This window comes from Wolffia australiana, chromosome 5, assembly GCF_029677425.1.
Source record: "Wolffia australiana isolate 7733 chromosome 5, ASM2967742v1".
Classification (NCBI taxonomy): Eukaryota; Viridiplantae; Streptophyta; class Magnoliopsida; order Alismatales; family Araceae; genus Wolffia; species Wolffia australiana.
Window position 1 is genome coordinate 10,786,000 of NC_135839.1, and position 134,008 is coordinate 10,920,007.

The window sequence follows — 134,008 nt, forward strand, 5'->3', positions numbered from 1 at the left end:
CTCGGTTATCAGATGTCTTACAACGTCTCCGTTCAGACAATGCCGCACCACCAAAGTACTCCCTTCAATGAGACTTATTATTGTATAAGAAGAGGCTTGTTCTTCTACAAAATTCCTCTTTGATTCCCCTAGTCCTCTGGGAATTTCATGATTCCACGGTGGGTGGTCATGGGGGTTTCCAGAAGACGTATAAACGGATCTCTCAGCAACTATACTGGCCGCGCATGAAGAAAAGTATCAAGACATATGTATCCCAATGTCAGATTTGTCAACAACATAAGGCCTCTACCTTGGCTCCGGCCGGTTTATTGCAACCACTTCCTATTCCAAATCAGATTTGGGAAGAGATCTCACTTGATTTTATAGAAGGACTACCTTCGTCTCAAGGCTATGACTCTTTTCTGGTGGTGGTGGACCGACTCTCCAAGTATAGCCATTTTATTGCTCTCAAAGATCCGTTTACTGCTCAATCTATTGCCGGTATTTTTATTAAAGAAATCGTTCATCTTCTTGGCATCCCTAACTCAATTTTATCGGATTGAGGTAGTGTATTCACGAGCGCATTCTAGAGAGAACTACATAAACATCAAGGCACGTTATTGAAAATGAGTTCATCCTATCACCCAGAGACAGATGAACAAACGGAGGTCACGAATAGAGGCCTGGAGTGTTATCTATGCTGTTTCTCTTCTCAATGTCCGAAACAATGGAACAAATGGTTACCGTGGGCCGAATATAGCTACAACTCGTCTCATCATTCCTCGATCAACATGACCCCCTTCAAGGCCGTCTATGGGATCCCTCGACAGTCATCAAATACGGGAACACACAATCTCCTATCGATTCATTGGACACACTGCCTCAAGAGCGAGATGTCACTCTAGAGATCCTCAACTCACATCTCACCAAAGCACAATCAAATATGAAGAAGCAATACGATAAGCACCACAGAGAGCTGCAGTTCCAAGTGGGAGATAAGGTGTAAGTCAAGATCCGCCCATACCGCATGAAGACCTTAGCCAAAAGACCCTCCGAGAAACTCTATCCAAAATATTTTGGCCCGTATACCATTTTAGAACAAATCGGCCCAGTGGCGTACAAACTCAATTTGCCCCCCACTACCACCATCCACACTGTTTTTCACGTCTCTCATCTTCGCAAGGTTGTAGGTGAGTCTACACATATTTTACCTTTAACGACTAATCTGTCTGCTGATTGGGAATGGCAGGTGTTTCCAGAATCCATCCTCTCTTACAGGTTCACTCGAGATTGTATGCAAGTCCTCGTCAAGTGGAAGAACCTACCCATCTATGAAGCTACTTGGGAGGACGTCCCCATGCTGGAAAAGCAATTTCCCCAATTCCAAATTGAGGAAATTTTGGTTTTCTAAGGGGGGAAGTATTGATAGGGAACTAACGAGGACCTACATGGAAAAGAGAAAGAAAAAGAGACTGTCGCACACCAATCACGGGCCGAGCTCCTTGGGCCCAGCGGAGCAAAGTTAAAAGGGAAGCATCGGGCGCGGGAGAAGGGTACGGACGAAAGCCGATCAGTCTCTGAGGAGGGCGAAGGGGAGATCCTCTCCTTACCCTAGACGCCAGGCAGATCCGGCCACCCTGTATCAATCTCTTCTCCGTTCTCGGTTCTCTTCTCTGGGATCTTTGTCGTGGTTTTTCTTCCCTGTGTCTTGCTACTTGGACTCTTCTACTTAAGACGAGTTTCTTATTGGACTTATTTGAATATCTTGTTCCGTGGATTTTGTGGCTCAGCACTAGTCCTACCCAGGAGTCATAACAGAATCTTATTTAGGGCTTTATCCAATTTATACTTAGTAGGACATTTTTACATATTTTGACATCTAATAGATTATTTGTGTGTATGCCCAAGTATCAGACTAGTTAACAAATTTATTGGCCTTTTGGCCTTTATTGGCCAATCTAATTAATTAACTATATCAACATATATATTAATTATTCAATGATCAGTTCAACACAATTAATAGTTTGACTTGCGAGTCAGTGGGTTGCCAAGCTACATCTTGTATTCTTGAAGATACAAAAGGGTATATCAACTATCTCATGGAACCTTACTACCAACATTTACAATGTATGTATAATCTCTCATATTCTGGATGCTCTAGGGATTACTTAGGGTATGGTTAACTATAAAATCAAAATTGATTCTCTTAGTTATTACTAATGATTTGGGATATGATCTAAGAATTCTATCACATTGTCCAAGACTTCAGCAGATAATCGTCCTTAAGGTATCTTCCCTTATACTAAGAGAGGACAATTCCATATTAAAAATTCAATCATCTTCATGAAATCTCAGGGCACATGGACAATGAAAATTAGGAATTTGATGATTATGGTCAAGAAGATCACGGATAAAAAATAGCCGTCCATCAAGATGTCTTTGCTGTCTTGCATCCAAGGATCACTTAAACAATTGTGGCATGAATGAACCTGGTCAATGGTTTGTTATTATACCATTACAAGATCATTAATATAAATTATGTGAACTCTTTTCCCAAATGAACATCCACACGAATGGCTACTAGTTCGGCCATACTCATCAAATGAGTGTGACTTGACAGAGTGATTCTATCCAAATATTTTGATATCTTAATGGATATCCACTGAACAAGAGTTTAGAGATAGGTAATAACTGTAGTAGTACTTCATTATAAGTATCATGTGTGCATTATATGAATATTTGTTATGAATGAATATTGAATGGAATGTGTGACTGGATTGGGTGTCATATACTTTTGATGCCAAATAATATTTCTCAGCTATTAAAAGTTAATACCATATTGTGGCGTCTCACCTTGGGAAATAAAACAACTATACTCTAGTGGTGGAAGTCATTTTTAATTCATATCATTTTGGATTAAATTATCCATTGGTTCAAGTGGAACGAAAGTCATGACTTATTGGATGGAGTCAGGTACTCCAAGAGTTTGGTCTTGACATTAAGGATTTAAAATGGTTGGAGAATGTTGTAGCTGATTACTTGTCTTGCATTTAGAATTGTATGCTTTGAAAGCTTCTAGATGAACATATTTGTATCGTCAAGTGTCACACGGTCAAATCTCGAGCTAGGTTTCTTGCTCGAATCTGGCGTGTGTCGGCCTCAATGTTCATGGCAAAACACTGAGCAGCCTTGACCTCTTGCAGCGGAAGCTTTGCAAATGCTTAAGATCGCATAGAAGGGGTTAGAGGAGATGGTGGGGACGCAGCCCCGTCAGGGAATAGAGTCATTGCATTAATATCATAAAATAGTACATCGTTGTGGGGACCATTATATAGGGGAAAGACGAGGGGTGATACAACGAACGAGATGAGGCGCTTTGCGCCGAGGTAGTGTCGCCACACCGCCTCAAGGCCGTCGCTCCACGCACGCGCCCGCTCTGCCGCTACACAAGTGCGTCGTGGTGCGAGTTTAGGAGCAGAAGCGAGTTTACGAGCGCTTAGGCTTTGAAGCTGTAGTTTAATGGGTATTTGACCAGTCGACCGATCGACTAAAACCAATTCTTCGCCCGCGGGCATAGCGATCACACACGCCACCCCTGCCTTGATGATCACACACGCCACCAGCACCCGTGTGAACACCCTCGCTCGCAGACTACGCGACGCCGCCGCATTCGACGCCCCCAAGCTGGGCGTTGCGTGCCCAGCACTACCCGCGGGAGTGCTACGTGCCCTCTGTGCCGTCTCAGCGCTCTCAGCGTGCCACATGCCTTGGTCTCCTAGCGGGATGTCTCCCAGCCCCGCGCCCCGCACATGCAATGTGTGCGCTGCTGCCCACGCGACCGCTGCGCGGCACCCCGCACAACTCCGCGCGCTGCATCCGCGGCACGCCGCCCGGCTTGCGCATCCCGCACCCACGCGGAGCGCTGCCCGCTCCCGCACGGCACTGATAGGTGTTGGCGCCCCGTGCGTGGCGCTTGGGGCGCGTGCACACACACCTATCAGCCCGCGCGCCCAGCACGCGCGGACCGTACTTGATCCGTCCCGCCTTGGGCGTGGACAGACGCGTGCACCGTGTGTAGTGTATCACCACATACAGGGACAATGGCCTAAAAGATCTGGTATTTGGGCATCGCTACCTATAATGACTTAGTCCTTTAATGTTGTGAGCCGAAAACGAGTACTCGGCCTCCCAATAAGCACGCAGACCTCTAGGCAGGGAATGCCGCCTAGTTAGGGGCCTAACATCAAGATAGAGAAAGGATAGAAAGAAAGAGATAAACTGAGGGAGAGAGTTACAGAGAACGAGAGATAGATAGACAGAGAGAGAGAGAGAGGGAGCCGGTGATAAAGAGTGGCAGAGAGAAACAGCGAGAGAGCCAGTGAGAAAGAGGCAGAGAGAGAGAGAGAGACAGAGAGAGAGAGAGCCAGAGAGAGAGAGAGCCAGAGAGAGAGAGAGAGAGAGAGAGAGACGACCAATCTCTCTCTAGTTCCATCGCAGCGAGAGAGGAAATGAAAAAGATGAGTCTTGTTCCATCGCGTGAAAGAGTAGGCCTAGTAGGCTGACGTTATATGTGGACCAAGCATCTGGGACTCGAGAATAAATTGAGTCTAAGCTACAAATAAGGCGCGACAAGGACTGATCTAGTCAGTGTGTTTTCTCCTAGCGGGGAAAGTCTTCCCCCCCGCTGTCCTTGAGTGTCCGTGCCTCTTTATTCGTCCCTCGGCATGAGAAAGACATGGCCAAGACGACGTAGGAAGAGATTAGCGTGGCCGCTGTACGCTGTCTGCGTCGTCATCTGGGTGCTTGCCTAATGGGATAGTGCCACCTAGGTCCTCTTCCTCGTCGCCTGCCTGTCGATGTGGGCATTGGCACGACACGCGTCCCGCCTGTAATTGGTATCGTCCGCCTTCCCCTGCAGTGGTTTACTGTGTTCCTTCGAGCTCCGCCACGTTCAGATTTCCCGTTTTGATAGGCTCAGGCAACACCCAATAGTCACTCCGCAGTGAAATCCTATGGCCCAACGAACAGGGCGTTCTGGATTATCTAAATTCATTGGGATGATCATTTACAGCGGCAGAAAGAGAGAAGTGCGCTCCCTCTCTCTCTCTGCATCTCTCTCTATCTCTCTCCATCTTTCTTTATCTAGCTCTATCTGTCTCTCCATCTCTCTCTCTCTCTCTCTCTCTCTCTCTCTCTCTCTCTCCATCTCTCCCTGTCTCGCTCTCTCTCTTGCTCTCTTCAGCAGCAGAAAGAGGGAGAGAGAGAGAATGCCAGAACGAGAGAGGGAGAGAGAGTGGGAGGGGGAGTGAGGGAGGGAGAGAGAGAGAGCGAGAACAAGAGAAAGAGAAAGAGGGAGAGAGAGGGGGCGCAGAGAGAGAGAGATAGACCGAGGGCGAGGGATAAGGAGAGAGAGGGAGAAAGAGAAAGAGCGAGAGCGAAGGAGAAGGAGAGAGAGGGAGAGAGAGAGAAAGAGAGGGAGAGAGACAGAAAGAGAGAAAGAGCGAGAGCGAGGGCGAGAGCGAGAGAGAGAGAGAAAAGAGAGAGGAAGAAAGAGGGAGATAGCGAGAGAGAGAGAGAGAGGAAGAGAGCGAGAGAGAGAGAGAGTGAGGGAGAGAGAGAGAGCGAGTGATAGAGAGCGCGAGAGCGAGAGAGAGAGTGAAAGAGAGATAAAGAGAGAGAGCGAAAGAGAGAGGAAGGAAGCGAGAGGGAGCGCGAGAGAGAGAGAGAACGAAAGAGAGAGGAAGGGAGCGAGAGAGAGAGAGAGGAAGAGAGAGAGCGAAAGAGAGAGGAAGGGAGAGAGAGAGAGAGAGAGAGAGAGAGAGAGAGAGAGAGAGAGGGAGGGAGAGAGAGAGAGAGAGAGAGAGAGAGAGAGAGAGAGAGAGAGGGAGAGAGAGAGGAAGGGAGCGAGAGAGAGAGAGAGGAAGAGAGAGAGCGAAAGAGAGAGGAAGGGAGGGAGAGAGAGAGGAAGAGAGCGAGAGAGAGAAAGCGAGGAAAAGAGAGAGCGAAAGAGAGAGGAAGGGAGAGAGAGAGAGAGAGAGGAAGAGAGAAAGCGAAAGAGAGAGAGGGAGCGAGAGAGAGAGAGGAAGAGAGAGAACGAGAGAGAGAGGAAGGGAGCGAGAGAGAGAGAGAGAGAGAGAGAGGAAGAGAGAGAGCGAAAGAGAGAGGAAGGGAGCGAGAGAGAGAGAGAGGAAGAGAGAGAGCGAAAGAGAGAGGAAGGGAGAGAGAGAGAGAGAGAGAGAGAGGAAGGGAGCGAGAGAGAGAGAGAGAGGAAGAGAGAGAGCGAAAGAGAGAGGAAGGGAGAGAGAGAGAGAGAGGAAGAGAGAGAACGAAAGAGAGAGGAAGGGAGCGAGAGAGAGAGAGAGAGAGGGAGAGAGAGAGCGAAAGAGAGAGGGAGGGAGCGAGAGAGAGAGAGAGAGGAAGAGAGAGAAAGAAAGAGAGAGGAAGGGAGCGAGAGAGAGAGAGAGGAAGAGAGAGAGCGAAAGAGAGAGGAAGGGAGAGAGAGAGAGAGAGAGAGAGAGAGAGAGGGAGAGAGAGAGAGAGAGAGAGAGGGAGGGAGAGAGAGAGAGAGAGAGAGAGAGAGAGAGAGGAAGAGAGAGAACGAAAGAGAGAGGAAGGGAGCGAGAGAGAGAGAGAGAGAGGAAGAGAGAGAACGAAAGAGAGAGGAAGGGAGCGAGAGAGAGAGAGAGAGAGAGAGAAAGAGAGAGGAAGGGAGAGAGAGAGAGAGAGAGAGAGAGAGAGAGAGGAAGAGAGAGAACGAAAGAACGAGGAAGGGAGCGAGAGAGAGCGAGAGAGAGAGAGAGGAAGATAGAGAACGAAAGAGAGAGGAAGGGAGCGAGAGAGAGAACGAAAGAGAGAGGAAGGGAGCCAGAGAGAGAACGAAAGAGAGAGGAAGGGAGCGAGAGAGAGAGAGAGAGGAAGAGAGAGAACGAAAGAGAGAGGAAGGGAGCGAGAGAGAGAGAGAGAGGGAGAGAGAGAAAGAAAGAGAGAGGAAGGGAGAGAGAGAGAGCGAGAGAGAGAGCGAAAGAGAGAGGAAGGGAGCGAGAGAGAGGAAGAGAGAGAGCGAAAGAGAGAGGAAGGGAGCGAGAGAGAGGAAGAGAGAGAGCGAAAGAGAGATGAAGGGAGCGAGAGAGAGGAAGAGAGAGAGCGAAAGAGAGAGGAAGGGAGAGAGAGAGAGAGAGGAAGGGAGCGAGAGAGAGAAAGGGGGAGGGGGGAAGGGAGAGTGCAAATGATCACGCGAAAGAATTTGGATTTCCAGAAGGCCATGTTTGGTCGGGCATGAGATTTCACTGCAAGATGACTTTTGAGTCTTCTCTGAGCCTATCGACGTCGTGAAATTTGGACGTGCCGGCGCCCCGAAGGAACGCCGTAAACGCCTACGTGGGAAGGAGGACGATACCATTGACAGGCGTCACGCGTGCACAGCCAATCCCCACATCGACAGGTAGGTCGATGACGAAGAGGACCCATCTGGCACTATGCCACTGGGCAAGGACCCAGACGATTTTATATGACTTGTTTTTTATGCCTTTATTTTACACTATTAAGTTCTTTCTATGTTGTCAGATTGAAAATAGTTTATAGAATCAATCTCTAACTCTGAGAAAAGTTATTCATTCATTTTAAATGTATGTAATTGTTATTGCATTACTTTAACATGCTTAGATTGTGGTGACACGTAATTAAGTTGACTCTGTTTGCCTAGGATAATGTGATTCATGGGACTATAAATATCTAACATTGATAGAACTAATGACTATTGCAAGTCACTAAAGGCCAGTTAAATTACCTTCCCACTCAATTATATGGGTAGGTTGGAGATGTCTGCTTATTTTGGGAGAGAATTAAATTCAGTAGTATAATGCATATAATTTATGCTTTACTACTTTGATGTCATATCAATGAAGCAGTAATTGTACGGATTCTACAAAAATATACAAGCATATTTACCTGGCCATGTAGCAAGTGGGAACGTGAGAGAGAGGGAAAGAGATTGAAATAGAGTTAGAGATCGAGAGAGGGAAAGAGATAGAGAGAGAGAGAGGGAAAGAGATAGAAATAGAGGTACGCATAGAGAGGGAAAGAGATAGAAATAGTGATAGAGAGGGAGATGAAAAGAGACAGAAATAAATATAGAGAGGAAAGAGGAAGAGAGAGAGAGAGAGAGAGAGAGAGAGAGAGAGGGAAAGAGATAGAAATAGATATAGAGAGGGAGGTAAGGAGGTAGAAGAAGTAGAGATAGAGGGGGGGGGGGGGAGGGATAGAAATAGAGATAGAAAGAGAGGTATAGAAAGGGAAAGAGATAGATATAGCGATAGAGAGAAGCAGAGGGAGGGAAAGTGAGATAGATAAATAGAGGGATGTATATACATAGATGAAAGTAGAGAGAGATGGAGATACTTACTTAGATGAAGAGAGATAAGGAGAGAAAGATGCAGATAGAGAGAGGTGGAGAAAGAGATAGGTATATCGATAGAGGAATTTGATGTTGTCAAGAAGGACGGACGGCTCCACCCCAAGCAGTAAAGAACTAATTGCCCATTAACGCCAAAAGGCCTACTGCTACTGTTGTTGCCGAGTTGATGATGAAAAAGCGGGGCTTCTCGTGAGATCTTGTTTGCCCCTGACTGGGTCCCGTCAAAAGCTCCTCTTCCAGAGACTAAGGCTCTTCTTTCTTTCCCCCCTCAATTACGCCAGGCTGACGTAATTGACCAGTTGCCCACAGAAATCCTTGTGGAGCTTCGCTCCATCTCGTTCCCCGCTCCATCTCTTTCGATCGCTCGCTACGTTCTTGTCACGTCCCCCCACCGGAGTTGACTTGGGTTAATGAATATCGTCATGGCGAGAGCTTCGTTTTGAGCGCGCGACACCTGCCAAGAGTTTCACCCTAGACTAAAGCCCAGGAAAAACCCAGCGAAGATCTTGCCTGCCCACAGCTTACCCGTGTTTCCAAATTTGACATCGGCTCGGGAAATTGAAGGGGGAGAGATGAGCAGACCCGCAGTTCCTCTGGAATCAGGCTTGTCGGGTCGCGGATCCTGCCTCATGGGCAGCCTTGTCGCCATCGGCGCCGCCACGGAGGTCAATTTTGAAGGGCAAGGGAGCAAAGTACCCTTGTTTTACCCTCGACGGGGAGACAAGCCCGCCACTCTCGCTTTGCCAGGCGTTCTCATTCTAGTGTTCTTGATCAGTGGTTGGGGGGGGGAGTGGTGTGATAAACGCGATAAAGGCCAAAACCTGAAAGCAAGGTGAGAGAGAAGTAATCCAGGAGGACAGCGAATTGCCCCCCTCCCTTATCTTGTCTTTCAGCTGCACTTCTCTGCCTTTCTCTCTCTAGGCTAGCGGAATATAAGCGGGGGGAGAGGAGGCGAGAAGCGATTCGTCCTCTTCAGCGGTGCAGTCGTCTTCGCGGGAAAGATGTTTCCGGAAACGGGGATGCTCTTCTCCTATCTCCCAGCTTTCCCTTCCGAGTTCCACGGCCACTTCCACCCCATGGAAGAGGAGCTCTTCTCCCGTCTTCAGGACAACTCCGGCCATCTCCTTCCCCTCGACAATGTCGCGGTTCCCTTCTCTCTCTCTTTTTCTCTTTTTGTCTCTTGTATCGTTTTTTCTCTTGGGGTTGAGGGAGAAGTTTACGGCAGCAGAGAAGCATGATGGCGTCGGAGTACGATCTTGGAGGAGGGGTGGAGCTGTTCAAGGCGCCGGAGGCCATCGAGGAGGATCCGACGGCGGAGATGGATCCGGTGGCGGCGGCGATGTGGATGATCTCCAACGGCGATCCCGTCGTTCCGCTGAGCACCTTCGAGGTGGAGCCGATCCAGAACGACCAGCTCCTGCTCGAGGCCTTCTACGACCCGCCGGCGGCGGCCTTGCCGGAGATTCCCGCCGCCGACGAGGGAATCAGGAAGAGCGTCAGCTCCGGCAGCTTGGAGTCCTCCACGCGGTACGCGAAAGCGCCGCCGAATCTCTCCGCCGTTGCCGGAATATTCCCCGGAGATTCCTTCGGCATTCGGAGGGCGTGCAGCGAGGGAGATCTCCACGTAAATATCCACGTAACAAAGTCAATCGTGGTTTCCGAGGCGAGAAAGATGCGAATTTTCCTAATTCTTTTTATATATCTGGATCTTCGGCAGAGGTACCGCGGCGGAGGGACGAGCTTCAGCGGCGGAGCTATCCATGTCATCTCATTCGACAGGATGCTGAGCATCGGAGAAGAGGCGAGGCAGCAGAAGCTATCGAGGTACAGGAAGAAGAGGACAAGGCGCAACTTTGGACGGAAAATCAAGGTAAGCGTTTTCTCGCTGGATACCCATTAAAGAGAGAAGGCGAGAGACACCGGGGATTGATCTCTCTCTCTCTTTCTCTTTCTCTTTCTCTGTGTTTCGCCATGGCAGTACGCATGCAGGAAAGCGCTCGCCGACAGCCAGCCACGAGTGAAGGGCCGGTTCGCCAAGACGGAGGACTCGGAGACGTCGCTTTCCAACCCGCCCACATCAAGCACATAAAATAATTGCTGCATCCGTGTACATTACTCCGGGGCTGGACATCTGTAGGCTTCTTAGAGAGAAATATTTGAGGAGAGAGCGAGAGAGAGAGAGTGAAAACCCCGTCTCCACCACCGCCGGCGCCGCCGTGTTGTTGTAAAAATCTCGAATAAAAAACCTTAAAATACCCGGAAATCGGATCTTCTCTCTTCGGTATCTTCTTCGTCTCCGGAGAGCTTCTCTCCGGTCTGTACAAGTCAACCCCTTGCCAAAACAGTGTTCTTCTTTCTCTTCCTTTCATCTCTCCCTCTCCACTACACCCTACGACGCGGAGCTGTGGCTTCTCTGTTTCTTTCGTAACCCATCGTCTGCTAAGTAGCAGACACCAGGATAACGTGACAGAGCTCAGAGGAGTGAGAGATAGAGAGAGGAACGAGAGCTCTCAGCCCATGCCATGTATGATAATCTTCTCCCATGAAGAACAGATAATGAATAACGCAAGTCTGATGGTAGTCATGATACTGTGACTGTTATTATAACCCGCGATTATACCAAGTGGAGCGGAGGTAGAAGAAGATGCGCAGAGAACCCCTGACAGAATCCAGAGTAAAAATGTAAGAAACATGGTAAAAGAGCGAGCAAAGAAGCATGTTATTAGTTTGATTCGCTCGATGGTTGGTCTGCCATCACAAGTGGTGGGGTCTTGGAAATGATCGTGGATGATCACCCGCTTTCTTGGATCGTCGTCCATCGCCGGGAATAAAAAAATATCGACATTTGTCTGAAGTAGATGTGCAGCGTAGATAGCGAGGGAATCATTTCGGAGGAGGGTAAACCAACAGACTGAAGAAGGTAAATAAGCAAATCGTTGTTCGTGCGTTTGGATGAGTAGTTTTTTTTTTACTGGAATATTGAAAAACTGCGAAGGTATTGTTCCGAGAGATGACCGAGACCGATTTGATGTAGGGTTCTATCTCGATTCCCACATTTTTATTCAGAGACCCGTATCGTATCTCGTAGAATCGGATCCCACTCATGTCCGAATACCGATGTCTGATCTAGAAACCGAAGTTTATAAATTTCGAAATGAAACAGTGTCCGCAACTAATGTTCTCTCTTTAAAACAAAAGGAAAACCGCAATTGAAAACAAGGAATCATAAAGGGAATATGCCGCAGTTCGTTCCAATTTTCGACAGAAACCATTGCCACAAGATTAAGAGGGAGGGTTTAAAACGGGGAGTCCGATCTGAGGAAGGCCGCTCCGCGTCTGATCATTTTTTAAGATTGAAAACGGAACACTGAAAGAGGAAGGTCACAAATCCATTAGAAAATCGCGCGCCGCGATCAACAGAGCCAATGGGGATCGTGATCGTGATCGTCATTTGTGAAGCTTGTATAATGAAACAGAAAAAATTGGAAAAATTGCTACCTTCAATCACTGACCTGACAATCAATCTCAAGAAACAATCGTGATTAGTGAAGCGTGTGTACGGTGGAACAGAAGAAGACAAACCCTACAAAGCCATGACCGATTGTCATTTAAGGCTATCAGACAAGATAAAAGCGACCTCCGTCCCTTCCTCCCAACCCGTTTCTTCCATTTCTAGAAGCAGATTAAAGATCCACTTCCTAAAAACCAATACGTAATTTCAAATATCAATCAACATAATATTTCCCGCATAATCTGAGTTTCAATCACTCGACAATTTCATATTCCCAAGTTCAACAGTAGCTGCCGAAGTGGCACGTGCCAACCTCGCCGGGGGGCCACTCACACGTGCGAATGAAGGAGAAGAAGCTCATTTTCTTCATTAAGCAGACTGAACGGCTCATTTGTACACGTTCATGATTGAGAAAAAGAGAGAGAGAGAGAAAGGGAGAGATAGAGAGAGAGAGAGAGAGAGAGAGAGACCCCGTCTTCTTCTTCATCCTCTGGTTGGTGCCCTCAATCGGAGTCGCTATCCAAGCATTCCATGCCCTTGAGACCCCTACGCTTCTACACCCAACAAGGAAGACAAGCATTGGAGATCAAAATACACGGCGGAGAGATCAATAATAACAATAATGATAATAATACTAAGAACGATCATGATGAGAAGAAGAAGAAGAAGAGTCTCGATACCTTCTTAGCCGATTTCTTCTCCCTCACTTCGTAGCGGCCCCTCGACAAATCCGATAACCACATCCCGGGGAACACGTACTGAAAGAACACAATCGTGGAATGAATATACGAATAATTAATGGGTATATTAAGAAAAAAAAATTGTACCTGGAGGGCTTTGTCCACGTTCTTGGCTCGCTTCTTGGGGCGCTGGGGGAGCTTGGCGCCCTTCATTGCCAAGAAATCGTCCTCCTTCTCCTTCCTCGACAAAGAGAGGTAGATCCGCGGCCACTCGAACAGATCCAAATTCAGCCGCTCCTTGGGCGGCGGCGGCGGCGGCGGCGCCGCCCCCCCCGCGTCGCGCTCCGGCGCGGCCACGTACCCCACCCCGTTGGCGGCAGCCGCCATCTTGCTCCCTTTAGGCGGAGATCTGGTCCCCAGGCGATCTTCCCCGCACCTGCTCTCTCCAGCGAGACAAGGCGCAAATTAAAAAGGGTAGAAAATCGAACGCAAGCCCTTTTCTCTAACCCATTTATTATTAAAGAAAAATCGCCTCTTTCCCGGTCGCGCGCTGCTAGAGAATAGAAATAGATAGACGGGTAGGGTAGAGATAGAGAGAAGGGTTAGGGTTTGAACCGGTGGTTGCTGTTGGCGGCGGAGTCGGCGGTTGCGCAGGATCTCAAGTTGGCGGCGGCTCTGCCGTTGAAGCAGGCGGCGGAGGGCCGTTTGTCGGCGGCGGCGGAGGGGGCGCGGCGGAGCAATTTGGGGGGCGGCCGCGGCTGAGAGGAGGAAGAAGAAGGGTCGTCGCCGGCGGGGCGGCTCTCCGCCCGCGGGCCGCGGGAGCGTTTGTTGTGCCCCCACTGGAGCACGATATCGCCACTTCTGCTGTGCCCGCAGCCATTATTGAGCTCCTGCGGGTTCAGATCTTCCCTCGCCGGCTTCTTCCCGTTGCTGAGGAGGAGGCCGTCTGGGCTCACCCTTTGGTATCTGTAACGCGCCGTTCGATCCGGATTAAACCCCCGATTGTTGCGAAGAATGGGTCGAAGAAATCGGGTTGAAGTCCAACAAGAAAACGCTTTTTTTTAGAGGATTGATCCGTGGATCGGAACACAACACAGATCACAAGATCCACGGCCGTCTGACTCCCTCGGTCGAAGCTCGATTCTTCGCCGGAGAAAGACAGGCATGCCCGCCGGAAATCTGAGAAAGAAAGAGGATGTCTTGGGAGAACGGAACAGTAACAGACGGAGATTTCCTGAGAAAGATACATGGCGGAAAGCGAGAGAGAGTCGGCAAGATCAAGAGCAGAAACGAGTCCCGCCCGAGTTGACAAGGATCAGGGATCAGCAGGAGAAGCAAAAGGACGAGATCGCCGGAAACCGGGTTAAGACACGGCGATTTCAACGACGGACGGGGGCGATCAAAGAAGAACCGATTCAAAACGCGGCGAAGAAGATCGAAATTTACCAGAAGGAGCGTACAAACCTCATCACGCCTGACATCCACAGGACTCGGGGAGCGCCGCACGCCACGATATCAGCGAGGAGACCACCCCGCACATCAATCCATCCCCGTCAGCGGCGCTGGAAGCAGAACGAGCAGAGAATGGGAGGGAGAGGGAGAAGAGAGGAGAGGGAATCCGGCGAGAGACGGAAGGAAGGAGAGGGGAGAAGTGCGAGCAGGGGGCGGGCAGCGAGGAATACACGACGGGGAGAGAGAGGGTTGAAACAGACCCACTATATAGCGGTTCTCCCTCGTGGCTTTTTTCCCACGATACCCCTCTCCCCTTGTGAGAAGAGCCGGAATCCCGGAAATACCCCTCGCAGCGGCAATCGAGGTGGCGCCGCCGTGGAAGACGGGCGGAGCAAGGGGAGATGACGAGCTCCACCGCCATCTTCAACCTCCGGCCTTGTTTCTAGGGTTCCATGGAGGAAGACGACTCCGCCCCGCTTGGATCTGCCCGTCGCTGCCCCATTTCTTCACCCCATCCGTTTGTTCGATCGGATTTGGGGGGGGGGGGGGGGGGGGAAAGTCCGCTGCTTTTCTCGCCAGCCACAGATTTTTATATATTTAAGATGAGTTTCCCCGATTTTTTAAATTGGGGGTTTTTCTATTTCGGATTCGAACCGCGGACTTGAAATCGGAAAATTAGCTGACCCGTTCATTGAATTAATGGGCCGCCCGAGGCCCGAAAAGTCGCCCGGCCCTCGATCGCATCGCCTTTTTCTTTTCTGCGAAGCCCCCATGGACCACGTAATTTATCGAAATACCCTTTCGCCACGGAATATTACGGAAACAGCCTGGAATCGGTTAAGGGGCGGGCCCCACAGAATACAAGCCCAGTAAAGTTCGTTGACCGTCAAAGCAAGAGGGCGTCGAGGAGGCGGCGGCCGTCCGGACCCTGGCCGTACCAGGACGACACGTAGTCGCCGTACCTCACAGGGCGGTAGCGCGGCGGCGATCCGCCGGAGAGCAGCGGCGCTGCCGGCGAGATCTCCGCGCTCTTCGCCGGATCGTGGAAGGCGGCGACGGAGATCCGCGGCCGATCGGCGTTCACCACCGCGCGATGCACGCCGCTCCGGTACTCCCCGTTGGTGATGATCTGCGGCCCCCAATTCAATCAGCCGATCTGATCCGAGAAGAGCAAATCACAAGCCCTAGATCTACTACCTCGGTCTGATCGGCGAGGAGGACGACGATCGCGCCGGCGAGAGGCGCCACCAGGACCCAATTCCCGTCGCGGAGGACCTGGAGGCCGGGGACGTCGTCCTGGAGGAGGAGAGTGAGGGCGCCCATGTCGGAGTGGGGCTGCAGGCCGAGGGCGAGCTCCGGCTGCGGGCAGGGCGGGTAGTAGCTGACGGTCACGTTCTGGTGCAATCGTCCGATCGCCGACTCGAGGAAGCTCGGCGCGAGCCCCACGCACTCCGACAGAATCCCGAGAAGCTTCCTCGCGAGCGCCGCCGCGGCGTCGGCGTAGGCCGCCACCGCCGCCCTGTAACCGGCGAGGTCCGGCCACCGGCTAGGGTTCCGGCGGGCCAAAGGGAGCGTGTGGTGGTTGAAGTAGTCGCGCCAGTCGAGCACCGCGTCGTCGGCGGAGAGCAGGCGGCTGCCGTAGCCTTCCGACGCGACGGAGTTCGGATCGCAAGAGAACCGCCGCCGCTCCGCCGCCGTTCGCCCGAAGAACGCCTCCCCCGCGGCGACCACCCGATCGATCACGTCAACCGGGACGCCGTGGTTGACGACTTGGAACGCGCCCCACTCCCTGCAGGCCCTCTTCAGCGCCTCCCTCACCTCCCCCGACCGCGCCGGGTCGAAGAAGAAGAGATCCACCACAGGGATCCGCCGTCCATCGCCGCCGATCGACGGCCGAGATCTCTCCGGCTGCACGTATTTCTCGGGCACCCTCTCCAGCCCCGCCTCGGCGAAGCTCTGCACGCTCATCGCCTCCCCCATAAGAGAGAGAGAGTTTCGAGACGAACGAAGAAATCGCGACCCTCAAATCATACACCCCATAAGGTTATATCATCATCTAGCTCGAGGATCTGATCCAACGGCCGGGGAACGGCCACGAAGGCCCGCCCGCCCCCCTACGGACGCGCGTCTTGGAAAAACTCCGCGGGTATGGTAGCCGGGCAGTATTTCTTCGCCACGAACTTGTACTGCAACGGAGGACGGAAAACGGGATTAGATTAGACGGACGGAACGGGACGGGTAACGAAGAGCAGCGTTGTGACTAAAAGAAGACCTTATGCTGGCTGTACTTGTCCCGGATCGCCGGCAAGCCGGCGGAGCCGCCGCCGTTGACCAGCCGATGGAGATCCTTGGCGCAGACGCACAGATCGGACGGCCCGTACTGCGTGTAATGCCTAAGCGTCGCGTTCTGCGCGGTTTAATGGACGGTCAGGATCAACGGGTTCGGACGTTGACTTTGAGAAGAGGGAGCCGGTCAACGTTGGGGAAGGGCGTTACCCAGGGTCTCTTCGACGGCGAGAGTATGAACTTAGCCAGGAAAATCGCCGAGGCGGCAATCAACGATGGCGAATAGCAGAGGAAACTGTACTCGAGAAGCGATAGCTCGGCAACGTAGTTTGCGAGGAACTCCAGATGCAACGGCGAAACCTGCAATAAATACAGCAAAGTTTGAGACGCGAATTCGCACATCCTGGCATGGAAATTGACGAGAAATACTCGCCTCATCCGAATGCTGAGCAGCCCTGATGAATCGCCTGTTTAATTTCAAGTAAAAATTAAAAAAACAAGCCCCGGAATGCGTTCAAGGTTACGGGTAAGTATTAAATTACCTTAAAAAACATTTTACCGTGGGCGACGTCATTTCAAATTTCAAAAATCTCAAGACCGTGGCCTCCATCTCCAGCACCTAAAAGCACAACTCGTCAATAATTATTCTTAAAATAAACAGAATAATTGAATGATGAGAAACACCCACCTCCTCCTTCACGTAGGTATTGTCAGTAATGTAGCAAAACTCTTCCACCTGCGGGGCGCAGATTTCCTCGTACTTTCTGGGTATTTAAAAAAAAATTACACCCGGTTTAACCCATTTTCTACCACAACAGAAGAAGGAAAAAAAATATATCTTTCTTGAAGTTAATTCACTTACGCGGCTATAAGCATGCAGGCGACGCCAAGCAACTGCAACTGATGCCTGTTCATCTCATTCCCAGAAAGATAGCGGTCTATGTAGTTGACGGTCAGGTACAGCGTGTCTGGTACAAGCCTGTACTCTTCGGAAACCTAAACGGAAAAGCCCATCAACAGGGTTGATTAAAAAAAAAAAAAAAAGAATTTTTTTTTGGTTTGCATGGGAAGAGGAAATACCTCTACGAGCCAATCAACTAAAATAGCACGCATGCTGGGATTTATATCTTTCTGAAGCGTCTCCATGAAATCAGTCGACGGCCTTCTTTTCGTCTGCGTGGTTCCCACAATAAAATAACCAAAAGAAATATTAATAATCAAGCGACTTTTGATGCGACTGTTGTTTATTGCGGCCAAGGGATCAGTCAGGCATTTACTGATTTCTAGTTCTTAATAAGAAAACCTACGTCGATTTCGCACGCTTTCTTATATAAGATAAATGAAACTCTAACATCGTTCTTTAACAGACGAATGGAGAGCTCACCTCGGCGACGCGTAGATGGTGGTAAATGTCGCTAGCTAACGATGCGCAGAGCAGTGGATTGCTGTTATCGTCGTCAACATCAACAAAATCAAGCGTTTCAATCCCTAACAGAACATCCATCTTCCATTTGCGACCTGAAGAAAACTTGAGATACGTTAGAAAAAAATCAATTATAACATATTTCTTAAATTTTAAGGACTTTAGCAAATGTATTTGAGAGAAATTCGCCGAAATCTGACCATCTGAAATCTCGGAGAGGTTACTGTTTTCTGGCCTTCGTCTCTCTATACAATCTACGTTGTCAAGGTACTCAATCTCTGGACTCTTCAAAGAATCGGAGATTGAGATACTTTCGTCCATCGAAAGTGAACATCCAGCCGATCGACTAGGAGACACCACGCTTGTACATGGAACAAGAAGTGGAAGACTGGCGGAAGCTTGAGTAACTAGAGGATTTCCTCTCTCTGCGAGCGTTTCGCGTCTCTGAAGATCAGAAGTAGGGCCATTGGGTGGCAGAGACGGAGCACGAGAATTTTTCTGATGATTAGAAGCGGTTGTGATAGGTCTTGATGCTAAAGCCCCCTCTGCATTTGAGGCTAATCCTTTCTGCCCAGATACATCGATAAAAGAATGTTTGAACAATGAGAATTAATGAACATTCACTGCCCATTAACATGCTGCAAAACACAAGCTCAAATTGTATAAAATTTTCCCGAATAAACTTCGTTATTATCAGAAAGACGTCTCCTGAATTCCTCCAACTTTGAAAAATGAATAGAGGGGGACTATTATTCGTCGTTCAACCATCAGCTAGAAGAGAACAGGTCGCCAAGGAAGAAAAACTTCATGGTATGCAAGATGGCGATGAGAGAATAACAAATTCGAGGCACAGAAGATCAAGATCCGACTCGTAAGCGTGACAAAAACCATCAAAGAAAGGTTACGACTTACCAACATCTAACAATGCGACGATTAATCAAACCCATGGGCAGACGAGAAAAATCGTGAGACAATGAGAAAGAGCCAGCCAATTATTTCACCTTCGGGAAAGACGGCCGAGCAGAATTTCCCCGCACGTTATTTTGGTTCGTCAGGTTCCTGAGCGCTGCCCGCTTCTTCGCCTGCTGCTGCAAAGTAAGCGCAATCTTGCCGGCGTTCTCAGCGGCGGGTCTCTTCGCCAAAGAAGTCGACGCCGACGAACCGAACGATGAGCGCCTAGAAACGCCAGCCATCGCTGCCTACGCGGCTTCAACAACAAATCAACTCTTGAATCCTATGTGGGTTCGGGAAAGGGTCAACGATACCCTAGTTGCGAACTTCGACGGAGATTTTAACGAAAACAGTCTGTTCTTCCGCCGTCGCCGGACGAACGACTTCCGGCGATCTTCCTTCCCCGTCTGCTTGATCTTGAAACGAATAAAATCGAACGAGCAAAAGAAAACGAAATTGAATCTCGCGAAGATCAACGTCTCTGGTCGGGAGCGCCGACGACTCCGGCCTTCTTTTTGAACTAGTCCGCTAAGAATCGCTCTTGAGAGGGAGCGTGGGAGATTTGAATCTCGCGGAATCCGGACCGTCCGTTTTAGATCGGGCGGTGATCCGATTTTGATATCCTCTGAATCGGGTCACCTCCCTGTTCAGGGGAAACGAAGAGATGCGGTGACCGCTAGTCTTTCGAATTCAAAACTTCAAAGTTCAAACTCGTCGCTAGGGACAGATCCGGAACCCACGTGGCAGATCCGATAAGGACAACGCATTTAATGGGCGACAGAGAAATCAATAAAACGAAGAGGTAAGCGTGATTTTATTTATTTTCCCGTGACCCGGCCCAGCGGCTTAGAAAGAGAGAGAGGGAGAAAAAAAAAAAAGAAGGTTTTGATATTTGACAACCAAAAAAAAAAACGTTATCCACGGTGGGCATCCAGCTAGGCATCGGAGACGTCTTATCTTCTCTCCCCCTCTCTCTCTCTCCTCATCTATTTTTCCTTTTGTTTTTCTCTTTTTTTTCTTTTTTACTTTGTGCCGTTACAAGGACTGGGCCTTTTCAACAGCCAAAAAAAAAAAGGAAAAACGAAAGCAATATAAGATGAGGACGAAGACTGGCATGTGGCGGTCAGCGCCCGTTGACTCGTCCCAAACTCCGGCTCTTCCCCGTTCATCGCCTGACCTCCTGGGAAGCCCAAAAAAAGGCAAACCTTCCAAGAACACCAGAATATACCCACATCCACTCCGGTCAACGCCAAGGTCCAGGTCAATGCTGCCCCCCGCCTCGACCAAGGTCAATAGCCTCGACCCCCTTGATCAGCGGCGCCACCTCGCTCGCCACCTTCTCTGGGCCGTCGGTCAACTTGACCTGCCGGGGACGGAGACAGGCATCAGAATGAGTTGACGCGATTTTGGCAATGACCGGGGGTCTTTCAAGGACCGGATGCCCACCGTCAACGTTTCGAGATGCGGCAGCACGTTGACTTTGACCCGTCTGCTTCGTATCGCCTTCTGGCGGTTGTCGTAGAAGCCAAAGTCGTCCAGGATAGACGTCTTGGTGGCAAAGGCCTTGAAGATGTTCAGGATCTCCACACCTTGTGAAAACTTAACCTGCAGTAATCAAGAGATGACCGAGTCGGTCAGTCACGTGATATAACCCATCGAGCCTCAAGTCAACTCTTTATCTTAACAGTCGCCGAACCTCTTGGGTGTCTCTACTGTTGGTTACAGGCTTGTTGTCGTTGTTCTCGAGGATAATGTGGCGGAATTGGGCGTTCGGCACGTCCTTGATTATATGCCATGTAACGGGGAAGAACCCGTTCCACTTGTCTTGCTGCCAAAACTCCATGTTCTTGTTGAAGTTGACCCGCCCCGTCATCTCGGCCACCCCGCAGAACTGCCCGCTCGCATTGACCTTAGAACAGAACAACAATGATAACAATCAGGATTGTTCAAGACAACAGCCTACCCATTTAATTTAAAGAAAAAAATGTAGAGCCATTGCTATTGACTACAACTTTTAGCACGGTGGTAGGCGCTTGAATCTTAACATGGTATCAGAGGCCCAGTTTAAGATTCAAACTGTAGGTACAGCGCATTACACCTTTGCGCCGGGGTTTGAGGGGTGATGTTTAATAGGAAAAGCAAAGCCATTTCTATTAGCTACTGATTTTAGCACTGTGGTAGGCACCTGATCATTAACAAAGATAATATTATTAATAATGATGATGATGATGATGAGAATAAAGCATACCGAGAACAACAAGAAGACGGGGCACTTGGACCCCTTCTCCTCCATCTTGCTCTGGGCCGTCTGAAATGCGCTGTCCAGCCTCTGGTTTCCATTGGGAGTGCTGGCCCAGACGTTGTACTTGATGCTCTTATGAATGTCGTCCTCGCTGTATGACTTGATGACAAAGAACATCGCGTGCTCGTACTTGGTCGGAAAACTATCCAGATTATAATCCTCGCGCCTGATGACCACATCTTGAGAGATGGACTGGCCGTCATGGTCTTCAGACCCTGTTCTTGGACCCCGATTCTGCTCGTTAAGGACGTCAACATCACCGCCGATCTTGTTCCTTGCCTTTGATCCGCCATCTTTGACACCAAATCCTTGGTTTTCATGACTCGCCTTGTTCGCTGGCTTTGGAGTTTGTCCATGAAGAATAGCGCTTGGAGAGTGCACAGATTTTGGAGGCAGTGGGAGTTTGGTGGGAGAGTAAGCCGGAGAAAGACAGGCTCTGGCAGGTGATAGATGAGAATCTCCAAGAACAGAGGAGTAAGTTCCATCACCATAGATGTATGACGGATCCCAAGAGTACCCGGGAAGGAGTTCTGGTCCGTAAGCAACGGGGGAAAGCGCTGGTTGTGGAAACATGGGACCAGTGAAATAACCTTGTTGCCCGTGGTATTGACTGTCTGCGCTTAGATAAGCGCCAGGGTAGTATGGACTGTAAGTATTATAACCAGTCTGGAGCCCAGGAACGTAGTACAGTACTGGTGCATTATCTGATGTGAAGGCCTGAAAGCAAAGGAAGATAATCAACGAATTTCTCAATCACAGAAATATATAATTCGGATGTTAAACAACTTGGTGTGCATATTTGAGTTGCTCAGTGATGGTGGTGGAAAACATGGGTTAACTTGAAAATTAATGAAAATATAAACGGTTAATAATTGTTCAGTTGTTCTGTACAAGGAAGTGGAAAGGAAAAAACTGGAGAAGATATTACTGACATTCTGCTGGGCATCCGGGCTCTCGCTTCCCCCATGAGAGCTGAGGTCATCCCGCTCAGAGAACGAGACTTTACATGAAACGAAAGAAAGAAGGATCATTAAGCAGCGAAACTAAACCAAGGCCCAGATTACATTGAAATCAATTTAAACAAAATGTTGATCGGCAGGAGAGATATGAAATAAACCTGGGTAATAGTAACCATAATAGTTAACGGGGTAGTATGACAGCGACTCCTGATCTATGTCGTTTTCCTTCAGAGAGCCAGTCCCATTCCCGGGAGAAACGAAAGACGTGGCATACGAGAAATTCCCATCCTTGGACGAATCCTGGATTACAAAAACCCAAAAAAGAGCAAGGAAATTTCGTCAGAATTCGTTAACCGCGTTCCTTCGAAATAAATGCAAAAAAACAATATTTCAAAAAAAAATTCAGACTTGCTTCTGGTCCATAGAAATACACGATTAAAGAGTGACTCATCTTCAGAGATGTTACCTTGAATTGTGTGGAAGGTGCTTTAGTGTTCAACTTCTTCTTCGCGTCCACAGTGTCTATAATTATTGGTCAAGTCAGACAAATGTCGCGAAAATACGTACGTCATAGTGAATTCATCTCTCAAAATTTCCAGCCACAGATAATTAAGGAAAAAAGTGACGAGGAAAGAAGATAAACCAATAAAACCCCAGTCCGTAAAACTGAGATAGGAGAATCCTTTCAAAACGATCAAAGAGTTCGAGAGGCCGAAAAATCTAATCAAAAAAAGCGAGCAAGGTAGCCGGTCAACTACCAACTATGATATAACATTCGCTGCAAACAACGGTAATTCCTCCACAAGGCTCGATAATTACCATAATGCGCAGTTTTCTAAAACCCATAAAAAAGTGTTCTTACTATCACCTAGGATTACCACGATGAGAAATTACCGAGCAAGATTCATTCTGGGCAGCATAAGATAGCATTCCTAGTTCTCTCCACCGATGGATAAAAAAATCACAAAGGAGAATTGAAAAAATTCAGACCCAGCAACAAAATGACCGCACAAACCGATAAATGATTACAGGGAACGAATTAAAACCCGTCAGGAAGGATACGTTTCTGGGGCTTCGATTCAGTGGCCATAAGATCACACCAGTGCTCTCCGCAGAAGAACCCTATGAGCGAAATCTCCTTCTCCAGTGCGCGAGCTCGAGCCAAACCCTCACCACCGGCGCAAACGCCGAGACCTTTCTACAGAAGAAGCTTGGCAGAGGCTGAGAAACAACGCGCTAGAAATCGACGCCGGGGCTCTCCCGGCGCCCGGACGGGACGAAGAAGACGATCGGAGACGATCGGAGAGAGCGAAATGAAGCGGGAACGATCGACGCGCACAACGAAGAAGCAAAATCGACCCCCGGGAAATAAGACGTTGCGACGGGCGTGGGAAAAAATAAAGTCAATTAGGCGAACGGACGGTCATCAGACGTCCCAGCTGACCGACGACCCGATCGGACGGTCAAACTCCGCCCGAGCTCGTTGGCACGTCGAGACCGTCTTCAAGACGCCAAATAAAAATCATAAAATCCCGCGGTCCGCTGTCTCGCGGGAGCGCTCTTAACGGGCCGCGGCCAAACCAAGCCAACCGACTCAGGACTCGTAGCCCCGGCCCGCTTAAAAAATCCGCAGGCACAGCTTACCCCACCACCGGCATTGTGGTGACGGAGCCTCGGCCACGTGGACAATCTTTAGCCAGTGAGTGGCGGCGAGGCCGCCAGCTCAGCACGCCACGTCATCCATGACGACATTGGACGCCCCTTTCTATGTTCCTGCGGCACAGGGTACCGCGGGTGGGGACCACCACGTCTATTAGAACCTTAGCGGCGAAGGCTCATGGGCCGGGGAGTGCTGGGCCCACCAAGTCCCCATCAAGCGGCCACGTCAGTGACGTCCACAAGATTGGACGAAAACCGGGACGGAAATTCTTCCCGAGACAAACGGACGGGACGATTTTCACTATAGTCGGACGAAAAAAACCGTTCTGACGGTTGAGATCTCACCAGGTGGCATCGCGTAATCAATTCCTTGACATTTTGCATCGAAGTCCCTGCTTTGGGTCACGTGCTCATTCTGACGCCCCCCAAAAGTAATTGTAAATATGTCCCTCTGCTTTCTCGCTCCTTAACATTTCCCTAAAAAACTTGGAAAAAGTATAGTAAAATTTTAAAACGTGATTTTTTTTTGTCCGAGATGAGGGACGAGACGGTTTTTCTCCAGGGGGACGAAAGTGGCAAAGACGATTTTTTTCTTCAATGGACGAATCCCTGGACGGGCCAGTTCGTAGGAAGTTGAAATATACAGACGTCGGACAGGACGATCTTCGTCGCGTCCGGTCCATCGTCGACGTCCCGGACGATCGTGAACTATACACGTCACTACACTTTGGCCCATTTGTCCGAATCCAACGGCCCAATAAGAGCTCGCGGGCCCGGTCGTATCGGGTCGGGTCAGATCGGGTTGATCGGGGGAGGAGAGATGACAGGGTGGATTGGGTGGCACGTCAAGTTGTTTAGGATGCTGAGAGGGCCAACATAACCAAACCTCTTTCCTGGAGCTCGTTTTAGGAAGACAGTTGGCGGCGACGGCTTATATTGCACCAGAGGGTAGAGAGAGAAACCCGCGCACAACTGCAGGAGCGAGTCCAGGAGCTTCACACAAGGAAGGTAACCTTCCCTCTCCTCCCTTTCTCTCTCTATCTCTCTCTATCTCTCTCTATCTCTCTCTATCTCTATCTCTATCTATCTCTTCTGTTTGTGTTCTTTAGAGTTGAGTTTGGCGCAGAGAGTAGATAGAGAGAAAGAGAGAAGATGGGCTACTGGAAATCGAAGGTGATCCCCACTATCAAGAAGGTGTTCGAGAAGGGAAGCGCCAAGAAGGCGGCCGCGGCGGAGGCCACCAAGACCTTTGAAGACTCCAAGGTGGGTTTTTTCTTTTCTTTTCTTTCTTTCTTTCTTTCTCTTGATGAACTCATTTATACGTCGGCTCTGCAGGAGGGGATTGGCAAGGAGTTTGAGGAGAAGAAGGCGGAGCTCGGCCCCAAGCTTCTTGAGATCTATGGCGCCTCCTCTCCCGAGATTAAGGTCTTCATCTCCTGTCTATCTCTCTCTCTATCTCTCTCTCTCTCAATCTCTCATGTTCTTCGTGGGGGTCGTGCAGACGCTGGTGAAGGAGAGGAAGGAGACGGGGCTGAAGAAGCAAGCGGGCGGCGTTAACAAGTTTCTGGAGGAGCTCGTCAAGATCGGTGAGATTCGTTTCAGTATGAGATTTTTTTTAGCGATTTCGCACGCGAACTCATGTTTTAAAATAATTTTCGATGGTGGTGCGTTGCGACATGCAGAATTCCCAGGGGCGAAGACTGTCTCCGAGATCTCCTCGAAGTTCGGACCTGCCCTCGTTCCGGGGCCAGTCTTCTTCTTGTTTGAGAAAGTCGCGGCCTTCGTCCCCGCCGAGGAGGCGGCGCCGCCGGCGCCAGCGGCGGAAGGCACGAGCAAAGACAAGGAAGCGGAGGTCGCCGCCCCGGAAGAGAAGAAGATAGAGGCCCCCCCCGCCGAGGAGAAGAAGGCGGAGGCAGAGACTTCTGCCGCTCCTGAAGCTCCTGTTATCAAGGAGGACAAACCGCCGACGGTCGTCGAAGTTCCGCCGCCCGCCGCCGAAGCTCCGCCGCCGGCCGCCGAAGCTCCGCCGCCGGCCGCCGAAGCTCCGCCGGCGGCGGCCGAGCCGGAGAAGACGACGGCGGCGGCGGAGCCTCCCAAGGCTTGAAAGGCCGCAGCAAGTATCAAGCACAACGTGTTCGTGGGTTCCTCAGAATTCTTTCGTTCTCCTCCCCCAGTCAAAAAAAGATATGTATTTATGACGTCGCCGTCGTGTTCTTTCATTGGTTTCGCTCCCTCTCCGCTTGCCCCGTCTGTAATGAATGGATTGTACAATACCAACCCCCCATCTTTGGAATTGCAATGTAAATCATGAATCGGAAGAAGAAGATGTTGCCTCTCGAACAACCCAGTGAAAAATTACTGCATTCAATTTAAGCCCAGGGCCCATTACTGCCCTCCCACACATGGCCTCCAATGCCAAGCGCCATCTGTCCCCATCCCGCGCACAGTACAAGACAACCTGCCTCTCTGCAATTATTCACTCTCTCTCTCTCTCTCTCTATTTCTCTATCTGTGTCTCTCTCCGATGCGCTGTAACGAGTCTTGGATCTTCCTTGGGATAATGACGAGGGGCGAAAGATGGATCTTTCTCTGTTTAAGGCGCGAACATTCGTCTGGGTTCATTATATCGTGGAAGCAATTCCGGCTCGTTACAGTCATCCTTCCGTCTCCCACTGCTTCATCTATTTAATGAGGGGGCCGATGATGATTTTAATTCCGACATTGACCCATGAAAATATGAGAAGAGTGGCGCTTCGGAGTGCTCAAAACTACGTGAGAAAGACGGCGCCAAGTTGCACGTCGGAAGCGACAAAGCGTGGCGCGCCGTTTTTATCGCGTCGTGGAGCCACGCTGTCCTTCCAGAGCGACGCGGAGGGGCCAGCTGGCGCGTGTCAGTCAGTGCCAGGTCAAACAAATGCCAGGGAATCTAGGTTGATCACCGCCGTCGTCGCCGAGTGCTCCGCCGCCGGTACCCGGCGGGGCACGATAATATCCTCTGCTTTGATCGTCTTGCGCGCCGGATTATCTAGTTTGATCCGGGGATAATAACTTAAACAGTGGTTATCCTGTTTAAAACGACACGGTCCTCTTCTTTCGTCGTCCTACGCGCTGGATTATCTACTTTAATCGGGAGTATAACGTAATAACTTTGGAACCGCTTAGGAAACGGTGGTTATCTTGTTGAAAGCGCTAACATAGGATACTGTCCTCTTCTTTCGTCGTCTTACAAGCCAGATTATTTAGTTTATTCCGGGGAATAGCCCATAATGACGATGAAAGCCCGGCTGAAAGAGTGGTTATCCAGTTTAAGGCGCAAACATACCATAGTAATGTCCTCCTCTTTGGTCGTCTTATGTGCCGGATTATTTAGTTTAATCTGGGGATTAGCCCAAAATAACTTTGTTCTTTGAAAGCGCGTTGGAAACAGTGATTATCCTGTGGCCCCCCGAGCGAGAAAGAGGATGTTGATTGTAGCGTGGTTACCTTGTTTAGGGCGCAAACATACGATACTGTCCTTTTCTTTGGTCGTCTTAAGTCCAGGATTATCTGGTTTAATCCGGGGATTAGCCCAAAATAACTTTGAAAGCGCGTAGAAGACTGTGGTTATCCTGTGGCCCGCCGAGAGAGAGAGAGAGAGAGAGAGAGGAGGTTGAGTGCAGGCAAGAACTTTCTAGGAGAGGATTTGAGCAAATCCCATCACGGATCCTTGCTGGTCAACTCTATTTTCCTACGTAAGAGTTGACTTAACGTAGAAAGTCAATCCAAAGGATAATTACTACAATGAAGGTAAAGGATTAGGACGAACCCGGGAAGAAATCGGTTCGCCCCTTCGACTCGTCGATCTTATCTTCTCCTTCTGATGTCGCTCGGCTGAACTTCTCAATCCGACGATCCCGATGTTTACAGGTATATATTTTTTATAAACAGTCTTTATTTAGGTCGATTCAAGCCGAGCAACGTAGGATAGGTATGGTGACACGTTTACGCAACAGATATTTGCCAAAATCATAGTTTAGTTACATCGATTCAAGTCGAGACAAGTAGGTCTGATGGCGTTTATGCCACAAATATTTGACAAAATCATACTTTAGTAACATCGATTGAAGTCAAGACAAGTAGGGGTATGATGACACGTATATAGTTTAGAGATTTGCTCAATTCTTCTCCTAGAAGTTTCTCGGCAAAATATACTATATACTAAAGATGCGATACAGGAAATCCGATACTGTTCAGACACGAAAGTATGATAAAACGTATAAGATACAAACAGTAACGTATTTCAAATCAGATGTCACGTGGGACCAACGCTGATATTTTCACTTCCACTTCTGATGGGAAAATATTTTGCTTTCGGTAATAACTGTAACAAGAAGACTGAACATTTTGGTTAGAGGCCTCAACAAGTTATTGACGGCTTTATTGTCGTTTTTTCAGAGCCCTTTATCGCAACACTGTGATAAGAATACTGTAATATGAAGCGTGGAAGAAGGCGTGGCGGAGCTACAGCTTGGACAGAACGGCCTTGAGATGGGGTTGAAGGCTGTTCAACGCAGTGGCCATCTGAACAACGTACGATAATCTGCAATCTGCCGCCTCAAACACCCTTGTGATCTCCTTCACCTGCAAGTTCAGTGTCCACTTTAATCAAAACTGACGAGCTATTTACGCTTAAAGAGGAAGAAATTGTGACATTGTTTAGAAAAAGCTGCTAGGAAAGGAACTAGAACACTTGGACTAGAGAGTTACTAGATTTCATTGCGATGGTGATGGAAAATTTCAAATATGAAGTATAAATCCTGATGACTCTGGGGACTTTCCACGTCGGTATTCTCATCCGGGAAGTTATGAATTTTTGCCATCAACAGCTTTTATCCCAGCGCTGGAATAAGTTGGGTTCAGCAGCCAAAAAGTCTCCAGGGTCTGCTTCAAAAGAAGCGTTGCTCGAGCTGGCGAGCTCCCCTCTGAATCAGAATCAATGGTAGTGTTCGGGGATTCCATCTGATGGAAAATCTTTGATTGCATCGACGATCATTGATACAACTATTGTGGGGATTATCAAGATCCATTGGAAAAGAACAAGATCCAGCCCGTCTGATTGATCGACTGATTAATCAGATCAACTTTTTGATCGATGGATCACATGGCACCGGTGATCAAAGGTGATCCAATTCAATGATGATCAGATCGCAAGAGACTAATCCAAAGAAATCAAGTAGAAGAAGAAGAAAAGAAGGGAATACAGAGAACGATAGTGAGAAAGAGGGGAGAAAGATAGACTGTATTCTTTGAAAGTATAATCTCACGCCTATTCATCCCCTCTTGATGGGCCCAGCAATCAAAGTAGAGAGAAGGTGACCTTGTAATAATCTACAAATTAAAGGCTACTCGACTAGCCCCAAAAAAGCAAAATTATGTGTTCAAGGATCGCATGTAGAAGTTTGCCGTGGGACAAAATCCCGAATTTGAGCAACTACACAATGGTGACTGAAATATATGGCAACGTTATGTCCATGACAAGAGTAAGGAGTTGGATACCGGTGAAATTGATTTCATTCAGTGAGAGCCAATCAGCCTTGGAATAGTTCTACAGATTAAAGGCTATTCGACAAGCAAAAAGAAAACGAAATTATGTATTCAAGGATTGCATGTACAAGTTTGCCATGGGACTAAATCCATAATTTAAGCTGCGACAAAATCAGATCCTGAATATTAAATATACACTGGTCTAAAATCACATGATTCGTCAGGTGAATGAAAAAGGGGAGACCAGCAGGATGTACATAAGCAAAGAAGATACAGAGGCTGGCGGAGCGGATGTTGCCAATGAGAAGAGGTTCCAACAAGATGGACGTCGCCGGGGGACTATGATGGGTGGACTTTGTCACTCAAGACATTAATAACCAAAATAGTTTTTTTCTGCCCTCTTAAGAAAAAGAGGGTTACAACATCTAAGGGAAATTCTGGAAATGGCAAAAAGGACTAAAATGCCCTTAGTGGGCTTAGGAGACGAGGGAGACCATATCAGACAGCAAGTCAGTAGTAATATTGCAAAAGAGGAACTCCATCAACTCCTATAGAAGATAGAAAGATGCAAGATTCATTCCAGATTTATCTCCGTAGCTGGGCCAGGTGGGCAAGTGGCATTTTTTAACACTACCTCAAGGTTAAGTATTAGATGCAGCGTAAGAGTGTTTAGAGAAAATCAATGAAAAAAATTACTGTTTTCAAAAAATCTGAAGAGAAATACCTTCGAGGCATTGCCAATAAGCTCACTCTTTAAATTTATGGTCTTCTTCTCCGCATCATAAGTACCTTTCTGTAGAATAATGGTTCAGAATGCTATACCACGAACATATTACAAATGACAGATCGAGAAAGTCAAGCATAGGGTTAGCTGAATTTTTTATCAGTCAGCAGAAGCAAAATGAAAACCAACATCGCACCTAAATTAAGAAAATTAAATTCATTAAAACCTCTAGACTAGTATAAAATAGATGCCTTTGTGCAACTATGTATAACAAGGTGAAAATGTAAAATACCAAAATGTAGTCTCAATTTCCAAAAGCACGCCTCAAGGAACAACCCCACCTAGTTTCGTTGCCTTCATCTGAACGACCCAGGCCTAGATCTGGAGGGGAAATGGAGGAGAATTCTCTAATGGAAGTGTTGGCAAGCGTGCACTTTTGAACAAATGATCCGTGCACTTTTGAACAAAGATTCTTATGACTTTTGCATAAGAATCTTCAATCTTCGCTGAACAAATGATCCCTGCAGTGTGAACCCCCTCCGTTGCTTTCATCTGAACGACCCAGGCCTAGATCTGGAGGGGAAATGGAGGAGAATTCTCTAATGGAAGTGTTGGCAAGCGTGCACTTTTGAACAAATGATCCGTGCACTTTTGAACAAAGATTCTTATGCACTTTTGCATAAGAATCTTCAATCTTCGCTGAACAAATGATCCCTGCAGTGTGAACCCCCTCCGTTGCTTTCATCTGAACGACCCAGGCCTAGATCTGGGGGGGAAATGGAGGAGAATTCTCTAATGGAAGTGTTGGCAAGCGTGCACTTTTGAACAAATGATCCGTGCACTTTTGAACAAAGATTCTTATGCACTTTTGCATAAGAATCTTCAATCTTCGCTGAACAAATGATCCATGCAGTGTGAACCCCCTCCGTTGCTTTCATCTGAACGACCCAGGCCTAGATCTGGGGGGGAAATGGAGGAGAATTCTCTAATGGAAGTGTTGGCAAGCGTGCACTTTTGAACAAATGATCCGTGCACTTTTGAACAAAGATTCTTATGCACTTTTGCATAAGAATCTTCAATCTTCGCTGAACAAATGATCCCTGCAGTGTGAACCCCCTCCGTTGCTTTCATCTGAACGACCCAGGCCTAGATCTGGGGGGGAAATGGAGGAGAATTCTCTAATGGAAGTGTTGGCAAGCGTGCACTTTTGAACAAATGATCCGTGCACTTTTGAACAAAGATTCTTATGCATTTTTGCATAAGAATCTTCAATCTTCGCTGAACAAATGATCCCTGCAGTGTGAACCCCCTCCGTTGCGGTCGCCCTGCCATCAGAATTTATAGAACCTGTGAGCTATCTCCAGGACTTAGCCGAAGAGAATACTCTGAATGCTCTCCGTGCTGCCCTACAGCCCAAAGTTCAGATCGAAGTCAACCAATCCCATCTGTAGGCCATGAATGGCCTCATCAACTGCACCTTTGAAGCGGAGGCAATCTTAAATGAAATTGACAACCCTTTGCCTACACAGACCTTGCTGCACTTGGGAGCAAGAAACCCCACTCCCAGGTGCGCATCCACCGTTATCCCAGTGTCTGAACCTTATAGAAGAGGAATTTATTGCATTCAAATCCCAAGGGCTCTGTTATCAGTGCAACGAGCAGTTTACACCAAGGGATTGTAGTTGTAAGGAGCTCCATATTTAAATAGTGATGCCAGGTGAGGAGAAGCAAAACAGGGATGTCATGGACACATCTATGACAACCAACATATCATAAGATCACTAGGACAAACTGAGGACAAGCTGGAGTAATGATGCAATCTCCATCATATCTTAAGATCACTAGGGGCATTTTTTAACATTTATTCCTATCCCATTTGACCCTTTTAAAGATGTAGCCTTCCTCTTTGGAGGCAGGAAGGAACTATTTGGTCTTTGATATCTTGCATCGACAAAAATACTACTCATCATAGACAGCTGATGACAGTAACCCTGTCAGATCTCTCCCTTTTGGTGTCATACACTCCTCCTGGTTCCACGTCATTGAGTCTTGCCGACATCCATCTCATCGGTTTCTGATACGACTCCCTCTTCTCTATGAAATCAATACAAACAACAATGCAAGAATCCTTACGTACCAGTATTTATTGTCTACTCGATACCTCTTCTCCCCCTTGGATGTAGAATCCTCTCTGGAATGGATCAATACCGGAGAGGTCCCTCCCGCACACCTCCGACCGAATGCAGTCGTGACTCTCAGAAGATACCTCCCGCCAATCTGCTCCACGCCAGTAGATGTCTCCCGCTCTCTCAAGTAGAATAACCAACGATGCCCCCTCCCTTCTCTCCCTTCTAATTTATATTCTTTATTCAAAATACCAACTTTCCCGCCAAATTACCTGGCGGTTATTCCTGCTGCCAGCCCATGTCCTCGATCAAGCTGGGTGATTCCTTTGTTATTGTTTCCTTTTCCCTTCCTCTTACTTTCCTCTTTACTCTTCTTCATATATTTCAATGCCGGTATCGTAACATTTTCCCTCCTACCCCCTTCATGATACAAACCACGCCGCTGTTATCACTCTCAACGTCTCTAAGTGACATTCTTAAAATGGCACAATTCTTCAGTGAATCTGCCACACCACTGCTTCGTAATGCAAACTCCAGGCCTATGAGTCCAAGCAGAATAAGGACGAGGGTGATGAAGTGTCTTCAAACAAAATACCTTAAAAATTAAAATGTACGGAAAATTAAGCCAATTACTGTATTGCGGGCACAAACGTTTCCCAAAAATATTTTCACAATCCTTCAGTGTCGGCTCATACAGAGAAAAGAAAAATTAGGAGGACAATGGTTAATCAAAAAACAAATAGAATCCGGAAACTTATCAATTCTAATAAATTGTAGACGCTGAACCGTTTTCATGATTCTAATTCTACGAATTCTTTTTCTAAAACTACAAAAGAACAGAGCATAACCTGGAGCCTATCCAGTGAGCTTCCACTTATTATCCACAAATGCTCTTTAAATTGAATCTACATCACATACCGCAAAAAATTCTCTGCTACGCCGCAGTAGTTTTCAAGCCAAAGGATTGGGACGCCGAAAATACACTTCCCTCGCATTCTAACTCTCCTGAAGCCCTAGGTTTGGGAATCGACCAACAATCTACGCAAGGTTAAATCATTCTCCGTTGCCGAGAAGATTCTAGAAACGAAAGACGTGACATCGCGGGAGATGGCTTCCAACGTGCAATTTCTTTTGCAATTAAACAACGAGCTCTAGATGACGGTGAGAGGACAAATTCAGCGCCAATGCGGACGACGGATGATCCAATACCTGGACTTCAACAATCCCCGAGCTTTGAGCCACCACAACCTCGACAGATCCATCGGGCTTCAGCCTCCAGTATCCACTTTCACTATGCATGGGCTCTCCAGTATCAACTCTCCAAGTCCTCTGCTTGTAGGCGATGACCGGCTGTTTTACACCATCAAAAACCCAACATGATTTCCTATTGCGCGCCCCCCAACTATGTCAATCTCAAAAGCGCTCACCTTGCCAGAATGGGTGAACTCAATTTCCTCCCCATATCTGAACGACCGTATGGTCGGGAAGAACCCCTCTCCTTCTCCACGCCACCTCCCCAGCAAGAAGAACAGCGGAGCCACCGAAGATTGCACGGGCAAATTTTGACTCCTCCCTTCACCCTTTTCCTCCATGATCATCTCTCTCCCATTCTCTACTCGTATTTATACACGTATCTATTTCTCTGGTCTGTACCCACTTCGCGAGAAGACAAAAAAATCATCTTTTTCTACTATTCACAACAACCCAGATCGGAAACCGACTGTCAGCCTCTCCGGGTCATACTCCCAGTAGAAACCCTTTAGAAAATAGCTACCAATTATAAACCCCTCGCTTCTGCTCGTCGCCTTCACTCCTAAACACGCCGTCCCTTCCTCCTTTCCCTCATACACCAAGTTCTCGGGAAAAGGACTTAGCCGCGCGCCGCCCTTGAACTCTATCGCCATGCTCGGGAAGCTCTCCGGCTCGTAGTCCTCTTCGGCAAAGCACAGCCCTCCGTCTTCCTCCCACGCCGGCGAACCCTGTCCGCGAAAGTACCGTACGTAGCGCGACACAACCCCGGCGTACGCCTCCCCGGCGAGGTACGTCAACGCCGTCCCCGTATCCAGGCTCACCCCTCCCTCGTTCTTATCCTGGTCCATCGCCCAAACCCACTCCGGCACGGGGACCCGCTCCCCGCCCACGAACAAGCCGACGACGTCGACGAAGAAGGAGCTCGCCGGGCGCACCCCGCCGGTGAGGAGCGCGACGTACTGCATCTCGTCTCTGGTGGCGATGAATCTGCCGGCCTCGCCGAAGCGAACGAACCCGCCGTCGCCGTCTCTGGGCACGTAGTGAGCCATGGCGGCTCCTCCGAGCTGCGACCCGACGAAGCTGGCGAAGGACTGCGGCTCGGGCGAGAGGCCGAGGACGCCGTTGACGGTCTCGACCTCGTCCTTGACCAGCGAGCCGCAGCCGAGTTTGAAGTTCTTGAAGCGAGCCTCTTGTCCGTCGTCCGAGGTCAAGGTCACCGTGTCGGTTATCCAGAAGCCGCGGACCACCGTACCGTCGGCGTAGGCGGCGGTGAAGGGGCAGAGCTCGTCGGGGGAGGAGCAGGCTTCCGCGTTGGGGCAGTCGGGAGAGGAGCAGTGAACGGTGGAGAAGGTGGAGGAAGCGGCGGTGTTGTAATGGCCGGAGATGGCTTGGGTTTGGGTGAAGTTATCGCAGAAAATCCAAGTTTCGGAGCTGCCGGTGTCGGGGAGGAGGAGAACGGTCTGGGGCGGATCGCCGAGTCGTAAGGCGGCGTTGCCCATGGAGGAATCGTCGCCGGAGATGAGGAGCTCGAACGCGCGGCTTGGAGATTGGAGAAAGGCTAGAGACGAGGAGGAGGATAGGAGGAGGAGGAGGGAGAGAAGTTGCCGCGCGGAGGTGAAGGGGATTGGGGAGAGCGCCATGGGCGGGGGAGGAGGAAGAAGAAGAAGGTGAGGGTGGGCGTGCGGTTGTGGAGGTTGAGAATGACGCGAGCGTGAAGCTTCTGCATTTGCTGCCGTCTACGTGCGTTGTGGACGGCCTGCGTGAGCCAAGCTGGGCTTGTTCTTCGGCGGAGCGAGTCCTCGGCACCATGAGCGAGTCTCGCTCTCTTTCTCTCTCTCTCCCTCTCCCTCTCTGATTTTCTCTCTCTCTCTCTCTCTCTCTCTCTCTCTCTCTCTCTCTCTCTCTCTCTCTCTCTCTCTCTCTCTCTCTCTCTCTCTCTCTCTCTCTCTCTCTCTCTCTCTCTCTCTCTCTCTCTCTCTCTCTCTCTCTCTCTCCCTCCCTCCCTCCCGCTCTCTCTTTCTCTGTCTCTCTCCCTCTCTCTCGACTCTCGCTCGCTCTCTTTCTCTCTCTCTCTCCCTCCCTCCCTCCCTCTCTCTTTCGCTCTCTCTTTCTCTCTCTCTCTCCCTCCCTACCTCCCTCGCTCTCTCTCTCTTTCGCTCTCTCTCTCTCTCTCTCTCTCTCTCTCTCTCTCTCTCTCTCTCTCTCTCTCTCTCTCTCTCTCTCTCTCTCTCTCTTTCTCTCTCTCTCTCTTCTTTCTCTCTCTCACACTCTCTCCATCTTTCTCTCTCATTCTCTCTCCATCTCCCCTCTCTCTCTCTCTGGCTTTCTCTCTCTCTCCCTCTCTCTATCTCTGGCTTCTCTCTCTCTCCCACTCTCCCTCTATCGCTCTGGCTCTCTCTCTATTTATATCTCTATCTCTCAACCTATCTCGATCTCTCCTCTATATCGCTATTTCTGAATCTCTCTCTCTCTATCTATCGATAGCACTATCTCCCAATCTATCTAGATCTCTCTCTCTGTATATATCTCGATTTTTCTCTCTATCCCTGAATCCATCTCGATTTCTCTTTATATATATCTCTGTATCTATCTCTATGTTTCTCTATACTCATATATCTATCTATCTCTCTCGATGTCTCTCTCATTCTCTCTCTACCTCTATCGATATCTCTCTATCTCTTTTTCTCTATTTAAATAATAATATAAATCTATTAAGTAAGTTATTTCAACTCAGACGTGAAGGTGATGAGGCTTACGACCCGGGCGTTAACTTCCCGCCCCCCAAACAGGGCCGGCAACGGGACGTGGAACCGGCCCCGTCACGTCCGTCCCGTCCCTCCACCTAGGGCGGATCGCCAACCATGCATCTCAGGGCTGAGGACGCGGAATTCGTTCGTCCCAGGAACGTGGGCCGTCCTTGGCCTATCGGTGGCATTTTTACATTTCTTTTGATTTACAAGTAATTATAAAATTATTTGAACTTGAGCCGCTGCAGGCGCAGTGCATGGGAATAACTCCAGTATGATACTCTATGTAGGCATCTCTTTTTATCACTGATCATTGCCCTCCAATTGCTGCTGCAATGGCTGGCTTATCACTGGGGTTGGACATTTAGGACTGGGAACTGGTAGGATAGGATCCATTTTAGGGCAGGATGAGCTGTCTTACAGGATTAGGTCCAAGGGTCAAACCAGTATAAATTATTATTACTATTATTATTATTATATATTAGTTATGGTCTAAAAGTTATTCCCACTTATGGCTCCGGCCTCCCACTCTAGCTCCCCCTCCCCACCCTGCTCCAGCTTCCTGCCCCTGTTTGGGCTGTGAGAACCCATTCTAAGCTCTTCCTATATCTTACATCTCTTCCTGCTCTATTGGACAGTTCCCCATGAAGAAAGAGATGTGTGGACAAAGAGAGAGAGAGAGAGAGAGAGAGAGAGGGCAGGAAGGGAAGGGAAGGCACACCCATTACAAGTGGTTGAAAGCTGGTTATTTTAATGGTCTACATAACCATCAACATGACATTTCTACTTTTACTTTGACATTAACTAGTCAACCTGATCGAACTGGGATGGGACAAGATTGTTAAAATAGAGAGAAACATTAATTAAATCACATATGTAATTTAATTCCTACGATTCGCCCCAATCAAATTACATCACAGAAATTATACACAAATAGCATCTATTCAATTCCCTGGCAGGATACGCAGCCATCTTACAGCTGGTTGGGCCCCCATTGCCTCATTGGTGGATTAATGTTTTCTTAACTCTATTTTAGGTTGAAATTAATCTATATATTAAATTCTTAAACTTGAATCAACTAAGAAAATTGGAATTCTCCACATTATAGAGTCAAATGTCATTCACTGATATGTTCAGCTTCATATAATTATCTTTAAGGGTGGAAAGGATTCCAGATGAGTGGAGAATAGTGTTCCCCATTCGATATCAGATAACCAAATGAAATCTAATGATTTCAGATACTTGATATTGGATATGGGGCAGATATCAACTATCCATCCAATATAGGATACAATATAGGATATTGATGAACCATAAATAAGGGGTAAATATATTTATTGTTTCCCTTCAAGCATTGAGCGAGTAAGGGTCAAATTCACACAGAGAGAGTATTGAATAGGTGAATTTTTATATTTGATCTCTATTTTTTAGAATTTTATTATTGATTTAATGAAACAAATCTAATTTAACGCAAGCAAACTACTGAAAATAAAATTAAGTAATTTTACGAAGGTCATAAAAATATTGATTTAATTTAACCTACTTTATTCAGATTTTTATAGAATAATTTTGAGAATTTTAGTATGACTTTATAGTAGAAAAAAACTAATTAACCCTAATTATAGAATACCTTAGCCAACACTTTGTGAGTGTCAAGTGATGGTAGATGGAGATGGATATGAGGGGAGTGGATGAAAGAGGTGTTGTGCCGATTGCAATGGATATGATAGCGGATATGCGCCTACGAGCGACGGAGCAGGGGCAAGTGATGAATATTTTACCATTACTGGTGTGATGGAGATGGAGGCGGACATGCACTGACGAGCGGCATAATTGAAGGTGGTGTGCGTGAAAGTGGAAAACTATGCTATCGACGATGATAACCTAGGAAAGAGGACAAAGGCGTAACTCAGAAAAAGTGATGATCACACAAACCTCATCATCACGTTCCCAATGGGCCGAGCGGTATTTTTTCTTCACACGTCTTGGTCTGAATGATGCACCTTCAATCCTTTGCTCTTGGAGTACAATAGCGAACCCAAACGAGATTTTGAATGATCAAATCCAAGTGTGTCTTTTTTATAATGATGGGAGGTTCTATTTATAGCTCCAAGATGGTGGATATATAGAGGAGGGAAATGTGGAACTACCCTCAAAATTGCTCCAAAACTCCTTCTAGATCTTTAGATATCATCATTTCAATTTCGAGCAATTTGAGACATCTGGTTTTCTCTCTCCTCTGAATTGTATGGTGGATTGCACAAACTTTTAGGAGCAGAAAAAGTCAATTAATTCATTAAAAATATTTAAATAAATCCAAAATATATTTTTTTGAATTATAAAATTATTTTCTTTATGAATTTAACTTCATAAAATTCCATAAAAATTCTTGACATAAAAAATATAATGAACCCCTTTAATTATTTAATTATATCTAAATAAATATTTTTTGACGAGTGAAAGTATTGTATTCATGAAATTGATGTCCAAAAATTATGTTAAAATACCATAAAATAAAGAAAAATTGGAAATTCATTTTGCTCTGATAGCATGGATTTATGATAATTTCAAAGAGAATAAACACATAAGGCGAATGAAATTACTTTGAAAATTGGCATGTCATTTCTGATTATCAGATATTTGGACAGATATCATAAAAGCAACGAGGCGGTGGATGAGAGTACCGCATAGATATTAGATATTGATATCCATACGAAAACCTGGTACCTTGATATTGGGTATTTGATATCCATGTATCAATTTAGGAAATTAGAAACTGCTGTCCCATATGGAAAAAAGTAAACTACAAGAGGGTATAAAAATGTTCAACTTACTTTGTAAAGAAAAAATCGTTTGTTCAATGCATCAAGCAATTAATGAGGTTGAAAAAATTAATTTGCTCCTTGGGGAATATCAGCTTGTTTTGAACCAGGCCAGTCGAGTTATTAACTGTTTAAATTTCCACCATTCAACTTGACACAAAATAAATAAAATTCATCAAATATATCTCTCATTTCTTGATTCTGCATCTATTAGTTTCTTATTAAAATTTTATATTATTTAAATAATATTTCTGCTTATATGTCAAATATCCAAAAAAATTGATATCCAACACCCATATATGATATCATCTCCAAACCTCGAGAAAAAAGATTGATGTCAATACTGGGATGGATAATGGTATTGAATATCATTACTATAGAGACCACTATTTGATATCTTCATCAGAGATTCTAATATTGGTAAAGACAGATATCAGATAATCCATTTATGGTATCCGAATCATCATCTATCCTAATATCGTCATTCAATATCAAACCAATCAGCCAGTATCAGATGGATTAATATTACTCTCACTGTTCAGCCCTATCGTAGCATGCCACACCCATCTCAAGCTGAGTCAACTCAACCAATGGAGATCCTTTGGCTTGACTTTCCAGCTTATTTAATATGATCGGCCCAGCCCATCAGCTCACTTTTCCAGCACACAAACCCACTCTTTTTGGACTGATAAGCTCCTCTCAAAACCAACTTACCCACTCTTTTTGGACCGATAAGCTCCTCTCAAAACCAACTAACCCACTCTGCAGATCCAATAAACTGGATATTCTTGAAATAAAGAAAAAGTAAACATAATTAAAATATAGTCTTGTTAAAATATTTGCTCTCTTCATGAAATAAAATCCGTAAAAATCTGGAAATTTCAGAAATACATAAAACTATAATACTTCAGGGAAAAATATTAAAATAAAATTGGGATTTAGTTTTGTGCATAATTTTTCAATCCACTTATAGAACTATTATGAACTAATAAATAACATGTTTATAAATTAATACTAAAATTTCTATAAAATAAATGAAAATGTACTTAAATACATGTAATCATCAAAATGACATCTAAATACACATTACGATTGCATCTTATTCCCCTTAGAGAACATTTGTTCACACTCGAGAAAGCAACACTGCCTAAAAAAGGGTAACAGTTCATTGTTCCACTCAACTGCTAATTCTACTTTATTTTCCTAACCTGGTACGTTCTTGTGGGCCAGTTAAAAATTATGGATATTTGTTATAATTTTAAGGCAGGTGAAGTATCCTTGACTTTCTAGCTCATCGCCCAAAGCAAATAAAGGCTTGGACTTTGGTAGAATGACTTTTGTGATTCTCCCTCTCTGTTTATTCATCTCTCTCATTTCTCCCTCTGTGTGTATAATCATACCTGTCCCCCTCTCTCTGTTTCTTTCTTCCTTCCTCGATTTTTTTCTCTCTCTCACTCTGACTATGTATACTCATCCCCCCCTTTATATTCCTCTACCTACAAGGTATTAGTGGTCCTTAGACATGAGTGTTGGATTATGGGGTTATGGTTTGGATCTTTGAAAAAAATTCCATACAACGGAAGCAAAAGATTAATTCATAATTGATATCCAAAACAAACTAACATTTCTTTTATGTCGAGGAGAATCATTTTAGACCCTTATATTCCAACAAGGCCAAGGAGAATTGTGATATCAGGGAAAACCCGTCCACTTCTCTTTCATCATCTAATTTTGATGTATGATGAGCACCAAGAAAACTTTATGGATCTCAAAATCACTTCTCTCATTTTTATACTAAAGTATGGCAATGTCAAGATCATTTTTACATAGTTAAAGGGTTCTATTGGTAGAGAAAATCATATGAATGGATTCTGCATTGATTCCCACATTCAGTACTCACTTTTACTTTCTAAATGATGCATGGGCACCAATCAAAAACACTATAAGAATTCTGAAAATTATTTCACCATAATCCACATTATTTCTTCTTTGAAAATTAAAATTAGACACGTGTACCCCTTGATTTCCCACCTTGTAATCTGTGTTATTAATTCTCCTTGAGTCAAAAAATGTGATATATAAAGGCTTTCTTGATCTTAAAAATTGCACTGATTATGGTTTAAATCACACATATTGATCTATCCATCCTAAATTATCAAGATTCAAATGTCGTTTATTTCAATTTAAATCACAGGATCTTTTTGATTGTTTGAATTCATCCTACAAAATACAAAATGGAAAAAAAAATTGAAATAATTGGTCATTATGGCATTGCAATTCGTGATGCCATAATATCTTTTTTGTGAAAATTTATGAGCCAAGCATTGGCTACCACTTTAATTGACTGCAACCACTTATTACATTTTACCTATGATCGTTGGATTTTGAAACATGGTGAAGCGTGAATAAACCCAGAAAATTACAAAATCTAAATGAATGTTTGTATATATATTCTCTAAAAAATAATTTAAAAATGCATTAAAACTTAGAAAATTATTTAATTTTTGAATTTAATGTCAAATAATTATTACACATATATTTTCCAACCTAGAAAATTATCATCTTTATTAATATTCTATAAAATACCATAAATCCATAAAAATAAAAAATTACAATTGTAAAATTATATTCAATCATTTCATCTTGGCAACATGCACATATATTTATTTTAGTGCAAATAAACACAGAAATATTATGGTTTTACTTTCCAAATTGGTTTTTGTCAGACCCTTTCCCCCAAACTTAATTCATTGCACGTCATTTAGTAGTGCACTTTAATTTTCCTTGGATTTTCCATTCACCTCGAGAACTTAAAAACATAAGGATTAAGTGTTAAAATTACCAATCAAAACTCTCAGTATGAATATCCACGTGAATTACTAAAATACCCGCTATTAACTTCCTTATGGTTTTAAGAAACAGAAAGTGGTCATAATGAGTGAATATTAGTTCTCACGGTGCATCATACTATAATCCAAGATTAGTGTTTGGAGTTCCCCACTAAGCTTCCTTCTACATAAAAACTTAAGATAGGTATTCTTCTGCTCTTGTTTCTTCTATCAAATTTGTATGAATGAAAAGGGCGATGAGGCTCCACTCTAATGATGGGTAAATACAGAAGAGAATGGTGGATGTCAATAAGATGTTAGGGTAGGTAAAATTATGAGCCGAGGGATTCAGAAATTAAAATCACAAAATCTAAATATGGAAGTGATTCATAAATTTAGAAATAAACTTTGAACAAAACTATATTTGCAGTATGGAGTTTGTTGGTTGGTCACAGATATAAGGCACATCAAGAATATTACAATCCTTATACAGTATTCAGTGGAAACTCCCAATTGATTCACTTATTACAGTTCTAAACGTAGAGTTAACCAAAACTGAAAATCCCCATTTGATTCACTTAATTCTAGTGTTATGTCTCATACTTATTTACAGTTTTCCTCCTTTTTATGATCCATATCGAATTATTTTGTGCGATTGTACCAATGTGTCATGTCACGCAATGGTAGGATGATACTAAGACACCATTTAGAGTCACTACCATAACCTCTCTATTTGAAAGTAGATGAAAATGTCTCTAGACTTCTGCATTTGCTTCCAGGATCACCTACTGAGTATTCATATGAGTTCATGAAAGATATATCCCCAGTTTGCATCAATAACTTTCCATTTGTGCCTCTAGACATCATGAAGAAGGTATTATTCCCATTTACACAGCTGTAGAGCTAAATACGGGTTCATAAGCATAGCATTCCACCTTTTTAATGAAAGCTTTGCATGGTAGGTGTTGCCTAATGCCTAAGATTTGAATTCATGGCGATACGTTGAAGAAAATTCTAGGGAGTATAATCCAATTCTTTATGAACTTCCATATATAAGCGAGAGAATTTTGATTGGGTAATTTATTGTGTTATTTACATTCTGTCATCATCATGGTGATGGAAATATATGTAGCCAACAACACAATCAATCATTATATACAATTTCTAATATTCATTGATATGATATATTCATATAATGCATGTGTCGTGCATATAATTGAAGTCCACGAATACATGTAGTTATTAACTGAATTATGATGAGATCATTACATGGTTGAACATTAGTCTCTAAACTTGTATTCTAAACATTATTATTCAAAGGACACTTGGGAAGGATATATAAATAGCCAGAAAGAAGCATATCCTAGTCTCATTTATATGATGAGTATGGACCATCCAATAGCCACTAATGTGGAAGATCTTAAATACATATTGTGGGTGCTATCTAAGAAAAATAATTCATTAAAATGATCTATATAAATACATTTTTGATATTATACAAATATGTCAATCAGGTTGATTCACATCCCAATTATTTAAGTGATTATTAGAATTGAGATATCAAATAGATAATCTAGATGGGCAATAAATTTTACTATGACCTTCAAGTTCATATTCATGGAATTTCAAACTTTATTTATTCGGACGTAACAACAAGTTCATGAAGATGATTAAATAGTCAATATGGAATAACCAAAGATACAAGAAGAGACTGACTTAAGGTAGAAAATTTCATTTAATCCTTACCTAGGAGATACCATGTTACTCATTAGACTAATATCTTTAATTTTTTGTGTCTATTATTATTAAAATGTATATATATGTGTGTGTTATGAATATTTAATGGTTAAACTAATTTTATAATTACAATTCCTATTTTTTATATTTTTTACATCATATTGATAATGAAACTATTTTTCTAAGTCATAAAATATATTTAGAATCTTCTGACACTAAAGTCATTAAATAATTTTCCAGGTCAGAATATGTTTTTAGAAAATTCTAATATCAAAATCATAAAAAAAATTATATATAATTTAGAATATATTTTCAAAAAAATATGAATTAAAATATATTTTATAGAGTTTTTTGGGGAAAATTTTAAATTTTTTAGATATTCTCCGAAAACAATTTCCACGCAAGCAATCCCCCATACGGATTGAGGAGGAGAGAGAAATCAAATGGGTGAAAATGCTTCAAATTCAAATCATGACAATTTAGACAGAATTTTGGGCTAAAAAGTTCTAGGGTAATTTCATAGATCTCTCCTCTATCCATCATCCCTGATATACATATATACTCTTTTTCCTATCTAAAGATCACGATGGAATTGAATTTTCTTTATTAGGCCAAGTGAAATAAAGTGATTTTAAGATCCATAAATTTTTCTTAGTATTCATTGTCAATCAATGTTCTAGAATTTGGGTTTCTTGATGTGACCATGTTCATTGAGAGAAGAATAGTAATAGAGAGAAAGGGATGTGGGCTAAAGCCCACTTACATAGGCCCAACTAGGCTTTGTTTAACACTCCCCTGCAAGCTATAACATATAAATCGAGCATGCCCAGCTTGGTGCTGATCCTGTCGTAGGAGATGCCCAAGAAGCTCTTGGTGAAGACATCCCCAAGCTGTTGGGATGATGCGACAAATGGAGTCTTTATGATCCCTGCCATTACTTTTTTGCAAATGTAATGGGAGTCTCCCTCAATATGATTGATTCGCTCGTGGAACACTTCATTTTTAGCGATGAAGATATCAGCTTGATTGTCACAGTGCATCGGCATAGGTGTCGAAGCCTCTTCGCCGAGCTCCTATAACAGAAACTAAAGCCATACCATCTCTCGCGCTGTGGATGCCATGGCACGTACTCGTATTCCGCATTAGAGCAGGCGACCACCTTTTGCTTCGTAGAGCGCCATGTAACCAGATTACCGCCGATGTAAGTGCAATAACCAATCGTGGATTTGCGATCCCCTGGGTCAGCTGCATATGATGCATCCGAGTAAGCTTCAATGCAAAGGTGATGATGTCTTCGATAAAGAAGCCCCCTTCCATGTGCACTCTTCATGTAAGCAAGTACCCTTAAAGCTCCTGCCCAATGAACTTGACGTGGTTCTTGCATGAATTGGCTAAGAACACTAACTGCATACGCAATGTCGGGATGCGTCACTATTAGATAGATGAGCTGTCCAACTAGTCTTCGATACTGGTCACCATGACGTAAGAGTGGTGAAGACGTGTCCTAGAATGAGGGATGGGCCTCCATCAGGGAGGATGTAGGCTTGCACCCTAGAAGTCCCATCTCTTGAAGTATATCCAAAGCATACTTGCGCTATGAGAGTGAGAGTTTATCTCCCTGATAAGCGAACTCAATGCCAAGAAAATACAAAGGAGTTCCCAAGTCACGAAGGCTGAGGTGCTGTTGGCGATAGGCCTTGGTCGTCTGAATGGTCGCACTGTTGCTGCCTGTAATAAGCATATCATCCACATAGACGGCAAGGACGATGATACCTGTCAGCATTTTTTTAACAAAGGGTTTAAAGTGAAATATATGAGAGGGGTTCTCTCTTTGTCATAAGTTACCATGCATATTGGTAGAACACCAGAATCTACTAGGATTCTTTACGTGCCTCATTGCATTCTTCTCCAAATCTATCAATATTGATAAAATATTAAACTTTGGGAGAATAAAAATACCTTCACCTGTTTATTCACGTTAAAATGAATACACTTTTGTGTTATTAAGCTTGAAATGACTTAATTTATTTTTTATAACTGTTTAGAAATTTATATTTTTTGGTATTTTTAAACATCATATTCTAACAAAAAATAATTTTTGGAGTTGGAGTATGACTTTTATGATTTTTATGAAACTAAATTCATGAATAAATAATTTTGTATGTAAAAAACATATTATATATTTTTTTGGGATTATATTTAATTTTATGTGAATGAATAAATTAATGGTTTTTTAAGTTTTTATTAAGGTCATGCCATGTGTTGTTGTTCAACTCGTCAAATGGTGATTAATCATATATTTCTATAATGATTGACACCTGAGACCATGCAAAGAAGGTGATGTTGAGGATGAGGAGAAAGAAAGATTTATATTAAATCAACATCCATGAATCGTCCAACGTTAGGGCTTAATATTTGATAATATAAAATGCCAATTAAGCTAAAATTTTAAGGGAAACTTAGTATTTCTTTCCTCTATCCATCAATGAGGTTGGTGATGGAAATATATGTGTCTGGCAAGCCAACCACGCATTCCATATCTTGTTTCATGTTCATTAATAAAACCTACTCATTCTATTGCACATGTGATGTTTATGATGAAGTCCATGAATACATGATCAGACTTAGTGAACTATCATGAGATTGCAATACATAGATCAATAGTCTTTAAGTGTGTGTTCTAAACATTCCTATTCAAAGGATACTTGAGAAGGACATTGAAGTATCCGGATAGAATATCACTACCTACCATCATTCATATGATAAGTACGGCCGACTCTGTAGCCATTAGTGTGGAGACGCTTAGGATAGATAGTGGGTGATTTTTAGTGGAAAAATCTCAATGAATTGATCCGTACAAATCCCTGAATGGTATTATGCTAATCTGTCAATCAAGTTGATTGACGTCACAGTTGCGTACGCGGTCCTTAGACCTAAAACATAAAAGATGTTTTGTGGACTGACAGTTATACTCGGGCTATGACCTATGAGTCTCTAATTATGGGATTCTAAAAATTCTAAGTTCGGGTGCATCAAGAAGTTCACTAAGATGATTAAGTGGTCAAGAGGGGATTGTTCACCCTTGGTATTAGAAGATACAGCTCAAGGAAGACGATGCGATAAAGTCTTTGGCAGAGGCAGTGAAAAATTAGAGACAAGTTCTCTAATGATTGTCAAATGCATCAGTACTAACTCGGATGACTATACCCTAAGTCATCTTAGGAGCATCAAGCGGTTGAGGTACTTTACATACACGCTAATCGATGATGGACCAGTTCCACGAGTTAGTCGATATGTGCTCCTTTGTGTCTTCTAAAGCAGGAGGTGTAGCTTGGCACCCCACGAGTTGGAGACTCAACCTATTGATCGGGTTAAATTGATCTGAAATTAATTAATATATCTCAATATATAGTTAATTAATTGGAAGGCCAATAAAGGTTATCGTGTTGCTAGAGTCGTTAACTAGAGCGATACATGGGCCTAGAGGGTCACATCGAAATGGTCTTTTAGGGACGTCGGAAGATATACTTAAGTTTTGGAGATTTGGTATAGATAGGGTAAGGCTCTGAACTAAATTCTTCCAAGCCAAAATTTTTCAAGGCCTTCCCCTTCTTCTCCCTTCTTCACATGGCTCCTCTCTATTCATGATGTGATTAGGATGGCATAACAACGACGACAAAGGTTAACAGAGCTGGCTAGGGTGGAGGAGGAGATTCAACATACCAAGGATCGCAACGACACATCTAGAGGCTGCACACATATGTATCTTGACTCGTTTCACTCTAGGATATAAGAAATCCCATATGCGGACTGTGCACATGTGATTCATTTTATGTTTTATTGATGTCGTTATGATCCCATTACTAAGTCTTACTCTACATGGAATCCTTATGTTCATCCATATCAAGGTTTCTAGAAACCAACAGTTGGATCTTTCAATTCCCCAACCTTTGTAAAAAATATCTTTGAACTTCCTTCCACCTTAGAAAGGTTGATAGAAATAAAGTGGGGTTTACATGTGTCCTTTATCGCCCCGAGTGCATGGAGCTGACCAATAAAAAGTGGAGAAGCTTTATTGCACCAAAAAACTGTGATTGTCCTAGAAGAATTATATACATTAATCATCACATGTCTATCTTTATTTATCATCCTTCTCATATCACCACTATTCCTATTTCATAAATGGTCAATTCTCGCCCCCTGGTCACCATTTAAAAAGGATTGAACACCAAATATTTGTTATCTATGGAGATCACCTGGCTCATCATTAACAAGATAAATTATTTTATGAGTCCAAATTTATAATTTTTATTGATTTACTCAAGTCATAATGATAATTAAGTATCTAAAATTGGAGTTCATCACTACGGTGGAGGAAAGTCAAATGTTGTTTGATGATTTTTTCAACACCTCAATAGTAACCAAGATGACTTATTAGGTTTTTATGATCAACCATACCCTAAGTCATTCAGTTTTTTCATGTACTTGTACATGACAACCAATGATGATGAAACTGTTTATGAGAGAATTGACATACTCCGTTGTACTATCTAGAGCTTGTGGTGTAGCTCGACACCCCATGATAAAGGTTGTTAGGCCATTGAGGTAATTAGCTAGACTGATACATGGACCTAGAAAGTTACACACATAAGATTTTTTAGATGTTGGTGGATTGACTATAAATTTGGGGATCTTTATGAAAGTTTTCCATCAAATATAAATAGAAGGGGCATCCTTATTTGATACCCACACGAGTCAATTTGAGTGCCCTTCATTTTATTCTCTTATTCTTTTAATTTGTTTCTTCTAGTGATACTAGATGAAGAGGAAATTAGATCTCTATAAGCATAGTTCAAGGAAACATGAAAAAACTTAGTGCTCTAAATATCGCAAGGATATATTTGAGGCCAGATATATTAACATCTTGAAGATGCACATTAAATTGTAGAGTTGAGCCATGCAAAGTTTATGATCAATCCTTGATTTGATATTATTTTCTAAGATCAATTTTATATTACATAAAGAGATGCCACGATTCCCATAAGGAGATCCCCCAAAATCACTAAATTGAAAATTTTCACAAGGAAGAAATTACCTTAAGACAAGCTGATATCTTTGACCGCAAGTGTGCCACGATGATGACAAAACTTAACAAGAATGATGAATTAATTAACTATTGTGGCTCTAGAGCCATTACAAAAGGGGTCAACTCTTGACAACACACAATCACATGTAAAGGCAGTCACTTGCCTCCATAATTTTCTGATAGTAATACCCTCCAGCATAGAAGAAATACATGTAAAAAAACACAAGCCTTATCCACAAACATTGAAATTTTGGCTCAAGCGGATTAATTTTAGAGAAGACTGATCTACAAAATCATCATAAACCTATTGGAGGAATTTGATACCATCTTTCTTACGATGCCAATTTTAGAGAATGATGCACCCCTCAAATGGCGGGATGTGCATACTTTTCTATCCTCCTTTGGAAAAAAATGCCTAAGAATTCCTTTCAAAATGCTCATTTTGAAAAAAATGCCTAAGATCCATTAAAATCATCACCTACTATCGATCTCATCCAGAGGCACTAAAAATCATGGTGGTTCTATGATATATTGTTGGAAATTTTATGTGGTATACAAGCCAATCACACATTCCACATTTCATTCAATATTCATTGATACAATATATATTGGTTATAATGGGTGTGATGATTATAATTGGATTTCATGAATACTTGTATTGTCTAAGTGAATTACGATGAGATCATAATACAGTGATCATTAGTCTTTGAACATGTGTCCCAAGCATTCCTATTCAAAGAATACTTCCGAATGAGATAAAAATATATGAATATAGTATCAATGTTAAGTTCCATTCATATGATGGGTATGGTCAATATTTTAGCCATTTGTGTGGACACATCAAGGACAAATAATGGGTAACTTTTGGGGAAATAGTTCATCAAATCAATCCATATGAATTCCCAAATTGTATTATACCTATTGTGTCATGTTTGTGTATGTGCTCCTTAGCTTTCAGACACCAAAGACACCTTGTGGATTTGTGATTATGTTTTTATTATCACCTATGAGTTTTTAGTAAGGGAATTCCAGACCGTCCTAGCTTGGATGCAGAAACAAGGCCATGAAGATGATCGTTTGGCCAAGATGAAATCATTCACCCTTAGTGGTATAGGAGATTGACTCAAGGAAGATGATGTATTTAAATCCTTAACAATTGTATTGGAACTACCAAAGCTAATTAGAATGAAAAATTAGGGTTTTACAGTTACCCATACCCAATGTCAATAGAGAGTCTCTGATGACATGCATTTTAATAGGTTATTATGCCTACATTATGTGTTTATTTGCATTGAATTTATTATATATGTGTGTTATGAATCCTAAAATGATTAATTTTATTTTGAAAATGATATTTTGAATTTTTTATGACTTTTAATGGTTTTTTCTAACGTCAAATTGTGAAAGAACTTAATTTTTTAGTCGTAATATAATTTTCCTATTTTTTTTGGCATGATATTCAAAGATATATCATTTTTAAATCCAAAATATATATTTCTAAATTTTTTATAAATTAATATCTAATTTTTGAATTATCTAATGGCTCTTTGACTTTTCAAAATTGGAGGAGATATAAAATTAGAGGACTAAAAATGATACAAATTCAAATCACGATATTTGACGATCCAAAAGTTTTGGCTGAAATTTTGAGTGGACCTTACTTTTTCCTTCTTCTTTCCATCCTTATATTTGAATGTATAATAGAACCTAGGATTTTTGTTAAAGCCATCTTTGAACTCACTTCCTCCTCGAGGGACTAACTGAAAGAGAGTGAGGGTTTTGAAGGCCTATTTTGGTTTTCTTGGTGTTTTAAGTGATTGGGAAGATGAATAGAGAAGTGTAGAGGCTTATCTATATCAGAAGATTTCCTTGATCCAACGGAAACATAGGGGTCTTAGCTTAGACTCTTGCAATACATTGGTTTCTCTCGTTCACATCCCTTAAGTTAGATCTACGACCCTATTTTCATCATCATCTCAGTCTCATTACCATATTCTATCAACTCACCCTAAAAAATCCATCCTTGATGTAAATCTCCTCACCTTCATCTCATATAAAAGCCTAAATCATCTAGTCCATCATATCCATTAGTTACGTCATTACCATTTCGCATTCCATTTCACCATCATCTATCCACATCCATCCACATCCACTCACACCCGTTTAACTATCACATCATCCTATATTCTTATTCCTTGACAAACCAAATTTGTGTTAAATAACTCACTTTAAGGATCTTATTTGTGCAACAATATTTACAAAATTGTATTTACTTAGAATAGGGTAAATAAGGGTCCAATCCACAAGTAGCAGGTAATGAAAGAATAAATTGCAATTAACATATATTTTAAAATTTTTTAGGGTAATTTAATATTTTCTGGATTTCTTTAACTGTTTTCTAAATAGGAAAATGAATGAAATAAATGAAAAATAGCCAAAAATATTTTAAATAAATGAAATATATATTTAATTTACTTAATTGAAAATTGATAATTAAATGTGATTTGTAGGAATTTTGGGGACTTTTAAGACAATAAATACAATTTAATATTAAAGAGAACCTTTGGTCTCAATTTGGGGGAGGTGGTACTCCGCTCAACTAACTATAACTTTTGCTACAAGAGAATTTTTTCAGTCTCGTTTGATGCGCTGGAAAACCTTGAGTCTATAAACATTGAAATTCAGAAAATGGTGATAAAATTCAAATCAAACATTCAGGAGATCACACAAACCTTGTTGTCACTTCTCACAAGAGCCAAGTGGTGCTCTTTCACCAAGAATCTTGATCTCCCTTGAAGTCTTTTGCCCAAACTCTTGTAGAACAAGAATTATCAAAGAAATCTGATGCACTACGCCTCCTACAAGTTGGGAGTACACATCCAAGATGAGATACAAAGAGAGGGAAGAACATGATAAATAAAAGTGTCCTACCTCTCCCAGCCGATGGATTTAGTTCCAAGGGTTTGGAGGGATAGGATTTTTGATTTTCTGCCTAGACCCACATTCTCTACATCCCAGATTAAACAATACGCCTTTCAAATTTAAATTGTGGGTTAGTTCCAAAATTCTTGCCTTCAGTTGACCTGTTCCTCAATGAGGTTTGAATGGGCTTTTGGAGTGGGCTTTTATTTATTGGGCCTCTTCTTGTCATCTGTTAGATCACTTAACTTTCTACTGTCCTCAAATTTACCATTGCGTTTACATGAGTCCTATCTTTCAAATAGAACTCCAAGAATATGTGAGAAATGTATTTGACTCTGAGGAGTCAAGTAGGGTTAGTCTAATAAATCAATAAAATATATAAAAATATAGCTTAAGAAAATAAATCATAAATTTCTCATTTTATCCTTAAATGGTGAATAATGCTAGTGCAAATATAAAAATATGTGGTAAAAAAATAAGTATACATGCATGATTTTATTGATCTAATTTGATGTTATCATTCATCGTTTACACCCATCATCACTTCACGTCTTCATTTATATCACTCTGTCATTTCCATTGGATCTATCCACATCCTCCTACCTATTCCTCATATTATTATTTATATCAACCTTATAAAATAATTATTATCACCCTCTTACCACACTGTATTCATCACATCACAACCTACTATTTTATAAGTATCTTCTCTCATCCCTCATGAATCATCATTTAAAGAGTACTTAAACCCTAATATCCGTTCCCTATGGAGAAAACCACTACTCGTCAAGAAATTGTCAAAATATTTATGAGCGAAGGGATAAATTATTATTGATTAACTCAAATATCGATGATAAATTAACACACTAAATTTGACTTCGTCAATCTCACACAGATAAGGGATAATACATCAAGGATAATTGACAATGAAAAGGTTCCATGAGATAGTTGACATAATCCTTTGTATATTTTAAGTCACAAATTATAACTTAGCACCCCACAGATTGGAAACTTAGCCAATCGATTTGGTTAAATTGATTCATGATTAACTAATCGATATGTGATATATATAATTAATATGGTTAGCCCAATAAAGGTTATTGGTCTAATCAAATTTATTAAGTAAACTAATGCATGGGCCTCGAGGGTCACATGCACAAGTTTTTACATGTTAGTGTATGTATTCTAAGTTTGGATACTTTTATTAACTCTTCACGAGGGTGTGACTTTTATGCAGTTTTTCCTACAAAATATAACTAGAGGAAACCTCATTTGATACCCATGTGAGTCAGTTTGAGTGGCCCCTCTTTATTCCCCTCCTCTTCCCTGACTGATGCTTCTAGTGGAGATATATGGAAAGGAAATCAGATTTACAACAATAGAGTTGACAGAAACAAGAAAAGATATAGTGCTCTAAACATCATGTGAATATGTCCAGAGGGCAAACACCTGAATGGCTTAAAGATAATCACTCAAGGAACTAAAAATAATGGATTCAATCTGTGAAAAGGGTTTTCTATCCATTTTCAGTGGGATATTCGAATCATGTCGATTGAGGCCCGAACTTAAGGATGATCCATCCAATTTCATGTTGATTCCCATATAATATTATGGAATTTATGGACATACCATGTCTCAACTTATTTGGGATAAATTAATTTAGTTAAAATCATTACGCTAGAGTTGGATGTTATGTGGTTTGTCACTCCTTGAGTTGGCACATGTTAAATATATAGAGATAATTTTACACTGATGTAACTATTTTGACATTGGAAATTTGTTCGAGTAAGATCTAATTAATTTTATAGCCAGTTTTTCCCCAATTTTAATGAATTAAATTGGAACCTTCTCAACCATTGGGAGGTAATTAGGACAAATATTAGTTGGCCTTTTTTGGATTCAAATTTTATTCATAAGTATTCATAATATCATCAATCCCATTAAAATATAAATAAATGTTATTGACCTTATTGGCTGGTTGAAACATTACTCTAGAGCACTATATGTGGGAAATTAATTTCCTATTATTGTCTCTAATATAAGATTGGAGATTATGATTCAATCAAAACACAGATTCTGCCACAATAATACCCTAGGGAATACATTCTTATGTCCTTTAGTGAAAATCATTCTCCACCCTCTATTTAGGTAGGATTACTTAGAAGAAGCTGCGTCGACCATATCCACATATCATACACCCATATCTCCATTTGTTTTTTTTTCAAACAATCACAACCAACCTTAGAGTTGTATATCTCCTCGGTCCATACCTATAGACCATATCTTACTCTCACTGCCCAAATACAATCTTATGAGGTGACCCCAAGCTTTGTACCTAAGATAGTGTATATTTATAGGATTATAAATGCATACTTGGACCAAAATGACCATTAATTTAATCATACATCAATAAATTACTTGATGAAATGCGTTAATAAATGATAGAATCGAAACTAGGGCTAAAAAAAGTTTTCTTTAAAATATCTAGGGATTAATTTATAGATCAGACCGTACAGATGGATACAAGAGATAAAGATGAATCAACCTCAAAATGTCATCTCGATTGACCTTTTGGATCGTCAAATATTGAGCCCTAATGTTGGATGATTCTTGGGGGTTGATTTAATCTATTTATTTCTCATCATCGTCAATGTTGCCACATCGTTTTTTGGGTTTTTTTTTATACTTAGGCATTAAATGGAATTATTCCCTATGATTAGTCCCCTTCATCCTCAATTCACAACTTGTGTCATGCCACATGTCCCTGAAGGTAAAAGACAGAAATGGACTAAAGGTATATTTTTATATTAATATTAGAATGATGAGAAAACAAGTGCTTCGCAATGGAGGGTTAGTGCATGCCACATCCACATACTTTTCGTTAAAATGCAAGTGAGATTCAGACACATCAACACCACGTGTGCACTTATGTGCCACATGTACTCATGGCCCCATGTGTCACATGACATGTCATCTACATCACAAATTTTGACAGGTCAAAAGTAAAAAAATAAAAAAGAGTTATTTAATTTTGATATTCTCAGCCTCTGCATTACATTTATTGCAGTTCAAATATATCCTTTTTTGATTGGGCCACATCATCCTTTAGTTTAAAAAATCCATAATGACACTGTAGTTAATGCCATTATGGCATTGCTAATTGTGATGCCATAATGACATTGTTATAATGATTGGTTAGTGCAATCAATAACAGAAATACTTTATTGGTAAATGTTGGACTAATCGAACGTCAACATGTGGCGCGATGAATTTTTAACCAATGAATGCTTTAATATAATATGATATATAAAGCCAAAAATATAATAATTATGTTTTTTGATGTAGAAAATCCATATCAATTTGAATATATTTTTGAGAAATTCAGGAAAAAATTATTTTCACTCAATTATTTTCTTTCTGAATATAATGTCGGCATATTTCCACAAAATATGTGAAAATTCATAAAATTCAAAAAATCGTTCTAAAAATAAATGTAATCATTTTAGGCTTGATAACGCTCTTATAAAGTCAGTTTAATGCAAATAAACATGTAATATGTCCACATCAACCCACGTAAATTCTGTTCATCAATAATTCAAACTATAATGATATATTTTAAAATAAAATTTTATTAGATGGTATAATTGACTATAAGGGCATTAATATCATAGAGTTATACCAAATATTACTCGATTATGCACTAGGTCCATTTGGGTAATAAATAAAAAAAACATGAAGATGAACATGATTGGGGTGAATAAAATTTTGACATCATATTATATCACCAGATAAAAACTATATTATTTAGGAAACTCTCACCATTTGAATCTGCCACCAAAAGCAATGCATATTGTTAAACCCATTTGACAGTAACTTCAGTCTGACTAAATATTAATAGTTTAGAGTCAAATATTTTGCCAAATTTGAAAAATAAAAGAGATATAATTTATTTTTGAAAGATATATTTTATTTTTGAAACTACCATTTTAATATCCCAATGATACATTCCTTTAGAAAAAATTACAAAAACATAGAAGTTTTTTATACATGCTTTTAGTTATCGCTAACTATATATTGGGTTATAGAGGCCTATGTTTGGATGAATGCAAGGATTCCATGCAACGGAAGACATCTATAAAATCATTGAAACTAAGTACCTTTGCACGGAACGCATCCATGACTTCTTGGATTCCGGAGCAAGACGAGTTGAGCTGCTCAAGTGTGCAGCATCTAGACATATCCACGCGATCCTCGACACATTGAATCTCCTCCTTGGGGACGAGCTCCATTCAATCTCTATCGCTGTCACTACATCGTCCTGATCACATCGGGGATGGAGAGGGAGTATGGGGAGAAGGGAGAAGAAGGGGAAAGGCCCTTGAACAATTCTGCCCTATGTGAATTTCGTTCATGGCCTTCCCCTATGTATACTAAGTGGTATTTTTCATAAAAACCCATAAAACTTAAGTATATATTTTGACGTCCAAAAGACCATTTGCGTGTGACCCTCTAGGCCCATGTATCAGTTTAGTTAACGACTATTGTGGCCCAATAACCTTTATTGGCCTTCCAAATTAGTTAACTATATCATCATATAGATTAATTAATGTCAAATCAATTTAACGCAATCGATAGGTCGAGTCTCCAACACATGGGGTGTCAAGCTACACTTCGTGTTCAAGAAGATACAAAGGAGTGTGTACCGAGTCACTCATTGAACCTGTTTATCATCAGTTATCGTGTAAATATAATCCCTCATCCACTTGACACTCTTTGGACGACTTAGGGTATGGTCACTGTCAAACCCTAATCGGGCATTAGAGTTAGTACTAATGCATTCAAAAATCATCGGAGAACTCTTCTCCGATATTTCAATACCTTGGCCAAGGACTTCATCACATTGTCTTCCTTGAGTTGTCACCTCTTATACCAAGGGTGGACGATCCCATCTTGACCACTCAATCATCTTCGTGAACTTCTTGATGTACCCGAACTAAGACCGTTTAGAATCCAATGATTAGAGACTCACTGGCCATAGTCAAAGTACAACCGTTCGTCCACAAGACGTCCTTGGTGTCCCAGGTCTAGGGACCACTTGCACAAACATGACGCGAATCAACCCCTCATTGACATTTAGGTATAATACCATTCATGTATTCGTACGGATTAATTCAGTGAACTCTTTCCACTAAAGGGCACCCAGTATCTATCCTTAGTGTTTCCACTCTAATGGCTATATGACCGACTATACTCATCATATGAGTGAGGCTAGATAGTGTTATTCTATTCGGATACTTTGATGTCCTTCTCGTGTATCCTTCGAATAGAAAATTTTAGAACACATGCTTAAAGACTAGAGATCTCCGTATTACGAACACATGCAGAGTCTGCCCTCTATGATGGCCTCGGATATCCATCTCTCTACGAGCCCACTCGCCATACTTGGTTGAGATGAAAATCCCAAGGGGGAGTGCATGGTACGCATACGCCACATGAGCTTCTTCTGAAGCATGTCTTCGACATCCTAAAGGCTTCTGATCCCTAGACCCCCCTCTTACGTCAACCGACAAGCATTCTCCCAAAAAACCCATTGGTGGTGGCTCTCTCCCTCGAGGTGACCTGACCATAATAAATGTGCACATAGTCACTCTATAGAGCGGATGACTATGAGCGATAGTGAATGGACCACTAGGGTATGCAGTGAGATACTCATGAGGACATGTCGAATAAGTTGGATGCGTCCTCTAAGGGATAGAAAATGAAATTTCCATCCCTCTAGTTTCTTTCTCAATTTGGCCAACAAGGCATCAAAATAATGATGCCTAGCCCGTCCAACAAAGATAGAGCATCCAAGATAATCAAAAGGGAGGCATCCTCGTGTGTATTGGGTATAGTGTTGGATAATTTGAGAGCGCTTTATAGTGGTGGACGGACCGACCATAAGCTGCTCTTTGAGGCATTGACGAGCTAGCCAAAAGCATGCTCGTACGTAGTGAGAGCACTCATGAGTTCCTTAATTGATTTTTTAGATCCATTAAGGAAAATGATGGCATCATCCGCAAATAAGGAATGCGAGAGGATCGGGCATCCCCTTTTCGTAAAGTATGGTTGTATGAGGCCGCGGGTGAGCAATCGACTGAAGACCTCCTCTATCAATATGAAAAGAGTGGGTGAGATGGGTTCACCTTGCCGTAGACCCCTTGTGGCCGTGAAGAAGCCAATGGAGTTTCTGTCCACAAGGAGAGAGAAGTGATTCTCTCTAATGCAGGCATCGACGAGAGCGATGAATGCATAAGTGAATCCAAAGCGATGTAACACTTTAGTAAGAAAACTCCACTCAACTCGATCAAAAGCCTTTTCCATATCCAATTTAATGATGACATTCAAACCTTGAATATGAGTGTCTAAGGATTGGGCTAACTCATGAACTAGCATGATACTATCATGGATCTGTCGACCCTTAACAAAACCACACTGTTCAGGTGAGATAAGTCTATCAAGGAAGGTCCCTAGTCAATTTGTAATGATCTTTGAAGTAACTTTTCCGCATACATTAGAAAGACTGATAGGACGAAAGTCTCTAAATGATGCTGGATTGTCCATTTTTGGGATAAGCGCCAAGAAAGTGGATTTCCAACTTTGAGGTAAGACTTTATGTGTGAAGATCTCCTTGATAGCAAGCACCAAGTCCGTGCCTAGGATATCCCAACATGCTATATAGAATTTTGCTGAGAATCCATCCAGTCCTAGAGCCTTGTTCCTACACAAGGAAAAGACTACCTCCTTGATCTATGCTCGCGTAGGAAAGGTTGTGAGTGCTGTGTTTTCTTGGTTGGTCACCAAATGAGGGATGGAGGCGAGTAGGTCCTCACTCACGACAGTCGTTTGTGAGGATCGGAGCGAGTGATAGTACTCCATGCCAGTTGTCGCTAGTTCGACGAATCCTAGTTATACATCCCTAATAGGATGGTATAATTAGGACGGGCTCTATGGCGGATTGAGGCATGGAAGAAACGTGTGTTTCTGTCAAACCTTAATCAGTCATACGAGTTATTACTGATGCATTCAAAGATCACGGGAGAACTTTTCTCCAATATTTCACTGCATTGGCCAAGGACTTCATTGCATCATCTTCCTTGAGCTGTTACCTCTTATACCGAGGGTGGACGATCCCATTTAGACCACTCAATCGTCTTCGTGAACTTGTTAATGCACCCGAACTAAGACCATTTAGAATCCCATGATTAGAGACTCGTTGGCCATAGTCAAAGTAAAATCGTCCATCCACAAGACATCTTTGGTGTCTCAGTTCTAAGGACCACTTACACAACCATGTTATGAATCGACCTGATTGATAGTTTGGTATAATAGCATTCACTGATTCGTACGGATCAATTCAGTGAACTCTTTCCACTGAAGAACACCCACAATCTATCCTTAGTGTCTCCACACTAATGGCTACCGGACATCCCAAACTCATCATATGAGTGATGCTATATAGTGTTATTCTATTCGGATACTTTGATGTCCTTCTCGCATATCCTTCGAATAGGAATATGTAGAAAAATGCTTAAAGACTAATGATCTCTGTATTACGATCTCATTCACTAAGTCCAAACATGTATTCATGGACTTCACTATAAGCATCATACATGCACTATAATGAATATGCTCTATTAATGAACATGGAACGAGATGTGGAATGTGTGATTGGCTTGCCGACCCTATATTTCCATCACAAAAGATATTTAACTCAGCATCAAAATTGTATAAATGTTGTTTATTTAGTAATATCATAGATGAATATATATATAAGTGAAATACATCCATTTTAGGAAAAAAATGATTACATATCTAAGCATACTGAAATTTAAAGTGTATATACTATTTTGAGATCATTCGTTTCTACTTGATATGAAGTTTGGCACATATTCGTTGAACTTATGTAAACTGGGAAATAATATTAATTCTTGTCTATTTTATTAAAATACAAACATATTGAATCTTCTAATTAAAAGGATATATTTAAGCCCCATTTGTTCCTCTCTTTGAGATTGTACTTTAGTTTTTCCAAATTTAGTCATGAAATTTATTTGGATATTAAATTAATATTTGATGTCAATTCATATCAAAGTTAGAGATAAATTTTTTGTTTGAATTCAATAAAAATAATTATTACATGATTTCTATGTACTAGTTACTTATTTAACTTTTATTCTGTCTAAATACATTTGTTATAATTAAAAGAAGCTTGAAATGGCTTTACTATCTAGAACATAGGCTAATTTATCCATTGAAAAAATAAATATATATCAATGTCATTTTGATATAATGAGAAAATTATCTAATTTGACTAATGCCACTTGCCTCTTCTGAAATTAGATATCTTCTATCAAACGGTTATCTTGGAATTTTAATTCTTATATGACAGTATAAGTTTAGAAAAGTGGAGGAATAAATTACACTTAAAGAGATATCAGATTAATAACACAATAAACGTTTCCATTATTCCATGCATTTGATATGAGTTTAAGAATCTAAATATTGACATCGTTGTGCTATTGAGCAGATAATTTTTTTGGATTTTTTCTACTCTAACACTGCTTGACTTCTATGTCGAGCTATTTTTCCTAAATACATATTTCAAGTCCGATGTGTACTAAAATTCTTAATAATTAAAGGGGATGCCTATCAATGGGCTGGAGCATACCCTGGAATTTGAAAATGCTTGATCCTAAAAAAAGATCCAAGCATAAGAAGATGCATAGGGGACTTAAGACACAAGCATCAACATTGTAGTAACCTACCTGTACTTTTTCTGCATCATCTCCATCCATTTCTTCCACATCCCCGTCATTTTCAATTATATTGTCTCTCTAACCCCATATTTGTTGCCACTGTAATCTCTTTCCAATACACCATTTTATTTCTAACTCTGTTCAAGAATAGGTCCACTTCTATTGTGTCCTGTACTGTTCTGAGGACCATCTCCTATCTTGGCCAAATTTTGGAAAAGAATTGTATTCCTCAAGTGTTATGTGTGACATGTGCAGATCCCTTTGACCTAACTTCCACCACCTGCATGCTCGTCCCCGCTTCCACCACTGTTGACTGCCACTGATTTAAAACATTATCTATATCATACAAAATTAAATTAAGGTTGGAAAAATAGTATTTATTGTTTATATTCATGGTAACCATAAAAGAAATTCAATAAAATCTCTAAGAATTATATTTAAGATTTCTACTTATTTTCTCACTTTAAATTATTTCAAATAAATTAAAATCAAAATATTTTATCCATTAAAATATAAAATGAAATTAACAAAATCATTTATTTAATCATTTTATTACGTTTATGCTCGAACAGAAATCCTAGAAACCTGAATAAAATTCTAGAAAACATATAAAAATTCCGTAAAATATATTATGCACTTGTAAAGTGATTTCTTCCATTTCCAAGCTTCAAAATATCCCAAACTTATTTTTCTGCCGCCCTGTATTATTTACAGAGTATTAAATGAAAAAAAAACATTATAAATATTCTTTTCTTAGGTCTAAATTAGGAGAACGACACAAAACCATAAATTTGAACTTATAAGGATGATATCTCAGTATTTGATTTCTTATATTCAAATTTATACCGTCTTCGAAAATATATTTCTTAAAGTATCCTATGATCTTATCTCATTCTAAATCAGACATATAAATTTAATAATCATTCACATTAGAAGACAAGCCTTATTTTCCTTGTACAAGTTTTTGAGGATTAATAGTAGTTATCAAATGTATTGTTATTTATAAAGTTCATCAGACAAAGCGCATGAAGAACAAAAAATGTAGCTTTATCTTAAATAATAAAACATATATACCAATCACTCTCTTCTTTGTTTATTTCAATGGCTTGCATAAAAACCATATTGTCGTCATCTGTTTGATCACTAAATTAGAGGATGCTAATGGAGATGTAATCGAATCATACGGGTAATAAAAACAAATTATTAGTGTTCCTCATTCTAATAGATCCAATCCTGTACTCTGTAGACTGTGCGACGGATTGTTGACCGAAAAGCCGTCCCGTTCCGTCCGTTCTGAGGCTTTAAGTATGATCCGTATTAAGTTTTCCCTCCGCTACAAGTTCGCTTCGCCGACTCAGCGGCTCGTCCTCGCCAGTTTCCGGCGAGCGCGCGGCGGCGAGGAACGGCGATAGGAAGGTGATAGATAGAGATGGTCGGACAACACGGAGTGGATCTCGCTGTCGGAATCATCGATTCACATTTCGGGGACATTGTCGCGGTTCGTTCCTTTAGCCTGGCCAATTCATTCAAAACTCTTCTGGTGATGAAAGTCTTCGTCTTGATTCATTCAAGATTTTTGGTTTTTTCTTATAGTTTATGTGGTGTAATCGTTTATTGGGAGCTTCTGATGTTGGGGTTTTCCTCGTTTTTGTTTCCTCAGAGAGTATGCAGTTGTCTCCTGCGCAGGGGATCTTCATCTCTTCAGGAGATTGTCCGCGATATTGGGTTACCCGCTTCGAGGGTGAAGAATTGTCTGCTCGTTCTTGTTCAGCACAACTGCGTGCAGGCTTACTCAGTGCCTCGGTTAGGTATCCAGGACTCCCAGTTTTCCCTTTTCCGAATTACTTGGTTTCGCAGACGTGATGACCCGTTGTAATCGTCTTGTGGATCACTGTTTAAAATCAAGATTAATTTTTGTCGCAGGTGGACCGCAGCCAAAGGCTGTCACCCTGTACATGGCCCTGTTCGACAACATTCTCCACCGATTGCGCTTTCCTAAATTTCTCGGACTTCTGGCCGAAGAGTTTGAAGACCCACTGGTGAGATTCGAGATCTAGTTCTTTGTTGGGGCATTTTCTTTAAGTATTATGGTTCTTGGGGACCCCGAGGTGAGAGTACTTTAATGGGGCCATAAATCTATACCATAATAAAAAATCCATTCTTTTTTGGGGCTACAAGATCTGCTGTTCCCTTTAAATATTCGAATTCATTCATAAGATTTTACTGTTGAATTTATTCCTTGGATTGCATTCTTGTAAGCTTTAACTTGAGAGATCGATAATATCTTTAGAGTTGTTAACCAAACTGTTATCTGTAGACTGAATGGAGGAAAGCAAAGACAGCCGATACGGCGGAAGACCAGTAGAACTAGAAAGAAGACAAATTTCTCTATTGACAGTAAGTGCTCTATACAGTTTTGTAATGGGTTCAGTTAAGCATGGCCCAATACGAGATACGACTGTAATATAATGGTCCAATGCGCCTCAAACAACAACATTACAACGGCTCCCCTAAAGCGGAGGAATGAAGATTTTCTCATCCCAGCTTCGAGGCCAGAGCTTCATATTGATATCTGGACAGGCGTTATGTGAGGAGATCTGCCAATTGTTGCTTGGTGGGAATGTTGCCAATGTCTATGAGTTTGGGCTCTAGTTGTTTTAAAAAAAAAAGAGTTTGGTCTCTAGTTTGTTCTTGATGAAATGGCAATTGATTTCCATGTCCTTGGTCAGGTCATGCTGAATAGGATCACGGGCTTGGCTTATTACAGATTTGTTGTTGCAAAGTAGTATGGTAGGTTGAGCCAGAGCAAAGGTCAAAGTGCAAAGGATGTCTTGAATCCAAAGAGCTTCACATATGCCCTTACTGTGAGCTTGAAACTTGGATTTGGTGTTGGATAAGGAGACGACCCACTGTTATTTGCCATGCCAAGTGACTAAGTTGCCACACAAGAGGCAGAAATAGCCTGTCATAAATTTGCAAAACAAACGACAAACCAAGGAATTGGGCTTTGTAGCGTTCCAGCTGACACATCAGCACAATAATTAAACGAGTAGACTCAGTGACAGCCAATCGGATGCTTCCTGGAGGAAGTAAAGTCAATTCCCAGGTTTCATTGGTGTACAGTGCTGTCATTTCGGCATTCATAGCTTCCTTCCACTAGGGTTGAATAAATGCCTCCTAGACAGATCTTGTGATGTGAATTTGCTGAAGATGCAGTAAGAAACTTTTATGTGCAGAAGACACTTTATGGTAAGTGAGAACTTGGCTAAGAAAGGAATAGTATAGGTGGCCTCAAATATGTCATCATCCTTAGAGGAAGTGACATTGCAATATCCAGCGGAGTGTCTGTGAGCCAATGGTAGGGAATGTAACTTCTGCTGTAGACGGAGAGGGTTGAGCAATAGGCATAACTCAAATCAGACTCGGGATAAAATGCTGAGGATAGGAGTTATTGGTCCGGTGTCCAAGGATAGAAGTGATATTCTCCTTACCCACTGCTGGGCAGACTCTGTCCTAGTAGGTGTGGTCGCCAGAGGAATAGATGGGTTAGTGGAGATGGGAGATGCTTTTAAGTGCATGAAGTACTGAGAGGGTGGTTTGGGGTCTGAGGAATGAGGTGGATAAAAGAATTTATGTTCATTGAACATAATATCCTTTGACACGAGACCAATAACGACACGATGGAGGGCTCTGGGAGCTAATTTACTAGTTTGGTAAGGGTGTAAATGCACTTAACATTGACACCCTAATTTGCGTAGTTCCAAGTTATAATGAGTCTTGCCATTAGGCGTCGGTAACTACTTCTACGGGGTTTTGACCATTAAACGAAGAAGTGGGTAGCCAGTTGATGAGGTAAGTGGAAAGCAAGAGAGCTTCTCCCTGGAAGCAATGATGAGTGTTGCTTTGAATGAGTAATGCCAGGGTCTTTTCCAAAATATGCCAGAGTTTTTGTTCAGCCACTCCATTTTGCTGAGGTGCATGTAGCGTGAAAATTCGTTAATGATGTCTTGTTCCTTGAAGAAGATGGGAAAATCAAAGTTCATAAACTCCCTGCCATTATCACTGCTAAATTATTTAATCAGCATAAAATTCTTATCGGTTATAGCCACAAATTCTCTGATAATTGTGGGATCATCAGATTTATACTTCATCAAATGATCCGTGCAAAACGACTGACAATATCGATAAGTCTTAAGAACTAGCGGAAACTATTTAAATCATTTAATGGAGCTGGTCCCCCCGCATCACGAGGAAACAATTCAAAAACGCTGGTGGTAGACTTGGAATATGAGAAAGCATTTAGGTGTTGCATTAATCTTTTGCCAAGTGACTGGTTAGGCAAACAAAATGATCCATACACAAGCCTGGCATACATCATGGAAGTAAGTTTTCAGCAAATGTTAGAAAGGATGCCCCAGCTGCTGAAGAAGAAGCCAGACTTGATTTTCATTGTCCGATGTAGTCCTGGACGCGAAAGCCTCCCTTTTTTTTGTCCATATTGTTTGAATGCTGACTTCAAGCAAGTCGTATGGTCATTAGCACCTGAATCTAGACTAGTGAGGTGGACTGATCATTAGCTCCAGGTACAGTTTGATGACTAGTGAGATGTTTCGGGGGCCTTGAGCTAGTTTCAAAGGTGATACAGTTCTATCTTACTCACTAAGTTTTTGGTTCAATATTTTGCTCAACCTTTAATCCATCAGTCTGAATCACACTGTTACTTTTGTTCGTAGGTTTATTGGCCCATGCAGGTTATCCATCTGTTTTCTAGCATGTCTCTTTTGTATGTTGGTGTTGGCGGCAATAACTACTCCATAACTGATCTTTGTCGTTGCCAAGCTGTCCCTTTGATTCTTCCGTATTGTCGGGTCCCTAGAGTTTTTGCGTAGTGGGCGGGCTGATATTAACACTGTGAGGTTTTACCAAGCCACAGACGAATGGTATGTGTGGCAGAGTGATCAAAGGTCAGACAGAGACGACTCTACTCTTTTCAAATTTGGTTAAGAGTATCTTCAAAATTCAGTTTATATATGAGTTTGAACAGTTGAGCTCTGGTGTTTTCAAATTCTGGTTGAAGTCTCTTTAGATACAAATAAACCCAATCATGGAGTACATACCCTCGACCGCAAGTTAACCGTAGAGGCCTGCGAGTCAATCAGGGGCCGCGATAGTGCCTTCGGTGCGCGACACGCACGTACACATCATCGTGCGTATTCAGAAATTTGGTTTTTATCAACTGCTGCTGGAAGGGTTCTTGCTCTTAATTATTATTGGATTCATTGTGTGCGTAGCACCAAATTTCTTAACCCATTTGCTCTTCAGAAATGATTAGAATGATCACACTTGTGGAGACTTTTCTGGATATTTGGTTCTCAATCAATCATACATTTTGACTTAACGATTTCCATATTTTAATATTGAAAGTTATTAAATTATTCATTTTCTTCATTCTGGAGTTATTCCATTCCCACAATCTTTGCGTGTTCGTAACCTTAACCCATTTGCTTTGAAACTCCTTGAATGCACTACGATGTAGATCTCTCAAAGATCCGATCAAGAAATGGCGATTCTTGAAAAGAAAAAAGCCTCCAATAAAAATGAACCTAGAATAATCCGAATTTCATGGTCTCTACGCCAAAACAAATCCAAGAAAGAAATCGAGTTTCCTATAGAGAGAAAGATTGTTACACTTCAGACAAAGCTGAATAGCAGCACGATGCTGGATGGGCTTGGTCCCTGCGATGTACCATGCCAGATAGGCTTCCTCCTCAATAGCCTTCGAGAATCTCCACAGCTCCTGCAACTCCCGTCCTGCCAGGTGAAGAACACCTGATAGGATCTTGAGGGGCAGTCCCCGTTTATTAATAGAATCGTGGGGCCCATGCTTAATAGTGTCCCACACATGCTCCCGTCTTGATAAATGACGTCCTCTAATACCTCTTCAGGAGGTTTGAATCACACTATTAACCCTTTTGCTTTTGATATATTTTGCCATTCTCTCACTAATTATTATCATACATTGCCATTTGTTTTTATCAACTGCTGCTGGAAGGGTTCTTGCTCTTCATTATTATTGGATTCATTGTGTGCATAGCTCCAAATTCAAGAATGGGGGGAAACTTTTGTCAATTTCACATTCATTGTTTTTTCTACGGCGTTGTTTGATTGCTGTTTTCAAGGGAATGATATCTCTGAATTAATGAACGATTCTGGATGAAGTATTATCCCATCATGTCCTCTTACCTATTGCAGTGTCTAGCTTTAGTAGAAGGTCTGCTTCAACATGGAAGGCTAACATTTGAACAACTTGTCATGCGTGCAACTTCTACAAAAAGTGAAAGTATGTATTGGTCTGTGTGGGAAACTTTTTTTTAAAGAAGATGATTGCTTTTGGAAAATTGGTTTACCATTCTGAAATTCATTTCTGCACACCTTCTCATATGTCAAGGAATATTCGACGGATTCTTAATGAAACATGTTTACTGAGTCATTATTAATGTGATGGATGGCTAATGATCGCTTGAGAGATATAAGTTACAACAATGTCGAAGGAACCTGCTTTTCACAGTGCAATGTTTCTAAATTTTAAGTGGGATAGAACCGCATATTGTGTCTAACATTGTTTTTTTTTAATTATGGATTTTCCCAGAGAGCCAGGGCATCAAAGATTCTTTGCGTAACAGTTTCGATCACCTTGTGCAAGCGGGATTTGTGGAACGTTGCCCAAAGCCTGAGCCATTTGTTTCGGCTGTATCAGAAGATGATACTGCAACAGCTAGAAAACGTGGCTCTAAGTTATGTTGGTTGCCTTATTTGATCGTACAAATTTGCTATTATATGTGGAATAAATCCCTTCTTCCACTTATAACTTTACACTTCTGTTCGTTGCCTCCAAAAACTCCACTTCCATCTTTGAGTCGATCACTCATAAAACTCATGTGGAACCTCGTGCTGTGATTCTGATTTTTTAACTGTTTCCTGTCCAAAGCTTAAAAGATGGAAAGTCGATCCTTGACTGAATGGGGATCAAACAAGAGGTCGAATATGAAAATAACAAGACATTGTTATTATTGGCTAGTCTTCAAGAAACGGCAATCCAAATGACAATTGACGTAGAGAACACGAGGAGCTGAATATAAGAATCAGAGCCGGAGTTGGATTGATTCCCCCTGCCGCGCAATGATGGGAGTATCTCCAAACTTCTCTCAAGAAGTTGCAGCTCCCCTCCAGGAATCAAGAAATGGTCGATGTGCCTGTGCTCCCACCGTCCCCTGTATTTATAGGCTCTGCTTCCGCCTTTCACATTTTTGAACTCTCATGTGCAGGCTCTGAGTCACATGCGATTTGGTGCCTTCTCCTCTTGCTGGTATGAGAGGTTCTCGTAAGAACTGTATCATACATCCCTTATGTGCAAGCAAAGCCCATTAGTTCATATCTTAAACCCCGACCTAGTGATATGATTATGCCAACTAGGAGAAGAGGGAAAAAACCTTTAATCAGCCAGCGCTTAATGATCATTTTCTCAATCTGCCTTGGTAGTTGCTAATACTTGTTTGTCTTCTTTCTGCAGATGGCTGCCAATGTAGAAACTACAGAGCAGAAGGCTTTGGCAGCAGCAGCACTTGTCGATGCTGAAAGATTCTCGGGATTGGGCAATGTCTGCTATGATGGACAAAACATCAATTTATTGAAAGAAAAAGATGAAGGCAGTTCTGTCAGATCAAATTTAGGGGAAAAGGTAGATATTATGCTTCTAAATATTTCTGTTATTTCTTCCATGGCTTGTTTTTCAAGTTCCTGAGTGCTTATTATGACTCTTTGATGTCTCTCCATTTTACTGTCACATGCACACGAGTGACTGTTTCATGAATATTCTGGTTTATGACTCTTTTGAGTAAGAAATGTTGTTTCTCCCCATTTCTCTTGGATATGGGTACCATCATACAAGGCGTAATAAGCAAAAGTTGGTAATCTATCTTTTCCTTTTGTAGCGTAAACACAGGGAACTGGAGCTGGACGGTGAAACTCAATCGTCAATAAATGAGAATGAGGTTCTTTGGCGAGCAAACATTGAGAAATTCGTTCACCGTCTTAAGAAGAAGGTTTGTTACATACCTCCCACGATTGTGACTAGGGTTCATCATGTTCTAACAACATTGATTCGGTATGTCAACGCAATAATGGATGGTTGACAAATAGTCTGTAACGTCCTCAATGTCATCAGGGCTCTACATCATCATCACTGCCAACTATCCATGCTTTAATTAAATTTCTAGCAACTTCATCATCATCCTCAATTTGCCTGGTTGAAGTTGATGATGGTGTTGAAGGCTGTTGATGGGTTTGACAAGTTTTGAACTAGAATTACCAAGTTAAAGGCTGTCGTTAAAGGGCGGGATTAGCAGACCGTGATATCCCTGTCACCTTCAACGACAATCATCCATACCTTGTCACAACCCTGAAATCTGTCAACGTCAACCTCAACGGTGGTGCATCATGTTGATGAGTGCGGAACACTAATTTTGAGTGATATCCGTTTGCCTATTTGATTGAGAGCTGAAAATATTCTTACATTTTTTTTGTTCTCGCCTAGTTTCCTTATTTTCTTGAGTTCCTTGTGACGATTATTGTTTTTCTGATGTCCCATAAATTCTGGTGAGTTTTCATCTTATTTCTTTCTCGTAGGCATGTTTCAGCCGGATTAGTACCAGGCTTGGTCTGGATGCTGCAATTGTTTTTGATGCAATGATAGAGTCTAGTCAACAAAGTGGGCCAAAACAGAATTCGGGTACGTGCGCAGAAATTCCTAAACTCTAGTTTTTGGGATTCATCACTTAAGATGCTTGATCCGCAGTTCTTTGCTCATGCTTATTATGTCCTTTTTTCGTAGAACATTCGTATCTTTTTTCCGGTGATTTTGATACCATATTTTTAGGATCCATCAACAAATTACAGTGAATTGCCTTTCCAGACGATTAAAGTTCACGGTGCATCTCACTTATGGAGACCTTGAATTTACTTTATTCTTATTCTTTTTATTTTGATTGAAGTGGCCTCATCATTGGATGAAATCCTAGAATGGGTCATGAAGAAACCCAGTGGGCGTTTGATGACCATGCAACACATCAGGACTTATCTTGAAGAGCTGAAGTGTAAATCCTCCATGGAAGACACGAGGGCCGTTTATTCAATTGGTGATATTTCCCTCGCATATTGAAGATTTTTTTTTCACTAATTCGTAGTTTTCCATGTTAATGATGTTCCTGTAATATAATGTTCCAGACCTGGGGGAGATAATTGAAGAGTGTCGCAGCGAAGAAGTGCGATAGATGAACCCTAGAATGTTCCAGACCTTGGCTTTACTTTCCCCATCTGTTTTATCTCATTGCATTTTTTTCTCGTAGGTGGGGTCCCTTGTCCTTCAAAGATATGGGAGAGATGCTTACAGGATGTTCAGGTTGTTAGTGAATAAGGCTCGGCCTATTGAGACAGACAATGTAAGAAGATCTACCGTTAAATGGAGTGTTCTCTCCATCAATTTAACTGATTGGATGTCGGTTGTGTATTTATAAACTGTTTCTATTCTTTTATGTTGGTAAATAGCTTGCCGAGATCACCTTTGTGAAGAAAAAGGAAGCCCCGGGTATCCTCTACAAGCTCTGGCTGGACTGTTATGTCGAAATGGAGGTGGAGTCCCTTACTCTCTTGGTTTATCCTTCTCTAATATCACATAAATTCAAGTAATCTCCTATTTCTTCCGATAGATTGCCGTTGCATATCCTGGGGAAAAACGTTTTCTATGGAGAGTGAACATTGGTGCTCTTCATGAGCATGTGTTGAACGATATGTACCACGCCGCTGCAAATCTGAGCCAGAGAATCGCCCAGAGTCGAGAGCAACAGCTGGAGGTTTGTATGATTACGCTTTGAGTTCTGCGGAGTAGAGTTCGACACTTGTCAACGTCAATGTCATCGACCCTTGCTGACTTTGACCGAATATTGGAGTTGACTATGATGATGCAGGCGAGGTTACTGTGGACGTTGACAATTATCAGATATGGTTGGCGCCATCAGTCAACGTTGACTCACGTAATTCTAGTCAAAACCTGTCAACCCACACTTAAAATCATCGGATATAGACAAAGTTGACGTCGTGTTGTCACTCTAAGGCGCACAGACGTGGATGGAACAGTTTTTTCATCCTGGGATGAAAATGCCGTCCCGTTTGCAGGCGTTGGACGAGGGACGATGACTAATGTAGGAAAATTCCCTTTCATGAATTTTCTTTTGCCAAAATTTAGAACTACTATGATTTAGAACTTGTATCATTTTCCGTCCCTGATGTTTGACTGGACGCCAGGGGCGGGCCAGTCTTCCGACGGGACGGTTCTCAGACGTATTGGTTCTGGGATGCGACGAAAACCGTCCCGTCCCAGACGATGGTACTGATGAGGCCTTGCATTTTTCAGATCGCTAACCGGCGGGTCAACGACGTTCAGAGGGAGACCGAACGTCTAAAGAAGGAAAGGCTAGTCTTGGAAACGTCTCTCCTGAGGCTGGACGACGCTCTTATGCTCTTCCACGACTTTTGACTTTCCGGCGACTTTCAATTCGTTGACTTGACTTTCAGTCAACGTAACGCGAGTTCCATTTTGACGGCTGTGCTCAAACGAGAGAGAAAGAAAGAAAGTTCAGTCTCGCAACTCGCTGTCCCGTTTTATGGACTGGCAGACCACGGTGGGGCCCGCCGCACAGGTGGACCACCTGTCTCCTGAGGCGGGCCGGGCCGAGGGGCGGCTAAACCCACCCTTGGATCTCCATCGTACGGCGGGAGGCCGTACGACGGCGCAAAAAAAAAGAAGAGAGAGAAACTCCCATGTGAGGCGAGAGAGAGAAGGGGCCCCCTGGTAAATAGTCCCAACCACGGAGGCCAGCTGCCGGCCAGCTGTCCTCTTGACTACGCCCCAAAGAACACTCATTTTTTTAATTCGATTTCCTGCAGTCGCCACCCAGAAAATACACCCCCCCCCTCACTCAGCTCGAGCTCTTCCTCGGATGGCGCGTGAGCAAAAAGAACAGACAGCAGGGGAGGGTTAGAAAGATAGAGAGGAAAGCTCTGAGTCGCTGGTTGCGTGTGTGGGGGGGGGCCGGGGGGGAGAGGGAGAGGGAGAGGTCGTCTTCTTCCTCGGGCGGGCGAGGTCGTCGTCTTCTACCCGTGAAGGTCGGGCTGCATTAAACGCAGCGAGCAAAGTACTGGAATGGCTTCCGCGGGAGGGCGATTTCTCTGTTGATCCATAATGCGGGTCTACGCTCTGCTCCTCCCTCTCTTCGTTCTGCTCGCCGGCGGCGTTCATGGGCTCTCGCCGGGGGAGAGCTTGCGGTTGAGGCTTCTCCGCCACCCGCCGCGGAGAAGCGCGGCGGACATGGCGCGGCGCGACCAGGCCAGAGCGAGGCTGGCCGCGCAGAGGCTGGCGTGGAGCGGGAGCGACTGCGAGGACAAGCCGCCGGCCTTGACCGTGCCCATCTTCTCCGGCGCGGATATCGGCGAGGGCCAGTACTTGGTCCGGCTCAGGGTCGGCACCCCTCCCCAGACCTTCGTCGTCGTGGCCGACACCGGCAGCGACCTGACCTGGGTCAAGTGCCGGCTCGGCCGTCCCGACCCCCGCTGGCGCCGGCCCTTCGACCCCGACCGCTCCTCCTCCTTCGTCCCCGTCCCCTGCTCCTCTCCTCTCTGTACAGACTCTCTCCCCTTCTCCCTCGCCCAGTGCCCCTCCCCGACCAGCCCCTGCCAGTACGACTACGGGTACCCCCTCCCCACTCTCTCTCTCTGTTAGTCTGTTTTCCCGCGTTTTTCTGCATGAGATAGCCTTGTTGTATATCAGGTACGCGGACGGGTCCTCGGCCAAGGGGATCTTCGCCGAGGAGGTGGCCACGGTCGGCTCGCCCGGGGGCGGCAAGACGAGGCTGGACGGGCTCGTGGTGGGCTGCACGTCGTCGTCCGTTGGCTCGAGCTTCCGCGCCGTCGACGGCGTGCTCGGGCTGGGCTACAGCAACACGTCCTTCGCGGCCCGCGCCACGTCCGCCTTCCGGGGCAAGTTCTCGTACTGCCTGGTCGACCACCTCAGCCCGAGAAACGCCTCCGACTACATCGTCTTCGGCGGGAGCAGCCGCCCGGGCCGGTGGCGACGCTACGCCGAGCTGGTCCTGGGCGGCGACCTGAAGCCTTTCTACGCCATCCGGGTAGCCGGGATTACGGTGGGCGGCGCGGCGGTTAACGTCTCCGACGCGGTGTGGGACTCGGCCGCCGGGGGGGGGACGATACTGGACACGGGGACCAGCCTCACGCTGCTGGCCGAGCCCGCCTATCGCGCCGTGGCGGACCGGCTGAGCGCGGCGCTGGGGGAGCTCGAGAGAGTGGATATGAAGCCTTTTGAGTTCTGCTACAAGTGGGAGGGGGTGTTCGACGAGAAGATCGTGCCTAAGCTGGTCGTGCGGCTGCGCGGGCGTGGCGGCTCCGTCGTGAGGCTTAGGCCTCCGGTGAAGAGCTATCTGATTGACGTGGCCGACGGGGTTAAGTGCATTGGCATCCTCTCCGCGCCATGGCCGGGGATATCCACCATTGGTAACATCCTGCAGCAGAATTATCTTTGGGAGTTCGACGTCGCCAACCGGCTCGTCAGCTTTAAGCACTCCTCTTGCACTCACCGCTAAGGGCGACCGCGATTCTCTCTCTCTCTCTCTCTCACTCTCACTCTCACTCTCACTCTCTGCCTTCCCGTCTATCGCTTTCTCTTCCCCGGCCATTGGTACAAAAAATCACCCCCAGATGTGAGCTTCTTCTTCAAACGCAATAACGTGGGCGATAGCCCTTGTTCGTCCTCTCCATGTCGAACGTTACTCAGAAACTTGCCGGAGGATAGATCGATATGATAAACGTAACAATCACTTCCGTGGCTTCCATTTGACCATACAAGGGTCTCTACGTTGGTGTTGACCTAGTTGACTCCTAGAGTATTGATATTAGAGTTTATTGACATTAAGGGGACTTTATAGTTAGCGCCTCTAAAAGGAAAACATCATTAAGGCCTCCAGCATTGAGTTTGAGTTTGAGCTACTTGTCTTGCTAGATCCATTACACTGCTGTCAAGGATGATCCAAGGAGCAAGGTAGCCTCTTTCTGCTATTATGTGGCCTTGAGATATGCTCCTGATGCATACTGTAGTCTTGTGGGCTTCTCTGACATATTTTATGGAGATTGTAACTCTATAATGCATAGAAAATTGTCATAAAGTCTCAATAGACCAGCAGACTAATCAGCTCACAGAACACTTTAATGCTGAATTCGTAAACTCTTATTATAAAACTGGAGATTGTAATTGAAATCAGAGTTTTGACTTTTTGTATGGAGGTCATCAAAGTGGATCCAGAAGGGTTATAGGTATGACCCATATTTTCAGGTAATGACTTAATAAATATGTTGCACTAAAGTTCACTTTCCGAAAATTTGAGAAGAGGGGGACAATGTTTCTTAAACCTTAAATAATTTTTTTAGTGGATTTGATAATAAAATGAACTAAAAAATAAGAGAAGTTGACATCAAGTGAAAATAAAATCACTCAAATATTATAAAAATCAAGAATATGTAGGTTGATTGTAAGAGTGGTCAAAATTAGGCCATGAACTTTTTTGGAACTAAATGATTTGCAAAATAGTCACACATTCCAGATCACATTCACAATTCATTAATAAAAATCATATGCATTATAATTCACAATGCAACATTTGTAAGTAGTCCAAGAATAAGTGCAATGAAGAGTGATTATAATGAAATCATATTATGATGACAATTTATCTTCAAACTTGTATCCTAAACATTCTTATTTATAGGACATTTTATAAGGAAATCAAAACGTCTAGATAGAATATCATCATCTACAAATGTTCATATGATGATGATGATGATGATTGATTCCATAACCATTTGTGTGTGGTGCTAAAGTGTAGTAATTAATGCTAAAGCCTAAATGGTTTTATGACTAACTGGCAACTAGGGATTGACTGTCCCGATACCAACATCGGATTACTGTATCGGGATGGATGCTGTACCGGATACCACAAAACAAATTACCGGCATCCATTTTTGCCGATATCCGGATATCAGATAACAATATCGTCATTCCCCTTTGTCTCACGAGGAGGATGATGATACCGTATATCAGAGTTGGACATCCGATTTCGATATCTGACATAGAAGGGTTATAAAAATATAATTTAATCGTCTTAGTTGTCCTCGTGGAACAGTTTGGAGAGGAAATACATGGGCCAGCAGGTAAGCAAAGAGCTTTCGAAGTTTTTTAGTAGCTTGTTTAATATGTACAGCTCAAACTTTTTGTTTTCTTTCATATGGGATAACAGGATTCAGAGTTTGACATTATACTCTGAATCCTATCATCCCATATGAAAGAAAACAAAAATATTGAGTTGTATATAATAAACAAGGTAATTATACAGTAGATATATATATTTATTAAATATATTACGTATTAAATGAGGTAATAATATAGTAATTATTTATTAAATATATTATTAACTTGTTTACCATATATCTCACCTCGTATATACAGCTAAAATTTTCTGTTTGCTTCCATATGGGACAATAGGATTTGACAAACTCCAAATCCTATTCTCCCATATGAAAGAAAACAAAAAAAATTAACCTGTATGTATTAAACAAGGTAGGATATATATTAAAAACACCTGTCGCTGTTAAATCATCTGAAATGATGATTAATAATGGTTTTTTCTCTTGATACTGAATATCGATATCTGGATAATGGTTGTGATATCTGGATATCAAAATCCGATGGATGTTTTCTGGAATCCAATCTCCGCCTAGTCCTTATCCGTTCGATATCCATCCCTGATATCCGTTTACATCTGCCAGAAGAAATCTTTCAGATATATGATATCCGATATCTAATATCAGATATCAGACACCGTTACAATTTTTTCTGTATACCGGATATCGAATGTCCGATACCGGATATCGGACGGATGTCGAACGGACATTCCCTACTGAAAACTAGATCAATTCATGTCATTATTGTAAATTTCCAATAATGGGATTACATATAGTCTTAACTCAGATATCACAGTAAGTCTACTAAGGGAATTGGGAATCAAGATTGGAGGTCCACCATTAATGTAAGAGGAGAAAGACTATGATGTCGGATGTCGTCTAGGACGTTGTCCGGTCGGCACTAAGTATGATGGATTGATGCCGATAATGTATAGTGGTGTCGAACGTGTTGTTATTCGACGAGTAACCCTGATGGGTCGATGTAATTACAATGTACAAAATGAGTGCCCTACGTGTCGTACGTACATGCTTCGACTCAAGGGAGGCGCTGAGCTCCAAGCTTGGATGGGGTCGCTGGGTGGCGACGATGGTGGCCTCTTGAACCTCGTCGGAGTGATGAAGGTGTCTACGGCCGATCGGTAGTTATCCGTTGGGCTCGCACGTATTGAACGGTCTTGTTTGTACATGTAAGACACTCACAGAGTCATAGTTTCTCTAAATTCGTTTCTCTCACCTAACTAGTCCGAGCGCGGTGGAGTCAAGACAAAAATATACTGGAATAGGTAAGGTAAATGAACGAGCGATAGGAGAGGACGACATACCTCGTCGGGGAGGCTCGCGGTGCAGAATTTTGTCGACGGTCAGCAAATCGGAGCAGGTGGGGCGGAGAGACGCTGGAGAGCATACGCTGGAGCAATAGTAAAGGTCGGTGGAGGTGACGTAGAAGAATGGCTGGAGAGCGGAGGCAGTTCAGTTCAAACTCACACCTGGCACAACACGTACGCCCCGAGCAATGGGGCATGGTGCTACCTGGATAAAGGGGCAAGCTGTAGTGCACAATATGTCAGATGAGGGCTTGGTGGCCCAGCAAGGTGACGATCCCTTTGTCTCATTCAGGACAATTGGTCGAACCCCCGATGATGGGGGACCATCGCGCCAACATCGGTAATTGAAATTTATTTTGATTTCCCTAGACAAATTGTATTGGGCCACCCTGTTTTGGGCCTCGTCCGTTATTTCCCTTTTGTCTCCACAATGATGTACGTTAAGGGGAAACATCGTCTCGTGATGGTTTTCCCCCATATTGGCCCCTTGGGTATCCTCCCTCCCTATATAAAGGGATGGCCTACCCAAGGAATGGAGAGAAGAGAGTTTTGAAAATGAAAGTTGAAGTTGAATTTTTCTTTCTTAGTTTTCCAATTAGTCTCGTAGATACTTATCTTTGCTAGATCGTGGAATCATGGCCTCCTCTCCACGACGAGATCACCGTGGAACGTTGCCCTCACGCACTGGTATTGTAGTTTAGTCTTTTACCATCAAAGAAGCACGTTCTTGGTTGTTTATGTTCAAGAAATCGTCCAAGAAAGGCCATTCTTGGAGATTCTTGGAACCAGTGTTTGCCATCTATCGTTGTCACCAACGCCACCGTCGCCGCTACTGCCGTCACTGTCGCCGCCGCATCCATCTCGCCACCGCTGTCGCCGCCCGGCGCCCGCACCACCGTGCGCCCGCGCCCTCGAGTGTGCGCGCCTTGCGCGCTCGCGCCACGCCAGCGCGCCCGCACGCCCGCGCCCTGGCGCTCTCGCGCGCCCGCGCCTAGGCGCACCCCCATTCTTGCATGCCCGCGCCCCCGTGCGCGCGCTCCTTGCGCATCCGCGCCTGCGCCCCACGCCTGTGCCCCCATCCCACACGCCTGTGTCCAATCATCGTCGTCGCCATCCAAGGTTCAAGCTGCCCGCGCTGCGCGCGCTTCGGGTGCGCTGCACGCCCTCTGCGCTCTCCACGCGTGCATTGGCGCTCCGCGCGCTCTACATGCTCAGCGCCCCCGCACGCTCTGCGCGCTTAGCGCCCCCGCGCGCTCCAAGCGCGCGGGATATCGCCTACCCCTGAACCTCCAACAACGACATCAGATAACATCTGTGCGATAACTCCTTGACGGACTTCCAATTACGCCAAACAGGTACTATCAATCCCCTCCTTTTTCAGTATTATTACCTTCTATAGTGCCGTCTTCCGTTATCAATTCTTTGCCGTTTTAAAATATGACACATAGGATAGCCACTCTCGTCGAGGGATAGATCTATTTTCTTGTCGTTACGGTTAGGTCACTTGATAATGGGAGTTGTGGACACCTTTGGGTCATTGACCCCTCGCGTCGTAGGTACTTAGTGATTCTCACGGGTCATTGGGAGTTTGGACGTGACGACCCTCGTCCCGAAGATCAAGTGAACCGTAGTTCTAAATCAGCAGGGGTACTCGCTCTCACGTGGGGGGCACTGTGTTGTAACATAAGCCGTCCGATCCCAACGTTCATCGTGTTACATCACCCGGTGATCGCGGGTTGTTATTTATCTCAGTTGTAGTGGCCAAGGCAGAAGGGCGGGGTGCACACCAAGCGAGCGCCTGGGAGACCCTTGGCGAGACAGAGGGCTTGCAGGGGTACTCGCTCTCACGTTGGGGAGAGAGAGAGCCGCTCCTTAATCTTGTAATTCCTGTCTTTTTTTCTTCTATCCTTTTAAAGGACCATCAGGTCCTACTAACGACCAGAGTCGAACACTGGTCGTCTCCCGCGGCGCAGGCGGAATGCCACGCAGAACGGCCGCCCACTTTCTCCCGATTTCACAATTTGTGCGGGATTGGAAAGAACAGGAGTGGGGGCAACCGGTAGTTGGGCCTTCCCCTTCATGGCCAGCTGAAGTGGGGACAGTCTGCCCCAGCTCGTAGACAGAATCACAAGCAGTGAGGGGCTTTGTTGAACCCACGACCCTCCCAACGGTGTGCGATTGGGGGATCAATAGGACGCCCGGTGAGACGATTCTGATTCCCCTCTGCGCTGATTTCTTTGGGACTGATCAGATTCAGGAGAAAGGTGCAGCGTCAGGGATCTCCTTCTACTGTCATTGACCAAATTACCATTGGCAGATTCACGGTATGCGCGCGTCGGCCACCGACAACAGAGGTCTGCCGAAACCTGTTCTGGAGCGACACGGTTGAGAGTCGATCATCCACTCAGCTCCCAAAGGGCTGATCGTGTGGTTGGAACGGGAATGTCGACCCTAGGGTGAGGATTCCACGTTCTGCTCTCTTCACATCCTTCTTCTCCTTCTTCAACTTCCCGTCCTTTGCTTTCTTTTCTGGTGTGAGGAAGTGAGACCAGAACGATTTCAACAACGAATTCCTTCTCTTCTTGGTCTGCTTCTTTTAGGGCGCCCCCCCTTCCCTTATAAAGGGGAGAGGAAACGGGCCCCCAAATTGGATCAACCAAAAAGGGAAAGGGTCCATTAAGGGGGCCCTTATATAATGGCCCCCCTCATTACAAGATAAAAAGGGACGGGAAATTAAAACAAATAAAAATAAAAGAAAACAAAGACAAGGGCACAAGGGAGGAGATCCAAAAATGGCTAAGGATCCCTCCCTGTGACGACGACAAAGGACATAGGGACACGTCGCGGACACGACGAAAACACAATGTCGAGACGAGAAAAACACAAAACATGAGAAAGAACGAAGAAAACAAAACACGATAATTCGAGCAATTTCACCCGACCTTTGACGACGATGTCGGGCGGCGCGGACGACTTCGTCGACAATCTTTGATGGCGTGCGCCATTAGACTCAAGGAAGGAAATGTGAAAATCAAAATATTAGGTTTCTTACGATTTCCCAATGGATCAATATTTACAAAACGAAGGTATGTTGAACTCTATTGTGATATTTAATTAAATATTCAGAATATTTTCTTCTTTGATATATTGAGATAATTTTATTTAATATCCTTAAAAATAAATCATGTTGCATTATTTTTATTTTTGCATATTCTTTCTATTATATCAATATAAAGACTTCAACTAGGTGAAGGCATTGAGGGCCGAACAATAGAAGGTTTTGGAGGCCGAGTCGAAGGATCTCAATACACATTTTTATATGAAACTATTTTGGGTAAAAAACACCAGAGCTTCACCGACTTTGGGATTGCATCAAAGGAGTTAAGCATATCATGAGTATTTAGGGACATTGGTGGTGAAATGGGTTCCTATATGAATAAACAACAATGGTTGAGATAGTGTAAGATAAGCCAAGAAAAATGCGTGGGGATGTTGATTTCTACAGGACTAGATCTGGATGAAGAAATCATAACGATAAGCAGTGGAAGACATTAGCGAATCTAACACCATCAACAAAAACATTGAATTGAAGAATCTGTGCATGGATCACATCCGTGATTTCTTGGATTCCAGATGTGAGACGAGTCGAGCAACTCAAGTGTGTAGCCTCTAGACATATCCATGCGATTCTTGGCATGTTGGATCTCCTCCTTATTGTTGACGAGCCCCATTCAACCTCTATCACTGTCGTAACACCGTCCTGATCGCATCGAGAGTGGAGAGAAGTCATGGGAGAGGGGAGAAGAAGAGGGAGGCCCCTGAACAATTTGGGCATGGGTGAATTTCGTTCAGGGACTTACCCCTATTTATACTAAGTGGGTTTTTCTCACAAAAAATCACCAAAACTTAAGTATATATTCTAATATCCAAAAGACCATTTGAGTGTGACCGTCTAGCCCCATGTATCAGTCTAGTTAACAACTCAAGCGGCCCAACAACCTTTATTGCCCCTCAAAAATAATTAACTATATCGACATATAGATTAATTAACGTCAACTCGATTTAACTCAATTGATAGGATTAGTCTCCAACACGTGGGGTGCCAAGCTACACCTCGTGCTTTAGAAGATATAAAGGAGTGCGTATTGACTCACTCATGGAACTTGTTCATAATTGGTTACCATGTATGTATAGTCCCCCATCGACTTGACTCTCCTTGGACGACTTACGGTATGGTCAACTGTCAAACCCTAATCGATCATCTGAGTTAGTACTGATGCATTCAGAGATCATTGGAGAAATCTTCTCCCATATTTCACGGTCTTGGCCAAGGACTTCATCGCATCGTCTTCTTTGAGCTGCCACCTCTTATACCAAGGGTGGACGATCCCTCTTTGACCACTCAATCGTCTTCGTGAACTTTTTGATGTACCCGAAGTAAGACCATTTAGAATCCCATGATTAGAGACTTGTTGGCCATTGTCAAAGTACACACGTCCATCCACAAGACGTCTTTGATGTCTTAGGTCTAAGGACCACTTACACAATTATGACATGAATAAACCTGATTGACAGTTCGGTATAATACCATTCAGGGATTCGTACACAGATTAATTCAGTGAACTATTTCCACTAAAGAGCACCCACTATCTATCCCTAGTGTCTCCACACTATTGGCTACGAGAACAGCCATACTCATCATATGAGTGAGGCTAGACAGTGTTATTCTATCCGAATACTTCGATATCCTTCTTGTGTATTCTTTGAGTATGAATATTTGTAACACATGCTTAAAGACTAGTGATCTCCGTATTACGATCTCATCATAATTCACTAAGTCCGATCATGTATTCATGGACTTCATTATAAGCATCACACGTGCGCTATAATGAATATGTTGTATTAATAAACATGGAACGAGATGTGGAATGTATGATTGGCTTGCTGGCCACATGTATTTCCATCAAAGATACCTAGACACAAATGATTCATATTTCAAACTTCAGTAGGCAATTTTGATAGCTTAAAAATTAAAGATTTATTCATTTTTAATCATACACAACACAATGTGAATGGAATAATAATGGTACTAGGATCACTTAACACAACTATGGTTTTAGTCATCTTTGTACTTTTGTACAACCAACCTCCATGAAGAAATAGCCTTAGTTTGAACATAATAACACATTCACTGATGCCATTTCCATCAACTTTCAATGAAAAGGGGATTCTTTTGGTTATTTTATTTATTGATCAAAAGTTGAATTGAATTAAAATATGTAAATAGTTAACGCTAAAACCATTAGGTAGCTCATTTAATGGGCTTAAACATTGGATTATCTTATACTAATAAAAATATGACTTAATCTTATGGTGTTAAGCTATAACCTCCAAAAAAATGATTTCTCGTGATTCAATAGTATAAAATGTTCACAGGGGATTGAAAATTAATCAGTCCTATGGTTCAAAAAGAATAAACATATTTCTGAACTTAAGGGATTTTATTGAAATAGGGACATACACTCAGGTTATGGACATCAAGAGATATACAAAAGTTTAGGTATTTATATGAAATAAAAGTTCACATTAAATAAAAATAGGTGAAGGCCCTAAACAAAATTCACTCAGACCAATTCTTCAGGAGCCCAACTTTCTTCTCCCTTGTCCTCTTTGCTCCACTCCACTTCCCCATGGGATCAGAACAGTGTAATGATAAGGGTGGTGCAACAAAGGAGACCATGAAGATGGACGATATTGATCATGGTAGGGGTTGTGTGGATACATCTAGAGGTTGGGCCCATGAACAGCTCAACATGTATATCTTGAGGAATCGAAGACTCATAAATCTGATCTACACAGGTGTTTTGGTCGTCAGGTTTTTAAGTATGTTACATTTCCATTTTCAGTCTTATTTTTTTGTGAATCATTGTATTTTCTCCTCAATCTCAGGTCTAGAATCTAAAATAAATGCACGATGTAGTTTTTTAAAATCATAATACAGGAATAGAAATTGAGGGCATTGATATTATGTATCAGTTACTTTTAGCCAATTCAAATCTCAAATATTTTCAAAAAATTAGATCTCTCTTCAATATGAAACTCTGAAAAAATCTCTCTTAGCATAAATCCATTCAATTTCATAAAAATATCTTAAAGGAGGTTCATTCTCCGGTAGTAATTACATTATTTACGTTTCAATGTACCTCCATATCTATCAGTTTTATGACTCAATTTTTGTGAAATGACATTTATACGCTATTCCCAATTTTGAAAGCTTTTATTTCTCTTTTTATATAATCTTTTGAAACCACATTAAGGTTTATTAATTAACGTTGTGATGCAACCGCTAGTAAATAAAATTTACTCGAATCATTTATTGAATGCCAGACTGCCTACATTTACATTTTCCTTCAATTTTTTGCTGAATTTATTATAAATTTATTCAACATGAGTAATGGCTTAAAAATATTTTAGTTTATTTATAATAAAGTATCAAATAAATGTACAGAGTGGAACAAAAATTTTTGCTTGTAAAAAATTCATATAAGAATAGAAATTTTATGTTAACTCGTTTCAAATAAACCTTGTATATTAGAAAATTTCAAGTAATAAATTTTGGGTGTGGACATGAAACAGGTCATTTATCTTTATAAAAAATAAAACAAGAAGTACTTGCTCAATAGTTTTTACCTCAACTTGAGCTATATCTTAAAAATATGAGCCCCTAGACTATTATTGAAATGTTCCTGATATGTAGTATTGTATGACCAATGTAATGTTGAAGCTAAACAAGGTTTGACAATTCTAGATACTTTAGGCAATCTTGATGTCATAAATTTAGTTATATATTTTAATAAAATATTTGTCAATAATTTAGTCGTTGCTATTAGACTTTCCCGAGACAGTATAAATCAACATTTGGTAACAAATCCTCATTCGTGACCTTGTAATTGATAATAACTTATTCACCTTGCTCTTTCTGATTTGGTTACATTGTTTCTCTATAAAACCATACCTGGTTTCCAGTAGTAGATACAATGTCTAAGAAAGGCGATGACACTCTCTCTGATATGTCATTCAAACCAAATACTCTTGTCTACTCTTGGATGCCCTGCAGACCTTCCCACCGCGAAAAACTAAGAATCATTCTGAAGTTATTCTTAACATCAATCAGGTTGTCCTCTTCTCCCTACGTCTCTCTACCTCTCTCTCTAGGGTTGGAAAATTCATTGGTTGGCATCAAACACACGCTGTTTGATGATGAACGAACTGGAAAAATCCTTGGTTGTGTTCATGTTTGGTTCATTCGGGTTGGTTCGCAAACTGTTTGCGAAAGCTACACGTTTTAGAAAATGGTAAAAGAAACTCTATTATTAGAGATATAGAGAGAGGGAGCGAGGGGGAGGGAAGTAGGGGAGAGGGGGTGGGGAGAAAGAGGGTGGAGAGAGAGTGTGTGGGTTAGAAATAGATTTTCTGGTTCTGTAAACATTGGAGCAGAAGTGGGTCTTTCATGAGTTAGGTGCTTACCTAGTCCTTGTGCCACCACCGTGGCTTTCACATAGCGCGTCCACACCAGATAGTTCATCCGAGTGAGTTTGATTCCAACTGGGGCAACATCTGGTCCTTGGCGTTGAACAATGCCTTCATCAGAGGAGGCACCTTTGGATTCCGATACGGTGTGCGGTGATACCATGTTAGAAAAGACAAAGGAAATAGAAATGACAGAAGAATAGAATTTAGAGAATGTTCTACTACTCGAATAGTAAGGTTTACAGGTATTTATATGAACAGATGTTTCTGAGTTTATGAAATAGGTGGAATAAATTCAAATGAAGCCCATCGCAGTGGTGGCAGTGCAATCATGGTGAAGCCTGATGTCAGGTTAAGGGTGGCGACGCTGGGTGTCAGTCGGCGATGGGTCAGGCGCTGCCTCGATGTTGTTGAAGTGACATGCGTCTTTAACATAGAGAGAGAGAGACAAAGGAGCGGGGCTGGAGAGAGAGATGGAGGGGGCACCGGAGAGGGGGCGAGAGAGAGGGATACGGGAGAGAGAGAGAGAGAGAGAGAGAGAGAGAGAGAGAGAGAGAGAGAGAGAGAGGGAGAGAGAGAGAGAGAGAGAGAGAGAGAGAGAGAGAGAGAGAGAGAGAGAGAGAGAGAGAGAGAGAAGAGAGAGAAGAGAGAGAAGAGAGAGAGAGGGAGAGAGAGATTTGAAATTTTTTTTCCATATCTATCTCTCTCTTCTCATCTCTAGTTATTAATCACCCCTCCGAGATTTGAAAATTTTGTAATGGGCCAGCCAACTGGTAGGCCCCAACGGCAGGCCCAAATCAGAAGGAGCCGTTGTGGGGATGGCAAAACGCGTAAGAACCCAATTGGTGGGGTTCTCCATTTGCCGACTTTCCAAGAAAGGTCCAGCGACGTGCACTGTTCGGCGAAAACGCGTCTACCCCTACCGACGGCTCTCCGTCTTCTTCGTCAAGACAGCCACGCAATTCAACGATTGACCCGACGGCGTTTGGGGATCGCCGTCAGGTGCTGCCCATTTCAGGATACCAGTTATAGCTGATCGTCGGGAACCCGGTTGTCTTCGATTTGCGCGATTTTTTTTTTTTTCCTGTTGTTGAGAGGGTGGAGGAAGAGATCGCTCTTCGGAAGACAAAATGGAAGGTGTCTCCGTTGAATCGCAGTTATGGAGCTTCTGATCGGCAAGAAAAATTCTGTTTATTGCTACGTCTGGTGGCCGATTTGAGCACATCGAGCCGTGGCGTTTTGTTCTTTGTTTTTTTCATCTTGGTAGGTACAAAAATCTTTCTTTCCTTCGATTTCGATTTCCCCGTCTGCGTCTTCCGATTGCGTGCGAATTTGTTTTTTTTTTCTGCCCTAATCGTTGATTCTTGTGTCGAGGCAGGTAGTTTTGAAGGTCTAGACTCAAGGCCCTCTGGATCCATTGGATCCGACTCTTGTATAGCCGTCAGGGTTGGTGGATTCGTCGTGCTCGTCTCCGAGGCGGCGATTCCTTGAATCCATGATGTCTTTGTAGCCGTGCTTTTGTAGATAGTGCAGATTCAAGGTGTTTTTGGCGCATTTGATCAGATTTTGGTTCAAGATCGACAGATCTCATTCCAGAAATGTCTTCTGCCGGAATCGCTCTCAGCCCTCTCCCCGAAGATCCAACCCTCTCTCTCATTCGAGGAGATGGCTCCAGATCTCCGCATTGCGCTGCCGAAGCTATTCTCATCTACCTCTCATTCCCGGCTGGATCGGCCGTTCTCCCGATGAGGGTTCTGGATTCCGAATCCATTGCTTCCGTGAAGCTCAGAATACAATCTTGCAAAGGGTTCGTCGTGAAGAAGCAGAAGCTCATCTTCGACGGCCGCGAATTGTCTCGAAACGAGTGCTTAATCCGTGACTACGGCGTGGGAAACGGCAACATTCTTCATCTCGCTCTCCGCCTCAGCGACTTGCGGGTCATCGTCGTGAAGACAACATTTGGAAGGGAGTATAAGTTCCACGTCGAGCAGACCAAGAACATCGGCTACATTAAAGAGCAGATCGTGAAGAAGAGGAGCGGCTTTGCTCATCCGCAGGAGCAGAAACTGATTTGTAATGGCGAAGAACTCGACGATCAATGCCTCATTGAAGACATCTGCAGGGATAAAGACGCTGTTGTCCACTTGCTGGTGTGCAAGTCCTCAAAGATCAGATCAAAACTTGTGGAAAAAGATTTTGAGCTCTCGATCGAGACGCCAGAAGGAAGGGAACCCGCTCAGCCGTTGCTCGAGCCTGTCATCGTCAACCCGAAGATTGAATTGCCGCCTGCTGTCAAGAACATGATTCATGCCGCAGCCGCAGGATTAGAGAAGGGAAACGTGCCGGTCAGGTCGACGGAGGGGTCTGGGGGAGCTTATTTCATGCGAGGAGAATCGGGAAAGAAGTACGTGGCCGTCTTCAAGCCGATCGATGAAGAACCGATGGCCGCAAATAACCCACAGGGTCTTCCGTCTTCTGTTGATGGCGAAGGGTTGAAGAGAGGAACAAGGGTGGGAGAAGGGGCTCTGAGGGAGGTGGCTGCGTACATTCTGGACCATCCGATCAGCGGGCGCAGATCGATCTCAGGCGACGGGCGGCCAGGATTTGCCGGCGTTCCTCCGACGACCATGGCGCGCTGCCTGAACGAAGGATTCAATCATCCCGATGGGTTCACGGGTAAGTCCACGGATTCCAAGATCGGGTCTTTGCAGATGTTCATGGAGAATATCGGTACGTGCGAGGATATGGGTCCTCGGGCTTTTCCTCTCGAAGATATTCATCGGATCGCCATCCTGGATATCCGTCTGGCCAACGCCGACAGACACGGCGGAAATATTCTCGTCAGCAGAACAGGAAAAGAGCAGCGGGTTCGTCTTATTCCCATCGATCACGGATACTGCTTACCCGAAAACGTAAGTCCTCTCGATTTCATCTCAAGTTTATGATCGATGTATAGTTTTTTGATCGATGGCTGCGAATAATCTTCAAAACCACAGTTTGAAGATTGCACGTTTGAATGGCTGTACTGGCCGCAAGCGAGAGAAGGGTTCGGCGCGGAGGCGATGGAGTACATCAAGTCACTGGACGCGGAGGAGGACATCGCGCTGCTAAAATCCCACGGTTGGGAGCCGTCTCTTGAATGCGCCCGCGTGCTGAGGATATCTACGATGCTTCTGAAGAAGGGCGCCGAGAAGGGCCTCACGCCCTTCGCCATCGGCAGTATCATGTGCAGAGAAACTATCAAGAAGGAGTCGGCGATTGAACAGATCGTCCGTGAAGCGGCCGACGCCGTCCTCCCTCTCTCCAGCGAGAACGCCTTCCTCGAGTCCGTGTCCGAAGCTATCGACCGTCGTCTCAGTTCAACGATCGCCTAGATCTTTCTTTCTTTCTCTCTTTCCTTTTATCTATCCCGCTATCTAAGTCTGTATAAAACAATGAAACTGACCCGACTGTGTTAAATACTGGGCGGCAAAACAATGCCACTTGTCCACCGCCGACACTTGGGAAAGGCCCCCCTTAATAATAACAGTCAGTCGTGAATATTGAACATTATCTTGCCGGGGGGTGAGTAATAATACTACAGCATGAAGTTGCTAAGTCGAGAGACCGGCGAGGAAGGCGACGCCGGTGGAGGGTAGCCAAGAGGAGCCGTAGATGAACTGCGAGACGGTGAACTTGGCGGCTTCTAGAGGAAGCGCGATAACGCGGAAGCCAGGCCAAGAGACGCGGTTGGCGAGGGCAGCGCCGGGGCCGTAGTTCATGTACTCGCCGTAGTAGAGGGTGTCAAGAGCGAAGGTGGAGTTCCACTCCAGCCAGCCGGCGGGGTGGACGTGATCTGCGATGTAGCTCATCATGATCACTGTTCTGGAGTAGAGCTTCCACGGACGGCCGAGATACGTCGAGAACTGGGCTTTCGTCGCGTTGAGATCGGGCGTGGCGAGGATTCTCGACGCGTGGATGGATATCCCCGTGTTCTGGTTCGGGTCCTTGCGATTCTGCGCCGTGATGGTGTTCTTCTGCAGGCCTAGCGGCCGGCGAGCGTAGATGCTGCAGTTCTGTAGCACCACGGCGGCGTTTCCGAAGATGAAGTCCACCGTTCCGTAGATGTCGCACTCGCGGAAGAACTGCCGTTGCGAGTGCACGTAGAGCGTGTCTTGGTAGCCGATCACGTTGCACCGGTACACCACCGCGTGGTCCGCCCCTATCCTTAGCGCCACAGCCTGGTGCTTCTCCGGCCCCGCCCAGTTCTGGAACGTGATGTCTCTCGCGATGAACCCCGCCCCCGTCGTCGCTACATTTTACCATCGTCGTTATTATTATCGTCGTTGTGATAATAATGAGAAAGCGGGTTCATGAGCTGGGTGGAAGAGTACACTACCGAAGGTGGCCGTGTGGAAGGTGGTGAAGTTGTCGTAGACGCTACGGGCGCCGGAGATGATGGTGTAGGACTTGCCTTCCCCCACGAACATCAGATTCGTCTTCTTCAGGCCGATCTTGATGTTCTCGTCGTACCTGGAAATGGAACGAGGGAATATCAGCCACGAGAGGAAGGCCGGGGAGAAATCCTGCTGCGACGTCGTTGTCCCCGAATCCTTCGAAATCCGCAAATAAAGAAAGTCCCCCGGGTTGATCGCTGCATGACAAAGAAAGCTAGAGAAATCCCCCCAGCCCAGGGTAAGCGTGCGAGTTCATCGATAAAAATAATTCTCCGAGCAAATCGTCGCGCAAACAGATCGAGCGGCGAATCCGAGGGAAAGCTTATTTTAACTTTGAACCCACCTGCCGGCCTTGATGTAGATGATGAACCGCCGAGGGCTGAACTCGGGGGCGGCCTTGACCGCCTCTTCGATGGTCCTAAACGTCCCGTTCCCGTCCTTGGACACAACAATGTCCGCCGGTATCGCCGACGCCGGGGCCTGCAGCAGACGTCGGTCCTTGCGGCTCATCCACGGCGGGAAATCCCCGGCGGCGCCGCTGCTCATCAGCCTCCTTCCCCGGCGAACTCCGGCGACGCTCTTACTCTTGCTTGCCGCCGCGAACATGGCCAGGCTGTTGCTCACCATCTCCGAGAGATCGCTGAGATGGGCCAGCATTTGATCCTTTACCGGGCCGTCGCTCGCCCCCCCGAGCCCCTCCGCGCAGGTATCGTGGTTGGTGAGCGCTCCGCTGAGCCAGGTGAGGACGTCGGCGTAGGAATCCCCGCCCGGCGCCCCTCCCGGCTCGACGGCGGCGAGAGAACGGGAGAGGTGGTGAACGGAGTCGTCCAACAGCTCGACGCAGTCCTCGTACGCGGCTCTGAGGCGGACGTCCATGCTGGAGTTGACTATGGCGGAGACCCCGTAAAGGGTTTGGCTTACGCGCTGCAACGTCACGTTAACGGAGACGTGAACGAGGTTCATCTCGGCGGTTTTGGGAGAGCTCGCGAGGGTGCGAACGCAGAGGCTGGGGAAGCGGGTGACGTCGCACGCTCTGGAGATAGCCCTGCTCGAATGGTGTAAGGTGGGCTCTGAAGCGGCGGCGGTCCGGCCGCCTGGCTCGATAAACAGATACGCCGCCGCCGCGGCGCCGCCGGCGATCATGAACACAGTCGCCCAAACGAGGACGCAGCGGTATGATCCATCCTCCCTTCTCCGCTGTCTATCTCTCTCAAACGGAAGATCAGAGGCTGACGGTATGGAGTCTGCTACCCCCAGTTTGCCGTAGTTCATCTTCTCCTCCACCGCCGACGATTTCCACAATGTGACTTCTCTAAGAGAGACAGAGAAAGAGGGAGAGAATGGAGTGAGAAAGAAGATGAAAGGGGGATCTAAGAAGTAGCAGAGGGCGGTATTTAAGCGAGGAGCTTGTCAGGAAAAGAGAAGAGTAAAGAGGAGAGAGAGGGTTGTTGCCGCAGTCCTTGTCGGACCCATGACCTTGTTGAGTTCTTGTCCTCCGCATAGCTTCGTCCCGCGTCCGGGTATGCCTTCTCTGGGCCCCCTCGCGCGCTCCAGCCTCCACACGGGAAAAAACAGTGGGAGAGAAATAAAGAGAAATAGAATCTCTCGGGTGCCTTCATAAATGGAGTAATATCATGCAGAAATCGCTCTCGCGATCTCATCTCGCAGCTGCCAGCTATCGCAAGGCTGGCAAAGAATAAAAAGATCAAATTATCGCCCCTCGAACCCGGAATTCCTCTAGAAATGACGTTTCAGAGCCCACCTTACCCCGACTGCTACATTCGAGCATTATCGGTTCAACTCCGACGTGTGGAGATCATCTTCGACATGGTTCGGACGAGTGCAACCTGGTTTAGAGAAGAAATATATGATATTGAGACAAATTTAGTGCAAGGGGGAGATGGCCGGTTCTGAGCTGACTCGTCGGTGAGATCGAAGGAGATGGCGAGCTTTAAACCGGAGCCGCTTGCCGGACCTTGTGGCTCCGCTGTAGTCCGGTGGGCGGTCCCCGTGCCTTGATAGCGGCGTGTGAATGTGCTTCGGCTGGGACGAGCGTTGACCGCCGTCGCAAAATGCAAGGTGTATTACAGCAGCCATGAGACGTCACCATTGAACGGAGAAAAATTACTGTTCAGGTAGCTTGGCTGAGTTTTTTTAGTTTTTCTTTTCATCGCGTGCACGTTGAGTGTGCGTGTGGAAACTTCGAAGGTTGATTCTTAAAATGAGGTCATTGAGATACCAAGTTTTACAGTTAATACCATGATATGTTAAAGGTGAGCCTTTAATGTGTTGGAAGTGAATGTCCCTTGTTTATTGAAGGGCTTGAACATGAAATTTATTAGTGTGCCTGAGTGGAGGTTCGGTTTCTTGCTTTATGGTAACTGGGGGCTCTAATCTCACAAGATGAATTTTGATTTTGTTTAATTTTCTTTGAATTATTTAAATCTAAATTTCGAAAAGTAATATCAAATTTGCGTAGTGATTGCCTGATTCCTGACTTCGACCAGGAATTGACTATCAGTCTTGAACATTTCAGTGAATATCAAAAAAAAAAAATGAATCTGAATTTGATGTGATTTCTAACAATGACTGGATACATCGCATGGTAGTATGAATTTTCTTTCATACATGTTAGAAATTAAATAAATACTCTCATCAAATTATTTTGTGGGATGTGATCATTAATTCTTTCTGAACCATAGGGCTGATTTGAGTTAAATCAGATGTGAAATTTTCGTATAGCATTAAATTCAATATTATTTGTTAATGAATCATAATCTAGCGATGCATAAGGAAGCATATTTGAAGAGGTAATATTTTAATAAAATTAAGACTATTCCAATTTTAAATAAAGAAGGATAAATGTACGCCAAAAAAATGAGCTAGATATGGTTTTACTTCAAAAAAAAATTTACTGAAGGGTTTTCTCAAGGACATGGTGAAGCAAACCTTCAGAAATAAGTATATCCTACAGATAATCCCATTCATTTCAATATTATGGAAGTTGATTCAATGAATGTGTTATGTCCAACTGCAGGTTGAAGCATCTTTCTTCATTATGCTGAATTTCCATTCTTCATGTAAGTTGGACAAAGTTTAAGATACGTAGAACACCATGGTCGTGATAATTGGCCACAATACATCTATTCGTTTCTTAAGATACTGTTGTTTATGATAAAAATGAATTAGTTTTTACATATTCAGGTTATGTAAAAACTGAGGCTTGATCTATGTGTCATTTATGCCAAGGCATCTCAACTTATCAAAAAACTCTCATATTGTGATAGTATGAAGAATAAGTAGTAATATCTCATTCAAAAACTCAGAAAATATAACTAAGTATATTCATGATGAAAGATTTGGGGTATCACCACAGAATGAAGATAAAATATGCGAGTAAAATAGAAGAAGAATAGAGTGGGGATGACTGCAAATTTCATGCACTGCTTGATTTCGCTCATATGGTAATCCAACAGCCCATATCAAGAAGCATTCCTCATCTTTTACTGCAAGGAGATAGGTTTGCCTATTCATGTATACGATAACAGTAATGATTATACATATAGTGGGATAAGATTAACGCTCACAGATAGGAAATCAACTTGAGATGTTGTCAATATATACAACTATCAGAATCCAATGACCATGCTAAAATTTATAATTATTATTATTATTTTGTGTCTGAAATTGAAATCATTATTTAGCTTTTTTAAATTCAGATAATGATGAAGTCTGAAATTGAAATTGAAATCATTATCAGAATCCAATGGTTTATTTCACATTAGGAAAAAAAAAAACCATTGAGACAGTATTGAATACTATGGAATTTCTTCACTAGAGCCAACAATAAAAATAGTTTTCTGTAATTCAAATTACATGGAATGACATTTCAAATTATTTCATAACCACAACCGCCTCTCTATAGAGCTGTTGGATCCCGATTTTAACAACCAGCACAGTGATAATGAAAATAACTCCTATTGTGAGATTATGTGAACAAAACTAAAGCCGTTGCTATTCTTTTACGATTTTTTACAGTAGGAATGTTCAGTATCGATTCTTATGTTTGGGGATTCAATAATTTGCAAGCATCTGTATTCGGAATTAGATAACCTGTGTGATTCGCATCACCTGGATTCCCCATTAGATTCAATATACATCTATAATTTCTTCCCCGTCTCACCTCAATCGTTATTCAATCGAAAAGAAGGTAGAAGCACATGCCTCATTGGCACCTCAATAACTCAAATTTTGTGTTAAATATGTCGTGGCAATAAATTAAGTTCATACAAAAAGTTTAATTTTCCATGCTATATAGCGAGTTCAAATCCACTGGGAGCTATGGTATTGAAAAAAGTAAATTCCTGTACAGAAAATGGTTTTTTTGTTTGTTAACATTTTTTAATTATAAAACTTGTATATTTATACTATAAAATTATGAATGATTAAAAGAAAATGGTAAATTAAAATTTCCTAATTCTATTTATACTTTCATATTTAATTAAGATAACAAAATAGAAATAAGACCTTTTTCCTGTGTTCTGCTAATGATATGCTTGCAATGGTGGCTGTCCACAAGTGGGTATGTGGTGACCGCAATGGGCATACAATGGGTATGCGGCATTGTTGGATTAATGGTTTCCATTTAGTGGAGGCAGTGGAAGCAAGATGGGCGAGTGACATTGTGACGGTAATGACAAAAGTTTAGTAGATGTGTAGTTGCAGAAATAATCATTTGTAGGATAAACCATCCTAAGAATAAAAGTCAAAATATTATCACATAAATACTATGATTATTTCAGAATATTTTTATGACATCAGCCATTCCATTATCTTATTGGATAACAGAAATCAGTTATTCCCTTTTTGTGGTTTCAATAGAGAATATCAAAAAAGATACTGGTTATCACAAAATTTTAATTCTGTAATATTACACATATTTAAAGCATTTCAATTACTTCACAGTTTATCAATATCTTTATCATAAATAGATGCATTCACATTTCCACAGTAAAGAAGGATTTTGAAGTTAGGACTTAGCATTGGCAGGAGAAATAGGCCTATAACCTTGATTAGATGATGTGACACGATGGTCAGAATTGATACTTTGTGTTACACTCGGAAGGTAGATTCTAAATGCAATGATATGACATGAATTAACGTATATGATTTGAGAAAATATTAACGAGAAAAACAAGGATTGTCAAATGATCTGAAGACGTAAACCAGCTATACGACACGTGACGGGTTTTATCACGATCACGCCCCCAATGATCCGTGTGACAGATCAAAGATTTAACAAGTGGGGAACGATCTTGTCCAAGAGCATCCACACCGCCAACGTAATCGATAAGATCCGACACCGTCAATAAGATCTCTAACACAAGTATGGTGGCTATTCCTAAAATTCACATTTAAATTCACTCTAAGGCCATAAGCATTCTAGAGAACGGTACTGAGAGAGATAAAATAACACTATAGATGAAAGGGGAGAGGAGATAGACCTGCATGTTGATAGCCTTGGATGTTTAATGCAACGCGTTGGATAAGCAACCACAAGAGGTCAAGGGATCGCTTGTAATTTCTTGATGAAGGCCTGGCCGTGGCATTGGACGTTTCGGCGCCAAGCACTGCTGCAACACTTCAAACGTCGAGATGCTACAGCAGCAGAATGGTGTATACAGAGGCGGCAATAGAGATCAAATCCGAGCAGAGGGATTCAAGATCACCGGCTACCAACAGTCCGGCAAGTCGGAGAAGAAATTTAGCGTTCCTTGGAAGATCTCGCGTAATCGGGCGGCACCAGAGATGAGGGCAAATTGGTTCAATATGTATCTGCGTTGACCGTGCGGCTTTTCAGCCAACTTTTACCCCAACGCATACATCCCGTTGCGGGCTGGCAATCGTGGGAGATTGTCGGACAAATCAGTTGAAATTTCCGCGTCGCAAACCTTCGGCAACGAGCGCCGATGATCAGCAGAAAGAGAAGAATAAGTCTCCCGATGCAGAAATAGAAGAAGAGGACCTGGTAACACACTTTTGGACGCTCATTCAGCAGGTAATCTTCAAGGAGTCGAGCCAGAACACTCTAGGGATTCTTCGTTTGGTGATCAAGGAAGCCAGAATTTCATGATCGTGCAGTACGGTGAGGATGTGGAGTCGTATCTTCCTAGTACAGTGAAGTGTATTATTGGAACGACGTGATGGATGAATCTTCGGAAGGTGTCTTGTGACGATGTTGACAGTCAGATCGGGAGTTGCAGAATGATTGTAAACACAGCGATGAATTGAACAACCAGGTCGATGATTTTCCTTCTAGAAGTCGATCACCGATTTCGAATATCTTCAGAACAACGTAAATTCTTCTACGAGATATCTCTTCTTCTAGGCCGTGCTCATTCAACGAAATTCCGTTCTTTCCTTTCTCTGCTGCAAACCCGGGAGAACAAATGGACGATGATGAAATTTTCAACCGATGAATATCTGATGGGATCAGATGACGGACAACACCAATGAACACACGGAAGTCCTCTGCTTCTCCCTCTTCGTCAAATTCTTCTTCTTACAGAAGCAAACACGATGAACAAAACCAAAAGGAAAAAAAAAAAAAACTGCCAAATACCATGAACGGGAATACTGAATTCTTCGACAATGACTTCCTCTCTAACTTCCACTTCTCCCTCTTCTTAAAGGTGGGGAAAGTGGCAGTTATGGAAACCCAATTGGGCCCCCTTTAAGGGGAAGGCCTATTGGGCCTCCCCTTAAAAGGGATTCTTTAGGGGGAGAAGAAGCCCATTAGGGATTTCCTACCCCTAAAGATGATAATTAAACATGATTAAAATAAACATGAGCGACGGGGGAGGCCGGTACTCATGCAAGAGGGGCCTCCGACAATCCAAAAACGATGAAAAGAAAAAGAACACCAAGACGTCTCGGCACTCTCCAAGACGACACGACTGCTGCTTCAAGCTTGATAGTGGAAGTGTTGGTTCTTCATGTCGGCTCTGGCTCCGCGTAAGGGTTGGCGACGAGTCTGTAGGTGATCAGCTGGTTGGTCTTCCATCATTAGATGTAGGACACAATGACCACAGGTGCCAGCAAGATGGTGATAGCCAAGTGGGGCACATATTTTTCCTATCACAGTTTATCTCTATCTCTCTCTGTGCTGATGTAGACCAGTAATTGATGGCGCGTCGCCACCGGTCGTCATCGAGCCAGCAGCAGAGGAGCAGCAGGACATCACCGACCCAGCACACGAGGAGCCGTCACCATCCAGCCCAACACCGATACGAGTCCAACCACCTCGACGAGCCGCCGCAGCAACACGGGATCCCGAATTCCGTTATTCGGCATGACGCGGACGCCGACCATTGGAGCATACCGACGCTTTCAGTTCCCTTTCTATGTTTATCGTGTTTCCCTTTCTATTCCGTCATTTCCCTTTCTATGTCATCATGTTGTCGTGTAGCGGGGAAGGGCCCATATGAGGAACTCTTCCCCCCTTCTATGTTGGGCCTGACAAGCCCATTTTATACTCCTTTGCTTATTTTCCTTTTTCATGTTGTGTTTTGAACGTTAAGGAAGGGCCCACCCTCACCCATATATAAGGGGAAGGGGTGGGCGCTCTCCCCACTCTTGACCTAAATTTGGAAGTTATACTTGGAGGTTGAAGAGTCAGGTCGTGGAGGAGAGGAGAAGAAAGAAGAAGAAGAAGAAGAAGAAGAAGAAGAAGGAGAAGGAGAAGAGGGAGGAGGAAGGAGAGGGAAGAGAAGGAAGAAGGAGGCCCCGCCCGACCGGCCGCCGCCGGATCCACCCTCATCACCGCCGGACCCGCCATCGTCGCCCGCCAGGAGCCCCGTTGGGATTCCGCCTGTCGCCGCCGGCGGATCCGCCGTCATCGTCCGGACCCGCCATCGCCGCTCGCCTGGCCTCGGCCGACGGCCATCCGGCTCGCCGTCGTCGCACGGCACTCCGCCGACGCCGGAACCACCGTCTCCGCTTGGACCCGTCGTCACCGTCCGGATCCGCCTTCGCCACTCGCCTGGCCTCAGCCGACGGCCGTCCAGCTCGCCATCGTCACACAGCATACCCGCCGACGCCCGCCCGACTCGCCGTCGACGCCTGCCTACTCGCTGACGCCGGCAGCCGCCTCTGACCAGCGCGGCCGAGTCCCCTGCGCTTAGCGAGCCCGGACGACTGCGTCGGTCAGTGCTACGCCGTCCACGCCGTCCGCTGCGTGAGGCCGACGCCACTCTGCCTGCGCCCGTGGACACCGTGCGGCCTCACCCCGACCGTTAGTGCCGCCCCCGGTCGTCACCTCTGGCCGCGCCCGTCGTACGGCGTCCTTCCGGTACCGTTCGTTGGCGCTACGCCCGCTTGCTCTCCCTGCCCGGTGCTCTCGAGATTGGACATACAGCAGCACCGTCGGCTCCTTCCGTGGATACTCCAATTTGAGTTACCCGTCGCCGCGCGACGAAGGTACCCCGCTACCCTAGCTCCTTTACGTCTTTTATCTCTTTCAGTACTCTTCGTATTGCCTCCACCGCGCTCGGGTTAGGTAGGTGAGCGCGAGACAGGCCGAGAGAACGACGAATTTTACGAGAGTCTGTCCTGTCCGGTACGAGTCGGGACGTCCCGACGCGTGTGAGCAATCTTGTGGGAAGTCTTCCCATTCGACGGCGTGCTCGCCCTCGACCCACCTCGGACGAGTCCGGAGGCCGGACCGACTTCCTTGGCGACCCCGTCTTGCTCTGGCGCGGCATTGTTGCTAGTCGGCACTCAGCACGTACCACAGTAGGAACTCATCTCATTCAGCGTCATGTTCGCCTGGTTTCCGCATATTCGTCGGTTGACGTCGTAGGCGTGGACCGACTAGTTAGTGATTCGATACCGAGATCATGCCCTCGGTGACGGTCGGACGCCGTCGAGACGACGTCCGGCATCAGTAATTGTCTGGATTACATGTATCCAAGGAAGGACATGGTCTGACCAAAGTTTGATCAGACCAGACCAAACCAGACCATCAGTCAGTCTTTTAAGGCCTGACCTAATGTTCAATCTGGCTCCAGTTTTCATGTCAAACCGGACCAAAGACCGTCCATATATATAATTAATATAAAATACTATGGCATAATAAGTTTCTCCTCTCACCTGATCCCTCTCTCTAACTCTCTTTCTCTATCCCTCTCCGAATATCTACCTCAGGCACTCTAGCTCTCTCTCTCTCTTTCCTCCTCTCCTGCTCTCACTCTTTCCCACTCTCATTCTCTCCCTCTCGCACTCTCTCACTCTTGTTCTCTCTCCCTCTCTCCTGCTCTCACTCTCCTTCTCTTCCTCTCTCACTCTGTCCCTCTCACATTATCTCCCTATTTCTCGTCCTTTCTCCTGCTCTCACTCTCTCTGGCTTGTTCTATCTCTCTCTCTCTCTTTCTCTCACCCTATATCCAGCTCTTACTCTCTTCCTCTCTCCCCCTCATTATTTATCCCTCTCTCTCTTGCCCTCTCTCGTTCTCTCTCTCTCTCTCACCCCCTCCCCCCCCTCACTTATCCTCTCTCTCTCAATCTCTCTCCCTTTCTCCTTCTCTCACTCTCCCCCTCTGTCCATCTCATTCTCTATCACTTTCTCTCACCCTCTCTCTCCCTCCCTATTTTTCTCACCCTCTCCTCCTCCCATTCTCCATATCTCACTCTCCCCCTCTCTCTGTCTCATTCTCTATCAGTTTCTCTAACCATCTGTCTCCTTCCCTATTTTTCTCACCCTCTCTCCCTATTTTTCTTGCATTCTCTCTCTCTCTCTCTCTCTCTCTCTCTCTCTCACACACACACCCTCTCTACTTTTCTCCCTCTCACAATCTCCCATCTCTCTCTCTCCTGTTCTTGTTGGGTTCGAGGTCCTTGATGAAAAGCTAGAACAATGTTCAGTGGAAGACTGAAATGGAATCAAAATGTCATCTACAAAATGATGAATTAAATCACCTGGGCACATATCACATTTGTGATTTCTTGGATCCTTGGTTGGGTCATGTTGAGCTGCTCAGTTGTGCAGCATCTAGACATATCAACATGGTCATGGATCATTGTCTCTCCTCCTTCACCTTGACAAGCCTCCTTCATGCTCTATCGTCCTCATTATGCCATCCCAATCGTAATGAGAATGGAGAGGAGCTAAAGGGGAAATGGAGAAGAAGGGGAAGATCCCTGAACAATTATGGCCGAGGTGAATTCCATTCAAGGCCTTCACCTATTTATACTAAATGGGTTTAAGTATATCTTAATTATATCTCATGAAGTCTTCAATACCATTTGTATGTGACTGATAGTAATAAATATCCTGTTATTTTTAGTAATAATTTCACATAATTATGTGCATATATTCACTAAAATTATCATAAATACATGTTCTTAATGGTTAAAATCATTTATTGCACTTTTAGAATGAATTCTAATTTTTCATGATTTTATGGTATTTTACCATAATTTTCTGGCATTAATTTCATGATAAAATAATTTTCTATGTCAGAAAGTATTTATTTAGATTTATTTAAATATTTTAAGAGGTTTATTATATTTTAATATTTTATGGATTTTTTTAAAATTTAGTTCACAAAAAATAAATCTGTAAGTCAGAAATTATAACTTTGAATTTATTTAAATATTTTTAATGAATCCATTTTTCTGCTTGTCATAAAATTCTGAGGAGAGAGAAAATTGGATGGCTTAGATTACTCTAAAGTAAAACAATGATATCTCATGACCTAGAAATTCGAAGAATAGTTCTACCTTTCCCCATCTATCTTGGATTAAAAATTAGGACCCCATATCTTGATGGAAATATGTGGCCGGGAAGCCTATCACACATTCCACATCTCGTTCCCTGTTCATTAATAGAACATATTCATTATAGTGCACATGCGATTCTTATAATGAAGTCCATGAATACATGATCGGGGTTAGTGAATTATGATGAGATAGTAATACGGAGATCACTAGTCGTTAAGCATATATTCTAAAAATTTCTATTCGAAGGATATATGAGAAGGATGTCAAAGTATCCTGATCGAATAGCACTATCTAGCCTCACTCATATGATGAGTATGGTCGGTCCCGTAGCCATTAGTGTGGATACACTAAGGATAGATATTGGGTGATCTTTAGTGGAAAGAGTCCACTGAATTGATCTGTACGAATCATTGAATGATATTATACCAAACTGTCAATTAGGTTGATTCACGTCATGGTTGCGTAAGTGGTCCTTAGACCTGAGACACCACAGACGTCTTGTGGATGGACGTTTGTACTTTGACTATGGCCAACGAGTGTATAATCATGGAATTCCAAACGGTCTTAGTTCAGGTACATCAAGAAATTCTTGAAGATGATTAAGTGGTCAAGATGGGATCGCCCACCCTCGATATAAGAGGTGATAGCTCAAGGAAGATGATGTGATGAAGTCCTTGGCCAAGGTAGTGAAATATCGGAGAAGAGTTCTCCAATGATTTACGAATGCATCAGTACTAATTCAGATGACTGATTAGGGTTTGACAATTGACCATACTACTGGGGGACCATATCACCAACAACATCAAAGGATGCCATCAACCACCTCGAGCAGCCCGAGCCGATGTCCGCCACCTGATGCTCAAGTATACGGCCTAACAACGGGTCGTGATCATTTTATTTATTTTTGTATTTTCATGTTTGTATTTTCATTTTGAATTGGAGATGGGCCTTTCGTGTTTGGGCCTCGTCCAATGTGTATGTTTTCATTCACGTTCATTAAGGGAAGGCCGCTCGTCACGAGACGGCTCCTTCCCGATTGGCCCAATAGGGCATGTCCCTACACTATAAAAAGGGAGGCATGCCCAAGGAAAGCCTTGGAGTTGATTGAATTTGAAAGGTTTGTTCAGTTGGCTCCTGCCTTCCTCCCCTTTGGAGTAGGTGGGAGCCAACTATGAAGGGGGCGCTGTAACAAGATCAAGAATTGGATTTTCTTTAGAGTAGATCGTGGGTTTTGTTGGCCACATCCTCCGTCCATGTCGTAGATTACCCGTGGAGGAACCGTCACCGACAACCCCTTTGTAGCTGTTCATCAAGTTTTTGATCAAGAAAATCCAATTCTTGATCTTGTTATGGTCCAAGAACGCACCAAGATTTCAATTCTTGGATCAACCTTGGGCTCACCATTGCCATCTTTGTCACCGATTCCCTGCGCTGTCACCATCATCGTCATCTAGCTGATCTTCGCCGCTGGATCTCTTCTTGCACGTTCTTGTGCACCGACGCCCACCGCCAGCCCTCACCACCTGCACACACCCACACCTCAAGGGGGACGCAATCCTGCATACGTCTCTGCACCTCCTCGTTGTCCTCGCCTGCACGCCATTACGCATGCTTGCGCATTCTGTGCTTTTGCGCACATGCCGCCACTTGCGCCCGCGTTAGGCACGCTGCCACACACCAAGTGCTAGCGTGTGTGCTCCTTGCTTGGCCCCGCACCAACGTTTGCGTGCGCCGCCGCCCCATGCCTTGGTGCGTGCTTTCAGGGCATCCAAACACAGACACACGTGATTACTCCTTTTGGGGTGACATGGTTATCTGCTGACATATTTGTGCTCACCAAGTCTTCCTCGTGTCCGTTCGCCACTCACCATTGACTCGAAGCCAACCATTCTGGTTACACTGGAGCCTCATTTCCTCTATGGCCACATACATCGGGCTTAGTCCAACAGGTTCTATTGTTATCCCCACATTCGCAGTTAAAGTTACTCCTTTCAGTACCATTGATCTGTGTTACAATTGCCATCGAAGTCATTTCACTTGTGATCGGAATTAGCCACTCTTTTGTGAGAGTTAGGATAAATCTATTGTGGTACGACTAATCCTTATCGATAGAGGATTGGACGCCTTCGGGTATTGATAACACCCCTCTCCTTAGTCATCTAATTGGTCCAAAGGGATGTTGAGGAGTCCGATTCTTCGAACTTGTCGGTACTGCTGAGTATTACCATAGAATTTTAAATAATGTTCATAATCATACACGCATCATTGCCTGAAATTTTCATCCCCTTTGTGATGTAACATGTGCCGCTCGATCCCAGGCGTACTGTGTTACATGACATACCCTAAGTCGTCCAAGGATAGTCAAGTGAATGAGGGATTATACGTACACATTAACCAATGACGAACAGGTTCCAAGAGTGAGTCAATACACACTCCTTGGTATCTTCTAGAACGCGAGGTGTAGCTTGGCACCCCACGTGTAAGAGACTCAACCTAATCTATAAGTTGTATCGATTGGGTTAACGCGATCCGACATTAATTAATCTATAAGTTGATATAGTTAATTAATTTGTAAGGCCAATAAAGGTTATTCTGCTGTTGGAGTCGTTAACTAGACTGATACATGGGCTTCGAGGGTCACATGCAAATGGTCTCTTGGACGTCGAAAGATATACTTAAGTTTGGGGGTTTTTATAAAAAATACCCACTTAGTATAAATAGGGGAAGGCCCTGAACAAAATTCACCCAGGCCTAAATTGTTCAGGGGCCTTTCCCATTCTTCTCCCTTCTCCCAACACCCACTCTCCATCCCTGATGCAATCACAAACAATGTAACTACGACGATGGAGATTGAACGGGGCTCATCAACGAGGAGGAGATTCGACGTGACGAGGATCTCATAGATACATCTAAAGGCTGCACACTTGAGCAGCTTGACTCATCTCGCTTCGAGATCCAAGAAATAAAGGATGTGATCCGTACAAAGGTACTTCGCTTCATGGTTTTATCTCGTATGATTTCACAAAAAGTCTTCCGCTGCGTGTCATTTTGATTTCTTCATTCAGATCTAGGCCTCTATAAGCCAGCATATCCTTGTAAAAAAACTTGACCTTGGATTTTTTCCTAAATATGATTAGGTTAATTACTTGTTCATTCAAAATCTCCTTTTGGTATATCTCGTTTTGCCCATTCAAGAGCAGACTAAAGGAGTGATATTCAGATCAAGACACGCGAAGAAAATATACGAATGGGTTCGTTGAGCACGTGATTATGTGGTTAAGGTGATGTTTCATCTTTTTCTAACTCAGATTTTTTTCATTTTTTCTTGGTTATCATATCGGGTGGCCTAGGTTTCCACCATCACACACATCACCTTCAACTCTGCCACTTGTCGACTTGTATCTGACTCCATCTCCGTAGCTCCAGCAATGGAAAAATTATCATAGCTTGCCCTTGCTTTGACATTCGTTGGCGCATATGTGCCATCATCTCCACTCCACTCATATCCATCTCCGTCTGCCATCACTCGACTCTACAAAAGTGTTGCCTAAGGTATTTTAAATTATAATTAAGTAGTATTTTTATATTATAAAGGTATATTTATATTATTCTATAAAATCTGAATAAATAAGGTTGAATAGGATTAATATTTTCTGACCTACCTATAATTATTTTTAATTATTTTCCCTAGTTTTATTTATTTAAAACAAATTTCAATCTTATAATAAATAGAAATAAAAATTAAAGATAATATTAGCTCAATACTTCCTCCCAAAGGATTCAACCCTTATTTGGTTTATGCTGATGAGGAAATTTTTGCATAAACCAAAAACCTAAAGGACACATTGAACCCTAATTTATGGTTTATTAATAATACATATTGTCAAATAATCTTGATTGTCGTTCCAAATTAGTTAACTATATCATCCTATGGAGTAACAAATGTCAAATCAATTTTTGTTGAGTTGCCTCCTCTTATGGCGAGGGCAAATGATCCCATCTTGACAATTTAATCATCTTCATGAACTTCTTGATGCACCCAAGCTAAGATTATTTAGAATCCCATGATTATAAACTTGTAGTCCATAATCAAAGTACAATTGTTAATCAACAATACGTCTTTGGTGTCTCAAGTCCAAAGACCACTTATACAACCATGACATGAATTAACCTAATTGGTAGTTTGGTATGTTGGGTTGTATAAACATTTACTTAGATGAACAAATTAAACTGGTCCACAGCATAATACTTTAACAACATTGCAACGCAATCATTAAAAACATGAAATGAAGACCCTGTGCACATAACGCATCTGTCATTTCTTGGATCCTCAAGTGAGACGAGTCAAGCTGCTCAAGTGTGCAGCTTCAAGACTTTTCCACATGATCCTTGGCACATCAAATATCCTCCACCTTGGTGAGCTCTATTCAGCCTCCCTCGTCGTCATTACGCCGTCCCAGTTACATTAGGAATGGAGAGGAGTAATGTGGATAAGGGAGAAGGGAAAGGCCCTTAAGAATTCTGGCAGGGGTGAATTTTCTTCAGGGCCTTCCCCTATTTATATAAAGTGGGTATTTTTCATAAAAACCCGCAAAACATAAGTATATCTTGCGACGTCCAAAAGACTATTTGCGTGTGACCCTTTAAGCTCATGTATTAGTCTAGTTAATGACTCCAGCGGCAGAATAACCTTTATTCACCTTACAATTTAATTAACTATATCAGCATATAGATTAATTAATGTCAGATCCATTTCACCCAATCGATAGGTCGAGTCTCCAACACGTGGGGTGCCAAGCTACACCTCGTGTTCTAGAAGATAGAAAGGAGTGTGTATCGACTCACTCATGGAACCTGTTCATCATTGGTTTTCGTGTAATTATAATCCCCCATTCACTTGACACTCCTTGGACGACTTAGGGTATAATCAGCTATCAAACCCTTATTGCTCATCCAAATCAGTACTAATGCGTTTGGAAATCATCGGGGAATTATTCTCAGATATTTCACTGCCTTGGCCAAGGACTTTATAACATCATCTTCCTTGAAATACCTTGTCTTATACCGAGAGTGGATGATCCCATCTTGACCACTCAATTTTCTTCGTGAACTTCTTGATGCACCCGAACTAAAACTGTTTAAAATCCCATGATTAGAGACTCGTTGGCCATAGTTTAAGTACAACTGCCCATCCATGAGACATCTTTGGTGTCTCAGGTCTAAGGACCACTTACACAAACATGACGTGAATCAACCCCTCGTTGATAGTTTGGGATAAAACCATTCAAGGATTCATACGGATCAATTCAGTGAACTCTTCCACTAAAGTGCACCCACTATCTATCCTTAGTGTTTCCACACCAATGGCTACGTGATTGGTCATACTCATCATATGAGTAGAAGCTATGTAGTGTTATTCTATCTGGATACTTTGATGTCCTTCTCAAGTATCCTTTGAATAGGAATATTTAGAACACATGCTTAAAGACTAGTGATCAGTGTATTACGATCTCATCATAATTCACTAAGTTTGATCATTTATTCATGAACTTCATTATAAGCATCACACATGCACTTCAATGAATGTGTTCTATTAGTGAACATGGAAAAAGATGTTAATGTGCTATTGACTTGCCAGTCACTTATATTTCTATCAAGAAGATAGACTTAAATTATAATGGTTTTATGAAAACTCTATAAAAGTGTGAAATGTCAATAACTTATAAGGGAGAGATACCCATCCAAGGTTTTTTGAGGCAACTCCATAACTCTTTTTATTCAGTAAGCTCCCCCCCACCTCATGTGATTGTAATGGTGATAAGATCCTCACATATCTGTGGCAATACTGGTCAAGAAGAAGATGAGATTTGACATGCTAAGAATCAAGTGATGTCTAGAGGGAGAGGGATCTGTGTAGTTTGATACAACTTGATCAAAAAATTGAAATGGCTGTGGATTTGATTCCACACAAGGTGCTATGATCATCGAGTGTTTTGCTTTTTATTTTTTAAATATAAGATTCAACTTGTCTTTAATCGTGGAAGAAGTTTAGCATTGGAAGTTTATCAAGGCAGAAACCAAAAAAGAGATGAACCAATCGTAGAGCTGATGCCAAGGTTTAATGGGTCAAGGAGGTAGTTGAGACCTAGCACATATTAATGCAGGAGTTCTGAAGATAACTTTTTGTTTATCCTGGCAGACCTTCCCCAATTCATATCTTAAAAAGACAAAACCTAGATTATTGTAGTTTAGGGATAACTTTAGGACTAAGTTTTTTAAGACATTATACCTCATGTATAAACTCTTCTCTTTTCTCTGTCTTGGATTTGTTAGCATGCCTTGAGGAGAGAGTAGCAGAAGGAAAATGACTCTGCTCACCTTTACAAGGTGATTGAGGCATTTTCTAATGATCTTTCATCTTAATTACTGTATTTCTGCTATAATGATGGAAAGTACCAAGTGTATGCAACATGAACAAAGACAGGTAAGCCATACGTGATCTTTCAGCACTACAAAATTGTTCTCCCCCACTCTCTTATGATATATATATATATATATATATTGTATCCAACCTACCTCTTACAGCATCCCATTCAGCCATAAAAATACCAATCTTAGATACACCCTCCTCCATCTCCTCTTCTCTTAATCATTTTATTATTATATTCTTCTTAAACTCAAACTTGTTCCAGCGGATTGACACCTTGATTTCTATGAGTCCTATATAAAGTATCCTTAAAGAAATCATAAAGTAATATGCAAAACTTCAAACTATGACACTGTTTATACTACACCCCACATTTAGATTTATCACCAAGGTTCCCTTTTTACTTAGAGGGATCACCCACTACTGTTGGGTAGCCATTTTTTGGTTTCCATTATAAATTTTCATTAATGTTTTATCTTTATGAGATGGAGAAAACATATTTGAAAATAACTTATATCCCACAAAACCATTAAACCAATCATTCAATTTTTTTTAAAGACCATCAAAGTCATAGGTACCCTAAGGTTAATCATTTCCTTGAAATTAAACAAAAACACTTTATAGTGCAAAAAATGGCATAGTGAATGGGTTATCCCTTTCCATTCCCCTTTTATTCAGAATAAAGATAATATTGAAGATAAAAGAAAATTATGCTGATGAGTTATATTCTAGAAATAATTCACAACAGTAACATGTAAAGTTATAATAAACTTACTAGTAACATGAAATAAAATTGTAAGACACTCACTTAGAAAACCTGGTTCACATATTATTACTAATTTTAATCTATAAAGTCCAAATGAGCATTAAAATATGTTGTCCTCAACAGTTTGAAACTTGGATAGCTCAAGAGATACATTGAATCACAAAAACTCAACATAACAAATGTTTTATGTAACAACCGAAGATATGGCACTGCAATGAGAATCAATGGAGAAAAAATAAAAGTATCCAATAAATGTTTTATATAAGACCAAATTCAGAAATCCACATTATAATAAAATTTATTAGAACCTTCTAACCATCACAGTACAAAACTTTTCGCTAACCAATATAGGCAAATCACACATTCAACATGAGGGCGTACGCTGTGACTTGAATCCTCTTTTTGCACATGTACCTTAGAATTTAGCAAATGTTGCACATTTTGAATTCTGATGAGTTGAGTTTTAACCATCTACAGGCCCAAGAAATTCCTAAAGAATGAGAAAGAACAGGATTAAGAAGTCTTAGACCCTAGAACACCAGAAAGATGGTGAGATAGTACATACAAGGGTCACAAGGGGGGGAGGACAATTTGGCCAATCTATCTAGGGACCAGCTCCTCAAGAAATGCAATCGACTCAAGGTTCACCAGGTCTAAACACAAATACTCTCTCTAATGGCTAATACTATGCCAAAAAAAAGATTTATTTATAGCTTCCGAAGATAATTTAGTTGTTTCCACAAAGAGAGAGACAGAGTTAGGCTCACAGGTTGTGCCGGAAGAAGTCCCAGATCCTCTGCTCCATGTAGATACGGTCGGTGAGGCGGCGTGGCATGTGGCGCTCGTCAGGGAAGAGGAGGAGCTCGTAGGGCTTGCCTGCAGAGATGAGAGCATTGACCAGCCTGGCTGTGTGCCTGAAATGTACGTTCTCATCAATCATCCCATGCACAAGCATCAGCTTCCCCTGCAGCAACCCAACATGGGCCATCACCGAGCTCTCCCGGTACTCCCTTTCCTTCTCCTTTGGTAGACCCATGTACTTCTCTGTGTAAAACGTGTCATACCCGTCCCATGCCGTCACAGGCGCCCCTGCCACAGCACACCTGAACGTCTCCGGGAACCGCGCCACCGTCATCGCCGCCAGATACCCCCCGTAGCTCCACCCGTATATCCCCACCTCACCAGGCCGGGCCAGGCCCAATCTCACCAACCACTCCACCCCGGCCCGCTGGTCCTCCGCATCCACCACCCCCAGTCTGTACTTTCCCTCCCCCTCGAATTTCATCCCCCGCCTCGCCGTCCCTCTGTTGTCCATCTATGAAAAGTTAAATTTAGAATTAGCTTACGTGCAATCAACTAGAAAAAAATTAATAATCTGCTCACCTTCCAGACAAGGAATCCCTTGCTCCTGAAGAACTGAGCTCTCATGTCCACGGTGCTTATCCAAGAGTCACTGACGGTCTGCACACAGGGGCCGCCGTAGACGCTGACCACTGTCTTGTATGGAGGCGGTCCAAAGCGCTCCGCATCAGGCCGGTACAGGGCGCCGTAGAGGTCGCCATTGACGCGTATGATCTCTGGTGGCTGGAAGCGTTGACTGCTGGCGGGGGGCTGTTCATACAGAGTCGTGATGACGGTGCCGTCGCTCAGCGACCTCAGAGCCACGGCTGGCGGAGAGTCAATGGAGTCGTGGACGTCCACGAATTGCTGCATCCCGTGGTCCAGGACCACGGCATGGCGGCCCTTGCCGGGGGTGAGCCGCCGTGGGGCTGGGAGAGGCAAGGCCCAGTCTGGGAAGAGCTCAGCGCAGTAGAGATGGCTCTCCAGTGGCCCATCAGCTGTCCCCGTGAAGTAGACAATCCCAGCCTTGTCGTTGACCCCTGCCACTTGCTCCACCATCCAGTCCCCCTCAGTCAACGGCCCGAGGCAGGCGCCGCTCCGGTCGTGGAGGTACAGGTGGCGGAAACCGGTCTTCTCGCTTGCCCATATGAACCCCCCCGCCCGATTCTCTCTCCCCCACTCCAGCGGCGTGAAGCAATCGTGCAGGTTGACCCACGTCTCATTCTGCTCCACTAGTACCTCTTCCCGTTGACCAGTTCCTGGGTCAAACCTGAGGAGCTTCAGCTGGGTGTGGGCCCGGTTGAGGACCTGGGCCAAGAGCCCGCCGTCAGGTGCCCAGTTGACTCTGGCGAGGTACTCTTCTTCAGGGTCTTCCCCGCAGGTGAGGTCCATCCAGGTGACTTGGCCGCCAGCAGCGGCAACTATGCCGAGCCGGACTGTGACATTTGAGGACCCAGCAAAGGGGTATGCATGGTCCTCCTCGGCGGCACCACCCAAGCTCGGCTTTCCCTGGTGCATAATTCTGAAGAGAGGAACTTTGGACGAGTCAACCTCGGTGAAAGCAATCAGCTTGCTGTCCGGAGACCACCAAAAGCCCGTCTTACGGTCCATTTCCTCCTGCGAGCAAGAACAAAATTTTAGTTTCTAACAAAATAATTATCCAAGTAAATCTCCTAAAAAGAAAACATAGAGGGAGGAGTACCTGTGCAATATACTCCGCGAGCCCATGAGTCTGAAAATATGAAAATCATAGAGTCAAAGGCCTTTTTTCCTCATGAAATTTTTTCGTCAATTATGAATCTAATGATAAAAGGCCAAAGTTTGAGATTGGTCTCATCGGGCCAATCCTGATAGATGATAAAGATTTGAGAAAAACCATGGGTTTGTGTAAGCAGTGAGTCGGCAAAGAAAAAAAAAGCCATGTGATAGATACCAGTCCCAAGAAAAAATTAAATATGCACGCATGGCACTGACAAAAAGCCAGGCAGCTCATTTGAGGAAAAAATTAAACATAAATTCGCTTCGAACGTTTTTTAGTTCACACATTACGTGGTTTATTTCCTTGGGTGACAAATTTAACCTGAAGGCTACGCCATTTTGTTATATTTAGCATTATGTCACGCTGTGGAACCATGCACTGCTCCCCAGGAATCATCATTTGTTAAATACGTTCAATATCTTCGCATTGGATACTGTTTGAAAGGAAACAGCCAACAGCAGCCCAAGTATGTTTTAAAAACCCCAAACAGGAAGGTTGATTTGTTTTTCTGACATGTATGCTCTTTTCCACTTTTATAAAGGATTTTTTTTTGAGGGTGGCACCATAAAACCTATTTTTGCAGAATTATTATTCACATCCTTACGCAGTAAGAAAAAGAATCACCTTTGCATTTCCTCTGGCCCCGAAGGTTAGTTGTTTCTGCTCCCCAGACAAGAGACCATAAACGTGCAACTCGTCATCTTGCACAAACGCAAGCAAGTTTCCATCGGGGGATAAATGAGGGTCGATAATTGGAGAACTAGGACCGGCTGGTAGCTTAATTTCTGATTCAGAACTCCCAATCTCATGCAAAAATACCTGTGGAAAAACATGAAGTATTAAGATACTGCGGAGGCCTTTCTTAATCTGATGTCTAATAACTGAGATGACAGCCGGGTGAACGACAAAGGTTTTAGAAGAAGACAATTAGATAAGTAGATTCGCCGACACAAACATCAAATGCAAAACTGAGTAGTACCCATCCAAGAATTTTCCTAAATACATATGCAATACAACTATGAACATACTCAGATAGCAGTATTCATGAACCTTGATACAAAAGTGCGCAGTTTTCCTTGGAACAATGTTCATACCTGCTTCACCTTGAAATTGAGCGCATTGAGAATCTCCAATCGCAATGACAAATTCAAATGATTCGTAGGTGGCATGCAGAGTTATAAAAAAAAAAAGCAAGATTACGGAAAAACATAGGGATCAGCATATCTAAATCGACTAACGCGATTAAATAAAATTGTCAAGGATCAGAAATCGAACCCCGGCAGGCAGAGGAACTATGATTCCTGGCTTCTCTGACGCAGTTTTAGCCCTCCATTCATAGCGGGTGACGCCGAGGCCCCTCTCCCTCGCTCGCTCTCTTCGCAGCTTCTCCTCTTCAGATAGATTGCCCTCGTCAAGCCCACCACCGCCCGGAGGCCCAAAAACAAGCTCGTGCCGGCCGCTTAACAAATCGAAAGCGTAGATATTACGACGGAGGGAATTATCAGGGCTGAAGAGGTACGTGATCAAGCCATCATCGGGACTGAAGCTGATCGACGAAGGAGCCGCGTATCCAGGCAACGGATGCTGCACGATCTCCTCCACAGGGAAGTCATCAAGGCCGTTAATCTCATCTCTCGCAGGCATCTCGCCGTTGGTCCGTCTCACTTTCTTCTGTTTCCGCTCCTCCAATTCAGCCGCCTCCGATGATGTTGTTTGCATTCCCCGCACAAACACTCCGTCGTATCAATAGATCCGCTCAAGCAGTGGATGAAGATGAAATCAACCAAAAAGAAAACCTAGAAATGCAGTCTTGCAGCCATTCCTGAACGGCGACCTTCCTCTCGATTGAAAGAGCTAGATTTGTCCGTAGTTTTCCCCCATCGCTGGAGAAGAAAAGGCCAAATCAGATCGTCAAAATCATTACCAAGTATGTTAAGAACTGTTTCAGATCAATACGAGTTGAGAAGGAGATGGAGATCTGATCATCCGATCGCAGATTGGCAGTCGGATGTTCTTGCCATGCCGTCGGTCGAGCAGCCGATGACGATCTCAGCGGCGAAAGAAATCGTCCTACGATGATGTCAGCCTATCTCGTCTTTATAGATGTTGTCATCTAGGCACACAGTGACGTGTTCGCGGACGATAGAGAAAAGCGTTCTCGTCATCTAAACCCGTCATCGTGACTGTCCGCGTCTTGACTGACGATTCCGATCTCTTCGTCCACTACTTTATCTGGAAATAGTGAATGGCACGTCCGGGACGTGACGCCCGTGACGTGACGGGACGAATGACGACCCGTGACGAATGGTAACGTGACAAAATATTTGTCACGTCAGCGTCTCGCCACGTGTCTGAGGAAGTTTAAAATTTTCGTCACATTCCCGTCACGCGTCACGGGTTCCACGTTCCGTCACGTCACCGTCACCGTGACGCCTTCCCCGTCACCGGTGACGGAAATAATAATATTTATTTTTATTATGTTAGTAAACATAGTTGAAGCATAATATTATTTATTTTACTATATTATTATTTATGATATTTATTTTTCTATGTTAATCTGTCACGGCGGTCATCCATGACGGACCTGTCGTCACGTCACGCGTCCAGGGTATCCCGTCGACATCGCATCACCAACACATACAGCCCGTCACGTGTCACCGTCACCGTCATGCCCCATGCATTCCGTCACCATCACCGTCACGTGTGATATGACGGATGACATTTGCCAATCCCTATCTAGAAACACCGATCAGATCATGAACGTTAGTTCTGATGAGATCAGTCCTACTGAGCGGATCATGATCTGCGCAATCCGATCGATCAGATTGCTCTAGTCAGCAAATCAACTCAGATCCAACCATTGTGTCGGATTGTATTCAACGATATTGCCCAATGTATTGTTCACCCGTCCTGATACCAACATTGGATTACAGCATCAGGACGAGTGCTGAATCAGATATCTGAAATCACTATTCTGATATCTGTTTTTATCGATATCCGAATGTCGGATCACGATATCAGATATCAGTTGCTACAGTACTGATATCCTATATCGTTTTCCATTTCGATATGGTCATCCGTCGCCCTCTTGGAAGGGATGACGATATAGGATATCAGAGTTGGATATCAGATTTTGATATCCAACATGGAATGTTTGTAAAAATACATTTATTCGTTGAAGTAGTTTGTCGTACAAAGGTTTGGTGAGGAAAATCGTCGGCCAGCAGTAAGCAGAGAATTTTTTAAGTATACTATTACTTTGTTTAATACATACCCCTCAAAAATGTCATATCTGGTTCCAATATCCAGATATCGGATTCCGGTATCTGTGATCCGTCTCGTCCTTAACTGTTCGATATCTGTCCCCATATACGTTTTACACATGACTGTCAGTATCCGTTCGATATCTGATATCTGGTATCAGAAATCGTTCTGTTTTTTCCGGATATTAGAGATCGATTTTCCGATATTGGATATCGGACAGATATCGGAGCGGATATTGCCTAGCCCAATGCTAGGATCAAATTGCCAAAACTAATTAGATTCAAACTGTTTGATCAAGATTGTATCAAATTGTTTGAATTAAATAAATAAAATGAGAGAGCTAACTAAAGAGAGAAAGAGAATGAGAGAGAGATAGCTGAGAGCAAGAAAGAGTGTGTGATTTTACTCATTTTTTGGAATTGTTAAATTTTGATCAAACAGTTTGATTAAAATTTAGATAGAATTTCTAGAACCAAGTGGAACCAATTATTTGTTCAGTCAGAAAAGTTGATTCCATTATTCGGCAACTGCATTCTGTCATGTCATAATAGTCATGATGGAAGACAGGTTTGGGAGATGAATGCCGAATGTTGGACGAATGACAGATGGCATTTTTGGATGGAAGGAATGAGACTGAACTGACTTATGTGATTTAGCACAAATTTCCCTAGAGCAAGGCGTCTCCTAGGAGGTCACCTACTAATGATCTCAATTGAAGGTGTTAAATATCATTATTATGAATTGATTTCACACAATAAAATTTGTGTTACCTCACTTAGTATAGGGATTAAGTAAGGGTCGAACCTTAGTGAGCATAAAAATAGTATTAGATTACGTCTAAATTATGAAAGAAAAGGGAACATGACCAATAGATCTAAGCAAGGGATTTATGAGAATAGGAGAGCAAAGATGATCTGAAATGATGATAAGGTCTTTGAATTCGCGTTCTACTATAGATATATTTAGAATTAAGCAAGAGCGATGGGTTGATTAACAGGTGATTTTGGTGATGAAAACCAATGCTTAGAAAGAACAAATAGAGAGAAGAAACGAAATGTTCTAGTGACAAACAGGTCTAACTAGGAAAACTATTATAAAAGTAAATCAAACACCTTAACTTTACCCATGGAAGATTTATAGATATGGAAGACAACGTCCAAGCTTCCGCACAGATCCCGTAGTGAAGTCTGTTTTGGACCAGGTGATGGGCAGCTTGTTCTGATGATGATCCTCGCCTGAAGACACTTCCACAATGCTCTTGAGCATCAACCAATTCTGAAACAGACCTTGATCTTATCTGGTTCTTGCTGGTAACTTGCTGCTAAGAGGAGGAAAAAAGCGATAAAAAAGAGAACGAGATTTCAGTTTATAAGGGTTTTAGCTTGAACCTTAGCCAGGCGCACTGTGGGATGTCCAATCACTATGATCATGATCGAGAAGCTCAAAGAAGTGCCACATTCACCCCTTAGTAGCAAAGAGAGAGAGAGTGTGTCCACTAATCGTGATTGTTGGGTTGTGATCGTGCGGCTGAGGGACACGTGATGTCATTGTACATGGTTAAATCCTGTGGTCTGATCAACCACTTAATCAGATCCTATGAATCTGATTAAGTAGTGACATTGGGTGGTCCCCATATCTCCTCTCTTTGCGCACCACTTAGGATTCCCCAGCCACGTGGTAAAACCCCTTATTGGTTATGTGCCTGAGTTGATGATGTATCTGATCTTCGCCGTTCCGGTTGCATTCACATTACGCGCTCTTTCTTGTTCCTTGCAACCAAATACCCATAAAAAAGTGTGAGAAGTGAATCACTTGACTTCATAGAAGGCAATTGGACTAGTCTCATGAAATATTCACATAAATGCGTAGAACGATGCATGAAAGGATTAAGATGTGAAATTCATAAAAATGTCGTATATCATCCTAGGACTAGTATAATTTCATGATTTCAGATGAATTACTACAAAAATGTGGCATTAATATGCATGTATGCAATGACAAATTCATGTTTATCACCTACGTAGAGAGAAATGCCATTCTAGGCAACACCGTCGCCATAGATTGCATTGATGAGAAATCTTGGTTGGTGGATGAAGCACCAATGGTCAAGATGCATGGTGGATTCCATGGTCTTTTTTGTCTCTCTCAAACTTGGACTTCGATAACTCGTCAATGGGGGACCTATGCTTTATATCTATGTATGTCATATTTCTTCACATTTACGTCACCCTTGAATGTCATCAGTCATCCTCGCCATCAATTCCGTCATTTTTGTCATCAGTCATTTGTCATCCGTGACGGATGACTGAATGCAATGATGGGAATATATGTGGCAGACAAGCTAATCACACATTCCATATCTCGTTCCATGCTCATTAATATAACATATTAATTATATTGGACGCATGATGCTTATAATGAAGCCCATGAATACATGGTCAGACTTTGTGAATTATGATGAGATCGTGATACGAAGATCATTAGTCTTTACGCATGTGTTCTAAATATTCTTATTCGAAGGATACTCGAGAAGGCCATTGAAGTATCCTGATAGAATAGTACTATCTAGCCTCACTAATATGGTCAGTATAGTCGTTCCCGTTGCCATTGGTGTGGAGACACTAAAGATAGATAGTAGGTTCTCTTTAATAGAAACAGTTCACTAAATTAATCAGTACAAATGAATGAATGGTATTATACCAAACTGTCAATTGTGTTGATTCACGACATAATTATGTAAGTGGTTCTTAAACCTTAGACACCAAAGATGTCTTATGGATGGAGAGTACTTTGATTATGACTTACACGTATCTAATCATGGGGCTGTAAATAGTTTTAGTTCAGGTGTACCAAGAAGTTCACGAAGACAATTGAATTGTCAAGATGGGATCATCCACCCTCGATATAAGAGGTACAAGTTCAAGGAAGACGATGCTATGAAGTCCTTATCCAAGGTAGTGAAATATCAGAGAAGAGTTCTCCTATGATTTTTGAATGCACTTGTAATAACTCGGATGACCGATTAGGGTTTGACAATTGACCGTACCCTACATCATCCTAGGAGCATCAAGTAGATGAGGGACTCTACATATACAGTAGTCGATGACGAACATGTTCCATGATTGAGTTGATACACACTCCTTTCTATCTTCTAGAATACACGGTGTAGCTTGGCACCCCACGGGTTGGAGACTCAACCTGTCGATTGGGTTAAATCGATCTGACATTAATTAATCTATATGATGATATAGTTTATTAATTTGGAAGGCCAATAAAGGTTATTGGGCCATTGGAATAGTTAACTAGATTAATACATGGGCCTAGAGGGTCACATGCAAATGGTCTTTTGGATGTCGGAAGATATACTTAAGGTTTGGAGATTTTATGAAAAATACCCACTTAATACAAATTGGAAAAGCCACTAAATAAAATTCACCTAGGTCAGAATTGTTCAAGGGCCTTCCATTTCTTCTCCCTTGTCACCACACCTCCTCCCACTCCCGATGTGATCGGGACACCGTAACGACGATGATAAAGGGGGAACAGAGTTTCAAAGGATGAACGTGAAGGTTCGATGTGCCAATGATCACGTGGATATATCTGGAGGCTGCACACTTGAGTGACTTGACTAGTCTCGCTCAAAGATCTAAGAAATCATGGATGCGATTTGTGCACATATGCTTCATTTCATATTTTATTGATAGCGTTACGATTTCATTTAAGTTATTATTATTTGTTCTTCTCTAACTCCCCCTTATATATCTCTGTCTCTCAATCAATCGTTTCTTGCTTTCTTGTTGCCTCTTTCTCTCACTCACTCTTCTCCCTCTCATTTGCTCTTCTCTCTCGCTTGATCGTTCTCTCTCACTCGCTCCTCTCACTCCTCTCCCTCTTGCTTTCTCTCTCTCTCTACTCGCTTGCTCCTCTCTCACCTCTTCTTCATGCTTTCTCTCTTGCTTACTCATCTCTTTCTGCTCCTCTTAGTTTCTCTCTCTCACTCCTCTCTTTCATCTCCCTTTGGCTTTCTCTCCCTCACTCACTCTTCTCTTCCTCTCTCTACGTGGCTCCCTTTTCTCCCTATCATTTGTATGAATTTCCACACAAATTCACACCAGACACCACGTAGGGGGTTTGGTGCGACCAGAAAATCACACAAGTGGTGTGAATATTCCCACTAGTGGTGCAGTTATCTGCTCAAGTGTGTGATATTTGCACCACTCCAAACACATGTTCATATTGTCTCTCTATCATCCCACATGTTCATAGCAGGAATCAGGGATTTCCATCTTTATAGATCGAATGCTAAAGATTTTGGTAAATCAAATTTGAACCTTGATCATCTGTGTCGGAAAATCAATTCAGACTCCACCTAACCTATTTGGTGGATCCAGTAACCTGAACCAATTAGATTCTAACCATCTGGTTTAGATTGGCTATAACTATTTGAATTAATAATAAAAGGTATAATAAATTAAAGGTGTGGAAGAGAGAGAGAGAGCTAGATTGAGAAAATGTGTGAGAGAGAGAGAGAGAAAATGAGTGAAGAGAGAAATGAATGAGAGGGAGAGAGTGAGAGAAAGCAAGTCAGATAGTACGGAATGACATGTCCAAGAAGGGAGATGGAATACTTGAGAGGACAGATGATAATGGTGATAGACAAAAGGGTAACATATATTTCATTATGTCTCCTATCACATTTCTCATCCTTAGTTTTTGAGAAAAAATCTGTCATAATAGCACCACACGTTACTGGCCCTCATGTCCCATCATCATCCCGTCACCTGTCACATGAGACTTATTGTTATATAAACTTCTTTTTGTGCATCTATCGGTGTCTCTCTCTCAATCATCTCTTTGGGCCTTTCTTTCTCTCCTCTCTCAGTATCTTGGTCTCTTATTCTCTCTCCCTCTGTCTATCGGTATCTTATTCTCTCTCTCAGTGTCTCGATCTATTATTCTCTTTTTCTCAATCTCTCTCTTCCAATCTCATAGTCTCTCTTTCTCTCCCCTCTATCTCTTCGTCTTTCTTCCTCCTCTCTATGTATGTTTCTCTCTCTTTCTTGGTATCTCTCTTTAGGTATCCTTTTCCCTCTCTCTCTTAGTCTCTCTCTTTCTTGCCTCTCTCTGTTTTTGTCTCTCTTTTGCTCTTTTTCTCCTCTCTCTCTCTGTCTTTCTCTCTCCTCTCTATCTCTCTCGATGTCTCTCTTTCTCTGTCCTCTTCTCTCTCTCTCTCACTCAGTCTCTTTCTCTCTCTCTCTCGGTATCTCTTTCTCCGCCTCTCTCTCCTCCTTTCTCCCTCTTTTTCTTGGTCTCTCTCCCTCTTCTCTCTCACAGTGTCTCACTCTCTCTATATCTCTCAATGTCTCTTTCTCTTCCTGTCCTCTCTCTTTTTCAGTCTCACGTTCTCTCTCTCTCTATCTTTCAGTGTCTCTTTCTCTCCTCCCTCCCCCCCTTCTCTCTATTTCAATCTCACTTTCTCCTTCTCTCGGGCTCTCTCTCTCCCTCTTCTCTCTTGTGGTGTCTCACTCTCTCTCCTTCTTCTCTCCTCTCTCCCCCCTTTTCTCTCGGTATCCCTTTCTTTATCTCCCCCTCTCAACATCAATTTTTTCTCTCCTGCTCTCCTTATTTCTCTCTCTTTGTCTCTTTTTTATTTCTCTCTCTCTCTTGGTCTCTATTTCACTCTCTCTCCTCTCTCTTGGTGTTTCTCTCTTCCTCTTATCTCTCTCAGAGCCTCTCTCTTCCTCTTCTCTCTCTTGGTGTCACTTTCTCCCTCCTCTCTCTCTCTCTCTCCCTCCTCTACCTCTCTGAATCATCATTTAAAATTTATCATCACTGTCACACATGACGACCATCCCATCATGTCACCTATCGGAGACCTTTTGTAACTGTCACATCATCCATAACCAATATTCAGTTTTGCCATCGGCCTCCATCACGGCCTTCTAAAACATCATCTATTGCCTTCAAATCATCCATCATGCTACCTTCATTGTAATGAATGATGTGGTGGATGATGTTTTTCCTTTTCGATGAGAGAGAAAGAATCATCAGAGAGGGAGATAGATAGAGAGAGATAGAGGTAGCAAGCGAGAGAGAGAATGAACGAGGGAGAGAGAGAGAGATCAAGCAAGAGATAGGGAGAATGAGAAAAAGAGAGTGAGCGAGTGAGCAAATTAGGGAGAATTGGAATAAAGAATGAATGTCAGACAGAGTGAGCGAGAGGGATAACTGTTTGATCGATTTCGATTACTCAAATTGAACCAAACATTAGATCAAACTCAATTACGCAAACAGAATCGATAAAATCTGTAGATGGATCAAAACATTTAAAAATTTTGGGTTGATTTGACTTTTGTCCGATCAAAACTTTGAACCATTTTTGAAAGATTGGATTCTTGTGATCTCTGATCTCTAGCAAATAGGCAGTGGCAGTAGCTCTGGCTGCGGCTTGTGGTCATAGAGTGCTCAGATGTGCAGAGAGAGAGGGAGAGAGAGAGAGAGAGAGGATGAGAGGGAGAGAGAGAACTAGAGCTCGGGATTTCTTGAATCAAAACTAACCTATAAGTTATTCAACCAACCTATGAGAGCCTTCAAGATCAAAATAGAAAATTGATTCAAACAGGTAATAAGATTGGAATCAATTCTTGATCTTTTTGAAAAGTTAGAACCAGTTTAACTGAAAGATAGAGAGTGATAGAAAAGACAGTTATCTTTCATATGTAAAATAAATGCTTTAATTTGTTTTTATCTTCCTCAATTCTAGTTTTAACCATTTCATTTTTTGATAGCTTATGACAATAACCGTGTTATTTTAACGATTATGTGCATTCATGTTTTTATCTTCATTGAAGATGGTGTTTAATTCATCTATTGGATTTTATATCTCAGTTTGTTTTTTTAATTCATCTTTGATTTTAACTGTTGTATGCTCTTTACCCACTATACTAAGTTTCTAGTTGAAGAGAGTTGTATATACATGGGGTTGCGTGTTATTTTTGTATTTCAATTTCTCGCTATATCTCTAACTTTATCTCTGTCTTTCTCTCTCTTTATCTTTCTCGTTGTCTTTCATTCTGTCTCACTTTCTCTTATTCTTTGTCTATCTCTGAAACACCCTCTATCTCTTACTCTTTCTGTCTTAATCTTTCCCTCTTTCTCATTCTTTATCTTTCTCCATGTCTTTCATTCTCTCTGTGTCTCTTGCCCGTTGTCACTATTTCTCTCTCTCTTACTCTCTCTCTATCTCTATCTCTTTAACTCTTTATGTCTCACTTTCTCAATCTCTCGATCTCTCTGTCCTTCAGTATCTCTCTTACTCTATTTCCTAATGTGTCTCACTTTCTTGCCTTCTCACTCTTCATATATCACTATCTTTAGTATCTTTATCTCTCTAAGTGTGTGTGTCCCTCTCTCTGACTAGATCTGGACCCCAAACACTTTCCATCACTCATTCTCTATATGTCCCCCTCTCTCATATTTTGTCGAATTCTCTCTCATTATTTTTTACTCTTCCTCCCTCTGTGTGTCTCTCACTCTTTATCTCTCTGACTCTTTCGATCGTTATCTCTATTTTTGTTTCTCTCTTGTTATGTGTCTTTATTTTTCAATCTCCCTTACTCTCTCTTTGTCTTTCTCACTATCCATCTCTTTCTCTTTCTCTCTTCGTCTTTCTTGCTTTCTGTATCTTACTCTTTCTCTCTTTGTCTCTCCTCACCCTCTCTGTGACTCTTTCTCTCTTTGCCTTTGTCACTCTCTCACTCTATGTCTCTTTCTCTCTTTGCCTTTGTCACTCTCTCACTCTATGACTCTTTCTCTCTTTGTCCCTCTCATTTTCCCTCTTTCTCACTCTTTCACTCTTTGTCTCTCTCATTCTCTCTCAGTCTTTCTCTGTGTCTTTAAGTCTCTCCCTCTTACTCCTCTCTCTTTGTCTATCTCTCAGTCAATCACTGACTATGTCTCTCTTTCTCACTCCTTCTCTCTATTTTTGTGTCTTCTTACTTTCAGTCACTTACTAACTCTTTGTCTCTGTCTTCCAGTCTTACTTTCAGTTTTTGTCTCTGCCACTCTCTCTCAGTCACTCTCTGTGTCTATCAGTCCCTCTCTCTTGCTCTCTCTCTCTGTCTATATATCTCAGTCACTCACTTAGTCTCTCTTTCTCATTTGTTCTCTCTGCTGCAGTTTTTTAATTTAATTCTACGGTAGAAGTTCTACCTTCCTCTCCTTTGTCATTTTTTTGAATTCTCTTCTTCCTCCCTCTTCCTCTCTACTCTTTTATTCTCTAATTGCATCTTCTTCCCCTCCTCTTCTCTTCTGCCTCTCTCCTTTCTCAAATCTCCTCCCTTCTTCTCCATCTCTCTTCTCATGGTTTCTTCACTTTTCAATTCTCGATTATTTCCAGAAATTGGCCCTACTGTTGTTGCTTTTTAATTTATTTCTACCTTCCTCTACTCTGTCACTATTTCAAATTCTCTTCTTCTTCCCTCTTCCTCTCTACTCTTATATTCTTTAATTGCATCTTCTTCCCCTCCTCTGCTCTTCTGCCCTCTCCTCTATGCCTCTCTCCTTTCTCAAATCTCCTCCCTTCTTCTCCATCTCTCTTATCATGGTTTCTTCACTTTTCAATTCTCAGTTTTTCCAAGAAATTGGCCCTACTGTTGTTGCTTTTTAATTTACTTCTACCTTCTTAAGAGTTTTAAGCATAGCTCATCAACATGCGTCGATGTATGAAACAATCATTGCTAACCAAATCATGCTTCTCAGAACCATGAACCCACCTAGAGGTAGTGCCTCGCCCCAAGACTACTCTGGGGCAGGACCCAGTTGTCCTGAAGGTATGGACGCGGGAACATCTCGTGTCGTACAGAGTCACCCTCGTTTGAACCGTTCAGTCATCATTGACTACTTCGAAAACATTGGTGATGGGTACCATGCATGCTTACTGTGGGGTGAGAATAACCCGCACAATACGAGGAAAGCGATCAAGCGGCAGCCGACAAGAGCACCAACGTATTTTAGAGACACTTCCAATCTTGTCATCCTACTCGTCATGCTGAGCTTAAGGGCTTGGTGGTGGATGATCATGATCAGCCGCGTATAATGGAGGCAATGTACACCAAACATCAAGGAGAGCCAAGCTGACAAGGAGCGATAAAAGAGCATACGCCAGATGAGACAAAGAATCTCATTGCACGATTTATATGTTTGACTGATTCAATGTGGAGTATTGTTCAAAATGTCGCATTCACGGAGCTGTGGCACTACGCAACACAGTCAGACTTGGATCCCCCTAATGACAAGGTCATGAAGTAGTGGATGATCCAAATGCATGGACGCATGAAAGAAGAGGTGAAGAAGCTATGGGAGAACGTGGACCGAATGTCCCTCTCTATAGACATGTGGACTTCACAGAATGGTACTGGATTTCTAGGCATCATCGTTCATTGCGTGGATAAGAAATAGGTGTACTGAGAGTGGGTACTTGCCATCTGAGAGATCGTCGGCAAGCACGATGGGGACAGCATGGCGTCCATCATTCTCCAGATCCTGTAAGAGTTCTGTCTGCGCCCAAAGGTCATCATTCAACGTCAAACTTATATTAGTAATTAAACATGTGATTTTATACGTGACCGATATTTATGCAGGTTTATGCTGTGACTACTAATTATGCCTTTGCGAATAAAAGGATGTTATCATTGATTGCGAAGAAGATAAAGAGCATCAACCAAACGTTTAGTACCAGAAGGCACGTCCCATGCATTGTACACATTCTGAACATTGTCGTACAAGCAGTAATAAAAAGCTTCAGCATTCCTTCGGCGCACGTGATAGAGCCTGATATCGGACATCGTCGATGGCATCGTCCGACGGGTAATTCACTATGTGAATGTAACTACGTGGATGCGAATGACCTAAGTGGAGTGTATGTGCAGGGCCGACGAGTGGAAATTCACCGTGTTCTGAGCTCTGGGGTGGGTGACCGAAGATGATGACATAACCTTCTGACCCTCGTTGGAGCGACAACGGCGACTACAGCACCGAACGGAATAATTCTGAAGGGGCTCGCACGTAACGGACAGGCTCGGCCTGTATTCAGGAAGATGCTCAACTCATAGTTTCCTCGAAGTAATTCTCTCTCACCTAATCTAACCCGAGCGCAGTGGAGTGCAGTCAAGAGATATATTGGAAGATGTAAATTAACTGACGAGCAAGGGAAATAACATACCTCGTCGGTGGCGGCGTTTGTCGTCGGTGCTTTCGTCGATGCACGGGGCCAGTGTGGGCAGACGTAGAGGCATACCGTAGACGGGCATGGCTTGGCTCGATTGGCGGTGATGATGCAGCGCAGGAGCGTGTTGTTAGGTGTCAGGGTCGTGGACAGTAAGAGAGCAACATCAAGGAAATTCAAGCAAACGGCTAACCTTGGCACGCGCGACCGCCCCTCGGAGAGTCGACACGAGCGGCGTTCAGTAACGGTTGCACGCGCATGTGGATCGCTGCGACTGGACGTTCGGAGCTACAGAGCGCAGGCATCAGCAGCAGCAGTTTCATCTGGTGGCACTGGTGCACTGTGGAACGGCGTGATCAAACACAAAGGCGACGATTGCGTAGTGGCAGAAGGCGCATTGGGGACATCTGCTATTGCCAAAGGCATCGGCATCTTATCACGTTGATTGCACGGTTGACATGGCATGTACGCGGGGTCAGTGCACGCGAGATCCGATGCAAGCGACCCACGTAGACTGGACGCAGCATGCAGCGGATCCGATCAGGTTGTCAGAATTTCTGCTGTCGTGTGGTCGTCAAACCGACGGAGGAGCTTTGTGGCACGAGGAGGGACTTGCGCATGCACGGATCAACACATGCAAAGTCAGGCACGAACACATTGGGTGGTCGGAGCACCGGAGGAGGATTCCCGATGGCGCGATTGCACCAAGCTTGCAAGTGAAGATCGACCCGACGGAGGAGTTGTGCGGCACGGGAAGGGACTTGGCACTTGCGTAGATCAGCACATGTGGAGTCGAGTGCGAGCGATCCACGTTGACCGGTTGCAGCACTGGTGGAAGATTCCCAATGGTGAAATTGCATCAGACTACCACGTGAACGTTGACCCGACGAAAGAGCTTCGCCGCATGATGGAGGGAAATAGGTGCCGGGGATTCGGGCTTGTATCAAAGCACATGCGGCGCGATTTCGATGAGGGCGGCAGTGCTGGGCAGCATCCCTCATCCCTCCTATTCTCCTTGCTTTTCTTTCTCCTCCTTCCTTCTTCTTCTTCTTCTCCCTCTCTTCCTCTTCCTCTCCTTCTTCTTCTTGGGGTGAGATCTGTGACAACGATAACTGCCAAAATAGAAAATCCAGATCTAAGGAGAATGTGGTCCCATCATGGCCTTATATAGGGCCATGATGGGCCCCTTCCCAAGGAGTCCAACAAGGGGGAGTCCAATAAGAGACCCCCCATTTACAACATAAAGAAAGAAATTACGAAATCAAAAGACGTGAAAATATAATGATACGGATGAGTACAAAAATGTGATGACACGGACGCATCACGATGAGTAGGGTGGCCCGTCGTGATGAACACAACACAAATTTTTTTAACATTTTCCATATAAATTTCTAGAAATTTCCAACATTAAAAATTTACACTTACCCAATGTGGAGACTGCAAAATTAGTAATAGATATATTTTTAACATAGTGAATATTTAATTGTATAATTTTCAACAAAGTGTGGGCATTAATTGTAGAATTTTCAACATTTGCCAAAAAGCCTCTTCATTTATCAGGTATTTAGTGGTGGATAGGTAAACATCTTCCACATACATGCTATAACTTTGAAAAAATAAACTTCTAGTTTATGTTCTAATTTCAAGAATAATATTTTAGATATTCCTTAGTCCCCATAAAAAATATAGGGGCTTAATGAATAAATTTTTTTCGTATAGTTCTCCTCCTCAAATTTGGACAATATAATATCATAGGGGCATTTCTCTAATAATGTCACATGCAACATCCGTTTCCGCGCGCAGCATAATAGAAGGCTTTATATGAAAAACGGTTGTACCGACTTTAAACCTTAAAATTTCTTAGAAGTGTACCAAATGGGATTGCGACAGATTCAGAAAAAAAAAATCTGGATATTGGTTACCCATATCCGGATATCAATAACTGATATCTGGAATCCGAGATCTGTCTCGTCCCTAGATCACCAGTATCTGTCACCGGTATCTGTCCACACTTCAAATACGGATATTGATCGATATCCGATATCTGATATCAGGCACCATCTCGGTTCTATTCCCGATATCGGATATCAGTTGTCCGATATCCGATATCCGGTGGATATCGGTTGGGCGAACACTATCGTGGATGCATGGCTTGGCCAAAATGTGCATGACATTGAGGCATTATGATAGAGCGCGCCAGTCTGCATCACTAGAGACATCTTTGGAGCCACCGTCGCCATCATCGACAACTCCGTTAGTTCGCGTTCAGCCAACCGACTAGCCAAGGCAAAGGTGAAAGACCCGGGTTCGAATAACCCGGGTAAAGCATGTCCGCGTCTCTAACCGTTTTGATTTTTGTCAGCACATGCTTCTTATGTTTGGTGTTTTATTGTGTTCATGTGTTCGTGTTCGTCGCGTCCGTGTTTGTCGTGTCACGTCCGTATCATCGTCAGTTGTGTCATTTTGTATTGTCGTGTTCGTGTCGTTGAACATGTGTAAAAAAATATTTTAATTTTGTATTAGGGGGGTTCTATGTATAAGAAACCCCCCTAAGTAAGGGCACTAGTGCCTTTACTAAGGGCTCCCCTGCCCTTAGTAAGGGCCATCACGCCCCTATATAAGGGGCACGATGGAACCCTAGCCGACTTAGACCAGACTATCGATTGAAGTTGTGTTGTTTGGTTTGTGGTCTTACGTAGGAAGAAGGAGAAAGGAGGGGAAGGAGAAGAAGAAGAGGAAGAGAGAAGAAATGGAAAGAGGAAGGAGGCAGGGACGCATCTCTTGCCCCACAAATTCCTCTAGGACCTTGTCTCCCAACATCTGCGCCCGTTCTCAAGCCACCGGCGCCGATTCTTCACTCCGAGTGGTTGGTAGTGTCAGTTGACCCCTTCCACAGATGCTTGGCACACATTGGAGGTTGCCAAACAGGGCTGCATTTCAAATAGTGTACGCGGCAAGCATTTGACCCTTCCGATGGGTGAACTGTCATTGCACCTAATCGGCCTAGTCGGCCCATACTGCACCGCGAACGGTCTACGCGGTACGCTTTTGACCCTTTGGGCGTGTGACCTGGCGGTGCACCCGACTGTCCAAGACGGCCCGTACTACACCCCAAACGTGTCCAAGATGGCACGTACTTCACCCCAAACGTGATGCACGGCCAACCTTGACCTCTAGGCAGGCGAGCCGACGCTAAACCGACCATCCCATTTGGTCTACGCTGCACCGTGAGTGTATCCGGTGTGCGATAGTCCAAGTCTAGATGCCTTGCATGGCTCATGAACGCTCGTGCCCACGCCAATCGGAACACCATCCGCCCATCTTGTGATCCCTTCCGCTCGGTGCCGCACTGCCTGGGGTCACGATTATAACATCGACACTGCCCAGACGATGATCCAATGCAACTCATCACCAACCAACCAGCTAACAGACACATCCGACTGCTGCTTGGAGCTGTCTGGGCATCGTCTTCGTTGAGACCACCCTAGTCGATCCTGCCAACTCAGTAGTCTTTAGTGTTGTTTGTGAAAACCAATCGACTCCGATTGTTCATGTCTCCCACGCTGCCTGCAGTCTCCTTCGGACACACCCGCGCCATATCTGCGCCGTCCGCAACATTGCCGCCACTTTGCTGCACTATTGCAACCAAGCCGCTCATAGACGCGCCCCGTGCTACCGTAGCCTAGCTGCTGCACGTCCATAATTCCACTCTCCTCGCCTTCGATCTCTGACAGTACGCTCCTGTGTCACGTCGCCGCCGCTAGTTGAGCCAAGCCATGCCCCCCAATGGCACGCCTCCTCCTACCTGGCCGCATCGGCCTGTGCACCAACGAAGCCACAAACGATGAACGCCACCAACGACGAGGTACGTCTTTCTCCTTGCTCGTCAATTATATTACGTTTTTCACTATATTTTTGCTACTGCATCGCGCTCGGGTTAGAATAGGTGAGAGATTATATCGAGAAAACTATGTCACAAGTGAACTCTTAGGTATTGGTCGAGCCCGTCTGTTACATGCAAGCATCCACAGAATCTTTCTATTCGACGAGGGTCAGGAGGTCACCATCATCATCACTGGTTGCTCACTCCGGAGTCCAAAGCTCAGCAAATCCCCACGAGTCGGGGCCTACACGTACATGCGCCTAGGGTTCATCGCATCACATAGTTTCATATCCTTAGGGATTTATCCATCGGACGACATCATTGACGATGTCTGACATCATCAAGGTAGCCAAGCATCATCTCGGTGTTGTCAAGTGATGTTCCCGACAACGTCTGGCATCACATCAACTAGGTGCGCTCTCTAAAGCATTCCACAAAAATGTGACATCTTGCTACCAGTCCATAGGAGCGGCAACACTACACATTCTTGGAGGCAGTGACAACCAACATTGCACTACACGCGTGCGGGGTCTATGCTCATGCCTCTCTCTATATATATCTATATCACTTTCTATCTATAACTCTTTCTATCTCTATCTATATCACTTAACTTTCTTTCTCTATCTATATCACTTAACTTTCTTTCTCTATCTATATCATTTAAGTTTGTCTTCCTATCTATATCAATTTCTCTATATCTAATTCTTTCAATCTCTAACTATATCACTCTCTCTATCTCTAATTCATTTAATCTCTATCTATATCGCTTCCTATATCTCTAACTCTTTCTATCTTTTTCTCTATCTTTAACTCTTTCTATTTTTATCTATATCTCTTTCTCTATCTTTAACTCTTTCTATCTCTATCTATATCACTTTCTCTATCTATCTCTATCTCTATTTCTATCTCTATCTCTCTCTATAGATATTTATATCTCTCTCTGCATCTATAAATATCTCTCTTTGTATCTATAACATATGAAGTACCTTGTGGGGAACTTTTCCCACCCTTGACTTGCCCCCTGGAAGAGCTTCTTCAAGCTGTTCAATTGCCCAACCTCTAGAAGTTTCCACGCAACTAGTAGATTTTTGGATCTCATCTCCTTTTTCACCATTTCTTCTCGAAGATCTTGTGGATCTTCTCACCATCAAGGAGAGCTCGTAGAGAGAGTGGAGGAAACATGGAAGAAGTGGGATGCCTAGATATGGCTTGCGTGGGTACTTATTAAGATTTTTTTCCTAAAAATACTTAAATAAAGTATATCTTCCAACATCCTTTTACTCTTATTCATGTGACCTTCTAGGCATGTATATCATTCTAGTTAAATAACTTTAAAGGTCTAATAACATTTACTAAACAACCTTATTAATTAACTATATCAACATATATTGTAATTAATCAATGATCGATTAAATTGAATCAATAGGTTAAGTTTCCAGCCCGTGGGATACCAAACAATGCCTCATTCTCTACAATATATAGATCAGTCTTTGAGCTCTCTTATCGAACCATGTTTGTCATGGGTCACTGTTAATGTATAATCTTTTGTGTACGCAAGTATCTCGTACGACTTTAGTTATGGTTAATTGTCAAACATTAATTTGTCGTTCGGTTAGTACTGATTCATAATGAGGATCCTTGCAGAATGCCTTTGGTAACACCCTAAATTCGGTCTTTATTTCATGCTATTAGCACAACTTTATGCATTTAAAGAGCTTAAAATGGGGTTGTTATCATCTATTTACATGAAAATACTGTTTTCAAGTGATTTCTGATTTTCCCTAATTTTCTGTTAATTTTATGAATTTTAAGGGATTTATTTGGGCTTGAAATAATTATTTTTGAATGAATATGGCAAGTTTACTATTTAATTTCGAGATTTATGAGTACGGGGATGAATCAGTGAATTTTCTAGGATTTTTTACGACTTTTTAGGATTTTTCTGAGATTTATTTGAAGAAGAAATGCATTTTTTCTAAGGAAAAAAAGTATATTTATAAGGAAAAAATGAGTATTAAGATTATTTTCGAACTTTGGAGGGCCTTTTTGTAAAATTTTGTTGCAATGATAACCTCAAAATAGCTCTCGGTCATGGTTGCAGGTGTAAAGATATTATTTAAAATATTATAGGGTTTTATTGAAATTATTTAATATTTGTTTTGATGTTTTTAGGAGAAACCAGAGGAGAGAGAGTGCGCAAGGGGCATATACACAATTACTTTTGGGCGACGTCCAACAGCAAGTCTGGCCTTTTTAAAGGACTTTTCTTCAAAAATAAGAATTCAAAATGCGCCAGCCAATGAGAGAGTGACACGTCATGGTGTGTTAAAAAAAGAAATGAATAAATAAATCAATTTAAATCTAATGGATTAAATTGGTTTAAAATTCATTTATTAATAACTTTTGATCTTGAAGTCCGATTGAGATGATTTTTTTATGGATTTGCTCGTCTTGATTCTCTATTTCTATCTGTATGGTTGAATCATTCAGATACAGCCTATATTGATAGATAAAAATTAATTACTAAAAGGGGGTAAAACGGTAATTTTTACCATGTAACCTAAGTATAGAAGCTACATTTCGAGAGGGGGAGCTCATTCAAAATGGTGCTCTATCACAGCTGCAAGACAGAGAGGAGCTCCAGCTTGGATCAACCTATTTGGTACTTTTTCCTTCTTTGTATTTGAACTTTTGGTGTATTTTGGATGTTGTTAGTTGAATTTCTTAATCTTTCTTCTTGATCCCTGTCTGAACTTCTAAATCGCTTGGCTTGAGCATAATGTACAAGCCCTGACTAGGATTTAGAGGAGAAATTGAGAGATTTCCTAGCTATTCCAAGTGCATATAAAAGAAAACTATAAAAAAAATTATAAAAAGGGTTAACATTCTAGGATATTAAAATTTCCATTTCATTATCCAATAGAGTAGTTATTACTGAATTGTCAAACCTAAAGAACCAACCAAAACACATCTAAATTTTCTTCCTAATCTCTATAATTGAATTCTTTGATCCTTTCAATTGGATCAATTAATTCAACTTAGAGCCCCTTATTTCATCTACTCCTCTCATCTCTTCTACCCCCCCTTCCAAATTTCTCATCTAATTAGGGTGATTTAATCTCTGTTGAAGATTAAATTAACCCCAATTAGGTTCAAATTATTCAAGAAGAACATCAATTGGATTCCTTACTACCTTCCCTTGGAGGACACTCGTACTTGTCACTACACATCTTAAGTAGAGCTTTTATAAATTTTATTGTATAAGCTAAAATTGACAACGACAAGGGTTTAAAATTTCATAAAATTTACCCCTATTTTTGGCTTATCAGCCTTCTCCAATATCCTCACTACAATGGGAGGGATTTATCTGCATCATCTTGTTTGTGTCAATCTCCTCCTAGACCAAGGGTAGACGATCCCATCTTGACCACCAATCACCTCCGTCTAATTCTTACTACATTTAAGCTAAAACTTATTTGAATCCCACGAATAGAGACTCATATACCATAGTCAAAACTTAGTCTTCCATCCATAAGATATCCTTGGTGTCTCAGGTCAATAAGTCACTTATACAACCAAGACATGAATCAACCTGATTGATATTTAGGAATAATACCATTCAGGGATTCATATGGCTCATTTCATTGAATTCTTTCTCGAAAGAGGACCTACTATGCATATGCAAGGTCTTCACACTAACACCATGGATCAATCACACATAACATGCAAGTAGGATTAGATAGTACTTCTCTATCCAGATTGTTTGATGCACATCTTTATTATCCATTGGATATGAATATTTAGAATGTAGGTGTAAATAGTAGTGATCACTATATTATGATATCATCATAATTTACTCTATCATTACATGTATTCACATACGTCATTATAAACATTAAACGATAAATAATAGTGAATCTATATTTCTTTAAATAAAATAATATAAATATAGTTGTGTAGTTGGCTTAACAGCCACATAATATCCATCATGAGCAACATGGACTGGGATGAGGACTTTCACCGCCTAGATGATGATCATTGTGGAGGGGGTATTAACTAACGTGGAAGGAGAAAATGAATGCTATGAAGGGGGATTAGGAATGTTGTTTATGGGCACGATATCACTATGGACGTGAACAAAGACCATCCTCCATGGGGATGACAACTCCCTCTGTTAACATGAATGATAATAGAGTATGGTCATCGGTTACCGTGTACGTATAATCCCTCATCCACTTGATGCTCCTTGGAAAACTTAGGGTATGGTCAACTGTCAAACCCTAATCGATCCTCCGAGTTAGTATAGATGCATTCAAAAATCATCATCAAACCCTTCACTGCCTGGGCCAAGGACTTCATCACATCATCTTCCTTGAGTTGTAACCTCTTATACTGAGGGTGGACGATCCCATCTTGAACACTCATTATTCTCGTGAACTTCTTGATGCACCCAAACTAAGGCCGTTTAGAATCCCATGATTATACACTCGTTGGCCATAGTCAAAGTACAACCGTCCATCCACAAAATATCTTTGGCGTCTCAAGTCTAAGAACCACTTATACAACCTTGACATGAATAAAATTGATTGAAAGTTTGGTATAATACCAATCAGGGATACGTACGAATTAATTCAGTGAACTCTTTCCACTAAAGATCACCCACTATTTATCCTTAGTGTCTCTACACTAATGGCTATAAGAACGGCCATACTGATCATATGAGTGAGGCTAGATAGTGATGTTCTATCCGGATACTTCGATGTCCTTCTCACATATCCTTCGAATAGGAATATTTAGAATACATTTTTAATGACTAGTGATCTCCGTATTACGATCTCATCATAATTCACTAAGTTCGATCATATATTCATGGACTTCATTATAAGCATCGCACGTGCACTATAATGAATATGTTTAATTAATGAACATGGAGTGAGACATGTAATGTGTGATTGGCTTGCCGGTGACACATATTTCCATCACTATTGTGGGGGGAGATGAGGACCATTGTGGACGGTGTTGACAATCATTCTTGGTGTGGATGACAACTATCATCGAAGGGGACAATGAGAATGACAATTGCTGTCTGCATCACTGTCTCCTCTTGTACTCTCTCGCACGCACTCTATCTTACTATCTCTACGTATCACTCCCTCCCTTTGTCTCTTTTGCTCTCTCTCTATCAATTGCTCTCAAGAGCTCTATCTCACTTGCACTTCCTCTCTCTATCTCTCTATGGCGCTTGCTCTCTTTCTCATTCTCTCAATCTCTCTTGTGTTTGCTCTCTCTATCTCTCTCTTGGACTTGCCCTCTTTCTTTCTTGATCAATATCTGTTTCTCGCACTTTCTCTCTTTCCCTCTTGATTTTTCTCTATCATTCACTCTCTATTGCTCTATATCTATTTTCTCCATTTCACTTGTTCCATTTTTCCCACACATGTAGATAAAGTGGTGACTATGATGAGTGGGGACAGACGATGTTTAGGACAAAATCGAACACCATATACAGATGACTGAGTGGACTGCCGTTGGGTCCTTCCGTCTGTCCAAAATTGTCACCTGTTATTTGTCCCAAAAACCTAAATAAAAAATTCAAAATATTGACTAATATGTATTTAAAGTTGGTGATATATTGGGACTTGATGGGATGTGATCTATGACTTATTGTGACAAAGTTTTCTAAAATGAGGGACTAGTTATGGGATGGGAAATGTGAGGAACTACTCATGACACTTCCCATCACATGTCGTCATCAGTCAACATCTGGTCACTACCCCATCCATACGGGACATAGTGATCGAGGTTTGGACTAAATGGAATTGATAAAATTTTGGTTGTGTTTCAATTGATCAGAATGATATTCAGTATGAATAGATAGAAGTGATCTATTCAAACTGTTAATTGAAACTTTTAAACAATATTTTAGATCTTGTTTGATCTTTTGATCAAACAAGATTCTAAATTGAGTTAGATCAATTCAATTTCTAAAATCAAAATGGATCAAAATTAATTCGAAGCATTAGAAATAATTTAAACAATTCAACATAAAACTAAAACTCCCTTTCTATATCTCTCTCGTGTTCTACCACCTTTTCTCTCTCTCTCTCTCACTCTCTCTCACTCTCTCTCTCTCTCGTGCTTTATCACTTTGTCTCTATGTCTCTCTCTCTTGTTCTCTTGCTCTCTCTCTTAGCCATGTTCTATCTCTTCCTCTGGCCCTCTCTCTCTCTCTGGTGTTATGTCTTTCCCTCTGGCTCTCTCTCTCTCTCAATCACTGGCTTTCTCTCTCTCATTCTTTCACCTTGGCTCTCTCTCTCATGTGCTCTCTCTCTAATGCTCTTTCTCTCCCTTGTTTCTCTCTCACGTGCTCTCTCTCTCTCTCTCTCTTGTGCTCTTTCTCTCTCTTGTGCTCTTTCTCTCCCTTGGTTCTCTCTCGCGTGCTCTCTCTGGCTCTCTCTCTCTCTCTCTTGTGCTCTTTCTCTCCCTTGGTTCTCTCTCATGTGTTCTCTCTAGGTCTCTCTCTCACTTGTGCTCTTTCTCTCCCTCTGGTTCTCTCTCTTATATGTTCTCTTTGGCTCTCTCTCTCCCTTGTGCTCTTTCTCTCCCTCTTGTTCTCTCTCTCTCTCTCACGTGCTCTATCTTGCTCCCTCTCTCTCTCGTGTTCTTTCTCTCCCTTTGGTTCTCTCTCTCTCTCTTTGGCTTTCTCTCTTTCTCTCATACTCTCTCTCTCTCTCTCTCTCGTTCTCTTTCTTCCCCTCTAGTTCTCTCTCTGGCTTTCTCTCTTAATCTTGTACTCTCTCTCTCTCTCTCATTTTCTTTCTCTCCCTCTAGTTCTCTCTCTATGGCTTTCTCTCTTTCTCTCATACTCTCTCTCTCTCGTTCTCTTTCTCCCCCTCTAGTTCTCTCTCTGGCTTTCTCTCTTAATCTTGTACTCTCTCTCTCTCATTTTCTTTCTCTCCCTCTAGTTCTCTCTCTATGGCTTTCTCTCTCTCTCTCGTACTCTCTCTCTCTCATGCTATTTCTCTCCCTCTAGTCCTCTCTCTCTGGCTTTTTTTCTTTCTCTCATACTCTTTCTCTCCCTCTGGTTTTCTCTTTCTAGCTCTCTCTCTCTTACTTTCTCTCTCTGGCTCTATCTTGTACTCTCACTTGTGCTGTTTCTCTCCCTCTGGTTCTCTTTCTCTCATGCTCTATCTCTCTTTGGCTCTCTCGCTCTCTCTCTCTCGGATGCTCTTTCTCTCCCTCTGGTTCTCTCTCTGTCTCTCCCTCCAGTTCTCTTTCTAGCTTTCTCTCTCTGGGTTGCTCTTTCTCTCCCTCTAGGTCTCCCTCTAGCTCTCTCTCTCTCTGGTGCTCTTTCACTCCCTCTAGATATCTCTCTGGCTCTCTCTCTCTCTCTGTTACTATTTTTCTCCCTCTAGGTCTCACTCTCTAGCTCTCTCTGTCCCTCTATGGTGTTCTCTCTCTCTCTCTCTCTCCCACTCTCTTGTTCTCTTTCTTTCTCTCTCTCATCCTCTCCTCTCTTTGGCTCGCTCTCTCATGGTCTTTTTCTCTCTCCCACCCTCTTCCTCTTCCTCCGGCTCGCTCTCTTGTGATCTCTCTGTCTCTCTATCTCTATATCTCTCCCTCTCTCTTTCTCTCTTGCTCGCTTTGGGTCTCTCTCTCTCTTCCTCTGGTTCTCTCTCATTCTATCTCACTCCTTCTGGCTCTCTATTTGTTGGGGATATGTCCGCCCATCCACCATGGGAATGAGAGAGAGGGGGAGGGCTTGACTTGTCAACCCCCTTAAAGAGAGGGGCCCACAAAAATCAAAGTGGCCCCCCCTTGTTGTGAGCAAAGGGCCCATTTGGGTCCCATTCCCTTTGTTATATAAATGGTTTCACCCCCCTTGAACACTAATCTAATTTTCAGCCTCCAAAGGAGTAAATGTTGTTCATTCTTCTTGTCTCTTCCTTCCATCTCTCTCCCTTATTTATTGTCTTCATTACTCCTCGGTAGTTACTCCCTTGTCTTGGGAGTTCAAGGTGGAGCTCCTCTGTTGCAGCATAGGACAAGCTTGTGCCTTGCACTGAAAACCATGGAAGTTGACATCAGGCTGGTGACATAAGGAGGTTCTTATTATCTGTCCAGCTTGTTATTTTCTGAATTTTACTATGGCATCTTGGGATTTCTTTCAACACACACTCTCTCTTTCTCTCTCTCCTTCTGGCTCTCTCTTTCTCCCTCTGGCTCTCTCTCTCTCT

At 43.2% G+C, this 134,008-nt stretch overlaps 13 protein-coding genes across 21 annotated transcripts; 5 read left to right on the top strand and 8 right to left on the bottom strand.

Moving 5' to 3' along the window:
• The first annotated feature begins 8,691 nt into the window (after positions 1-8,691).
• LOC144703094 (uncharacterized) lies at positions 8,692-10,760 on the top strand. Of its 4 annotated transcripts, none has more exons than XM_078575178.1 (4): positions 8,692-9,531; positions 9,618-10,016; positions 10,110-10,262; positions 10,371-10,760. In XM_078575178.1, the coding sequence occupies exons 1-4, from the start codon at positions 9,394-9,396 to the stop codon at positions 10,479-10,481; spliced, it is 801 nt and encodes a 266-aa protein (XP_078431304.1). In that variant the 5' UTR covers positions 8,692-9,393; the 3' UTR covers positions 10,482-10,760. The 4 variants fall into 4 exon arrangements, with proteins under 4 accessions (XP_078431304.1, XP_078431303.1, XP_078431302.1 ...); XM_078575177.1 differs by having other exon boundaries at positions 8,693-9,537; positions 9,621-10,016; XM_078575176.1 differs by having other exon boundaries at positions 8,694-9,537.
• A 1,485-nt stretch (positions 10,761-12,245) lies between these two features.
• On the bottom strand, positions 12,246-14,571 carry LOC144703095 (uncharacterized). Its single transcript, XM_078575180.1, has 5 exons — positions 14,048-14,571; positions 13,199-13,549; positions 12,731-13,019; positions 12,584-12,661; positions 12,246-12,457 (listed from the first exon to the last, which is right to left on the bottom strand). Exons 1-5 carry the CDS (start codon positions 14,062-14,064, stop codon positions 12,407-12,409), a joined length of 786 nt encoding a protein of 261 aa, XP_078431306.1. The 5' UTR covers positions 14,065-14,571; the 3' UTR covers positions 12,246-12,406.
• A 248-nt stretch (positions 14,572-14,819) lies between these two features.
• Positions 14,820-16,150, bottom strand: LOC144703093 (2-oxoglutarate (2OG) and Fe(II)-dependent oxygenase superfamily protein). The gene is made up of 2 exons (XM_078575175.1): positions 15,233-16,150; positions 14,820-15,164 (listed from the first exon to the last, which is right to left on the bottom strand). Exons 1-2 carry the CDS (start codon positions 16,013-16,015, stop codon positions 14,922-14,924), a joined length of 1,026 nt encoding a protein of 341 aa, XP_078431301.1. The 5' UTR covers positions 16,016-16,150; the 3' UTR covers positions 14,820-14,921.
• Positions 16,029-19,215, bottom strand: CYCA1;1 (Cyclin A1;1). The gene is made up of 12 exons (XM_078575174.1): positions 19,010-19,215; positions 18,746-18,943; positions 17,945-18,311; positions 17,706-17,839; positions 17,402-17,494; positions 17,184-17,317; positions 17,010-17,085; positions 16,864-16,940; positions 16,755-16,788; positions 16,532-16,681; positions 16,308-16,442; positions 16,029-16,221 (listed from the first exon to the last, which is right to left on the bottom strand). The coding sequence occupies exons 2-12, from the start codon at positions 18,935-18,937 to the stop codon at positions 16,150-16,152; spliced, it is 1,464 nt and encodes a 487-aa protein (XP_078431300.1). The 5' UTR covers positions 18,938-18,943; positions 19,010-19,215; the 3' UTR covers positions 16,029-16,149.
• A 270-nt stretch (positions 19,216-19,485) lies between these two features.
• ECT8 (evolutionarily conserved C-terminal region 8) lies at positions 19,486-23,373 on the bottom strand. Its single transcript, XM_078575172.1, has 8 exons — positions 23,019-23,373; positions 22,423-22,478; positions 22,115-22,256; positions 21,930-21,997; positions 20,944-21,714; positions 20,392-20,604; positions 20,142-20,300; positions 19,486-20,058 (listed from the first exon to the last, which is right to left on the bottom strand). The coding sequence occupies exons 1-8, from the start codon at positions 23,044-23,046 to the stop codon at positions 19,957-19,959; spliced, it is 1,539 nt and encodes a 512-aa protein (XP_078431298.1). The 5' UTR covers positions 23,047-23,373; the 3' UTR covers positions 19,486-19,956.
• Positions 23,374-24,467: 1,094 nt separating this feature from the next.
• Positions 24,468-25,958, top strand: LOC144703098 (plasma membrane-associated cation-binding protein 1-like). 2 transcript variants are annotated; one of them, XM_078575187.1, is made up of 5 exons: positions 24,468-24,623; positions 24,742-24,878; positions 24,951-25,040; positions 25,117-25,201; positions 25,298-25,958. In XM_078575187.1, exons 2-5 carry the CDS (start codon positions 24,768-24,770, stop codon positions 25,717-25,719), a joined length of 708 nt encoding a protein of 235 aa, XP_078431313.1. In that variant the 5' UTR covers positions 24,468-24,623; positions 24,742-24,767; the 3' UTR covers positions 25,720-25,958. The 2 variants fall into 2 exon arrangements, with proteins under 2 accessions (XP_078431313.1, XP_078431314.1); XM_078575188.1 differs by having other exon boundaries at positions 24,503-24,623; positions 24,725-24,878.
• Positions 25,959-27,890: 1,932 nt separating this feature from the next.
• On the bottom strand, positions 27,891-33,603 carry LOC144703196 (nitrobindin heme-binding domain protein). The gene is made up of 4 exons (XM_078575309.1): positions 33,416-33,603; positions 33,198-33,338; positions 29,863-29,931; positions 27,891-28,235 (listed from the first exon to the last, which is right to left on the bottom strand). The coding sequence occupies exons 1-4, from the start codon at positions 33,584-33,586 to the stop codon at positions 28,116-28,118; spliced, it is 501 nt and encodes a 166-aa protein (XP_078431435.1). The 5' UTR covers positions 33,587-33,603; the 3' UTR covers positions 27,891-28,115.
• Positions 33,604-33,682: 79 nt separating this feature from the next.
• On the bottom strand, positions 33,683-35,065 carry LOC144703195 (aspartic proteinase NANA, chloroplast-like). Its single transcript, XM_078575307.1, has one exon. It carries the CDS (start codon positions 34,877-34,879, stop codon positions 33,683-33,685), a length of 1,197 nt encoding a protein of 398 aa, XP_078431433.1. The 5' UTR covers positions 34,880-35,065.
• Positions 35,066-61,517: 26,452 nt separating this feature from the next.
• LOC144703101 (RNA polymerase III subunit RPC82 family protein) lies at positions 61,518-70,834 on the top strand. Of its 4 annotated transcripts, XM_078575192.1 has the most exons (14): positions 61,518-61,677; positions 61,840-61,987; positions 62,103-62,218; positions 66,432-66,519; positions 66,829-66,972; positions 67,748-67,917; positions 68,171-68,281; positions 68,865-68,967; positions 69,230-69,373; positions 69,462-69,499; positions 69,584-69,676; positions 69,783-69,866; positions 69,944-70,087; positions 70,648-70,834. In XM_078575192.1, exons 1-14 carry the CDS (start codon positions 61,609-61,611, stop codon positions 70,768-70,770), a joined length of 1,575 nt encoding a protein of 524 aa, XP_078431318.1. In that variant the 5' UTR covers positions 61,518-61,608; the 3' UTR covers positions 70,771-70,834. The 4 variants fall into 4 exon arrangements, with proteins under 4 accessions (XP_078431318.1, XP_078431319.1, XP_078431320.1 ...); XM_078575193.1 differs by lacking the exons at positions 66,432-66,519; positions 66,829-66,972 and having other exon boundaries at positions 67,750-67,917; XM_078575194.1 differs by lacking the exons at positions 61,518-61,677; positions 61,840-61,987; positions 62,103-62,218; positions 66,432-66,519; positions 66,829-66,972 and adding exons at positions 67,146-67,428; positions 67,505-67,545 and having other exon boundaries at positions 67,750-67,917.
• A 402-nt stretch (positions 70,835-71,236) lies between these two features.
• LOC144703102 (aspartic proteinase NANA, chloroplast-like) lies at positions 71,237-73,057 on the top strand. The gene is made up of 2 exons (XM_078575196.1): positions 71,237-71,981; positions 72,061-73,057. The coding sequence occupies exons 1-2, from the start codon at positions 71,476-71,478 to the stop codon at positions 72,887-72,889; spliced, it is 1,335 nt and encodes a 444-aa protein (XP_078431322.1). The 5' UTR covers positions 71,237-71,475; the 3' UTR covers positions 72,890-73,057.
• An 11,226-nt stretch (positions 73,058-84,283) lies between these two features.
• Positions 84,284-86,939, top strand: LOC144703106 (phosphatidylinositol 4-kinase gamma-like protein). Of its 2 annotated transcripts, none has more exons than XM_078575204.1 (3): positions 84,284-84,659; positions 84,771-86,304; positions 86,389-86,939. In XM_078575204.1, exons 2-3 carry the CDS (start codon positions 84,991-84,993, stop codon positions 86,764-86,766), a joined length of 1,692 nt encoding a protein of 563 aa, XP_078431330.1. In that variant the 5' UTR covers positions 84,284-84,659; positions 84,771-84,990; the 3' UTR covers positions 86,767-86,939. The 2 variants fall into 2 exon arrangements, with proteins under 2 accessions (XP_078431330.1, XP_078431329.1); XM_078575203.1 differs by having other exon boundaries at positions 84,284-84,655.
• Positions 86,822-89,390, bottom strand: LOC144703105 (putative pectinesterase/pectinesterase inhibitor 34). Its single transcript, XM_078575202.1, has 3 exons — positions 88,172-89,390; positions 87,771-87,904; positions 86,822-87,683 (listed from the first exon to the last, which is right to left on the bottom strand). Exons 1-3 carry the CDS (start codon positions 89,098-89,100, stop codon positions 86,986-86,988), a joined length of 1,761 nt encoding a protein of 586 aa, XP_078431328.1. The 5' UTR covers positions 89,101-89,390; the 3' UTR covers positions 86,822-86,985.
• A 17,098-nt stretch (positions 89,391-106,488) lies between these two features.
• LOC144703108 (prolyl oligopeptidase family protein) lies at positions 106,489-110,474 on the bottom strand. Its single transcript, XM_078575205.1, has 6 exons — positions 110,356-110,474; positions 109,675-110,282; positions 109,024-109,218; positions 108,343-108,372; positions 107,184-108,257; positions 106,489-107,115 (listed from the first exon to the last, which is right to left on the bottom strand). Exons 2-6 carry the CDS (start codon positions 110,116-110,118, stop codon positions 106,564-106,566), a joined length of 2,295 nt encoding a protein of 764 aa, XP_078431331.1. The 5' UTR covers positions 110,119-110,282; positions 110,356-110,474; the 3' UTR covers positions 106,489-106,563.
• Positions 110,475-134,008: the final 23,534 nt, after the last annotated feature.

Excerpts from the sequence above, each read along its gene's own strand:
- LOC144703094 (XM_078575176.1), top strand. The coding sequence starts at position 9,394 with ATGTTTCCGGAAACGGGGATGCTCTTCTCCTATCTCCCAGCTTTCCCT. Across the intron at positions 10,017-10,109 it reads GCAGCGAGGGAGATCTCCAC|AGGTACCGCGGCGGAGGGAC; the intron begins GTAAATATCCAC and ends GATCTTCGGCAG. Across the intron at positions 10,263-10,370 it reads ACTTTGGACGGAAAATCAAG|TACGCATGCAGGAAAGCGCT; the intron begins GTAAGCGTTTTC and ends TCGCCATGGCAG.
- LOC144703095 (XM_078575180.1), bottom strand. Across the intron at positions 13,020-13,198 it reads GCCGCCAACAGCAACCACCG|GTGCGGGGAAGATCGCCTGG; the intron begins GTTCAAACCCTA and ends TGGAGAGAGCAG. Across the intron at positions 12,662-12,730 it reads ACGTGGACAAAGCCCTCCAG|TACGTGTTCCCCGGGATGTG; the intron begins GTACAATTTTTT and ends GTGTTCTTTCAG.
- LOC144703093 (XM_078575175.1), bottom strand. The coding sequence starts at position 16,015 with ATGGGGGAGGCGATGAGCGTGCAGAGCTTCGCCGAGGCGGGGCTGGAG. Across the intron at positions 15,165-15,232 it reads TCCTCGCCGATCAGACCGAG|ATCATCACCAACGGGGAGTA; the intron begins GTAGTAGATCTA and ends TGGGGGCCGCAG.
- ECT8 (XM_078575172.1), bottom strand. The coding sequence starts at position 23,046 with ATGGCCACTGAATCGAAGCCCCAGAAAC. Across the intron at positions 21,715-21,929 it reads GCCCGGATGCCCAGCAGAAT|GCCTTCACATCAGATAATGC; the intron begins GTCAGTAATATC and ends CTTTGCTTTCAG. Across the intron at positions 20,059-20,141 it reads CGCATCTCGAAACGTTGACG|GTCAAGTTGACCGACGGCCC; the intron begins GTGGGCATCCGG and ends CGTCCCCGGCAG.
- LOC144703098 (XM_078575187.1), top strand. The coding sequence starts at position 24,768 with ATGGGCTACTGGAAATCGAAGGTGATCCCCACTATCAAGAAGGTGTTC. Across the intron at positions 25,041-25,116 it reads CCTCCTCTCCCGAGATTAAG|ACGCTGGTGAAGGAGAGGAA; the intron begins GTCTTCATCTCC and ends GGGGTCGTGCAG. Across the intron at positions 25,202-25,297 it reads GGAGGAGCTCGTCAAGATCG|AATTCCCAGGGGCGAAGACT; the intron begins GTGAGATTCGTT and ends TGCGACATGCAG.
- LOC144703196 (XM_078575309.1), bottom strand. The coding sequence starts at position 33,586 with ATGATCATGGAGGAAAAGGGTGAAGGGAGGAGTCAAAATTTGCCCGTG. Across the intron at positions 33,339-33,415 it reads AGTTCACCCATTCTGGCAAG|CCGGTCATCGCCTACAAGCA; the intron begins GTGAGCGCTTTT and ends GGTGTAAAACAG. Across the intron at positions 28,236-29,862 it reads TTATTGGCAATGCCTCGAAG|GTGAAGGAGATCACAAGGGT; the intron begins GTATTTCTCTTC and ends CTGAACTTGCAG.
- LOC144703195 (XM_078575307.1), bottom strand. The coding sequence starts at position 34,879 with ATGGCGCTCTCCCCAATCCCCTTCACCTCCGCGCGGCAACTTCTCTCC.
- LOC144703101 (XM_078575192.1), top strand. The coding sequence starts at position 61,609 with ATGGTCGGACAACACGGAGTGGATCTCGCTGTCGGAATCATCGATTCA. Across the intron at positions 61,678-61,839 it reads ATTTCGGGGACATTGTCGCG|AGAGTATGCAGTTGTCTCCT; the intron begins GTTCGTTCCTTT and ends TTGTTTCCTCAG. Across the intron at positions 70,088-70,647 it reads GTCGAGAGCAACAGCTGGAG|ATCGCTAACCGGCGGGTCAA; the intron begins GTTTGTATGATT and ends TGCATTTTTCAG.
- LOC144703102 (XM_078575196.1), top strand. The coding sequence starts at position 71,476 with ATGCGGGTCTACGCTCTGCTCCTCCCTCTCTTCGTTCTGCTCGCCGGC. Across the intron at positions 71,982-72,060 it reads CCCTGCCAGTACGACTACGG|GTACGCGGACGGGTCCTCGG; the intron begins GTACCCCCTCCC and ends GTTGTATATCAG.
- LOC144703106 (XM_078575204.1), top strand. The coding sequence starts at position 84,991 with ATGTCTTCTGCCGGAATCGCTCTCAGCCCTCTCCCCGAAGATCCAACC. Across the intron at positions 86,305-86,388 it reads GATACTGCTTACCCGAAAAC|TTTGAAGATTGCACGTTTGA; the intron begins GTAAGTCCTCTC and ends TCAAAACCACAG.
- LOC144703105 (XM_078575202.1), bottom strand. The coding sequence starts at position 89,100 with ATGAACTACGGCAAACTGGGGGTAGCAGACTCCATACCGTCAGCCTCT. Across the intron at positions 87,905-88,171 it reads ATCTACATCAAGGCCGGCAG|GTACGACGAGAACATCAAGA; the intron begins GTGGGTTCAAAG and ends TTCCATTTCCAG. Across the intron at positions 87,684-87,770 it reads CTTCCACACGGCCACCTTCG|CGACGACGGGGGCGGGGTTC; the intron begins GTAGTGTACTCT and ends GGTAAAATGTAG.
- LOC144703108 (XM_078575205.1), bottom strand. The coding sequence starts at position 110,118 with ATGCAAACAACATCATCGGAGGCGGCTGAATTGGAGGAGCGGAAACAG. Across the intron at positions 109,219-109,674 it reads TAGTTCCTCTGCCTGCCGGG|GTATTTTTGCATGAGATTGG; the intron begins GTTCGATTTCTG and ends GTTTTTCCACAG. Across the intron at positions 108,258-108,342 it reads TCGCGGAGTATATTGCACAG|GAGGAAATGGACCGTAAGAC; the intron begins GTACTCCTCCCT and ends TCTTGCTCGCAG.